Source organism: Pelobates fuscus, chromosome 3, assembly GCF_036172605.1.
Source record: "Pelobates fuscus isolate aPelFus1 chromosome 3, aPelFus1.pri, whole genome shotgun sequence".
NCBI classification, from domain to species: domain Eukaryota; kingdom Metazoa; phylum Chordata; class Amphibia; order Anura; family Pelobatidae; genus Pelobates; species Pelobates fuscus.
In genome coordinates, this window is record NC_086319.1 from 183382300 (window position 1) to 183526478 (window position 144179).

Here is a 144179-nt window from a genome sequence, read left to right on the forward strand (position 1 = left end):
GAGGCATTAAAATAAGCTCAGTATTGCTCCACTTACCTTTTCTTTTAGACAGAGACTGATTGTAACAGTCTTAATACATGTCCATAGAAAATTTCTCAGGACAATTTGGGGTGACCTATAAAAATGCAGGTTCCTGTGAGAGAGAGTCAAAATGCAACAGATGGGATTACTGGCAGCTCCTAAAAGCTGCAACTTCCCTTATTATTGAGGAACAGGTTTGTCTATAATCCATAGTAGACAGGCTCCAGAGATGTGGGTAGACCTCTTGATCACTCCCACAGTCAGATATTCTTGCACTAGGCACAGTAATTAGTTGAGTCAAAAAGACATACTGCAAATTCATGGTAAATGCACTGCTCACCAGTGTCTATGTTTAACACTACGAAACTCAAATAGTGAACTCAAAATTTGATCTATCTAGAGGCGAATCTTTGATAATATACACACCTATTAAACACTTCTTTAAATAACAAGACATTACAATGGATTGCTTTCAGAAATTACAAAATGAATTTGGCACATTGTGCTTACAAGATGCAAAATATTTAAATGCATCCCACACGCACAAAATGGCACCTGTTCAATTTAAAGAGGACTCGTTTTCATGAATATAACGTTAACCATATTGCAAGAAAACCTACAAATCAAATATGATTTCCAATGACTGACAAGGATTAGCGTAAGCAAAGAAGTTGTAATGGCATGCAAACATATACATGCACAAATCTCCATTAGAACCCACTATTTATTGTGGGTGCTTAGTGTATTGTGTAGAGCAGTGTTTCCCAACCCAGTCCTCAAGGCACACCTACCAGTCCACGATTTAGGGGTGACCCAGTTGTGTCTAAGGTGTTTTTTTTTTTCTTTCTAAAAACACCTTAGACAAAACTGGGTAATCCTTAAATCCTGGACTGGTAGGTGTGCCTTGAGGACTGGGTTGGGAAACACTGGTGTAGAGCATGGTTATGATCTGTATGTGAGCAAAATAACCAATTCATCAGCTAGTGGGGGAAAAAAAAGTTAATCTGAACGAAAAGGACATTTGCAATATAACAGATACATATTACACACTAAGGATTTTTCCATTAGGTTCATATATTCACTGTTATCCAGTTTATGAAACATTCTATTATGAGCTCCAGGTTGTATTAGTAATGAGTAGAAAAAAAAAAATAGCACAATATCACCAGCAGAGTGTAAACCTTAGGAGGCTTGTAATCTTATTCTTGTGCCTACAGATCAACAATGCTGTTTAATAGTCTGCTGCTATTTGAAAAAAAACAAAACAAAAACAAGTACAAAAGTGCCAATTCGCTTGGATATCCAGATGGTATTTACTACTGTTTAATAGTTCATTTAACGTTGCACAAAACATTTAGTCTCTAGAAACCAGAATATGGTTGTTCAATCAAACTGTATCAGATATTCTGGGTATATCTGGTTGCTGTCAAAAATCACATAAATAAGAGGACTGAAGGGGTTATCCACACAGCTATCATACAGATTGATCAAGCTGCCATCTCTTGAGGGAGGTCGAATGTATTTTGGATCTCCAGTGGCATGATCACCTACAAGTACCCTTGCAAGGAACATAGATTTCTTTGCCCAAGAAGAAATTTGCTGAATGTTCATCCCGTGTGCCTTTAAAGTATTCCCATGCTTTCCACCATTCCTGCAGTACTGACTTGATAATGATGCATACCTTGCAAAATACGTTCCTAGAAAAGAAAGAAGAAAAAAAAAAGGAAAAGTTACAAAGGGAAAAATGTGCAAAAAGTCGTAGCTTTACAGTTATAAAAATTATAAATTTATTTTTTAATTTTTTAAAATCAATGATATTTACTCAACTGAGGCAGAACAAACACAGATTATGCAGTGTGAATATAAATGTAAACATGACAAAACAATATGATTAAGTAGACTAAGCCATGGACTATACACTACCATAACCTATAATGTACTATAACCTATGTGTTTATCATATACACACAAATACATACATTCACACAACTTAAAATTTCAAGGCATGTACTACTGATCAGGCCTTAAAAGTTACTCGACACTGCCTCAGAGTCCATGGCATACAACATGTGAATTTCTATTTGCCAGGGCTAAACTTGCATTTGCGGCTTAGTACTGCTCTGCAATATAATTTTCCTTCTATGGGAATACCACAAATTCTTACCTTTTCCATATACTGTACCATGCATCCCATTTACTCTCCAATCAAAGTTGTGTATGCAAATTGCCTCCACAAACTCAGTCCCTGTGCCATGAAACAGCATTTCCTCATTAATATGAGACACCCCTTTTTTTTTTTTTAGCTGGGCTTTCTTTCTACAAATATAAAATAGAAAAACACATCATCCGCATTGTACAAACAAGAATATCTAGGGCAGAATTTAATAAATAAAAGATTAAATTAATTTAAAAAAGATATTTACAAGATAACTCATGCATATTGCTACTTCTGGGAAAGCCATGTTGCTTGGATCCTTGCTGCACCACAAAACACAAAGACATTACCTGTTACTGAGAAATCACTACCAAGAGCATTACATAAAACAACCAACCATGATATGATTTGCCCCCTGGGGCATAGAGCTGAAACAAAGTGTGGCCAGGGTGATGCACCAAACTGGAATGAGAGTTTTCAAAAAGAGATGATGCCCATTTTGAGTATTGGATTTTAAACATGACATTCTGTACAAAATATTGGTGTTTATTCTTCCACTGCCAACTGAATTTGGTTATGCATTGCTATTGTGAATGATTAAAGGGACTCTCCAGTGCCAGGAAAACAATCAGTTTTCCTGGCTCTGCAGGTTCCCTCTCCCTCCCACCACCCATCCCCGGGTGCTGAAGGGGTGAAACCCCTTCAGTGACTTACCTGCCCTTGGCGGTGGTTTCGGGTCGCCGCAAATCCTCCCCTTCATCACATCAGCCGGCGGGGGAGACTGATCCCACCCGCCGGCAGAGGAGACCTAATGCGCATGCATTATATATAAATATATATATATAATTTAATTTTAAACTATGTTTAACTTTTATTTAACTTTATTTCAGGCAGCAGGGGGACTACCTGTCATTACAGACACTCCCCCTGCTGGCACTGCTATGGACGGCTATTCCGTCCATGTGATCTTGAGGTCCTTGCAAGAAACTCGCGATCACATGGCCCAGGAGGGCCGGATCAGACGCAGGGGGACTCCCTGGGATGCCAGGTGAGTCCCCCCATTGCGATCGCCGGCGGGGGATCGCCACCGTGCAGGTAAGTGGGAAGGACGGCTTGGACGTTTGGACTTGGTGTTTAGAGCCGGGTCCCCAAGGATGGCATAGCACGCCCGCCGTCCTTAAGGGGTTCAGCTAAAGTTGTTTTGGTGTCTTTTGTGTCCCTTTAAGAAATATAACAATTGTTTAGTTACATAAACACAATAAGTACTGCAGAATGGACCACCATTTGCAAGGTTCTACATTAATGATGCATGTAATAAATTATATATAAATGTATATTATTTTTGGCTTCTAAAATAGTGTTATATGTCTATCTTAAGAAATTTTACTTCGTCACTTTATTTTTTACATTTGTCACGATCAACAGTACATATTAAAAAAAAAATCAAGCATTCTCACCTGCAGTAAAATTCCCACAAATCTAAATTCTGTATTCTCAGGATGGTTTTAATCCGGCTACTATCCATGGAATTCCCGAAGAGATCAGCAACTTCCTTATACTCGTTCGAAACTTTGACCAATGGAATTAGCTTGAGAAAGAGAGTGCAATTGAATCACAAGAGAACAGACCAATAGAAATTAAAAGCGCATTGAGTAACTTAGTTATTTACTTACCTGATAAGGTTCTGCATTGTTCACATGCTCCCAATGGGGTGGAAGAGGAATTGATCCATTATCACAGATGTAACTATTAGAAAGAGAAAACGTAAATAAGAGTTTGATTAAACCACATTGAAAATGACAGCGTATTACTCTTTAAAAGTAAATCAACCAATTTATTGGATAACCACTGAAACATACATTATCAAAGTGGTGATTACTGTTTATTTGTCTAAGGACTACTGACAACAGGAAAAAGAAGCATTTTGTGAGATAAGTATAAAAATGGTCTAAAAATGTAATTTGCCCAATATAGGTGAATACAATGACTGCAATGTCACATGCAAGGCTTTTCTTTAAACCCCAGTGGCACACCTAACTTGATCTCTTCAAAGAGGCGGGGAGGTTCAATCTCAAAAAACATCTGCTGCTGTAATCCAACAAATCCTGCTATAAGCTAAATACAATACTAACCATACACACTAGGCTGAGAGCGTTACTGCCGCAGCCAGGAGAAAGGACGTGAGACAGGAGAGGTGTTGGGTACACCAGTGCCTTGCAAAAGTATTCAGCCCCCCTGGCATGTTTTGTTGCCTCACAACCTGGAATTAACATGGATTGTTTGAAGATTTGCATCGTTTAATTTACAGAACATGCCCACAACTTTGAAGATTTATTTATTTATTTATTTTATTGTGAAGCAAACAACAAATAGGACAAAATAACAGAAAAAGTCAATGTGCTTAACTATTCACCCCCCTAAAGTCAATACTTTGTAGAGCCACCTTTTGCGGCAATCACAGCTCCAAGTCGCTTTGGATAAATCTCTATGAGCTTGCCACATCTTACCACTAGAAGTTTTGCCCATTCCTCCTTGCAAAACTGCTCCAGCTCTTTCAAGTTGGATGGTTTGCACTTGTGAACAGCAATCTTTAAGTCTGACCACAGATTTTCTTTTGGATTGAGATCTGGGCTTTGACTAGGCCATTCCAACACATTTACATGTTTCCCCTTTAAACCACTCGAGTGTTGCTTTAACAGTGTGTACCTCCGTCCTAGCCTCAAATCACGCACAGAGTGATACAGGTTTTGCTCAAGAATATCCCTGTATTTTTTTTTTTTTAAATTCTTTATTTATAAACAAGGTAAGGTAACCACAGGCACGTGGAAGCAGTATAAAGAGATACATAGTGCAGTAACATTGTCCCACATATATAAAACCGTTATTCCATGAACATACAGTTGGTTTGAAAACATTACGTTAAAGAAAACAAAAATAATAATCAGTCCACAGTTTTCATAGCTCGTGAGAGTTCCATTGTTATAGATGCAAGGACATGTGTGGAGTTACACCTTGTTGTTTTTTATTTTAGTAATATAGGAAAATAACAGTCCTCCTCTGTACACCGCTTAGGTCTACGTACATCCTTAGCGTGTTAGAGCTGTAGGCCTCGGTTTTCCGTCTAAAAAGCCACAGAATCCCAGTTTTATATACAAGGTTAGTTGGTTTACATGAGATCTTTGACCTCGTATCATTTATGGGCGTCGCCTTAGGCATTGGATCGGCACGTATGCGATACAGTGTCCTAAGCCTTCAGTGGGCGGTGTCACTTTGATAGAGGACCGAGCGATGATAAGGCCTGGTGTACATGGAGTCGGACGGAGAAAGGGTAAAGAAGATAGGGTGGAGGAACTTAGTGAGAAGAGGGGGAGGGTGTGGGGAAGGAAAGGAGGGAGGGGAGGGTGGAAGGAGTAGGTTCAATCCGTAGTAGCGTGTTACAACTATAGGAAAGTTTCATGGATTAAATTTAAACTGTAAGGCATTGGGCCCTGGTGGAAATCAAGGTGCTGCAAGCATCTTCTCCAAGCCATAACCGGTCCCGACGAGGACGAAGTCTCGGGCGGGGTTCCGGGGGAAATCCCCTTTCCTCTCCCTTAGTCTCCGATTCCGCTGTTTATCCACGGGGCCCAGACCCTATCAAACTTTTTAGTAGTGCCTCTAACTAGCGCCGTCAGCTTATCCATAAGGAAAGCGTCCTTGATCTTTTGCACGACTACGTCGACAGGGGGGGTGTCGGGTTGGAGCCACACTTGGGCCAGGGCTCTTCTGGCAGCTAAGTTCACTTTGTGCAACAGGTTTTGTTCCACTCTGGGCCAGTCATCAAGAGGTCTGGCCAGGAGGAATACCCATGGGTCCAACTTAAGCTCTCTATCAAAAATATCCTTCAAAAGTCCTACCACCCGTTTCCAAAAGTTCTGTGCTGCAGGGCATTCCCACCACATATGTATGTAGGATCCCTTCTGGCCACAGCCTCTCCAGCACAGGTCCGTGGGTGTTTTGCGCATTTTATATAACTTCACCGGGGTGGTATACCACCGAAAGAGGGTCTTATATGCCTGTTCCTGCATGGAGACACATATCGATGAAGAGGCTGCTGCCTCCCAGATCTCCTGCCAGTCGACGCCTTCCAATTCCTCCCCCAAGTCCGCTTCCCACTGAGAGATATATGTGAGGTCACCCCATTCCGTCGTGTGTGTACTCAGGTGTGTGTACAGAATGGAGATGAGGCTCCTGGGAAACCGTTCTTTGAGGCACATGGACTCGAAGAAGGTTGGCCGGCTCAGTGCACTAGCTTTAATCATAGGGGCCTGGGCGAAGTCTCTCACCTGGAGGTAGCGAAAGAAGTCGGCGGGGCGTAGGGTAGCCCTAGTCTTAAGTTCGTCGAATGTAACAACAGAGCCGCCGTCATAGAGGTGGCAGAGGCGCTGTACCCCTGTGCCTTCAATACCCCTAAAATCCCTAGCGTTTAGTCCCGGCGGAAATGCTGTGTTTCTCAAGAAGGGAGTTAGGGGGGAAAGTCGGGGTGACAAACCATATTTGGTTGATGAGGCATCCCAAAGTCTCAGAGAGTTCGCAATAGCTGGGCATGCGATGTGTATCGATGGTCTACGGTCCCTTGGGACCCACATCAGAAATTCAGGCAAGTCTGGTCCCATGAGGGACGATTCTAAGTCCACCCACCGCCGTTCCCCTGGAGGGGAATGCCATAAGGCTAGCTGTGTAAGTTGCGCTGCCTGGTAATAGAAGTGCAAATTAGGGAGGCCCAGGCCTCCTCTCGTCTTCGCTCGATAAAGAACGTTCCGAGAGGTCCTGGGTCTCCTGTTCTGCCAGATGAATTTCCCTATTGCCTGTTGGAGTGCGCCCAGGTCTGATTTGGTTACTTTAACTGGGAGGGCCTGGAACAAGAACAGAATCCTAGGGAGAATGTTCATCTTCACCGAGTGGATTCTACCGATCCATGAGATCGGTTTATCCAGCCATTTCTCCATATCCGTCATTAACGTACGGATCAGAGGCGTATAATTTTGTGTGAATAGTCGAACAGGGTCTGCCGTTAACCACACCCCCAAATATTTTACATGATCCCTAGCTAAGCGAATCTGGTATGTGTCGCCTATGGAGGTTATGACAGGGTCAGGCATGCAAATCGGTAATGCGCAGGATTTGTGCATATTCACTTTGTATCCTGCCAATCTACTATAGTGAGCTAGGACACCCGTTAACGCCCTCATAGACGGAAGTGGGTCAGCCAGGGTCAGTAAGATGTCGTCGGCGAAACCCGACACAACGTACTGATGGCCCCCCACCGAAATCCCATGGATGTCCGGGTTGTCTCGTATTGACTGCAGGAGGGGTTCTAGGGAGAGGATAAACAGCAGGGGAGACAAAGGGCATCCCTGTCTGGTACCGTTTCCTAGGCCAAAGGGTGTCACCTTCGCCCCCGATATGCGGACCCGTGCTGTAACATTTGTATACATTGCTTGTACCGCAGTTATAAATGAGTCTGGTAAGCCAAAGTGTCGAAGGACTTCAAAAAGATAGGGCCATTTAACCCTATCAAAGGCCTTCTCGGCGTCGAGGGATAGAAACAATGTTGGGATTTTCCTATTCGCTTGCCTCCAGATGAGGTCAATGTTCCGCCGGGTATTTTCAAAAAGCTGCCGACCAGGTACGAAGCCAACCTGGTCAGGATGTATCAGTTTCGTCAAGAGGGGGTTTAGTCGGTTGGCCAAGACCTTCGCCAAGATCTTGGAATCGTGGTTGATCAGCGAGATCGGGCGGAAACCGCCCGGGTCGAGATCATCCTTGCCCGGTTTAGGTAACAATACCACGTCCGCCAATGACATGTCTCTGTCCGGGGCGCCACCCCCCATGAGGTCGTTAAACCACGACTCCAAGTGAGGTACTAGCTCCTCTCGGAAAGCTTTATAATAACTGCCCTCGAAACCGTCTGGACCTGGAGCTTTATTACCTTTCAGCATTGAAATTGCAACGTTTATCTCATCGGTAGTTATGCGTGCTCCAAGAGCCGCCGATTCACCTGCTTGCAGTTTTGGCAAAGCGAGACGAGACAGAAAGGCATGGGCATCGTACTCTTCCCGTTGAGGGTCTGAAGCAGTCCCGGTGGAATGGTTGTATAAGTTAGAGTAATATTCCGTGAAGACCCCTGCAATCTCAGTGGGGTCTGTACAGATTTTACCCGAAGCGTCTTTGATACGTGTGATATGCGAGTGTCCCTGTCTCGGGCGTAGGGCCCTGGCTAACAGAGTATCCATTTTATTGGATTTCTCATAATAGGTCCGTCTGGACCAAGTCATGGCCCTAGCCGTGTCATCTATGAGTGTGTTGCGGACCGAGGATCTCAATCTCTGCACTTCCGCTAGCGTGACTGGCGACTGGAGGGTCTTATGCTTTCCTTCTGCTTTCCCTAACGCCTCCAGCTGTGCGGACAGCAGTTGCGTTTTGCGTCTTTTCTTTACTGTGGCCTCGCGAATTAATATGCCCCTAATGACCGCTTTGTGTGCGGCCCATAGCGTAGCTGGTCTTACGTCAGTACACGCGTTTCTAGCGAAATATTCGAGCAGTTCTTTGCGGACAACCTCTACTATAACCGGGTCCTGTAGTAAAGAGGTGTTTAACTTCCAAGACCACGGGGAGGCCGCACACAACTTATCCAAAGTCAGCGTGACCTCCGCGTGGTCTGACCAGGTGATGGAACCGATAGCAGCGCCCGAAACCCTGGATGCGGCACTGGAATTAATCAGGAATGAGTCTATCCTAGAGTAAGTTTTGTGAGGTGCTGAGTAAAATGTATAATCTCGACCATCGGGGTGGTGTGCTCTCCAGATATCAATGAGGCCTGTGCGGTGTAGGAAGGTGCGGAGCAATTTGTCTTGGCGGCCACTCCCGTGAGACCTCGGGTGTCCGTCGCGCGGGCTTCTGTCCGCCGCAGGGCATGGGGTGGCGTTAAAGTCGCCCCCCACGATAACCATGCCGTGAGGCAGACCGTTTACGACCTGGGTCATGGCGTCCCAGAAGTCCACCGAGGGGTCGTTAGGGGCGTAAATATTTATAATATGGATGGCGTGAGAGTACAGAGTTCCGGATATTAAAACAAAACGGCCACTCGGGTCCATCGTGACAGTACCTACTCGAAGCGGGCATCTATGGTGTAGAAGCACCGCTACCCCATTCCTTTTGTTTAATGCCCTTGCCTCGTGGGTAGTCCTGTAAGTGTGGTCCCTGAGAGTGAACTTCGCCGATTTCGGAATATGTGTCTCCTGCAGGAGTGCAATGTCCGGATTTAAACGCTTAAGTTCCCTAAACATGAGGCGACGTTTATTCGGTGCGTTTAAGCCTTTGACGTTCAGGGATAATAGTTTCAAGGGCATTGATAGTGAATAAGGGAAAGGCTAAACCTATTGGCCATTTTCACCAAATACCGGTGATAGATGGGTGGTATATAGAGTGGTGTCTCAGATTGTCTATCTATGCTCCCTGCGTCAGGGCCGAGCTCTGAGTCACCGCAGATTGAACCAACGCCTCCTTCCAAAGAGGGTACCATAAAACAGGGGGAAGGAGGGGGAGGAGGGCAAAAAGGGTAGAAGGGGGAGGGAAAAAGAAAAGTGAAAATAGAGAGAAAAAACAACGTACATAATAAACCCCTGGTCTTATTCGTAGCCAGGGACGAGTGGGGGCCTTGTATAGGCTCCCCCGGAGTCCGCATGGGGCTCCAGAGTCGCCCAGACATAGACCAACGAAAATATGGGCACCAACAGGGTGCCTAATCGAATAACTTTTGCATGAAAAACGATGTAACAATGGGCGAGACGTCTCGCGATCCCACCAAGGCCAGCCCGGACCCACAGTCCAACAGAGGGGCCCCAACCCCGCCCCACCCCCCCGTCCCGTGGAGGACTCCGTATGCCCCCCCACCCCCAATCCCAGAGGGGATAACCCCCACCGACGAGGTCAGTGGGCGGGGGGGGGGGGAGGGGATGAACAGCTAAAAAATGCACCCCGGAGCAGGACGGGCGGTCCCGAGGGCAAGGAGCGCACGGTGAGGGGGGGGGGGGGGGGGGGAGGCAAATAAGACCCGGAATTACCAGCGGGTCAGAATCAGGGCGGAGCCCGTAGGAAAATATAACGCAAAACAACATGAGGCAGCGAACCTGGGGCGTCTAACCGCCTAAGGAGAGGGGCACAAAAAGTAAAATGATTTATCCCACCCGTCACCCCAAGGGGGTATCGCCTCCCTCGTATGAAAACTAGGGGGGGGGGGAGAAGGTTTAATATGGCGCATTGCATAAAACGGGGGAGGTGAAAGGGGGTCATCGGTCACTAGGGCCGAGTTGCCGTATAGGCCTAATAATTAGAGGCGGAGAGATACCCCCTACACGTCCCGGCTCGAACCCCCCGAGCTCTGTAAACCTGATATACACGATAGGGAAAAACCGACATGATTATCGTTTAGCGTAAAAATAACCATACAAATTCGAACACCGCCAGCTCCCTCCTCCCCCACCCCCCGAATGAAAATCAAGGCGTCCCGGGAATAAAACATCAGAGCAAAGCATAGTAAAGAACGACCATTAAAAGTAAAGAGTACGCCCACGGCCGCCGTGAGTTTGTGATAGTTAGTCAAGAAGGGCCGTTCGCCATCATTCCTTCGAACGCTCCCTATCCCGGGGCCACAGGGGTGTAGACAGAGTAAGGGCCGGGTGAGGATGGACGGTATGGGGGAGCAATAACGAACATATGGGAGTGGGAGAAATCCCTAGCCCACCCCAATACTAGTGCCCCCCCCCCCCGATGGAAGGAAGATAAACATTTCTGGGCAATTCTATAAGGGGCCCCCGGGTCCCGGGTGAAAAAACAAAAGCGGGGAGGATGAGGGATTCCCGCAATCCCCCTCCCAAACAATAAGGGCCCACCCGGAAAAGCTCACCGCTCTGGGCCACCGGCCGCTCACCCAATGCCGAGTTAAAGGATCCGAAATCATTCGCCTGCTGTGTACCACTCCCGAGGTAAGGCAGGGAGGACCTCCGCCGAAGATCTCAGAACCGCGAAACCCTCCGGTATACGAATCCCGAGCTCCGATAGGAACGCAGCCGGATCGCCATCAGCATGGAGGACTTTCGTGCGACCATTTTTGAAGGCCAGTAATCGAAAAGGGTGACCCCATGCATATTTAATGGATTCCATTTGTAAGATTTCCGTAACAGGACGCCAGTCTCGCCTTTTCTTCAAGGTAGCAGGGGTTAAGTCTTGGTACAAAGCAAGGTCTGTCCCGTTATATATTATTGGGCCTTCTCTGCCACGTTTCATCAATGCTTCCTTTGTCTGGAAGGACAGAAATTTAATAATTACGTCTCTCGGTCTCTTATCATCCGCCCTCCTGGCACGGAGCGCCCGGTGAGCCCGCTCGATGTGCCATAGGTGTTCTGGCACATCGGGGAGAAGCGGTCTAAAGATCTTCAAGATCACTTCCACCAGGGACCCCTCTCCCTCCTGTTCCGGGAGGCCACGGAGACGGATATTATTCCGCCGCGACCTGTTGCCAAGGTCATCTATCGCCGCTGCGGCCATCTGCAGTTGGGACGTTAAGGAGTTTATTTGTGCAGCTGACTCGTTGTGGGCCTGTACTGTAGACTCCATCCTTTGTTCGAGAGCCGCCGTCCTCGTACCCAGGGCTTGGATTTCGGCCTTTACTTCCGTCGTAGTGCGGACAATTTCTGTGGCCAGGTATGTGCGTACCTCCGATAGTTTGGCCAATATTTGGCTGGCCTCCGAGTCCAATGCCCCTGCAGCAGCACCGCTGCCGGGGCTCGCAGGAGAGGTAGGTGTCCCCGGGCCGTCCCGACCGCCATCTTGGGTGGATAGCCTCGCGGCTCATGAGGCCGCAAACATATCGGGGACCGAAGTCACCGATTCCGAGGGTTTTTTCACCGGTTTTCTTTGATTCCGTTTTTCCATCCCGGTCCCCCGTACTGGTGAGTCGGAGAATATGTCGAAAAATATCGAATTTCAGCCTTTGTTAGCCGTTGGCACTGTGGTTACAGCGGAGCTCTAGCCAGACACGTCCAGCTCGCTCGGCTGCAGACCACGCCCCCCCAGAATATCCCTGTATTTAGCACCATCCATCTTTCCCTCAACTCTGACCAGTTTCCCAGTCCCGGCTGCTGAAAAACATCCCCATAGCATGATGCTGCCACCACCATATTTCATTGTGGGGATGGTGTTCTTTGGGTGATGTGATGTGTTGGGTTTGCGCCAGACATAGCGTTTCTTTGATGGCGAAAAGTTACATTTTAGTCTCATCAGACCAGAGCACCTTCCTCCATACATTTTGGGAGTCTCCCACATGCCTTTTCGCAAACTTAAAACGTGCCATTTTGTTTTTTGCTGAAAGTAATGGCTTTCTTCTGGCCACTCTGCCATAAAGCCCAACTCTATGGAGCGTATGGCTTATTGTCGTCCTATGTACAGATACTCCAGTCTCTGCTGTGGAACTCTGCAGCTCCTCCGGGGTTACCTTAGGTCTCTGTGCTGCCTCTCTGATTAATGCCCTCCTTGCCCGGTCTGTGAGTTTTGGTGGGCAGCCGTCACTTGGCAGGTTTGCTGTTGTGCCATGTTCTTTCCATTATGATAGATTTGATGGTGCTCCTGGGTATCATCAAAGATTTGTATATTTTTTTATAACCTAACCCTGACTTGTACTTTTCAACAACATTGTCCCTTACTTGTTTGGAGAGTTCCTTGGTCTTCATGGCAGTGTTTGGTTAGTGGTGCTTCTTGCTTAGGTTTTGCAGCCTCTGGGGCCTTTCAAAAAAGGTGTGTATATGTAATGGCAGATCATGTGACACTTCGATTGCACACAGGTGGACATCATTTCACTAATTATGTGACTTCCGAAGGTAATTGGTTGCACCAGAGCTTTTTATGGGCTTCATAACAAAGGGGGTGAATACATATGCACATGCCAATTTTTTGTTTTCTATTTCTAAAAAATAGTTTTATGTATATATTTTTCACTTCACCAACTTAGACTATTGTGTTCTGATCCATCACATAAAATTCAGATTAATAAAACATTGAACTTAAGGCTGTAATGTAAAAAATAGGTAAAAATTCAAGGGGTGTTGAATACTTTTGCAAGGCACTGTAGGTGACCAACATTGGGCTTAAATAGAAAACAGTTTAACCATGAATGTAAGACAGCACCCAAATATTCCTCAGATACTCCTGCTACAATAATCACTTTAATAAATTGAAATTGTAATGGAGATGAAAGTGTTCCTTTAGGTGGATTAGTTTGCCAATATAAGATATTCACAAACTGCCAAATTGCAAAGTTACATATTTGGTTGATATGAAGAGCTAACCAAACAGCAGAGTAAACAGGACTGAAAGACCTTTTGTGAATAGCTGAATGAGTTTCATATAACACACTTAAATTGAACATGATGCATTTGGACAAGCGAATGCAATTCAGAACTTACTGAATAGACTTATGTCCTTTCTTTCACCTTATTTTATGAATCTGCCTATTTAAATGTTATCTTAGTCTTTCGCCTAGTTTTTAAAATATAAAACAATGTCATGATAGCCCTTGGCAATCTAGGACAATCTAGGAGTGAAAGAAATTAGCATTTATCTGCTCTGTTAACCATGACACTATTACCTCACATTAAGTTTAAATAGATACTCTCCCAGATCTTCGGAGTACACATTTCTGGTGATTACTCCTTCTAGATAGTGTTCTCCAAACTTTCTTACAACCAGGTAAAACCAAAAACTCAGAGTTCAGGACACCATGGAGTCTATTCCAGGGCTCCCTGGGGAAACCACAGCAGGAACTGTAAAGGCTGGCCGCTAGAGACACAGACTTGGCATGAATGGCCAATCAGGGATGCCTCCCCCTAGAAACACCTATGCATGCAAGAAGGCTGTGCAGATGGAGACACTGTCAATAATGTAAAGTAGAGGAGGAAATGTCTCAGTAACTTTTCTGGCAATGTCTGTGCCCACAGACTTTGCTTGGTGCACTAGTAAAGAAACTCAGACTCAGTGACAAGACATACGTATCCCATCACTGTCTTCCACATACTATTTCTGGAAAGTGTTGTGGCAGTAAAACACATTTTATGGTATGTCAGAAACCATCTGGTGTTGAGGAGGGAGCAAGTCACCGTCCTAGACTGTCGCAAACGGATTCACAGCATTCTCAGGGACAACAACATTTTGGTACAGGTGATAGAATACATGGAATCCAATTAACTTTTAATATGAAGCGATTTTAGAATCTGTTGTTTTGTAAGCTTAATAGCCATAACAGAAAATAAAATTGCTACACAAAAGTATATATTTACATAAAGTAAACATCACAGGCTATTTACTCAAGGATTTCTGACACTTTTTTAACTGCCACTATGCTGAATATTGAAGTAACATTTTATTTAACTGCCAAGCTGCTGAATATTGAAGTCAATTTCTTCTTCAGAATTTTAACAAAACATATGACAAAGCTTGTTTTGTGTTGTGTGAATTTCCTAAGCCTGATGTGTACTATTTCTGTACATTGTAATACATTTATTTTTACTGTACTCCACAATATCTCCTCAGTACAATAACCCATATGTATACAAAGTTACAATCCTAAACCCAATCTAAATTCCTACTCCTAAACCAACCCCGAATTCTAAACTAAATTCTAATCCCAAATCTAGCCCCATAAACCTCACCCTAATCCTAGTCCATACCCTACCCCTAATCCTATGCCTAACCCCAATTATTTTAAAATATATACTTTATTATTGTTTGACAGAAAATATCAACAGATTTCTTTAAAGAAAAGCCATTTTAACAATGCATCATTGTACAATATATGTATTTAGCGAGAAACTGATCTGCATGGACGTAAACCTCACCAGGTGGACAATTTTAGTCAGTTAAGCATATCAATTTAGTCCACTTCTTGTTCAGTAATATACGGCAATTAGAGCAATTAACAAAACAGTATTAACCCCTTAAGACCGCAGCCAAATGTACAAGTTGTGATCCAAAAAAAAACGTAAACAAAACCTGGCATTTGCGCTATATGTCTGTCCACCTCTTTCATATTAAATGCACCCACACTTATTATATATAATTTTATTCAGGGGAAACAGGGCTTTCGTTTAACATCAAATATTTAGGTATGGAACATAATTTAATATGAAAAAAATATAAAAAAAAATGGGAAAAAATAAGAATTTTTTTAATTGTTTTAGTTCTACGTGACATTTTAACTGTGAATGTCAAAATACTGTTTGCTTTTACTGCAATACAATACACATATTTGTATTCAGCGATGTCTCATGTGTAAAACAGTACCCCCTATGTACAGGTTTTATGGTGTTTTGGGAAGTTACAGGGTCAAATATAGCGTGTTAAATATTTAATTTTTTTCACATTGAAATTCGCCAGATTGGTTACGTTGCCTTTGAGACCATATGGTAGCCTAGGAATAAGAATTACCCCCATGATGGCATACCATTTGCAAAAGTAGACAACCCAAGGTATTGCAAATGGAGTATGTCCAGTCTTTTTTAGTAGCCACTTGGTCACAAACACTGGCCAAAGTTAGTGTTAATATTTGAAAATGCAAAAAACTAATTTGAACGCAAATTTTGGCCAGTGTTTGTGACTAAGTGGCTACTAAAAAAAAAAATGAACATACCCTATTTGCAATACCCTGGGTTGTCTACTACAGTGTTTCCCAAACCAGTCCTCAAGGCACACCTACCAGTCCAGGATTTAGGGGTGACCCAGTTGTGTCTAAGGTGTTTTTTCTTTTTTTTTTTTTTCTAAAAACACCTTAGCCACTGCTATGTAATCCCTAAATCCTGGACTGGTTGACGTGCCTTGAGGACTGGTTTGGGAAACACTGGTCTACTATTGCAAATGGTATGCCATCATGGGGATCATTTTCATTCCTGGGCTACCATACGGTCTCAAAGGCAACCTGGCGAATTTTAATGTGAAAAAACTGAAACGCAAACCTTATATTTGACTCTGTAACTTTTGAAAACACCATAAAACCTGTACATGAGGGGTACTGTTATACTCAGGAGACTTCGCTGAACACAAATATTAGTGTTTCAAAACAGTAAAACATATCACAACAATTATATCGTCAGTGTAAGTGCCATTTGTGTGTGACAAATGCAAAAAATGTCACTGTCACTGACGATATCGTCGTTATAATATATTTTACTGTTTTGAAACACTAATATTTGTGTTCAGTGAAGTCTTCCGAGTAAAACAGTACCCCCCATGTACAGGTTTTATGGTCTGGGCCTGGGTTGTCAGGCAGGTCCTGCAAATTGTAATTAATAAAATGACCTAATTATGTAAAATTATTACATAAATATATACGTAGAATTATTATATATATATGTGTGTGTGTGTGTGTGTATATATATATATATATATATATATATATGTGTATATATATATATATGTATATTTTTTTATTATTTTTATTTAAATATAGGTATATATATATATATAGTGATATATATGTATATAGATATATTATTTCGTTCCACATGTATTTTGATATCAATATATATATATTAATTTTAAAATACAGTTAGAACGAAATTACACATGTTTATATATTTATCTATTTATTTTATTTTATTTTTTAACATATTTATATATTTATTTTTTAGTATATATAAATATATATATAATGAAAATTATATATATATTTAATCAATATCATTGTACGTGTATTTTGATATTTATATATATATATATAATCATGTATATATTAATATTAAAATACACGTACAGTGTATGCATATTTATGTGTATATGTGTATATATATATATATATATATATATATATACTTAGATCATATATATAATAAATATATCATCTAAGTATATATAATCTTATTTTTACACTGTTTTAACTTATTTTATTTCCAGGCAGCAGGGGGAGTACCTGTCATTACAGGCACTCCCCCTGCTGGCATTGACATGGACGGCTATGCCGTCCATGTGATCGCGGGGTCCTCGCAAGGACCTCGCAATCACATGGCCCTGGGGGGGCGAAGAGGACAGAGGGGGACTCCCTGGGCTCCCAGGTAAGTCCCCCATACCGCGATCGCCGGCGTGGGATCGCCGGCGACCGGGTAAGTACAAAAGATCGCAGGACGTTCTATGCCGTCCTGCGGCGTTTAGGGCCACCAAAATAAGGACGGCATAGAACGTCCTGCGGTCTTAAGGGGTTAAAAAATTTTAATATTAAGAGAAACAAGTAATAGTCACCTGCCTGGCCTGATATCCCCTGCTTTCAGTTTTACCATATCATCCCCACCAGACCTCCTGAAATAACTGTATTCAGCAACACCATATGCCATTCTCTTTCACATTTGCCCATCATTCCCTCTCCTAACCTTTCCTCCTGACGAGACATGCATGAGTCCCATGGATAACACTGTTCAGTAGTGCTTAACCCCTATGCCTTTCATGGAAGCCATCAAATATTCTGCTTCCTTAATCTCTTAACCACACAGCATAGCCAATTTTGTATTGAGGGTGTTTTTTTTTTTTTTTTTTTTTTTCTATTTGACAATTTTTATTTTGTTTCGGTGAACATAGAAAAAAAAAAAAGGACTCTGAGGGGTACAGAAAGGAAGGGGGTCCAATGGAACATGCGTTAAGTTTAATAGTTTTGTCATCTTAGCTGCTGTACATCATTCTGTGACTTTCATACATTGAGTGACATCTCCGTTTGGTTGCATACATTTCTTGCACCAGGTGTGACAGGTGTTTAGAGTAGTTTATACACATGTTATAACTCGACAACATTTCAGAACAGAGTATCAGCGATTGCCCCCACTATGCGCTACAGTGTCTGATCGTATAATGGGAGTACTCATTCCCTCTTAAGAAGTGTGTGTGGTATGCGAACGTGGAAGGAGAGAACATTATTGCCAATACACTGTGACCTATAGATTAACATTCCCTTTACGGACTGCTGTGGCTGCCGCTAGTAGGCCTGTCAGTTAGCATATGGTGTGTGTGTGTCTCCCTGATACCGTTTCCCTTCGTAGGCGTGAGGTGGCTGATCTTCAGGTATGTTCCCCTGAGTGGGGGTAACTACATAAGATAAAAAGTAGAAAAGTGGAAGAGTGGAAGGGAGACAAAAAAAAAAAGGGGGGGGTGGGAGGGGGGGTTAACTGGGTTGTCCAGTATGTCCTCTGTGAACCATCAAGGTTCAATTGTCATGCCTCTGTGTCATCGCTGGCACGGTCCCTAGCCACGACCTGAAGGTCCCGCTTTTCCATGTTTGTGGCCCATATTGTTTTCGCTGTGGCACTCCCTTTACCCACTTTTGTTTGGTTCCATAGGATCACCTCGTAGTCCAGGGTGGCGACCACCTCTTTCACCTCTGCCATAGAGGGGATCTGGGGGGTTTTCCATTGTTTTGCCAGTAAGGTGGACGCGGAGGAGAGTATGAGGAATATCAGTTTGGTTATGCAGTGGAGTACGTTGGTGGGTAAGAGTTTAAGTAAGAATATTTCAGGATTGTGTTCATTGATGCATCCTGTAGCCCCTCTTATCAACCCTGCTGTTTGTGTCCAATACGGCTGAACCAGGGTGCAGGTCCACCAAATATGTAGCATGGTCCCTAACTGGGTCTGGCACCTCCAGCATCACTCATGTTCGGATAGATTTTCTTAAGCCTTGTAGGTACCATGTACCATCTATAAAGTATTTTACGTGAGGCCTCTAGGTGTGAGGCACACGTCGTGAGGCCTTTATGGTTGGCGTATATGCTGTTCTTTTCGTCTGGGGTGAGGGCTCTGCCTATATCTCTGTGCCAGTCCTGTTTGAACTGCCACTCCATGTCTGGCTTGTGTGCAGTAATAAGTCTATAGCACACTGACAATGTTTTTTGGGTGGGGATTAGGTGGAGGCACATTTTTTCGAACGGTGTGAGGTTGGAGTCAAATTGGGGTGATGGTTCGTTACCTGTAGTGCTGACTAAGAGTGCTTTCAGTTGCCAGTATGAGAATGTAAGCTGTGGTGGGACGTTGTATTCGGATTGTAATGTCGAGAGCGGGTGAGGCCCCTGAATGGTGCAGATTTGGTGTAGGTGTGTGAGGTTACAAGCTTGCCATGCTCTATATGGGAATGTATTGCTGTAGAGTGTGATTGTTTTTAATGGCGTTGCCATCGACCACGGTTTAGCAGAGCAGAAGGCGGCCCTGTGGTTGTCCCATATGTTGTATAGTAGTTTTGTGGTAGGCAGGATGCTTCGGGGTGTGTGGCGCAATTTCTTAGGCGTCCACAAAGCTGCTGTGAGGTCTGACACCCCTCCGCAGCTCGCTTCAATGGGGATCCATTGGGAGGTATATGGTGGAGTGAATATGGAGTATGTTTGCGATTTGTGTTGCGTGGTAGTATACCTTAAGGTCGGGGAATCCCAAGCCGCCTTTCTCCGGCTGGCGCATTAGTAAGGCACGTGGGACCCTGGGGTGTTTCCCTCCCCAACTGAATCTAATCAAAAGGGGATTGTAGTCTTTGTAGGTATGACTGCTGTATGGGTATTTGTAGGGAGCGAACCATGTAGAGGATTTTTGGTAGAATCGTCATTTTGATGGCCGCTATACGACCTAGCCATGAGAGGAATTTGTTTTGCCATGAGTGCAATGTTTGTTCCACTTCTTTGAGGAGCTTGATATAGTTGGCAGAGAATAAGCCCAAATGGTGTTTCGTTAGCTTAACGCCTAAGAATGTTAAATAGTCGGCCCTCCAGTCATAGCGGAAGTTGAGCTTATATCGTTTCTCCTCCGCTTTTGACATGTTTATGCACATGGCTTGGGTCTTGGTCAGGTTTAGTTGGTAATATGAGTGCTTGCTGTATTCCTGTATTTCTTTGTGGAGGTTGGGGAGTGAAATTGTTGGGTTGGAAAGTGTGAGGAGAATATCGTCCACGAATAGATTGTGTGTGTGTATTCCCTGTCCCCTATGGTTATCCCCTTAATATTTTGGTTGCTTCGGATGGCTATCGCTAATGGTTCCAGCGCTGGCATGTATAGTAAGGGAGATAGGGGGCATCCCTGTCTGGTGCCGTTGGTGATTGCGAAAGGGGCAGAGCTGAACCCTGAATTTAATACCGTGGCCGATAGGACGCGGTACAGGGCTCGTACCATGTTTTGGAAATCTGGTGGGAACCCGTATTGCATCAATACTTCATGTAGGAATTGCCAATTGAGTTGGTCAAATGCCTTCTCGGCGTCTAGGGATAACAACGTGCTCGGAAGTTTGGAGCGGTTAAGGTAGTGGAGGATGTCAAGTACTTTCCGGGAATTGTCCGGGCCCTGTCTACCCGCCACGAATCCCACTTGGTCTGTCATGATCAAGCTAGGCAGGAGTGATTTGAGCCTAACCGTATAGATTTTGGCATATAATTTAGCATCGGCGTTCAGTAGGGAGGTCTAAAATTGGGACAAACTGTCGGTGGTTTTCCTGGTTTGGGCAAGGTTATAATATGTGCCGCTAGAAATTCGGGTGGCAGGGATCCCTGTTGGGTAGCCAGGTTGAAGGCCCGTGTGATATAAGGGCTTAGTGTGTCCTTAAAGGTGGAATAGTACAGGTTAGTGAGGCCATCAGGGACAGGGGCTTTGCCTTTTGGCATGGACTCAATGATCTGTGTTACCTCTTGGGTAGTGATGGGAGTTGCAAGTCGGGCAATTTGGTGTGTTTGGAGTTTAGGTATGTCGATTCTGCTGAGGTACTCCGTGATGGAGCTTTGGGTCGGTTGGGGTACTTGTGGGTTGTCTTTTAGATTGTATAGGGAGCTATAGTAAGTTGCAAATCCATTACAAATTTGTGTGGGTTGGATCAGTTTCTGTCCCTGAGGGGAGAGCAGGTGCGGGATTCTGGTTTGAGCTGGTTTGTCCCTGAGTCTTTGAGCCAGAGTTTTATTGGTCCTATTGCCCATGACAAAGGTGGTTGCTTTCAGTCTTTTCAATGCGTAACTCGATTGATTTGTTTTTGCAAGTCGGTGATCAAGTCCTGCGTGGTCTTGGAGGGGGCGATTTGGTTAGTTCTATGTAGGTCTTGTAGTTTTTTTAGGTTCTGTATGAATGAGTGCTGTTGTTGTTTCTTAAGGTGGGATGCCTGTCTAATTAATATGCCCCTCATGACTGGTTTGTGGGCCAACCAGAGGGTTAGCGGGTTGATATCGGGGGTGTCGTTAGCATGGAAGTATGCCTGCATGTCTTGTTGTAGTGTTTGGACGAAGTGATGATCACTGAGGAGTTGCTCATTGAGCCTCCACGGACCTCTATTTTTGTAGTTGTAATGGTCTGCTATTGTGAGCTCAACCGGGTTATGGTCAGACCAGGTGGAGGCCCCTATGTCGCATGCCACCACTCGGTTCAGGTATGCGCTCTGTAGGAAAAATCCGTCTATCCTTGAGTACGTGTTGTGTACTTGGGAGAAATGTGTTTATTCCCGCTCAGTTGGGTGCATTGTGCGCCAAGCATCGTATAGACCATGTGTCTGTAAGAGCTTGGTTAGGGACTTGCATTGCCTATGGAGTACCTTGTTTCTGTGGGACGAGTGTTTCGCTGTTGAGTCTAACGCGGGGTCTTGAAACTGATTAAAATCCCTGCAAATGATCAATGTACCTGTCTGCATTGGAGTTATGAGCTTCATGAGGTTATGGAAGTACCCGCCTTGGTTTGCGTTTGGCATGTACGTGTTAACTATTGTATATGTAGAACTGTTTATAGTACAGATTAATATGATGTACCTGCCTCTTGGATCTCTTTTGACTGTAATTTTGTCAAAGGCCAGATGTCGGCTGATTAGAATGGAAACCCCTTTGCGCTCCGTGGGCGCGGTAGCATGAAACTGATGTGGGTACATTGCCTTCCCCAGGACTGGGCTGGTATTGGATTGGAAGTGTGTTTCCTGCAGGCATATTATGTCTGCCTGGGTGTTTTTTAGGTCTTTGAGTAGGGTGTGCCTTTTATGTGGGGTGTTCAGGCCTCTAACGTTGTGCGTGTAAATCTTCATACTATAGTTTTAGTGGTTGAATGTGCTGATTTGGAACCTGTCGTGTGACTGGGGGCACATAAAGTGTGTAGCCAAGGGGAGGGCCAGCTGTGCGCCATCTGGATATTGCTTCAGCATATTTGTATAAGGGACATACCAAGTGTGAACTTGGAGGTCGTGAGGTTAGTCTCCTTGAGTAGGGGGTAGGTGGCCGTGTCCGGCCGGTCTGGGTCCGAGTTTGTCACTCTCTGGAAGCCAGAGCTCGGTATCTGCTAATACTGTAAGTCGGTGGGGTCTGCAGGGGGGGGGGTAAGTTTTTGTGAAGGGGTTGTGGCCCGTCTTATTATAGTCGTGGGGTCTGCCCTCTAGGGTAGTGCCATTCGCCCACTTGTCTAGTGGGGGGCCTACAATCAGACCACCCACGCTGTGTGCATTGCAGGCACTGTATTTTTTTATACTTTTGTCTGCCCTGACCCATATTTCGTCCCTATGCGTTTGTGCAAGTATCGTCCTTACTCGGGGGCCTTGTCTGGGGTACGGGTGAGGAGGGGTAGTCCATGTGCTCTGTGGGTACCCATGGGTCTTATCTCTGTCGTACCGGTTTTCTGCTAATCGCGTTATAAGTCGGGGAGTTATCCCACCGGTATTTTCCCAATGCCTAAGCCCGTGGGTATAGTGTCTCATCCCCTAAACGGTAGGGATTTGGTCCCCTCTCACCGCCCTCCCAGGCCAATCGGCCCTTTCAAAACCAAACCTGTGTCGTTCTGTGAATGTCCCATATTGTTCATTGTGCTGGTCTCTGAGTGTTTCGCCGTTTTCCATTCCCTGTGGATCTTGTTGCTTCTCGCCGACCCTGTGTTGGAGGTGCTCTCAGACAATCCCCAGGCTTGCAGAAGCTCTGTACCCTCTTGGTTAGAGGTGATCACATGTACCTTGCCCTCTTTGTGGATTAGGAGCTCCCCCGGGTATCCCCAGCGGTATGGAATGGTGTGTTGGTGAAGGGTCTCAGTAATATTTCGGTATGATCTTCGTCTCCGCAGGGTTTCCACTGATAGGTCCGCGAATATCAGGATATCTTTAAATTTCTCTTTTCCATTATTGCCGGTCCGGTTCGCTCTGAGGATCTGTTCTTTCACATGGAAATAGTGGATCCTCATCAGGACATCCCGCGGAGTGGAGGTGGGTATGTGAGCAGGCCTCGCCACTCTGTGGATTCTGTCCAGGATCAGCATGTCTGTCGGGATGTCTGGCAGCATGGAGTGGAAGAACTCAGCAGCATAAGCTGTGAGCTCCATTTGGGGAACTTCCTCTGGTATGCCGCGCAGCCGCAAGTTGTTACTGCGCGAGCGGTCCACCATATCCATGAGTTTGTACTCACAGCGTTCCATTTTGTTTTCCAGCTCCTACCACTTTGCAGGTATAGAGTTGTGGGCCGCAGTGAATTCCTCCATTTTGTTTTCTAGGTGTGAGGTGCGGTTACCTATTTCAGCTATATCTTTTTGTAAGTCAGCCACTGCTGATTGTACAGTCGCCTGCATTTTGTGTGCTTGGGCATCCAGCATGTGTTGCAGAGTTGTTTTATCTACCGCCATTCCCGCCATGTGTTCGCCGTCTGTGTCGGACTTGGCGCCATCTTGGGTTGATAGATCCGCGGTTTTCAATTGCGGAGTGCGGGCCGCGAAGAAGGACGACTTGTCCTTGGCTTCTGCTGTTTTCTTTGTGCGGAGTTGGGACATTATGGTAGGTGCCCCTGGTTTTTGTGGGTTCAGTTAAAAAGCTTGAAATTATGCTTTTTGCAAGCTTGGCCGCCGGAGCTCTCTCACTCTGCGACCATCCGGTTCGGCTTCCGGTCACGCCCCTGTTTTGATTTTTTTAAGAGTGCAGGTACCATCGACTTTGCAGCATTCAACAAATGTCGCTGAATGGGTTTATTATAGGAAGATGTCGGTAGTGGTGTATTATGTAGTAAAAAGCTTTGAAATGTGAATATTGATTGAGTTTCAAAGATTTTAGCAAGTGTAGTCCTCACCATCTGCCAATAAGGTTGTATTATCAGGCATTCCCACAAGGTGTGCTTTATTGACCCAATCTCCCCTCTGCATCTCTGTTTCTCGGGGTAACTGCTGGGAATTAAATGTGTAGGAATTCAGGGGTGCGGTACCACTAAGTGAAGAGCTTGTAATTGACCTCTTGGTACCGGTAACTAATAGAGCTTTCAGGTTTCATTATGACAATATGAAATATGACAAAGTTTCCTACTATACCCGCTTGAACAAAGTAAATTCTTCTTTCCAGCCTACCAACAATGACTGATATAAAATATGAAATGTCTCTATCCTAATATTCTCTCTATGTCTATGTCTGCTGTTTATAAATATATACGTTTTATGTGACATCTATTAAGATGACATCTATTAAGATTTCACGACAAACATTACAAATTCTAAAATCTCCTCACGTTAAAATGTTATTTTACTCCTTGTATTTGGTGTTCTGTAACTGCCAAAAATAAACTGAATTCCTAGACGTATTCTATAAAAAAGAACAATTAAATTAAATTTATTTTGAATCGCTTTTCATAATCTGAACTAATTATGCACACAATTGCATTATTATTTTTTTATGATAAATGATCATTTAGATTTGTATATCACATCAAATTCAAGCCCTTTTTGTCCTTTAAAAAATGGTATATAATAAATGTGTTGGTGCAATAAATGAGAAAGATAAAAATTGTAGTTGAAGTCCAAGACAAGCTTCTGAATCTGTGGATAGTGAAGCGTGCCAAATAGAAACCTTTTGGCTTTATCAACTGAAAACATATAGAGATTCTGGTTTGTATACCTATATAGACAATATGGCATCAATTTCCCTGTTTTACATATGTGCCTTACATGGACATGCAAAATAATACACTTGGATCTGGAGTTTCAAGACTTGGAAGAGAACTGAACTTCTGTAACATCTGGATAATCTTGTGTATCCTCTTGCTTTTGTTTACTCTGGGTGTATATTAGTGTGATCATACGGTGATGCAATGTATGTCTGGCTCTTGCTTGCGAGGGTAGGAGTCAGCAGTGCACATGGACCAATCTGCCCATGTTGTTGAGTAATTAAACTGAATTGGAGGACCCTAATTTATGTTTTGCCTTAAAGTTAATGTGCAACAAAACTTGTCAGCAACCTTTTTTTGCGCTTTACAGAATTATATCTTGGCAAAAATACACTGTCTAGTAGTGTCATCTTACTGTACCTCTGGATTCCACTTTGGGTGGATTAAACTTTGGAGGAGGAGAAAGACACCTGCAGTGTGGACAAGTTTTTATATTTCCATTATGCTGTTAGGTGCTTGAGTATAGAACCTATATCTTAGTATGTGCACAATTGTATAGCCTAGTAATTCGATCTACGCAGTGATACCCCATAATTATTGTTTTTTCTTTTCCATGTAAAAGTGTCCACTTGTTGTTAAATACTGTACATTTAAGATTACCTATTCGTTATATTAACTGATTACCAATTAATTTGTTTGCACTTTCTTCCCATACGCCCTTTGGTGGCTTTTTGAAAATAGTTATGTAACTACTGAATGTCAGCAGGTACATGGTGGATTAAAGGGACAATATAATCACAAGAACAACTACAGCTTATTGCATTTGTTCTGGTGAGTGGAATCATTACCTTCAGGCTTTTTTGCTGTAAACACGGTCTTTTCAGAGAAAATGCAGTGTTTACATTACAGCCTAGTGATAACTTCACTGCCCACTCCTCAGATGGCTGTTAGAGATCCTTCCTGGGTCATGGCTGCCTAAAATGCATCCAAACATTCAGTGTCTCCACCCTCTGCATGCAGACACTGAATTTTCCTCATAGAGATTAAATGATTCAATTCATCTCTGAGGAGATGCTGATTGGCCAGGGCTGTGTTTGAATTGTGCTGGCTCTGCCCCTGATCTTCCGCTTTGTATGGTCTCAGCCAATCCTGTGGGGAAGCATTGTGATTGGATCAGGCCAACACTTCTGATGATGTCAGCAGGCAGTGGACAGGTCAAAAGGAAACAGGGAAAAAGCCTGCAGATTCAGGCTTGAATAAAAGTAAGATTTTACTAAATTTATGGAGGCATGAGGGGGGAGTGGGGGAGGGGGGAGGGAGGGGGGGCTAGATAGTGGTTTTAGCCCTATAGGGTCAGGAATACATGTTTGTGTTCTTGAACCTATAATGCTCCTTCAAGTTTAATGCACTAATGAAAAGGTTTTGCAACTTTAAATAATTTTTATGCCATGTAAATCAAAAAGCAAAAAATCCAGTAAAATCCATTTTAATTCAATAGAACAGGTAGAGTGGACAATGTTATATTATAAATACAGATCACTATGGGCAAGCATTATCTCCATGCATACTCTGAATCTGGGAAAACAGGTAAGAAGGAAACCAAGGAAACAAGAAGGGAAAGAGGATGTGAATGAAAGATGTAGCCCCAGACCACCAGAATAACCATGCACAAAAACCCCACTGTAAAGTTCAACTCATTTCCAATGTTTTTTTTTTTTTGATTTGTTAAAATACCTGAAAGCAGTGATAGAAAATGGAGCTCTTTTGACTGGCCTTTTTTTCCCAGTGCATAGGTTGGTCTGGTTCATCTCTATAAAACAAAACGAAAGATAAATTCTGTAGTAAATAGATAGTAAATGTTAAATTTAAATAAACCTAAACTATACCTGGGAAGTAGAACAAATTAGCGTTCGACCATCAAGGGAGTATATCAAATAACAGGGATGCCGGAGTCATATAAGCTGTGACAATTCAACAAGCATTTAAAGGATACGGACATTACAGATTTTTTATATCAGCTTTATGTTATAATACATCTCATATTTGTTTGTATTTCATGTATATTAACTTTTTTTTTTTCTTCTACATCTCTCCATTACCACTACCCCTTTCAGACAGCTTGCTTATGCACTTTTGGTCAGATTGTCAGTTATCTGACCCAGTGGTCATTATTTTGCAATTGTCCATTTATTTTCAAAATCATGTGCTCTTTCTGCTTGCAGAATTTTCTGTGATGCAATTCTGAAAAGCAACAGACAGTTGAAAAATAGTGATCAATGGGACAGATAACCGACAACCCTACTAAAAGTGCACAAAAACAGCTGTCTGAAATGGTTAGTGGTAGGCAAGTAATTTATTTAAAATTAAATATGCACATAAATAAAACCTTTTTTTTAATAATAAAAGAATTGCCATATTATGGTAAACACAAAATAAAGCATATTAAAATAATTTAAGAACAGTGCTCCCAACTCTATTAACTTAAAATCTAAATTCCACTCATTAGAACCAGACTGACCACTCAATTACGCTACATTCATTATTTCTTTCTTTCAAGGAGCAATCAAGGCACAATAACCACTAAAAGTCAATGGACTGCTTATAGTATTATTATGTTTTTGACAGTTCTTAGTCAGACCAAGCGATATGAGAAAAAACAGAGGGGGTTTAAAAGCAACCATGACCTGCCACCACTTGCCAGAAATGTAGAAGTTCCACTAGTAATATAAATATCACCCATATTGTAAGCACCACTCATTGGCTGAGTGAGACAATTGACCACACCTTAACTTTAAGGAAGTCATAAGACATTAATCTGTCCTCTTGAAAGAGTTTGTGAAAGTGTTAGTTAGCATTCTGTAAAACCAATATGTTGTAACTCAACAGGTGTGGCTATTCCAATTAATCAGAAAGGAGCTGAGAAAGCACCCATTTAAAAGAAATATAAGTGAATGTTAAGTTAAAGTTTATGTTCCACGTAGTATTTTCCCAGGCTTGATAAGATTGAAAAGAGAACACAATATCAGATAGTATCTATAACAATACCTATAAAGTAAATTCCTAAAATGTGTGTGCTTTCCAACATATTTATGATAACAGCTGTGAATAAGAGTTTAAAATCCACTCCGTCATCTAATGTTGACACTTTTTTTTCCCCTTCCTTTCCTTTTCTTCGCTCCTTCCTCTCCCTTTTTTCCCTCTTAATCCCACTCTTCCCAACTCGGTCCTCTCTCCACTCCTTACCTCCACTGATACCACCTCCCCACCCTTTCCCCTCGATTAACAAAAATTTTATATATACACACTCATCCTCCCTGGTTTCTCAGGGCATTCACCCTGCCAAGTTCTGATTTTGTGATAATGGTAATAATAAACTTGGTATAGATGAAATCGGAGTAGTTTCCCTAATCTCCAGACACAGATCGTTTGAGCGAGTGAAGATTCCCTCATCTCTTTCTTTCATACATCTATGTTCGTATTCCATACAAGAGAGGGTAGCATTATTCCTGCACTGACCGGATCTAACTGTATCCACTGTTTATGTATTGGAGAAGTGTGCCATTCGAGGACCCTCTCAAGCACTGCTGCCTGATCGTATTTATACAAGTCTGACAGACTCAAAATTTCATATCTTAAGACCCCTTTTCCACAGATATGTAATCACAGATGATCGCAATGATGCAAAGAAAGCTGTAGGTAGCAAAAGCGGGATCATTTCAAAAAGGCACAACAATCTGGGCAGTATATTAATTTTTATGACTGATATCCGACCCAACCATGATATATGTGGGTAATTCCACAATTGTAAATCTGCCTGAATTCGTCCAAGGAGAGGTATAACATTCTTCTGGTAGAGCTCAATAGTATTTTCAGTAACCATACTCCAAGATATTTTAAATGGTCCCTACTCACCTGAAAGTGTGACTTGACAAAACACACACTCTCTCTCTCATTTTACCGGTACAAACGAGGACAGTAACATAGTCCTATTTAAATTGCGAAAGTAAGCTCACCACTGGATTTTGGAGGGGCCTGTTTGCCAGCTTCCTACCCTACGTGACTATGGCCCCTGCAGTAGACCAGGCTAAAATACTTAAAACAGGCTCTGTTCGTGCAATTGAGACTATATGTTTCGTTTACTGAACAGCCGCATGAACCGGATACCACCCTGGAGCTTGTTAGGCTTAATTGATACATCGTTGCAATTTCCACCGCAGTGGTCAATGTGTTCGTCTGGGTGGTCGCAATTCCTATGGACAACCACAAGGTGGCGGCCATCTTGTTCGCATGGACCAAAACCGCAAATAAGACTTCAGGGGGACTTAGCCACGAATGCCCTGGAACTATTTTCGGCATGAAATCTTCGCGGTTCCCGTTCGGTCCCCCAGCGGCACTTATCTGCGATTCTATTAATGGCAAATAAATGACTTCCATGAAATTCTTGAACCCCTGAACTGATCTGGGTGATTTTTGAATATGTTGGTCACCCATATCAGGGCTATCAGGGGATGTGGAGTTTTATGTATTTTTAGTGTACTTTTGGGGTGTTTTAATAAAGTATGTTTTTTTCTGTGCTTGGAGATAATTGGATTAGAATTAGTACAGTTACTGATCCAATTATCTCCCAGGCAGAGGGGAGGGATTGTGTGCTGTGTGGGGGAATGTCGTGCCTTGCAACCTTATTGTTATTGGTCTGTGAAGTTGCAAATCAGTCCACCACAAGGTCCCTGTGGGCATTCCCCTTGTATGGGTATTGTCATATAAGGCCAAGTGTGGCTCCCATTAAACAGAAATTTGTTAACCTCTTCATGAAGTCGTGGCTCATGTTTGAGGGATTGGAGAACTACATTCACTCTGGGGATTGCTATAATCACAATACTCCTCTGAGTATAATCACTAGCTCTTCTAAGAGCTGTTCCTGCTACGCTCTCTGGACTAGGAGAGGTCTACCCACTAGACGCTGGATCCTGGTCTTGGGTCCAGGGCAGGTGGAGGACGGCGAGACCCCAACCAAACTGCAGTGGTTCATGGGGTTTACGGTTGTAATGGTGTTCCAGTGCAGTGCTTTTGGTGCTTGCAGTACTAGGAAGCAGCGATTCACGGAGGTACCCGGTCGGGTTGCCAGGCGGTCCATCACAACAGCCATAATTCCTTGTGAAGATTTCCTACTGCCCTAGATTTGTCCCAAAAGGTTTAACTGGTTTCTTAAAGGACAGATTTCTTAAAGGACGGTAATTTCACAGGCGTCCTATGTTATTTCACAAATATGTATTTGTGAAGTGTAAAAATGAAAAGTATAGGGGGGCGGAGCTAGCACTCGACCAAGACAGCAGCAAGGCTGTTAAGCTCTGTCAGCGAGGCAAATAATCACCCGAATCGTAGCCTCATAAAGGGCTTAATTGACAGGCAGAGGTCCGGGAGGTGTTCCCAAGATGATGGGACGAAAGTCCAAAAAACCACGACCAGATTGGCCCCTGTTCTCTGACGATATCCGAGACATGCTGTGATGGCTGCAAAGCGGCATTGAGTCTAAAATGGCGGCGGACCTCGAGGATCTCTCGGACGCATCAGAGGATTACCCTCTGCATTACCTGAAGGACCTGAGCTACAAGGGCCTTCCCAGTCACCCTCAGCCGATAGTGGGAGTATCTCCATCGGTAACTACTGCAATACTAATAATGTTGGTCCACTCCTCTTCAATGGCTGTGCGAAGATGCTGGCTATTGGCAGGACCTGAAACACGTTGTTGTATACGCCGATTCAGAGCATCCCAAACATGTCTGGTGAGTATGCTGGCCCTGCAAGAACTGGGATGCTTTCCGCTTTCAGGAATTGTGTACAGATCCTTGCATTATCATGCTGCAACATGAGGTGATGGTCATGGATGAATGGCACAACAATGTGCCTCAGGATGTCGTCAAGTTATCTCTGTGCATTCAAAATGCCATCAATAAAATGCACCTGTGTTCGTTGTCCATAACATACGCCTGCCCATACTATAACCCCACAGCCACCATGGGCCACTCGATCCGCAACGTTGATAACAGCAAACTGCTAACCCACACGACGCCTTACACGCTGTCTGCCATCTGCCCTGTACAGTGAAAACCGTGATTCTTCTGAGAAGAAAACACCACTCTAAAGTGCTAGACGCCATCGAATATGAGCCAACTCAAGTCGGTTACGACGACAAACTGCAGTCAGGTCGAGACCCAGATGAGGACGACGAGCATGCAGATGAGCTTCCCTGAGACCGTTTCTGACAGTTTGTGCATAAATTCTTTGGTTATGCAAACCGATAGTTGCAGCAGCTGTCTGGGTGGCTGGTCTCAGACGATCTTGGAGGTGAAGATCAGGGCCGGATTTTCCTATAGGCTAACTAGGCTTAAGCCTAGGGCCTCAAGATCAAGAGGGGCCTATATTCAAATTGTTAGCAAAATTAAAATTACACTATTCTAAAAACAGTGAACACTAAAACACTGAACCGAAAATAAGGAGAAATTCTACGCATATGATATGACCAGTGGCGTACTAAGGGGGGGGCGCCCCGGGAGCCACTTACTAGGGAGTTGCCCAGGGCAGACTGCAATGCCCCTCCTGCCGCGATCGCCGAGTCCGGCGGTCTGCAGCTCCGCAATGTGCAGGGCTGCAGACCATGGATCTCGCGTGCACTGCCCAATCAGAGCGTTGCCGCGGGTTACCACGGCAACGCTCTGATTGGGTCTCGCGAGATCCATGGTCTGCAGCTCTGCGGAGCTGCAGACCGGAAATGATGGCCACCGGACCACCAGGGACCCCACCGGACCACCAGGGATTTAAGGTAATTTTTTTTAGTCACCCCCCCCTCTCCTCATCACCCCCCTCCCTCTCACAATCACCCCCCTCTCCTCATCACCCCCCTCCCTCTCACAATCACCCCCCCCCTCTCATCATCTCGACTTTTTTTAAATTTATTATCTGTGCACATTTTTTTTATAAAGGTTAGTACCAATCAGAACATGTTTCATTTAACATATTGATATATATCACAGTAATGATGTATTTTATTGTCTCTCATGTAATTTACAAACTTAAAAATGGGAGGTGAAAGGGCCTCATAAGTGAAATAGCCTAGGGCCTCTTTTCATCTAAATCCAGCCCTGGTTAAGATGCTGGATGTGGAGATCCTGGGCTGGTGTGGTTACACATGGTCTGCGGTTGGGAGGCCGGTTGGATGTACTGCCAAATTCTCTGAAACGCCTTATGGTAGAGAAATGATTATTCAATTCATGGGCAACAGCTCTGGTGGGCATTCCTGCAGTCAGCATGCCAATTCCACGCTCCCTCAAAACTTGCAACATCTGTGGCATTATGCTGTATGATAAAACTGCACATTTTAGAGTGGCCTTTTATTGTGGCCAGCCTAAGGCACACCTGTGCAATAATCACGCTGTCTAATCAGCAGAGAAGTGCTCACTAACAGATTTAGACAGATTTGTTAACAATATTTGAGAGAAATAGGATTAAAGGAGCACTATAGTGTTTTCCTGGCACTATAGGGTCATTAGTTCCTCCCCACCCTCAGGGCCCCCCGTCCCACTTGGTTAAAGGGTTTAAAACACATGAAACTGATATGTTTTCAGCTACATGGTTAAAACTAGAGGGACCTGGCACCCAGACCACTTCATTGAGCTGAAGTGGCCTGGGTGCCTATAGCGGTCCTTTAACCCCTTAAGGACCAAACTTCTGAAATAAAAGGGAATCATGACATGTCACACATGTCATGTGTCCTTAAGGGGTTAAACATGTGTCCTTATATGTTTGCAGATTTGCAATTGTTCTATCAAAATCAACTGTAAAATGATTGCCCCCTTAGTGACCAGACCACTTTTCAAGTTTTCTTACCGTTTGGGACCAGGACTGTTTTTACATTTCTGCGGTGTTTGTGTGTAGCTGTAATTTTCCTCTTACTCATTTACTGTACTCACACATTTTATATACCGTTTTTCTTGCCATTAAATGGTTTTTCTAAAGATACCATTATTTTCATCACATCATATAAATTTACTATAAAAAGAATTATAAAATCTGATTTAAAAAAAAAAACAAACAAAAAAAACCACACACTTTTTCGAACTTTGACCCCCAAAATCTATTACGCAACCACAACCGCCAGGTCCACAAAGCCCTGTCTGGGCTTTTTTTTTTTTACATTTACTGAGTGCCTCGACCCTTCGGGGGGAGGGACGATCACTTGGGTGCCCGGCAGTGAGGCGGTATTCGATGCCTCGTCAGCAGTCGTTAAAAAACGTTTTTTGGCTGACGTACCCTGTACGTCCAGGGTCCCTAAGGGGTTAAGGACTGCAATGAAATATTTCAAATAATCGGAACACCACAGAGATCTTGGATCCATGGTACTGATGTAATTAAAAACATTTACACACATTTGAGGCAATATACTATTATGCCACAATGTGCAGTGGTTTGGGAAAATTATAGCCAACTATAGTGCCCTGAGGGTGCCGCCACCCTCAGGGACCCCCTCCCGCCGGGCTCTGGAGAGAGCAAAGGGTTAAAACTTACCTTTATTCCAGCGCCGGGCGGGGAGCTCTCCTCCTCCTCTCCGCCTCTGATCCTCCCTTTCGGCTGAATGCGCATGCGCGGCAAGAGCTGTGAGCGCATTCAGCCGGTCTCATAGGAAAGCATTTACAATGCTTTCCTATGGACGCTTGCGTGCTCTCACTGTGATTTTCACAGTGAGAATCACGCAAGCGCCTCTAGCGGCTGTCAATGAGACAGCCACTAGAGGATTTGGAGGCTGGATTAACCCTGTTATAAAAAAAAGGGTTAATCCTAGAGGGACCTGGCACCCAGACCACCCCATTAAGCTGAAGTGGTCTGGGTGCCTAGAGTGGTCCTTTAATAGCTTCAATTGAAGAAAACAATGTATGACATTTACACTTTTGAGAATACCCTTGCTTAAAGAGATACTTTAGACATCAAAACAACTTTATGAAGCAGTTTTGGTGAATAGCTCTTGCCCCTACAGTCTCACTGCTCAATTATCTGCCATTTAGAAGTTAAACCACTTTGTATGTACAGCCCTAGTCTCACCCCCATGCATTTAATGAATTAATGCTTAATTAAGCTAAAAGTTGTTCTGGTGCTCATAGTGTCCCTTAAATTCATTACATCATGTGACATATTTACATATTCCATAAGCACTCACCTGCAAAGTCAAGTTTATAATTAAATTTTGTAGTTGTGAACAGCACAGACCCATTAGGGTTTTCTTTAAAACTTTGTTCAATGTCTTGGCTACTGACAGAGCAATTTGCTGTAGAAGTGGTCTGCAAAAATAAAACAAATACGATTAATTAATTAACAGTACAAAACAAGACACAAATCTATAACTATTTCTCAAACTAATCATTAAGAAGCACTAACAGTTCAAGATTTACATTTACAAGTATGTCCCAGTTTTGCTCTTACAATAAAGCTCTTAATTCCTACACTACTCAACGCACTACACATTAACCCATACATGACCCTAAATTATCACAAAACCTAGGAATTCAAAGCAAATTTTAAGCCATAATAGCTTAAACTAGAGAAGAAAAAAAAATTACACTTTTGAGAATAACCCTGCCTAAAGAGATACTATAGTCTCAAAAAAAAACTTTAGCTTAATGAAGCAATGGTGTGTATAGATCATGCCCATTCAGTCCCACTGCTCAATTCTCTGCCATTTAGGAGTTAATTAATTTTGTTTATGCACCCTAGGCACACATCCCAGCATGTGACTTCCTACATACTTCATGTATCTTATAGACATTTCCTTTATTGCAAATTATGTTTAATTTAGAATTTCTTATAGCTGGTTCTGTTAATAGCTTGCTAGACCCTGCAAGAGCCTCATGTATGTAATTAAATTTCAATTTACAGAGCAGGAGATATAAAATGTTACAGTAAATTACATCTGATTGACAATGAAACCATGTTGTTTTCATGCAGGCTGTGTGAGTCCCAGCCAGGGGAGGTGTGGCTAGGGCTGCATGAACAGAAACAAAAGTTATTTAACTTCTAAATGGCAGACAATTGAGCAGTAAGACTGCAGGGGCATGATCTATACACAAAAACTGCTTCATTAAGCTAAAGTTGTTTTGGTGACTATAGTGTCCCTTAAGTGCCCTAACACTATCTATTAACACATACATCAAAACTAACCTAAAAGATCATGTAATATAAAAGACAAATAATGCTGAAATACCGGTGAAGGGAAATAATGCCATCTCAGAGTTTAAGAGACTTTTATAAACCATTTGACCTTTGGTCTTATGTAAATCCAGTTGTGATTTACGATCATTCAACTGTGTACCAAAACCAGAGGGATATACTGCAAGTGGGGATTGCATACCACTGCATTCTGTTTTACCTTGAGCTGGTTATAGCTCTATCATATATGAGTGTTGTTTGTCCTACTACGTATTACCATATTGCACTATTAGTTTGTCTCTGTTTTTGCTTCCTTTCATATACTGCTATTAAGCGAAGCTACCAAAAAAGTCCCATACCAGGACTAGAAGATCTAGTACCACTTTTGAGACTGTGCAGTACCATTTGGTATTTTTTTTCATTCAAGTTTTATTGTGGACTCTTTTAATATTCTGTGTGTTTTTTATTGCTCTTCTTGCTTTTATTATTATATACTATTGTGTTTGGAGTATTTTAATTGGCGCTCCCTGTATATTGTTGTTTGACTTGTTCTACTTTTCTCGGGGGTTGGAGGGATTCCCCTATTATCAGGTGTGCTGCCTCACATCCTAGTGTTCTTAGTTTGTTTAGCACTGCTCTATTCCTTGTTCAGTTTTGAGAAATATAAGTTGTGACAGTTATGAAAAAGCAGTCTTTATTTGCTACATGCCAACCAGAACACTGTTCAGTTGAATCAATATTAAATTACTTATATCAAAACAGGGAGATATAGGCATATAGCTTTCTATAAATATAAGATGTACAACAGAGGACTAAGTAATTGATGTCCCTATCACTGCCAGCCAGCCCTACCCAAGATCTATCTCAAGTCTAGGAAACATCAGGAATTCTTCTTAACCCCTTAAGGACACATGACATATGTGACATGTCATGATTCCCTTTTATTCCAGAAGTTTGGTCCTTAAGGGGTTAAAGTAACACAGAACATCCCGGTGACTTATGGGCAATATGGCTAAATGATTTAAGCCATATACCTCAGTTATCTCACAGCTGTGAGGAATCCTCACAAAACCAGAGGATGTTCATTTTTAGGAGTTAAATCCATTTTGTTTATGCAGCCCTTGCCACACCAAGGGCTGCATATCCAAAATGCACACAATAGGCTGTTGCAGGCAGTAAACCGAGCAGGAGATGAGAAATTCTAAATGTAAGTTTTTATCTTCTGTCATTGCAGAGTATGTTTAGACTTCATTTCCAGAATGTGTTAACAGAGGCTGTGTGAGTCTCAGCCAGGGGAGGTGTGGCTAGGGCTGCATAAATAATGTCATAACTCCTAAATGGCAGAGAATTGAGCAGTGAGACAGCAGGGGCATGATCTATACACCAAAACACTTCACGGAGCTAAGGTTTCCTTGGTGCTTAGAGTGTCCCTTTAAATATAAATTATATACATAGTTTCATTACTTCAAACATGTGCCATTTGCCGCATTCCGCTAAGTAAAACCATCCCCACTGTGTATCAGAAATGTCCATATCCTCTGATCCTTCATGGTTGGTCTCTGTGCTCATTCCTTCTTTGGTGTCAATGCAGAAATCCTGAAAAACAAACCAAAAGTATTAAAAAAATAAAGGACTGAAAAAAACATAACAGAAACATGCTTTAAGGCAAAATAAAATAAATGGTTTCCCAGCCAAAGGCAATGTGGCATTCATACGCATACCGAAACGGACAGGGCAGCAACATTGACAATAGAGAATACAAAGTAACAGGTGGATCTGGGGAGGTCTTATATGCAAAGAAGTGAGTAAGCAAGCCCCAAATGTGATTATCTGCACTACATTGCAAAAGAGATATAGAAAGGAAAAAACAAGAGGATATTATTAATTTCACTAAGCAGTTCTGGAGACCTTCGTGCGTGATATAAGATAGGATAACTTACTCAAGAAATATTAACAGGCAGACTAAACCGCACTCTTAAGAAGATTAAATGTGCAATGTAGGGTGCAAGTCTTCATTATCTCTGAAAGCATAGGCATTTTTATTTATTCTACATCTCGTGTCACAGTGGCATTTCACCTTTGCAACCGAAAAAGCAAACGTAAAGTAATCTAAACTGGAACTGTCACGCTCAAGGATTTTAATATCATGTTTACATTTTGCTCATTTTAACAAGTACGTATATATAAAAAGGGCATGGCTTTTTTTTTTTAGCTTATTGAAGCAGTTTTGGTGTATAGACCATGCCCCTGCAGTCTCACTACTCAATTCCCTACCACTTAGGAGTTACATTACTTGGTTTAAATTGTCCTAGTAACACCTCCTTGCATGCGATTTCCACAGCCTTCCTAAACACTTCCTGAAAAAAATAATCTAATGTTTACACTTACTTTATTGCACACATTCTGTTTAATGTAGAATTTCTTATCTCCTGCTCTGTTAATAACTGGCTACAGCTTACAAGAGCCTCTTTTGTGTTATTTAATTTGTAGAGCAGGAGTTAAAAACTTCTCCAGCGAATTAACATCTGATTGAAAATGTTTCAGGGACTGTGGGAGGTTGTTGTTCTCCTATTCCTGTTAATACTTCATAGTTAGTGTGAACTTAACAAGGTAGCAATTTGTCCAATACCTGTCCCTCCTATCCCATTTTCTATAGTATCCTAGACTCTACGTGCAATGCTCTATGCATGTCACTTATGTTCTATATAATTTTAAGGGTCCAGTAGATACTGGTCTGTCCATTTTCTCAAGAGAATAAATATTATTTGTGTATATATATGTATATATTGTATGGTTTTATACATTTACAAGCATATTTCACTACGCTTTCTGGTCGCTGTCCATCCAATATACTAACCATCTTTTCAAATATGCTAACCTCAGTGACCTTTAGGTTGCTTTAGTTTTATAGGTCACTCTTGGTGAGATATATTTCAAGAGTTAGCCCCTACTGTGAAGCTTCTTGGTCAGTCTTGTACATGACCCATTAGCTCATCTAGCTTTGTATTACGAAAGTAACCCTTTTTTATTTGTCTCAGTAAATATCTTGACTGGGTTGAAATTTCAGTGAAATTCAAACAAAGTCAGTGTTCATAGTCGCAGTCAAATCTTTATGAAATAGTAATTTTCAGGGAGAAGATGGTGACAGTGCCGTTTTAACTGGCTTATTGTGTAACTTGCGAAATCTGTTTAACTTAAAAGAAAAAACGAGTAGCTCATTGAAACAAAAGTTTAACACAAATTATGAGTAATTTTTGGAGTGGTGTAAATTCCAGAAAATTGACAATTGCCTTTTCAATCCTGCCACTCATTTCTGTTTCACAGCAGAACATATGAAAATATGCCATGAAGAAAGAGACAGCTTTCTAAGTAGGTGGACAGTTAAAGAAACACTATAGAGTAAGGAATACAAAGCTGTATTCCTAAGACAATAGTGTCTCTCTGTCCACAGCCATGTATAATGTTAAATAATCCTTTAGAGCAGCATTTCCCAATTGGGGTTCCACCATAAGTTTAAAAAATAAATTGTATGTTTGTCTTTTAGGGAGTTTGTATGTGTTTGTGTGTCTGTCAGAGAGTATATTTGTGTTTGTCAGTGAGAGTAAATGTGTGTTAGTGAGTGTGTGAGTATGTGTTCTTGTCAGTGAGAGTGTATATGTGTTTGTATGTGTGTCTGTAAAATAGAGTATGTGTGTTTGTCAGTGAGAGTATGTGTGTCTGTCAAAGAGTATGTGTGTCTGTCAAAGAGTATGTGTGTCTGAGGGTGTCAATGTGTGTATCCAAGTGTGTCTGTGTGTGTGTGTGTGTGTGTATCTGTGGGTGCAAGTGTGTGTATATGTCACTGTGTATATCTGAGTGTGTGTGTGTATATTTGTGAGTCAAGATGTGTGTTTTAGTGTGTCAGATACATATACACACACACACACACACAGATACACACTAGTGCTTACAAATACAGATATACACAACTTGGCACATACAAACACAGATACACACTAGTGCTTACAAATACAGATATACACAACTTGGCACACACCGGCACATACAAACACAGATACACACACTTTGAAACATTGATACACACAATAGGTATGTGTATCTGTGTCAGTGTGTGTATATGTGTACCACTATCTGCCAGTGTGTGTGTGTGTGTGTGTGTGTGTGTATCTGTGTGTCAGATTCATACACACTGGCACATACAAACACGGATACATACATATACACAATGTGTGTCAAGGTGTGTGTATCTGTGTGCCACTATGTGCCAGTGTGTGTTTGTGTATGTGTATCTGTATCTGTGTGTCAGATACACACACACACAAGCACAGATATACACACCGGCACATACAAAACATGGCACCGTTTTTTTTTCAGGGGGAGGGGGGTTCCACGATGTTGATACACATGTCAAAGGGGTCCACAGGAAAAATTAATTGGGAACCCCTGCTTTAGAGACACTTACCTGATTCCGGTGCCAAGGTCATTTGGTGCTGGCTCGGGTTTCTCCTCCGATGCCAGCACATTAGGGCTTCCTCATAGGAAAGCATTCACTCAATGCTTACCTATAGGGGTTTGCAACACGCTGAACGTCATTATGCATAGTCAAACTCAGTGAAACAGCAGTAAGCGCCTCTAGTGGCTTACATTGCAGGGTTAAGAGAATGAGATGAAGTGGTCTAACTGCCTATAGTGTCCCTTTAAGAATGTGGGGGAAAAAATCCCTAGCCACTTTAAAAATACTAACTGTGCTGAGGTATTAAGGCATTTAATGGAAGGTTTTGTATGATTGAGGGACTCCCTGTCTCCTTACCCTCGTCTCTGCGATCATTCATTTTTATGACTGTTAGTGTTCTACAGCTGTAGCAGTCTCTTTATGCTCTCCTCTCACTCCCTGGTAATATAGGTACACCCTATAAGTTTTGGTGTACTGAGGTAAAATTTAGGAGTTTCTTCATGGAGGCAATTTATACACTTTGAGCATCCGGTCCAGAGCTAGTTATTGGCCTCGGTCTGCTTCTTTTAGTGGGGATTTTAAGGTATTAATTAGCTCTTATCCTTTCCTTAACCAGCTTCATTAATTACACAGAATTTGTTTTTCACTTTTGAAATTTTTGCTTTCAGGAAATTTTAATTCTGTTTTTACCGTGCCCCCCCCCCCCCTTTCAATTAAACCATTTGATTTATTCGTATCCCCTATCCCATTCTGTCTGGGTCAGGTTGTACCATTTCCAGCTTCCATATATAGCTTGTATTTTGCGGGTTAAGCTTTGGGATTAAAAGTTTAGTGACTTTCCCTTCAGTTTTTGCCCATAATTCACAATATGAATTCAGGCATGCAGTGGTGTTAATGAAATTAGCTTTGTACAGCCAGTATAAAACTTATGTCATGTAAACCAGTTCAGCACAATTTATCTACATACCTCCCAACTTTGTGACATGGGGTGGGAGTCTTCCTATAGGGTGCTACTAGTGACGCAACTTGCTGACGACACCCATTATGGGCAGGTCCGCTCACTGGAGAGGCATATGAGCCGAACATCAAGCCTGATCGGCTCACAGGCTGTATCCATCCCCCTAAATAGAGGCCCATGCGGAGAGAGTAGTTGTAGGGCGCGTGCGTCTAATGATGCATTGGGAAAGTTCTCTGGAGTCCCAGAATGCAGGACACGAGGGAACAAAATTGGGATCTCGAAATCTTGACTGTCCTGCCAAATACAAGACCGTTAGGAGGCATGTATCTAAATGTGTCACCAGGTATATAAACTCAGTGCAATTTGTTATTCTCCCAATGTGTTATATTTATATTGTCTGCAAATAAACAATGCAAATGTTTTTACAACATTCCAAGGGAAAGGAGGTCAAATATCTACATGTAAACAAGCTTTACAACCTCGCTCAGATTGCAAATATTTTCTCCACATCACAGTGAATGATAGGAATCGTCATTACTCATTCTGTGGACTTTCCTCAATGCACCATTGCTCAAGATTTTGCATCAAGTACTCATCAGAGCCAGTAACTTTGGATTGGGCCATATACATTAGGACTTGATATTTGACCAGTTTGCTTCACATGTATCTATAAAACACAAAAACAGAAAGAAAAAGATTACAAACATGCAGTTTTATATACACCTACATGTAAGCAAATCAATACGAATGCATGTTCAGCACGTAGATTATTCACAAATTTGGCATAACACGCACTGTCCAATTTTACTACCCTTGTGTTTTTCTTAACTTGGAACACTCAATGTGTTAGGTGCCCATGCATCACAGAGCTTCACTGTAATAAAAAAAAAAAAAGGTTACTATGTTTTTAAACAATTTGAGACAGAATTTTTTTTAGTCTTCTTCTTGTGTTCTTACCAGGAGCAATCTTGGCATTTTTGCCAAGTGTTCAACCATAATTTCATCTTTTGTCGCAGAGTGCTCTGACATTTATATTTTAAAAAAGGACAGATAACTTTCTTTTTGCCACAACATATTCTGGAGGATGCATGCTCAAAAAAGTTTGTGAGGTAGAATGAAAATACACATTACGAGATCAACATCTACATTAACCCCTTAAGGACCAAACTTCTGGAATAAAAGGGAATCATGACGTGTCAGACATGTCATGTGTCCTTAAGGGGTTAAAAGAGACAAATCCGGAATGTATGCATCAGTTGAATAAACAACTACTTACAGCATACAAACTGAGTCACTTAAGGCTAGCAGCTCAAGACAATTGCATATAAGGTCTCTAAGAACTGCCACGTTCCAGCGTAAGTATGATGTTTTCAGAAAAAAGGCAGTATTTACATTGTTGCCTAGTAACACTTCAAGTAACAATCACTCAAGACAGCCTCTAGAGTGCATCCTGGGACAGTGCTGCACAGTGCGCCGCACCTACATTTAGCTGAACGTCCCCCATAGAGATGCATTGATTTAATGCATCTGAATGAGGAGATGCTGAATGGCGCCGCGTGAGGTTTTGTCACACATGCGCGATAGCCCCCCAATGCTTTCCTATGGGAAAGCACTGGATAGGCTGAGATTATCAAGATTCATGATTGCAGTCATGGATACAGAGCCAACTGCAGCGAGACCAGCATACCGTGGAGGAAAAAGGTGAGTAAAAACCCTTTTTCCATGTGATTGGAGGGGGGACCAGTCACCTAAGCGCGCACACACACACACACACACACACACACACAGACACATTCACTGTCACTACAATAATCACACAAATTAATGTGACCACCCAGCCTCCCTAATTTGGGAGAGCTGGAGTGGTTTGGCTTCCCTTGTGGTCCAGTGGGGCTTAAGTCAACCCCTGCTCTTATCCATAGAGTGCTGTTTAGTGAGGTCGGGCCGAAATTACGTCATATTCGGGCTCCCAGCATCATTGGAGGGCGTGCGATGGAGCAGAGCAGTGAGGTTACAGCTTCCTCTCACGCCTGCCCCACTCCTCCAGGAGCCTCCCATCGTGCGCACACCCTGCCTCGACAGGCACACCCATGCGGTTTATGAGCCAGCCGACCACCAGACCACAAAAATCCTAGTCATCATGGCGACCTGGTGCCTGGGATATTCCCCAACAATTTATTAAATACCAGATGAACAAAATTCTGTGAAAATGACCTAATTCCAATCACATTGGTAATGCTCATACCAGTTTCAGCTGGAATTCGGTCATACCAAACAAGTATGTACTATTTGGTTGAATCATTCAATATCAACTTTAAAATTTCTGCTTTTCGCATCCAAATCCTATATAGACTATAGGATCCGGACATTTACAAGCCACTCCTTTTGAAAACTATTGCAACTGAATGCATCCAGTTGGATGCAAATTTGCAAATTATTGTACACTTGCTTTTCCAAGTAAATGATAACTATCAGTACTATTTGCCCACTAGCTGCACTAACAGACAGCAGGTAAACCGCTAAAAAGCCATTACATAGTTTGTTTTTGTTTTGTTTTGAAAAAAAAAAGGAAAATAAAAATAAATAGTCTATGTAGGTCAACATAACCAACATTTAATGATGAGATGTGCAAAATCTCCCTTCTCCTACTAAAGCGGGTGGAAGTACACCTGTTAAACAGTGACCATTAAAACTAACGACTGGACAGCTATTACTACTCAGCTGCTAAAAAGTCCCCTCCATGGGGACAGAATCAGTAAATGACAGTGGGGGAGGTGGGTGGTCCTGGTCCTGGTCTGCCCTGTGTGAATAAGAAAAAAGGCTAAGTTTCAATAATGGAGGTATACCCAAAGGGTGGAGGCTCAATAATTAAACATTGAGGGATATTATATTGTCCCCCCATACCCAAACCAGTTGGTGACAGGTAGGGGCCTCTATACAGAAAACTAGGGGGACCTATTTGCCCCTTTTTTTCATCCATCATTCTATGGCAGATATGGACTTTAAAATATAAACTGGGGTCGGGGCACCAAAGTGCCACCTCTAGCCCCCACCCATAAAATATACACCAGGTACATGCAGTTGTCCCAAGCCCATAATCATCGGGTAGTGGATATTAAATAGATATCCGGGAACATGGCTATCTATGTTCCCAACCAGCCCTCACTCTTAGGCAGGGGTGGGGTTTTCAGTTATTTTGTGGCGTGTTATTAATTGGGGGGGGGGCGGTCATGCCCATGCCATTCTCCATCCCCCAAACCAATTTAAGGAGGCATTAGACATCACCTACTTAAATAAAATTCTACCTATTTTCCTCACCCTAATAATATTGGATAACAGGAAACTAATCTAACACCCGGAGATAACAAAGCAAAAAAAAAATAAAATACATTTTTATACTTATCTTCTGAATGGGTCTCTTTTTTCAAAGTTTTTCTTCACTCCCCCACAAAAATAAAAAAACAAACAAAAAAAAACAGAATAAACCAACATGACTATGAAAACGGGAAAAAAAAGTGACAGCAATATAAGAAAATCCACCAAAAAAATAAAGAATCCATCTGTGCGGGCTCGCAACTAAAAAGGTGGTAAAAGGTTTCCCCATACTTTACATTGTGAGCCAAAGCACTCTGATTGTTGGCTTGGAAGCCAACCAATCAGAGCTCTCTGACAAGCAAGTCTCTCTTCTCATCAGTTGGGTCAGGGGGAGACATTTCAGTGCCCCTTTATTTATTTTTTTTAGGGGCCACACCCACAGCTTATGGATAGGAGCAGACAATATAACCCCCGCCCCCTCCCCCATTTTCAATTAACAAGCAGCGAGGTAGAAAATGGTTATTTTTAGCAACTGGGGAGCAGTTTGAAAAAGCCTGTGAAGGCGGGTAAAATGGAGGACATCATTGAGAGGCGGACCCAAGATTGTCACGTGATTGAGGGAAGTGCTGAAACCCGGAAGAGACTGCACGCTGATGGCGTTTTTGTATTTTATTCATGCTGTAGGAGTTGTGGGTTATTTATTGGCATACCCACCACCAAAGTAAGAGTTTTTAACCTTTTATGCTCAAGAAATCGTTTTGATACTATTCAATTGGGGTTCCTTGCCTCTCTATTCCTTCTATACTGCACAGATATTCGTATATCCATCTGACTAAGTGGAGACACCTTTCCTGTTACAGTGAGGGGAAAAAAGTATTTGATCCCCAGCTGATTTTGTACGTTTGCCCACTGACAAAGAAATGATCAGTCTATAATTTTAATGGTAGGTGTATTTTAACAGTGAGAGACAGAATAATAATGAAAAAAAAATCCAGAAAAACACATGTAAAAAAAGTTATAAATTGATTTGCATGTCAATGAGTGAAATATGTATTTGACCCCTTTGACTTCGTACTTGGTGGCAAAACCCTTGTTGGCAATTACAGAGGTCAGACGTTACTTGTAGTTGGCCACTAGGTTAGCTCACATCTCAGGAGGGATTTTGTCCCACTCTTCTTTGCAGATCCAAGTGATTAAGATTTCGAGGACTGAGTGGGTATCAGGAATTGAGTTACCCGAACACAAAAACCTAAAGGTAGACGTACCGGTCGTTAGAGTGGCTGGGTTAGTGCCTGAAACAGATATATGAAATGTCTGCCAGCAGAGAATAAAACGAAAGACAAGCAGAGGTCAGGATTACAGAAATACACAGAATCGATTGCCAGGCCAAGATCAGGATAACAGAGAGCCAGAATAGTCAAACAAGCCAAGGTCAGAAAACAGGAAATCCAATACACTGTATGAACACACTCTCAGGTAACAAAAACCACAACAGTGCTAGGAAACAAGGACAAAAAGGAAGTATATATACACTATACTGAGTAGTGATTGGTCACAGAGGACCGTTATGTCACAAGCCTGTACACCTCATCAAAAAGCGACACATGGGCTGATATTATAGGTGATGTCATAATAAGGCACCAGGAAGTTAGGGATAAATGTGTGTGCATCAGAACTCAGAAAATACATAATTTCTGTGATCGCACGGCACCGTGAGGGACAGGTATCGTGATAGTGGAACTGGGACACTGCACCCAGACCACTTTAAAGAGATGAAGTGGTCTGGGTGACTATAGAGTCCCTTTAATTTGTAAAGATTGCAGTTCCAAGTAAAATACACCTTCCAGTATGTAAATTATGTGTAAGGACTATGGCTTTGATTTAATAATGTTGAATAAGCTTTTCAAATAATTTTATATTTTTGATAAAACCTTTTAAAACCATTTATTATGAAAAACAATTAAATTGCCATTTTATTTAAAAATCATTTTAAAAGTTTAGTCTCAAATTTAAATCATATGAAAAGTGTATCCAAAAATAATAATGAGGCATATATACATTTTTACAAAAACAAAAAATACAATATTATATTAAATATCTTAAGATATGTGCTCAGTTTTTAAGATGGTTGTATTGCATTTAGCTCCACTACAGAGAAAAACTGAATCATTTGCATATCAGACTGATTCCTAAACAGCTGTCCAGAACCGGAAAGTGTGGCAAATTCCTTCTGCATGACAGATACAACAAACCTAGACAATAAGTTTCCCAAACAAACATACTTTACCTTACTCATATCTACCTTCTCATATGACCCAAACTTTAAATCTGATTTTTAACTCCACAATATTCCCCATATCGCCTCCACCATCTGCTAATCTCACTGCTGTCAATTTTGTATCCTACTTCACAGAAAAAAAAGGAAATGGAGAGTGACATGCAGGTGCAGATCGATCCCTCTAGCTCTGGAAGATCCTATATCAAGGGCACTAACAAATAGTCTGCTATTCCAAGACACTAGATACTGGGCCAATTTTCTCAGTGCAGTAGTGCTGTAAAGAACGGGGCAAGCCTGCTGTGGAGACATGGTGGTGTCGGTCCGTTTGGACATAATAACCTCCGTAGGTAGAGGGTGCCCGACCGCAGAGATCCATACTGAGAGCGGGTAACAGGGAGTGGAGTACAAGCTGATAAGAAGTAAGCGAGAAAGGAAAGGAAGGGTGCTAAATCTGAGTAAAGTTTTGCTTTATTGATATTGGTCTCGGGGGGGGGGGGGGGGGGGGGGGAGTATAAGAGGAAAAGCCGTAGAGAAAGGGAGAGGAAAGTTAAAGGGAAAGCAGACACAAAAGAGACGCAAGGTGAAAGGAATATTTTCCTTAGAGAAAGAGAGACATAAAGAAGCAGCCCTAAACAAGCTACCTACACTACAGACGACGGGCGAGCGGAGCCGCAGGAGGCGGGGGACGAGAGAAGTGCCCTCGGGCACAACACCACTCTGAATGCTCACCCACATACTATGTAGCCCACCTGGACACCTTGTCAAACGCAATGTGGCAGGACGCCGAGACCCAGCGACAAGCACACACAGTTTCCATCAAGGGGGCATCGGGTGAAAGAGACGATGCTAGGGGCCTCATGACCTCGCAACAGCAGGCCACCGTCGGCAAACTTGCCCCACCAAGCCACAACAGCAACACCAAAGAACTTCTTGAGCATCAGGACACCCAGGTGGACATTAAGCTTCTGTACTATACCTATGCCTTAAGCATTGGCCAGTATTGTTTACTGCTGAGGCGTTTATGACACCGGAGAAACTGACGGAAGCCAAGCACAGAGAAGTGGACACAGGTTTCTTCAGGAAGGAAGAGATTCTTTATTCGATTCACCGACTGGGGCTCAGAGGGACTAATGTCACCAAAATACAACAAGATCTGAGCCCAGAACTGACTGTGTAAATGCATGATACAGACATATAGCTCCTCCTATAGTTAACTCTTCCCACATATACTCTTTACCCAATCAGCTGAACAAAGCCTAACTTCCCTTACCTGTTAGACCACATGGCTCACCCAGAACAATGGAGGAGGGGAAGTGTTTTCAGTTTCTGCATTCCTGCACTTGCTCAGTACAGTGTTGATTGTATCTTAGCTACGAGTAACTGACTAACTGATACACCAACATACACATATGCCACGTGGAAATCTCGGCCTACTAAATTTAATTTCTACCGAGCTTCCACCACATTCCCCCCTATGATGCTTCTGATATATATAATAATTCCAGATGCATCACCTAATCATCGCTTACTTACACCTCAAGTTGCCATGAATCAGAACAGACCTCGTAAGCATCTTAGCATCATTACAAATTCCTTCAGCACTCCTCATCCTGAATATATTCTCTCTGGGCTAAGGGTTCATACTTGCAAACAGCCATTACATGCACAGCTGTTTTCCTTTCTGTCGTGCTCTCTATGACACTCTGTATGTACCTAATTACCAATGGAATCAAACATGGTAGAAAGAGAAACAACACTATAATCAACATGACTCCTCCTACCAATGTCTTGATCCCTCCAAGCTGCTCGTACCTACTTCCAAACCAACTACTAGAATTGTACCCGTTCCAGACCTAAGTCGGTACATGCGTCAGTTTAGCCATGTGGCCTGTGAGATCAGCCACTGCCTGCCCTTCATCATCTATGTGCAGACAACAGTTGCTGAGATTGAACTTTCCACATACACCTCCTTCTATTTGCACTGGAAGTGAATGGAGGACTTTATCAACAGCCCAACTGGTTTACCTGGTAAGAAGGCTATGTGCTTTACAGAGGAATCCATAATTGCCTAATGGTAGAATGAGGCTTGAATCCCTGTATTAGAATACAATAACACTTCATGGGCATACAGTTTGGCTGTTAACCAGTTCCCTCACATATTACATCCCTCCTATTGGCAATAAAGCGCGCTAAGGTAGCCAGTGCCACTCATTATCTTCCCAGCTACCTACATTCAAGGATGCTAGCTTCTTTTTATGATTCACATCATAAACCTTAACTCCCAAGGTCTCTCCTGTTTCAATTGGCAACAAGAAGAAGGATGGTTTGAGCATACCTAATACACATGCCCCTTCCCAGTCCTGTGGTAACTCCGAATAGGCTTTCTTACCACAGATCCAGTACAAATTTGCTGGGGCTTTCCAACTAGATGTAGCAGATAGGTCAAACCACACATCCTTTAAATTGGTATAAATTGCAAACGGATTAGGTGGTTCTGAGACATTTGAAGCTGATCACCAAGTTGTATCTTTTGTACTATCATTATAAGATTTTTGCCCTAGACAAGTCAATTCTCCTACAGATGTATTAAACATTATTATTTTCCTTGCTATGCAAACATAACCTATAATGGAGGTCTTTAATCGCCACTCAGATTTACCTCAAACACTCACTTGATAATCAGTTTGAGAAGATATTAACTGTTCAACTGTCTCAGAACCGGAATACATTACCTCCTTTGCTTCCCATGGCCATTGGTCTCCCATGTTAGTACCTCCACACACATAGCAGTTGGTTACATTAAGACTACCAGCAATGCTTTCGGCTAGATCTATAAAATACGTTTTTCGCATTATGGGGGATCTTATTTTCCACACTCATCTCCTCATAGAAGGAATGAAAGACCTGATGAGTCTGGGTTGCCACAGTATCGGTCTCTATTCATATAAATAATATTGTCCCAGGATCCAAACCTGTTCCATATATCTGGAACCCAAATAAGTTCCCAAACCTATCTATGAATCGTTCTGGGTCATTGATAAGTATATGGACTGGGTTACACTCCCTAGACTTACAATATGGCTTGGTAGGCAACTTAGTGACGATCATATCCTTATCTACTGTCTGTCCCCAGGTTGCCCACCCTACACAGGAACAATACGGACAATAATTATATCTTTATTTGGGCACTTTGGATCCATATATTTGTACTTACTACTGGGGCAAATATATTTATTAGACCCATATGTTCTTTCCCATTTAAGATCACCACATACATTCCACGGTTTCCTACCACCGGATATCGCCTTACATGCATCAAATAGCAGAACACCTGAAGAATGTACGGTTTCTAGTATGGTCTTATTTATCAGGGTCCCCTGTGAGTCTCCATTCCGAATAGTCAACCAAATTGTACGGGGTTGATACTCTGGACTAAAACACCTAGGTTCTCCTGCTCTTAGATGGCATACACTATAATCTATACTCAAGTATCTACACTTAGATACATGTCCTTTACACTCATATTGTGAATGCCAAATAAGGGTCTAGGAAATATGATTGCCTGTTTTCGTAGTCTTAATGCAAACCTCACAGCCTGGTGTGTCGGTACCTCTACCTTCCTGAATAATTAAAAAACACAAATATACACATTATCAAACACATCACTCCTGACATCTTTGTCCTGACTCTTCGACCATGCGATGGCACCTCAGCTTCCAGGATGTGAGGGCTGTAGGGAATGGAGTCCTTCCTGATCCTCACTTTTCTTCACAGAGGTTTTTCCTCTGGCTTAACGTTGGTAGGTCGTCAGGCTCTATTGTGGCCGTCAAACTTGTAGATCTTTGTTGATGTTCCCTTTTAACAATATTCTCTTCGCAAAAACCACTTTTAATCCAACTGGGTCACACGCTTCAACCGGATCTTGCAAGGATTCTCTGGATCTATGGTAGCTTGTCAGGAATCTGCCACTGTTTTTTTTACCCTAGAGTGATGAATCCACGGAGTCACTTCTACAACCTTTACAACTGTTGGGGTAGATAAAAGAACAACATAGGGACCTCTCCACTTGGAACCTAATGGAACAGTGTTCCATTCTTTTATCCACACTTGATCCCCTGGATGGTAAGAATGAACAGGTGGATATATGTTCACAGGTAACCTATCCTGCACCTATTTCTGTACCTTCATCATAGTTTTACTCAACTCAGCCACCTACAGCCGAGTAATTCCATCATCAAACTGACATAAATCTCCTCCTAAATTACTGAGTATGGAAGGTGGATGCCCATACATAATTTTTCAGCAGTACCCCAGAAACAAAAGAAAGCATATTTGAGGTCTAGGAAGGTATAGTAGGTTGCCCCACCTGGTATTAAAGCAAGCAGATTATAGGGGATGGGTACCACTGGGTGTATATTGACTACTGCATTATTAACTGCTTTTAGATCTTGTACAGGATGATACTCATCTGATCCCAGCTTCTGAACAGGTAATAATGGAGTGTTCCAAGGGGAGGTACAGAATTTTAGGATGTCATACTTTACACACTTATCCACATAGGTTTGTATATTTTTCTTAGCCCTCTATAATATATGGTACTAACTAAGGCTAACAGGATACGCTCCAAGCTTTAATTCAATGTGTATTGGTGGAATATTGCGAGCAAGTCCTGGAGGATTATTCTCTGTCCATATTCTTGAAATGTCAAATAAGGATTCATCACTCTTAGGGTCTGTATTTGTTATTATAGAGTAGAAGTGTCATTCTTCTTCCCTTTGCACCGATACTGATATTATGCCTGGTGATCTATTAAACTTCAGATACGTTGATCCGATGGGTTTAAAAGTTATCTGGGCTTGAATCTATAACTTGCTTTATATTCCCTCTGTGGGCAGTCACTTTTCCAATATCCTTCCTCTCTACAATACGCACAGTGATTCCTACTTCCTCCCTTACTCCGCCTATTCTCAACTCCTCTATTCACCTCCCTTCCCTGTCTCTCTACACTTATGATAGCTACAGCTAGCATATCTGCCTTCATCCTCATTTTACGTTCTTCCTCCTGCTTTGTTTCAATCTCCCTGTTCAATACACCTGACTTGCAATTTCCATTAACTGTGATATGGACATTCCTACAAATCCCTTTAACTTTAGCAATTTTCTTTTGAGATCACCTTGGATCTGGCTGACAAATGCTGAGTTGTTCATTCGAGAGTTCTCAGGGGCCTCTGGATTAAAAGGAGTATATAATCTATATGACTCCAGCAATCTCTCATAGAAAGCACTAGGTGACTCGTCGGCTTTCGTAAAGGAATTATGGGTCTTCCAATTAAACAGATCAGCCATGGTGAAAGGGACATAAACAAATACAGGGTCTGCCAACTGTAATTGACCATTAAATATCAATGTGTGGTGGACCAGGGGTAAGCTGCAGTGGCATTTGTAAATGTCAAAGTTGGAGGGCACCGGTCATTTGTCAGGTTAGGGTGGGACTTAGATAGGGTTGTTTAGTCATAGGTTCCGGTCGGGGAGTGGTGAGGTAGGTGGAAATGGATAAATTAATTTTACTGGTCAGTAACTCGGTTAACAAAATGTTTTGGACAGGGCTAGGAGGAGCCTGACCAGTAACCAAAAATGGTAAAAGTGTATTCCAGCGTCCTATACCATTGACCATTTCATCCAGTTGTATTTCAAAACTAATTTACTGTTACTAAAGGCACACAAGGCTCAGTAATTATAGTGTTATGTCAGTGGTTATGGTGTTTTCAGTGGTTATGGTGTTTTCAGTGGTTATGGTATTATCAGTGGTTATGGTGTTTTCAGTGATTATGGTATTATCAGTGGTTATGGTGTTTTTAGCGATTATGGTATTGTCAGTGGTTATGGTGTTTTCAGTGGTTATGGTGTTTTCAGTGGTTATGGTATTGTCAGTGGTTATGGTATTGTCAGTGGTTATGGTATAGTCAATGGTTATGGTATAGTCAATGGTTATGGTATAGTCAATGGTTATGGTATTGTGTAATTGCTGAGAATTATCTGATTCAGTGGACTCAGTTACTGTTATTAAGAATTCTAAGAAAAAAAAAAACACTAAAATACCCTTCCACCAAAAAGGGCCTCAGGGTACAAAGAACTAGTTGGGGGGGGGGGGGGGGAATAGGTAGGCACAGAAGTAGGAGGGCTTAAAGCAAGGGGACAGGCATCTGAGAGCCAGGGACAATAGAGCACAGGTGGACATACCAGCTGCACCAGATTATGCTAAAGAATTTAGTTGAGGGATGGTCAGATGGGTCAGATTCCATTGGGGATGGACAAACCAGTTTTGGTAACCATCTAGTAACACAAACTGTTTAACATTCAAAATATGGAAACTGGTCATAGAATTCAAGCATAATAGATACAGCCACATGTACATGCTGCACTAGATTTAAATCAAGACAGATTACCACAGAGGCCATTCTCTACTACATAAGGTAGGCAGGTGATTTGGAGCCAATTTAACCCCAAAATCACACACATTATATCCCTTTTTAAAGTTATTTAGCATACATTCTAAGGGATCAACAATCTTTGAATCTGGCGCACCCATACTTAGCAACGGAGCGTCTAATTCAAAGAAACACAACAAACACACCTCCAACAGTCACACTCGTTCCCTTGGCAACAGCACCACGTGGTACAGTTACTAGGCGAAACGCACACAACAAAACACTCAGGGTATTCCCGTACACACACAGCTGTTACACCAGTCACTAAATAACTAATACTGTGCCCTTTGGCGAAACTATACAGTCACCCACGCTATAATTCCCTATATCTGAATTACCCGTCTATAACACACCCCAGTAACATCGTCTTTACAAACAGTAGTTGTAGTACGGTTAGCATTGGTTAGAGTACAATTTAAAGTCACAGTTCAATTAGTAGTGGTTATGGTGTTAAACATACAACATAGACGACAGTTATTAGTAGTTATTTACAATATCAGTAGTTATTATACATGGTTATGGTACCGTGCGCTATAATACAGTTACACACTATTCACACTCTAGCTAGACGGCAGAGCTCACGCTATCTAGCAAGATATATGCTCTACTACAACAATCTTAACACATTTACAATTCCCAACTAATCTATTGGCCAGTACCTTGATGGACTACCTAAAACTATTTACATCCGTTTTGGTTAGCCACACTGCCCAAGCACCACATATAGCGAAATAGAGGGCGGAATTTGCAACAGAACCCTCATAGTCTATATACTCTATCAAAAGTCTAGTGGGTTCCAAATTTACACGCCTTCCCACTTAGCCAAGATAGGTTGAGATCTAGCGGACCGAATTTACACAGACGCCGCTTAATCTCCCGGTCCCTCCGACCTAGCGAACGTAATATACACCCTAGAACGCTAGTCTAGACAAGACACCGGTGTCCGGCTTGGGCTATTTACACAGAACCCATCCTGACTCCAAACCAAAATTAAACGGGCTGACTACAGGGCGTTTAATTACGAGCGGTGCGCCTTCGCTCCTTCCCTCCACTGGAGGGGGCAGATTCCATACACAAATAACCCCTTATGGGCCTACGGCACAATCGGTATCCAATACCCCTAGTGGGTCCACCGTCTAAAACAGTAGTCGTCTTACCTCCTCGTTCCTGAACCTGGGTTCACACTCATCGACGGGGGCACCCCAGCACTTACTACGTAGAGGCCGATGATCTCCTGGACAACAGACCAGTGGCGCTGAGACTAAAGGAGGTCCACGCAGAAGTTCAGGGGTGCAGCCGTAGGGAGCGTGGGCAAAGATAGACCGTCTCACGCCTCTGCTTCTCAGCTACCATTGAACGATGAGCTTCCCCGCCAATTGCACCAAATGATACCGGAGAAACTGACGGAAGCCAAGCACATAGAAGTGGACACAGGTTTCTTCAGGAAGGAAGAGATTCTTTATTCGATTCACCGACCGGGGCTCAGAGGGACTAATGTCACCAAAATACAACAAGATCTGAGCCCAGAACTGACTGTGTAAATGCATGATATAGACATATATATATAGGCTCCTCCTATAGTTAAAGGGACTCTATAGTCATCATATAAAAGCAAGAAAGACAGGTCCCCCAGCCTTCCTTCTTGCTTTTATATGTACTTTCATTCATTAAAAAAAAATTTCGAGGTGTTTTTATATTAAAAACTTACCTCCGTTCCAGCGCCGAGCTCGCCGCTAGGCCGCGCCCCCTTTTTCGTCAAAATGACGAAATCGCGGGGGCCCAATAGGACGCTTCCCACGCTTGTAAAATGACACAGAGCACTGTGATTGGATGGCTTGAAATCCATCCAATCACAGTGCTCTGTGTCATTTTACAAGCGTGGGAAAATTCCAAAGAACTTTCCCACGCTTGTAAAATGACACAGAGCACTGTGATTGGATGGCTTGAAATCCATCCAATCACAGTGCTCTGTGTCATTTTACAAGCGTGGGAAAATTCCAAAGAACTTTCCCACGCTTGTAAAATGACAAAGAGCCCTCCGATTGGTTTAAACCCACCAATCAGAGTGTTCTTAGCCTAATTGCAGGGCGGGGCAAGGCTTTATAAGCCTTCCCCACCCTGCGGAGCTCAGTCTGCAGGGAGCCCTCCATGGGTGAAGATGGATTATTTTTTTTGCGCTCGTTTTTTTTTTTTTTTAAATTGCGTCGGTTATTATGGATTTTTATTTGCCCTTTTTTGGGGCAGAAGAAAGAAGATTTTAGAAGAAAGAAAACATCGAATGGCAAGTTTTTTTTATCTCATTTTTTTTTTTTTTTTTTTACAGGTTTTTAGTTAATGTTCCCCCCCTCATTATTTTTAGGGTGAGGGGGGTAGGTAGGGAGATAATTTTTTTTTTTGGGGGTGGGGGCAGAGGGTTAACTAGGGTCCCCCCCCTTTGTATTTAGGGCCCCACCCACCGCTCAGGGGTGGGGGCCGGGGGAGACAATAGGTCCCCCCCTTATTGATAATTTTAGGGCCCCCACCCGCCGCACAGGGGTGGGGGCCGGGGGGGGACAGTAGGACCCCCCCTTATTGATCATTTTAGGGCCCCCACCCACCGCTCAGGGGTGGGGGCCGGGGGGGGGGGGACAGTAGGTCCCCCCATTATTGATAATTTTAGGGCCCCCACCCGCCGCACAGGGGTGGGGGCCGGGGGGGGGGGACAGTAGGCCCCCCCCCTTATCGATAATTTTAGGGCCCCCACCCGCCGCTCAGGGGTGGGGGCTGGGGGGGGGACAGTAGGTCCCCCCCTCATTGATAATTTTAGGGCCCCCACCCGCCGCACAGGGGTGGGGGCCGGGGGCGGACAGTAGGTCCCCCCCCTTATTGATAATTTTAGGGCCCCCACCCGCCGCACAGGGGTGGGGGCCGGGGGGGGCAGTAGGTCCCCCCCCCCTTATCGATAATTTTAGGGCCCCCACCCACCGATCAGGGGTGGGGGCCGGGGGGGGACAATAGGTCCCCCCTTATTGATAATTTTAGGGCCCCCACCCGCCGCACAGCGGTGGGGGAAGGAGAGTAGGTCTCCCCCCCCCTTCAACCACTATTGTGGACAGTAAGCGTCCCTGTGGGTTCGGACTTCAGCTGTCAGCTGAAGCGGTCAGCTGAAGACACGCCCACAGCAGTGCTGACAGGCTATCAGCACACAAAGCGCATTCACAGTGCTTTGTGTGCCGATAGCCCGTCTGATGTATTCACCCAGAATGCATCGGACGAGAGGCCTTTTTAGGGCCTCTGAACTCGGAAGTCCCTCTGGTGGCTGTCTGATTGACTGCAACAAGCTGTGTTCCAAGCTTTCAATGTAAACACTGCATTTTCTCAGAAAATACAGTGCTTACAAGAAAAAGGCTCCGGGTAGCTGTAGCACTCACCTGAACAACCTCATTAAGCTGAAGTTGTTCAGGTGACTATAGTGTCCCTTTAACTCTTCCCACATATACTCTTTACCCAATCAGCTGAACAAAGCCTAACTTCCCTTACCTGTTAGACCACATTGCTCACCCAGAACAATGGAGGAGGGGAAGTGTTTTCAGTTTCTGCATTCCTGCACTTGCTCAGTACACTGTTGATTGTATCTTAGCTACGTGTAACTGACTAACTGATACACCAACATACACATATGCCACGTGGAAATCTCGGCCTACTAAATTTAATTTCTACCGAGCTTCCACCACATTTAAGCACTGTACTTTTCTTCAGCCGGTTACACTCACTGTAGGGATAGGCCAGGTGCGGATCACTGTCGCCCCGTGCACCACACTCCGCATAGAGCCCAGCCTTGCCTTAGCAACTTGTAACTTACCCAGCTTGCGACTTTACACAACACCACTAGGCTACCAACTCACTGTCTCTAAATGCCAGCATGATAATCTGAATGTCAATTGCTATTACGCCTGATATTGCTGGGAACACCAAACATAACAAATCGCATTAAAGATGTATAGGCTCCATGTCATTGCAACCGAGTTACTTACCAACGCTAGCCTATTATACTTAACGTCGATAGAATCTCAATCTATAAACTGCCTAAATAGCATGACTTAAGCTTGTTCGTAAATATAGTGCATTGTACTACCATGCTCTCCATGTTATGTACTCTTTGTTTTGAAATATGCATGTGGATTGCCTTTGGGGTACCACATGCCTATATGTTACCCTCATATGCACTGCAAAAAAAAAAAGAATAAAAAAAAAAAAAAAAAAAGGAAAAACCACAAGACAAGCTATGGACAAGAACGCAGAAATCACGGAAATAGTGAACAAGCCAAAGGTCGAGGAATATAGAGGTCAAGATAGTCAGGAGCCAAGCCAAAGGTCAAGGAGTACAGAGATCGGATAGTCAGAAGGAAAGCAAAGGTCAAAATACACAAGAATCAATACCAGAAATGCGCTCTCGGATAACCAGAATGGAAACGACAGGGCACAGAGAAATGGATAACAAAAAGGTATATATAGCATAAGGTGCTCCCTTATTGGCTACAGGGACATCATGTGATAGTGAACGTGTGTGTGTGTGACATCACCCACACGTTCCAAATGGAACGGCATTCTAAGGGTTAATCACAAACCCTTAAAAGGATCTAATCTGCAGCGGCCGGCGTCTCTAATGATTACAGACCCGGCCGCTGTGAGAGGGGGAGGAGTTCCTGTCAGAGGCTTGAGGTGAGTGATGGGCGGCATTCCCATTACCACATAGGAATGCCGCCAAAACGAGATGGGCCCGCTGGGTCTCAGTCCGCTCGCGGGCATGAGCGGACCCGGCGGGTGCCAGCAAGTCAGGTAAGTATTCGGTGGCATTCCCCTTGATGTGTGGGAATGCCGCCGCAATGATGCGCGCCCACCGGGACCCATACCGAGAGGGATTCCTGAAGAACTACCTAGAGATATAATAATTTGTTTCTCCTCCTTCTATATCAGACAAAAGATCCTCAAGGCAGCCAGAAATTTTACTCCAACAGACAAAAGATTTACAAATCTGTCCTTCTATCACGATTTATCAATTACAACAAGAGAAAAAAGAAAGAGTTTAAGGAAATTACTACCTTGTTCAGGGAAATAAAAATAAAAAATCATCTATGGGGTTTTCCCGTGAAATTGATAATCTGGAACAACAACACATCTTTCATATTTGATAGTGTGGCCAAAGTTAAAGAATGGGTAGACAAGTTAGTAGTATGAATACTTGAGAAATTTTCTGGGAAGCTCAATGGAGTAACTGGGCTGAAGGATAAGGAGAGGTATTTAGAAAATTGGGCCGACTAGATGAGCCGAATTGTTCTGATCTGCCGTCACATTCTATGGATAGATATAATATGTGAAGGATTTGTATGTATTTACCTGTGTGCCTTCAGGTATGCCTTCTCCCTGCAGTTGAAATTTGTGTAATAAGGTCAATTCAGTATGATAGGAGTTATGTATTTTTGTATCCTTTTGTGTTTTACTGGTAACATGTGCTCAATGGAGTCTGCCTCTATCCCTGGATATAATTGAATTATTTTCCCCATTGTCTCCAGGATAGAGGGCTCTGTAAAACCGGTTTGGGCCAGATAGACATGCTGCCAGCCAGGCCCCAAAAGATACTTTACTAACTTCTGAACCCCTGGTCTGATTCATGCCATTTTTTTATATGTTGTTCCCCTGAATGGATTGATTGTGAATATATAATTCTTATGTGAATGCGATGTACCGTATATACTCGAGTATAAGCCGAGTTTTTCAGCACATTTTTTGTGCTGAAAAACCGGAACTCGGCTTATACTCGAGTCAATAGTCTGTATTATGGCAATTTGCATTGCCATAATACAGACTGGGGGGAGAGGGGGGCTGTCAGAGCTGTAACTTACCTGTTCTGCAGCTCCTGTCAGCTCTCTCCTCCTCCGCGCCGTCCGTTCAGCACCTCGGTCAGCTCCCAGTGTAAGTCTCGCGAGAGCCGCGGCTCTCGCGAGACTTACAGTGGGAGCTGACAGAAGAGCTGACCGGACGGCGCGGAGGAGGAGAGAGCTGACAGGAGCTGCAGGAGAGGTAAGTTACAGCTCTGACAGCCCCCCTCTCCCCCCCACTGAACAACCACTGCCACTGGACCACCAGGGAGTAAGAGCCCCCCTCCCTGGCCAGCTAGCAAGCAGGGAGGGGGGACGAAAATAATAATACAAATATTAATAATAATAATGAAAAATTATTAAAAAATAAAAAAATTATAATAATTAAAAAAAATTATATAACAAAAAAAAACAATTAGTATTAAAATAATAAAAAAAAGCCCACCCCAACCAAGGCTCTGCATCACACACTCAAACACTGCACTCGTACACACACACTGCATCACACACACAAGCACACTGCACTCATACACATACACTGCATTCATACACACAAGCACACTGCACTCATACACACTGCATCACACACACACACACAGCATGCATACACACTGCACTCGTACACACACTGCATTCATACACACACACACTGCATTCATACACACTGCACTCGTACACACACACTGCATTCATACACACACACACTGCATTCATACACACACACACACTGCATTCATACACACACACACACTGCATTCATACACACACACACACCGCACTCATACACACACACACCGCACTCATACACACTGCACTGCATTCATACACACTGCACTGCATTCATACACACACACACACTGTAAATAAATATTCAATTAATATAATTTTTTTAGGATCTAATTTTATTTAGAGATTTACCAGTAGCTGCTGCATTTCCCACCCTAGTCTTATACTCGAGTCAATACGTTTTCCCAGTTTTTTGGGGTAAAATTAGGGGCCTCGGCTTATATTCGGGTCGGCTTATACTCGAGTATATACGGTATATTTTAGAAGTTATGAATATGCTGTAAAAACTGTATTTTTCCTGCCTGTGATAATTGCATCTTCTATTGTATAAGATAATTGAATCACAGGCAGAGGGGAGGATTTTGTGTGGGCTGTAACATCTGTTTTATTGGCTACTGTACATAACGTGTGTGTCCCTCCCCTGCATGGGAGCGGGGCATAAAAGAAACTGTAGCTTGTGTTACTTCCAGTAAAGTCTTGTTCCAGCATTAAGCCTTGGCTCATGTGTGAATTATTTCGTGTTACCAGAGATATTCATTCCTGTGGATTATTGGGAATATTCTTTTATGGGGAAAAAGGAATTACTGGACGGTGATATAAACTACTACCGTCACATAATAAAGATACATTTTATTTTTATTCACATAATAAAGATACATTTTATTTACTTTATAGCCACACTTCCCCTTCCTAAAAGTTTGTATTCAACAGTTTTGTCTGACAGCGACGTCATCAGCGTCATGACGCCGACACCGTGCCATAGAAGTGGGTGGATCTACAGAGCCTGGAGTCTGAACCGCCGAGGAGAGGGACTATGGAAAAGATCCCATTCCTCAGGCATGTGCCATAGCCTGGGCAACATGAGTTAATGTAACAAAGACTTGTTCAAGTTCTAATACAGACTATCTGAACTCCAAATCCTTACTAGACCTGCTACAGACTGACTTCTGCTCCCAACATTTCACTGAGACCACCCTGACTAATGACTTTGTGGGAGCCAAATCCAAAGCCGGATATTCGCTACATATTGTTTTTGATCTTTCTGCCGCTCTCAATATTGTTGATCATCCACTTCTCCTCAACCTTTGCAACACTGCTCTTTCCTGGTTCTCTTCCTACCTTTCTGATCACTCCTTCAATGTCTCATTCTCTGGTTCCTCCTTCCCTACTGTGCTTCTCTTGGTTGGAGTTCCTCAAGGCTCCACACTGGGATCTTTTCTTTTCTCAATTTACACTGCCTCTCTTGGTGACCTGATATCCCGCAACTTTCAACTGTACGCTGTCGATACCCAAATCTGCCTCTCTTCGCCCAATCTTACTCCCTGTCTGCTAGATCGCATCACTGACAACCTATCCTTTGTTCCTGATTGGATGACTATATGATTCATAAAACAACCACTCAAGAGCAGACTCATTCTCTTTTCTCCTTCTATGGCTACTTCTGGTCCAGTTTCCCTTAAGGTCAATGGAGCCATCATGACCTTAACACCGCCTTGTATGTTTGTTGACTCTGGCCTTTCCTTCATCCCTTACATAAAATCTATCACCAAATTCTGTCGCTTTCACCTTAAAAACAAATTCTTGTTTCCCACTTTGATTATCCTAACCCTCTTCTTGTCGTACTGAATAGTAACCAGATTGCCCCTCTATCCCATCTCTGAAGTCATATTAAAAAAAAAAAAAAAAACACTACTTTCAAGAAGCCTATCAGCTCTGCCCTTAATACCTCATTCCTTACAACCTTTCTCTGTCGTATCCCATCTGTACACCGCTCGTATCCTCGGATACATACAGATCACTTGATTCCTTCACTTGCTTTTGAGTATTTGGCTTCTAAGCTCAGAGAAAGATTTACTCACCTATCCCCTGGTCTGCTAGCTTCACCACAGCAATTTTTTCGGGCTAAGATTTTCAATACTGACGATCTCAGCCAATCCAAAGCTTTCCCTTTGCATGGGGGGTAGGGGCGACTAGTATTTCTGGTAGACAGCCACTAGAGGTGGAGTTAACCCTACAATGTAATTATTGCAGATTATCAGTAACTACAATAATTACAATTGCAGGGTTAAACTGACAGGGGCACTGCACCCAGAACACTTCAATGAGCTGATGTGGTACAGGTACCTATAGTGTTGCTTTAAAGCGGTTCTGTCACTTTGTAGGTTTGCCCTTCTGTGGGATCCTTTTTACTAATGGGCTGTGGGGGTAGTTCACTTTGCAACTGATATTAACCCCTTAAGGACCAAACTTCTGGAATAAAAGGGAATCATGACGTGTCACACACGTCATGTGTCCTTAAGGGGTTAAACTTTGCTTACGCTCAACCATTTACAACACATTATGGTATCCATGTAAATAATTAAATTAAAAATAAGTCCCTACTTTTTCAAAATGAAAGATTAATTTTAAAATATTAAGAAAGCCTATAATAAGCTTTTTGAACATATAAAAGATATGACTAATGTTAAATTAGATACAAATCCTGTAATTGGCTTTTACATATGCAGTGGCCTGAGCTGTTTTGGAAAAAAAACATCTGTTTTAATTACTCACTCTTTTGTTGTTTTTAAAATTACCCTTAGTGCGCCACTGAGGTCAATCATGTGATCTATCGTGGGACATAATCAAAACGCAATTACACTTACAGATTGGGATGGAAAAAGATCTAAGTATGCCTTTTTTTAATTCTTTAGAGAGATATGAAATATTGGACTCATGGTTAAATAGATAAGGACTAAAACCTATTAGTACAAGGATTAAGGCACATGGTGTTGGGATGATGTGTTTGAATGTAATGTATGCACTGTGAAGTGTTACTGTATTTTTTTTGTATTTAGTGTTAGGTTTGAAGTTTTTGAGTGTATGTTTATATTTATGTGTGACCCTTTATATAAAATGTTGTTGATTTTTAATATGAAATAAAGATTAAGAAAAAAACAAAATAGTTCATTAACAAGGAGAAATATAGGGGTGAAAAAAGATTTGAAAGTAAAGCCTGCAAAGTGACAGATGCTCTAAAGGGACACTAAAGGCACCTAGACCACCTCAGCTCATTAAAGTGGTCTGAGTGAAATGCTCCTTTTCGCTTTACCCTATAATGTTTCTGAGAAACTGCAATAAATACATTTAACCTCCCCCTCACCCAGTGTGCTGTGTTTTGTTTGTTTTTTTTTGAATGTAATTATAAGTAGCACTACAGGCACCCAGACCACTCAATTTAAATTAATGTAGTCTTGGTGCAGTGCCCTTGTCATTTTAGTCCTGCAATCTAGAACACAGTCGTTTAGTAAATACAGCAATGTTTTGATTGTAGGGCTAAACAAAGTTATAGTGACTGTCTTCCTGACCGCCATTAGAGGGTGCTTCCGCAGCAACAACAGAGTTTGACGCCAAGCATCATCAATTGCTGATCATAAGGAAGCATTGAATTCATAGCTTCCCTATAAAAGGCATTTGATTGGATGAGTGTAGCACTTATTGTGCATGTGCTTGTCGACAAGAAGCAATGCCTGCAGGATTAGTGGAAGCACCTAGTGAGTCTCAGCTCCGGAAAAAGGAAAGTAAAATATATTTACCCGTACTCCATAACCACATTTTTCACATTTAATTTTGCAGTGGGAGCTTGAAAATAGGGAGATACGCATTAAGAATACATGTTTCTATTCATTTAAAGGGACACTCCAAATCCATAAAACACTTTAGCGTGCTGAAGTGCCTTAGGAGTTAAGAATGTCCCTTTTATTTTATCATGCTCCTTGGTTGCAACCTACAAACATCAGCTAGGATGATTCACTTACTCACTTGTGTCCCTGCTCAAAGCAAATGTGAGGTCATAACGGTGTCCTGCCTCTCAATACTTCTCTATGAGGATCTCCAGTGGGCAGAGTGGAGCTACAGTAGGAAGAATCGATGCTAGAGTTTCTCCTCTTCCTGCAACTATATTCAATGGCAAAAGGTAATTTACAATGATTACAGACAAGGTATTAGTGCCTAGTTCCAGAATGTGTTTGGATTTCTTAATTTACTATACAGACCTTGCAAAAAAACACTTTTGGTAAATATATGGAATAACTAAAAACAGAAGGTCTCCTTTAAGGCGTTAGGAACTGGGAACAAATCACAGTGTTCTTCTAAAACATATGTATCATGGTTTCAATGTGACAAAGCAGAAAGTGTTGCACTCCAGATTGGGTACAGAGCATTTTCATGTCCACAATGGATACTTCTGGCATAAACCTGACATTTAAAAACAAACAGGATCTTGACCTAAATTAATTTAGATAAACTAACACAGTTACAGAGATAACCAGAAATGTATTACATCCTCTGACTCACAATATGGTGAAGGAACTATGATGTGGCTAATGGAAGGCAACAACACAATATGTAGTAGTTTCCCTTATAGGAAATTGTTATTTTGATTAAAAACAGCATTTTCGACCCTGAACAACAAACACACTATTGTGTATTTATGGAAAGCACAAGTGAGAGTGAAATAAAAACACAAACTAAAATCAATCTCACTGATCTGGAAATCATCCATCTGTTACAACCTCCTCCTCAATTCTCCCTAAACCCTCCTCTGGTGTAAATACCAGCACAGCCACCTGCTTATAGATTATACACTGAGTATAGACAGGTTATAGAATGGTAACACTGTTCCAGGCTGTACACCCACTGTCACTATGATCCATTCTGCTGTCATTATCTATAAGGACTGACTGACTCACCTCATATGCTGTACTTGCAGCCTTCCACTTCCGCTCCTGCAGCCCTCACTCACTTCCGGTGTTCCTGCACTCAGCTGTTTGAAACGAAAGTGGCCCCACTGCTGGGAATAGGAAACGTCACATACACACTGGTCACGTGAGAGGGGGCGTGTACTGACGGCTTACTATGATTGAGACGGGGCGGGGACAAGCGGGTCAGCTACGTGTGAGTTAGGGCGGGGCTAGCAGGGCTCTGCCAATCTGGATACATTGTACAGTTTGTAAACAAGTTCAGTGAGCGCATTCTACACGCTGCTCGCCGGGCACCCTGCACACAGCCACTGCCTGGGGTCTGTAGGAGATGCCCCAACCAGAGGAGGTGGGGGCAGAATGATCCATTGGTAAGTACCAACTTATCTGAGATGTTTAGAGGGGAGGGTGTGACAGTGAAGTGTTAACCCATTCATGACGTGTGACAGCAGTTCTCATGGCAAAAAAAACAAACTGCATAACCCCCAGTCACCAATTAGTTAAATGGCTCCGGTGTAGATCTCTGATTTAGAATTGACATACTGGCAGTATTTAGGCTGCAGGTGATATATAATAATGCTCAGTATCCCCAACTCTTAAATTGCTGGGAGTTTTCCTCAACAGTTGGACTTCTACAGGATGGCTATTAAGTAGTGACAGCCATGTCCATACTATTATTACTGCTACTACTATTGTTATTACTACTGATATTATTACTACTATTATTATTATTACTATTGTTATTACTACTGCTATTATTACTATTATTATTACTGCTACTACTATTTTTACTGCTACTACTATTATCACTATTGTTATTACTACTGCTATTATTACTACTATTATTAGTGCTACCACTTTTATTACTGCTGCTGCTACAGCTAGATCATTTGCTCCCATGCTCACGTTTGAGGTTTATGTTGGGAATATAATCAGACGAACATATGTATGTAATATATTAAATGTTTCCAAGCCATTTACGGTTTTAAATTGTGTTGTTACAGCATAAGAGTTGGTTTGTCAGGGGTTTCAGGCTTTCAGCTCATAATAATCTAAATAATGTTCAATTACTTGGGCTGCTTATATTTTCTAATGTGCATTCTGAGAGTATTTTCTGCTGCTATGTTTTTTGTTGTACACTACAAGTCATACGGTGCCAAGCCAGAAGACAGACCTGGAGAGCTTGGTGTAATAGTGAAAACTGATGGATTGCCAGAAGTGTGTCTGGACCTAGGAGTGACAGTGTATTTCCTATCCTGTTCATTAGATTTCCTATAATTGAGGAAAAGTGTTGACTTGTGATGTACCCCATGCATTATACAATGTGCATACCACTCCATAGAGGACATCTAATCTCCCTGCTGTTTGGTTATTCTAATGTAATTTCGTTTTTAGAAGAATGAGAATGGTAGTTTTCAATACCTGGAGTGCCAAACGTGTTGTTATTATATGTATTATTATTTACAACTGTTGAATTACTATGATCCAATTTGTTTGTTTTTGGTTTTGTTTGTAGTGACATTCACATATGCGTTTCTGGAGATATAGATTACTGTAGTGTGTTTAGGTGACCTTGGCCCACAAAGGAAATGTACTTTGTTACAAAAGCGTGTTTTGAGTAATTCAAATGTATGCTATCATGCTTTCCTGTGTCACAGCACAGCGCTTTTTAGCGTTAGCTTTATTTTATAACAATGTAGTTGATCTAGAATCCTTGATTAACTTCTGCCAACTTTAAAAATCTCGGTCTTAATATGGCAAGTTGGAGATTTTGTACATTTCATTATGATGCTGTATTGACATTACACTAATGCATACCCCAAACTGTAAAATTGCACCTTTAGAACATAGGTGTACATTGATGTAGACTGTAACTCCCAATAGCCTCCTGTGTGAAGGAGCATCATTAACCCCAAGTACCCACAAATAGTAAGCACACACAATCAGCAGCAATACAAAATGTTTTCATTTTATTAAGCCACACTGTATTTACATTCACTCATAATAATATAGCACCATTACAGTGTCCCACAAGCAATGCTTGACATCTTAAACAAGCTATTTTGACTGGAAACGTACGGTGTATATAGAAATTCTGCCTAAGGAGTACATTAATATTCTATTCTTTCATGTTTCCCCCAAAACGTAGTTATTACTAAAATCATGATTTGTCTGGAATTATATTTGCATGGGTTTTGCTACATTTAAGGCCAAAGTCATCTTTTTTTCCAATTTAGCTTTGTTGACTTTAAAGAGGCACTCTAAACGACATCACCACTACAGTTTGGTGGTTAGGTTACCTTGAGTCTCGGGGGAACTGTCTTTTGGTTTTATATTAAACCAAATTGTTTAAGAACATATTGATTCAATCAGACTGGATAGTAAACTGGTCCCAATGAGTCCACTCCATCAGAAATTTCTCCAAATTATATGGCACAGAAAAACATGTCCGTTTAATTGCCTTACCCTCAGACTGCCATCAGCCCAGTGGTGCATGAAATATATATATATATATATATATATATATATATATATATATATATATATATATATATATATATATATACATATATTTTTTTTTTTTAATAAATATTTGATGTAGAATGATGACCGTTAATGTTTAATGCTCTGTGCTGATCTATCTAGTTGTACTATCAACTTATTCACTCACATATTTTCTCAATAATATTACATGTTTTCTTTGTTGTTATTGTATTGTAGATTACCTTTTGGGTATTTTTCTATATTGCTTTGAGGACTAAGAGGAGTCTGTGAAGAAATCACCAAGTTATTTTGTTTATTTTACTTTGTTCCATTTGGTAGATGTAACTACTGAACACCGACCACCCCCCTGGCTCACTAACTTCAAAGAGAACAGTCGTTTAAGCACTCTCCCTGTGTGGACGCCGTTCGTATAGTCGAAAGCGGTGACCATCTTGTTCACACGAAAGGAGGCAGCGGGACTTGGTCGTCGAGTGTCTGGAACAAAAATCGGACACTCGACTTCCCGAACACCGGTCCAAACTGTACGAATGCCTGCTTCCTTTTTCCGAACAACTAGGAGAGCGCTGTTCGGTAGTTTTGTTCCCATGAACTAGGGGAACAATCGCTACTATGAGCCAGGGGGAGCAGTTTTTGCTTTTATTCGTTTTTTCAAACTTCACAAAATAGACCGGCCAAACCACTAAAACTTATGGAACTGTTTTGGGCAGGAGCCTCGTGTGTGGCTGGTCACCTAAGACTTCCATGGAATTCAAAAACCCCTGAACTGATCTGGGTGATTTTTGGATATGTTGGTCACCCAGATCAGGGCTATCAGGGGATATGACTTTTATGAGAATATCGTATGTTTTAGGGTACATCTCAAGTTTTGGGGAAATTGTGAATTTTCTGCTTGGAGATAATTAAGTTATCATTATGTTGACCTAATTATCTCCAGGCAAAAAGGAGGGGATTATATGTTTGTATTGGGAGTGTCACAGTTTTACCCTGTATTATTATTGGCTGTATAATTTGTGTCCCTGTGCCCCACCAGGTCCATGTGGGAGGTCCCCTTGCATGGGGACTTGCATAAAAGCCAGTGTGGCACCCATTAAAATTCAGTTCTGTTATACCCTTCATCTAGACTTAGGCTGATGTTTGGGTACCTGTCTGCTTTACTGGGAGAATCTACTTGGGAAGCTGTTTATTTGTATGGAGAATCGCTTACTTTATTTCCCGAACGGCAAGTTATAATCACTCATGCTCTGGCCGTTCGGGAGGAAACTGAAGAACGGGTATAGGAGATACCAGTGTTCATTACAGAGTCCTTATCTACAGTACTATCAGTGTAAGGGTAACTGTCGTGAATTTTTTACCTTTTGCCCACTGAGTGTGTATTTTATCCACCAACAGGTGTATCTGTATATACTATCTTTGGTAACATGACTGCATTGAAGAATGGAACATGAGTGTGGATTGTAAAATTCATTGTTACAATAAAATCTAACAAAACAATATCATAACTAGACAAGGCTAGTCTAAGTGATGGTTTGTGGACTACTTGCAATCAGTCGTGGCTAGAATTATTTTCCCAAGTTCCCATACGATGGTCATGTTCCATATATGGAGAATTGTAAAAATGCAAAACACCACAGTGATTCAATAAACCAGAAATTGCAATTATAGTTCAAATTAACTAAATGGAAAAATCCCCCCGATGTCTTTCCACCTCATTTTGTCTTAATGTTTACATTCCCAGTTTAATTAATAATTCCATTGGCTACTGATTCTCAGAACTATTCTTCTGGGTCCTACAATGATCCAGATGATATTGATATATCCTATGGAACAGATTTGAGCAATCCCTAAATAACGCATTATGGAGAAGACTTGTACAGTTTTGAGAGCCTGTACTTCAGGGTCCTTCACAGGAAACGTGTAAATAAACAAGACAGACCAGTGTCCACATGCAGGAATATCCATTTTGCTGATGCACATAATTTTCTTACAGTGGTCAGCCCAATAGTTCTGTAAATGCACTGGAGGTGTTTATCAAACTACTTTTCAAATGATAGTGTGAAAGGGTGTTCCTGCATACCCAGAGTCTCCTATGCACACTTATCAAGGGTAAATTTCTACTTGCCAAAGATACACTTTTACACACCAATTGCTGGTGTTGCATGCCCAGTGCACCGGCGGTTTTACATAGACCTTGCCTCTCATCATGTGAAAGTCAACACTGAGGAAGTCGGGGGAGGTTAGTATTGACCAAGATGGCCAATGACAAAATTGTCAAAGGATGTGAACTTTGGGAAAAAAGCTCACATTTTGCAGTCAACGTTCGCAGTTATACATAAGGGGACAAAGTCCTTACATTTCCTTATGTATCACTTTGAAAATAAGCGACTTTAAAAAATAGGCGGGGCAACCGAAGAAAGGGATTTTGGATATGCGGGTGAAAAAAAATAAATAAATAAGACTCACTTTAAGCATCCTGCTGTCTTGTGGAATCTTCCATAGATTTTTGTTTTGTTCTCTTGGCAGATAAATGGAAAAAAATGGATAGGAGGCTAAGAAAGAAGATGGTCGCACCCAAGCAAGAGGGCTTTATGTAGCTTCTCCCACCACTACCACACAAACAGGCTTGTTATTTCAGTAGAGAATAAGGGGGAAGGGGGGGGTGAAAAAGATGCAAAGGCTCCAAATGTGACAAAGCGTCCCCATCCTATTTTGGTGAGTATCCAATTACAACAGCTATTTCTTAAATACTAAAGAGTGTAGTAAAGCTGTGTTGCAAAGTTGTTTTTTTATTCCATATAAGGACAAAATGTGTTTCTTACCTGACATATTAATTTCATTCTGGATCATGAGAGCCCACAAATTGTCACATATGTGACAAAGTACCTCACAATCAAGGTAGGTTGAAATACTCATAATGCAAAGTTCCAGCATGTTTAATCTATCTAGCTCCTCCAATTCTACATTTAGCAAAGCAAATGAGGAAGTACTTTGTGGGTTTTCACCACCTGAAAGAAAATTTTGTCGGGTAAGATACACATTTTGTTTTCTGTACTTGGATGATGAAAGACCATGAATCGTGACATATAGGATTTTATACCCAAGCAGCGCAGGACATGAGGTCACCTCAAAATATATGATGGGTAGTGATGGTGACTATGTGAGAACAACTGTCTGAGCACATCCTGCAAAAAAAAACAACTACACATTAGACTGCCAGCATGGTGTTAGGGCAAGCACATTTAAGCTGAGGGGTTGCATAAAAACCATTTACCTGTAAATGGACACCCTTGGACCATACTGAACTTTGGGGCAGAGGTCCCCCTGTAGGGAGCACACCCTCAAATCCAGGCTTGAAAGATATTAAAAATCTTCTTACTCACATCTTCATTATGCTAGGATGAAACAGAAATGAGTATTATTAAGGTGAGTCTAGGGAGGGAGAATCATATTAAGAGTTTTATTATGGGTGTTTTTACCTCCTCCATTTGGGAGGGACTTTCTTTCATATGCCAGATTTTATGGGCTCTCAACATTCAGAGAAGGAAACTACAATTGTCAAATATGTCACTGTTCTTATTCTGTTTACATAATTTAATTTCCTGTTAAACAAAGTTGTAAGGACCTCTTAAATGGACAGTCTAGGCACCATAATCACAGACAGAGAAGTGGAAGCTCTTAAGCAGAAGCTTCTGTTAGGTCTCCTGATCTAAGCCATGCAGTGCAAGACTTCCTCTTTGGCTGAAAACATCACCTGAATGCTCTCAGTCAGATAACTAAGTCTTGCACCCTAGGCTAAGCTTAGACAAAGAGCATCTCTCTGAAGTAGTGGATCTCTTTGTGAGAGGTAGTGGAGGCAGGGAGCAGAGGCTGGTGGGCATTAGGCAAGATGTCCTACTATTCTATAAAGGTTTGGCTACTAACAATGTGGCCAACAGGGCATTTCTGGTACCTTAACCATTATGTTGTGCTGTAATGGTCATGGTGCTTGGAGTGTTTCTTTAACGCGTTAGTGTTGTACTTTTTGGGGTTGTTTTTATGATGTCTACACAATTTGAACTTTTCCTCGGGATGTGGAACTATAGACAGGCGTCTCTTACTGATTGCTGCACCCAGAAGACATTGTGCAACATAGGTTAATAGCTTTCAATCAAGCACAGGGTTTATTTAATGTTTCCTGCTAATGATAGCAGTGTGTTACTTTATACTTTCTTAAACTGCTCCACTGTTAATGTCTCTAAGAAACCTCTACAGGAGAGCTTTTCCCAGATCTACAACTTTTTATATCTCCCATCCTTTTGTTACATATGCTTTAAATGTTTGTGCTGTTTTAATGCTGGATCCTAGGATAACCTCATGGATTTGTCACATCTGTGTACATAAGGATATTTATGTGTCTGGGACTTCTTCATTTGTCAATATACAATTCTTCTAGATACCTTCTTGAACAGACCCAGCCATTAAAATAAATCCATTCTACAGTACACAGTAACACAGTTAAAGGGCCAAAACTATGAATTAAAAAATGTTTGCCCAGTGGCCTGTAGCTAACTTAATCTGCATACAGGGCCGGTGCAAGGATTTTTGCCGCCCTAGGCAAAAGTAAAGTTTGCCGCCCCCCCCCCCCCCCATATGACATCACAATGCCCCATGTTAACTAACGCAAGTGCTGCAGTGCCGCCGTGTTTACATTAAAAGGCCTGCAGGGACAGGCTATACACACCAGAACCACTACATTAAGCAGTGTCCCTTTAATGTGAGGTAAATTAGAGATTAGTGCCACGAATAATATACTAGATTGCCTACTTACAATCAGATGAGGATGGTGATGGGCTCTAGCTGCAGTCTGGCTCCACTGGTCTGGTGTAGAACAGGCTCTCTGGAGGCTGTTTGTGTTCTGGGAGAACGGGAAGCAGCTCCATTTTTTTAAGGCCCTTTGCACAGCTCAAGGTCTGGGCCCCAGGGTCCACCTTCATGTTCCACCAATTAGTTTGTTCACAGGAGTAGGGGATGTCCTGATATGTGTGTAAGGAATGCATTGTGTGAATCTGTGTTTGTATGTGTAAGGGCTGCAATGAGTGTTTCTGTGTATGTACGGGATGCAGTGTGTGCGTCTGTAAGGGGTGCATTGAGTGTGTGTAAGGGGTGCATTGAGTGTGTGTAAGGAATGCATTGTGTGTAAGGGTTGAATTGCTTGTGTGTGTGTGTCTGTGTGTGTAATGCATTGTGTGTTTTTCTGTGTGCAAGGGGTGCATTGTGTGTGTGTGATGGATGTCAATCTCTCCCCCCTCCCTTGTCACTCTCTTCTCCCCCTCTCCCTCCCTCGTCACTCTCTTCTCAACCCCCCTGGTCCCTCTCTTCTCCCCCCCATGTCCCTCTCTTCTCCCCCCTCTTGTCCCTCTCTTCTCCCCCTCCTCCCTTGTCACTCTCTTCTCCCCTGCGTGTCCCTCTCTTCTCCCCCCTCCCTTGTCACGCTCGTCTCCCCCGTTGTCACTCTCTTCTCCCCTCCCCACTCTCATTCCCCCTCCTAACCCCGTCAATTCCCCTCCCTGTCAATTTATTCCCCCCCTTTCAATTTATTCCCCCCACCCTGCCTGTCCATTTATTCCCCCACCCTGCCTGTCCATTTATCCCCCCTCGTCCATTTATTCCCCCCCTCCCTGTCCATTTATTCCACCCCCTCCCTGTCCATTTATTTACCCCCCCTCCCTGTCCATTTATTTCCCCCCCTCCCTGTCCATTTATTTACCCCCTCCCTGTCCATTTATTTCCCCCCTCCCTGTCCATTTATTCCCCCCCCCTCCCTGTCCATTTATTCCCCCCTCCCTGTCTGTCCATTTATTCCCCCCACCCTGCCTGTCCATTTATTCCCCACCCCTCCCTGTCCTTTCCCCCCCTCCCTGTCCAATTATTCCCCCCCTCCCTGTCTGTTTATTCCCACCCCCTGTCCATTTATTCCCCCCCTCCCTGTCCATTTATTACCCCCCTCCCTGTCCATTTATTCCCCCCCTCCCTGTCCATTATTCCCCCCCTCCCTGTCCATTTATTTCTCCCCCCTCCCTGTCCATTTATTTCTCCCCCTCCCTGTCCATTTATTTCTCCCCCCCTGTCCATTTATTTCCCCCCCTCCCTCTTCATTGATTTCTCCTCCCCTCCCTCTCCATTTATTTCTCCTCCCCCCCTCTCCATTTATTTCTCCTCCCCCCCTCTCCATTTATTTCTCCCCCTCCCTCTTATTCCCACCCCCTGTCCATTTATTCCCCCACTCCCTCTTCATTGATTTTTTCTCCTCCCCTCCCTCTCCATTTATTTCTCCTCCCCCCCTCTCCGTTTATTTCTCCCCCCTCCCCCTCCCTCTTATTCCCACCCCCAGTCCATTTATTCCCCCCCTCCCTGTCCATTTATTCCCCCCTCCCTGTCCATTTATTCCCCCCTCCCTGTCCATTTATTCCCCCCCTCCCTGTCCATTTATTCCCCCCCTGTCCATTTATTTCTCCCCCCTCCCTGTCCATTTATTCCCCCCCTCCCTGTCCATTTATTCCCCCCCCCATCCCTGTCCATTTATTTCTCCTCCCTACCTGTCCATTTATTTCTCCCCCCTGTCCATTTATTTCCCCCCCTCCCTCTTCATTGATTTCTCCTCCTCCCCTCCCTCTCCATGTATTTATCTCCCCCCTCTCTATTTATTCCCCCCACCCTCCCCTACCTCTATAGTAGCGTGGCCGAGCTCTGTATCATGGTCCGCGGGTACAGGGAGCTTTTGTTTCCTGTACCCGGCGGACTAACAGGAAGTGAACACTCAGTGTTCACTTCCTGTTAGTCCGTCCGAGTACAGGAGACAGATGCTCCCTGTACCGGCGGACTATACCGCGCTCGGTCACGCTACAGAGAGGGAGTGACAGGAGGGAGCGCTGAGCGCTTCCCTCCTGTCAGCCCCCTCCCTCTCCTCATGCTGTGCCCGGGCGGTGCGCCCTCATGGACGCACCAGCCCGGGCAAAGCTGCAGCCGCCTGAGGCTCTCTACAGAGCGCTCGGGCGGCTGCAGCATTAGGGGGGCCGGCGGTCCTGGCGGCGCCCCTTCCCAAGGGGCGCCCTAGGCGGCTGCCTAGTCCGCCTTACAGGTAGCGCCGGCCCTGTCTGCATATCAAATGCGAAAATAGCACTATACTTCTGTTTTATGCATGCGAGTGTGTGTATGCATTTACAGTGACCTTCACATATATTTAACAAAAATCTTTTTAAAAACCTGTGTTATGTTTCATAGCCAAGATAGCAGTGGTTTTGTGTATTTTGTTTGAACAAAAGTTCAAAAGGTTAAACAAAGACATTTTTTTTTTACAAACTACTCATGCTCCTTACACAGGAGCAGGGCACAACACACATCCTTCCTTTATCAGAGTTCCTTCACTCTACCTCTGTGTTGTACTTAGCGGTTTACCTGTGTAGAGATCAGTCATTTGTATTGAGGGAGCAAGTACAATACACAGTGGGCACACATGCTTCTTAAAGGGACACTCCAGGCACCCAGACCACTTCTGCCCATTGGAGTGGTCTGGGTGCCAACTCCCACTACCCTTAACCCTGCAAGTGTAATTATTGCAGTTTTTTTTATAAACTGCAATAATTACCTTGCAGGGTTAACTCCACCTCTAGTGACTGTCTACTAGACAGCCACTAGAGGGCACTTTTGTGGATCTAGCACAGATTTTCTGTGCTAGAGCGTCCCTGGACGCCCTCACGCTGTGTGAGGACCTCCAGCGTCGCTCAATTCCCCATAGGAAAGCTTTCCTATGGGGAACTCTAATGCGCATGCGGGGCATTACCGCGCATGCGCATTAGGTCTCCCCGGCCAGCGGGCGGGATCAGTTTCGCCCACCGTCCGACGTAATTCGGTGGAGGAAGAAGCAGCGACGTGGGACATGTCGCTGCCTCTGGTAAGTGACTGAAGGGGTTTTCACCCCTTCAGCAACCGGGGATTGGGAGGTGGGAGGGAGAGGGAACCTGCAGTGCCAGGAAAAAGGATTGTTTTCCTGTCACTGGAGTTTCCCTTTAATTCTTTTTTTTTTTTTCTATTTACCAAGCACAAAGTATGTGTAAAGCAGTTCAGTTTGAAACTAGAAGGAAGAACTTACAGTGGCATAGATCTTATGTAAACAAATGTGTACACACACACACATACACACACTCTCTATTGAATCCAGAGAAGTAAATGAACTATACATTTCAGAGTATGTATAGACATAAGGAAATCGGCTACGTGGAGAACCAGCATAAGGAGACCATCAGCAAATCATGTGATACATGTCAGCTAATGTATATGTTAAAGTACAGTTCACATTAGAAGGAAGTGATATTTAGCAGTGGAGGAGGCAGATTTACTAGATTGCTAATCCTAAAAAAATGAGATGAAAAACTGTTAGGAATTTAAAGAGAATAAAAAAAATATATATAGTAGAAGAAAAAGATTCTGGAGATATTTGACAAATGTCAAACCTGATAACAAAAATAAAATGTGTGAATGGGGCAGTATGTGTGTAAGGTGAGGGGCAGTGTGTAAGATGCAGGGTGTGTGAGGGGAGCATTGCCATGGTAACACACGGCAACGCTTCGACCAGACTGCTCGCAGGAGGAACAGAGAGCCTTCCAGGCCCTTTCCTCCCTCTGGTGGAACTAAGTGCCAGCGGGCCGGTGAAGGAGTTCTTTGATCTCCTCACCAGCCCGAGAGGGCTTACATCAAAGCTGGCTCTGCATGGGCTGGCAGGGGTGATGAAAGGATCTCCACTGTCGGACTTGGTCCACGGCCATCAAGGCCCACCAGGCGTTTTCTGTAGAGCCCACCGCCGCCCACCTAAAATCCCACACTGTCCACTAGTGGGCGGTAGGGACCAGGTTTACTACCCCTGCATTAAAGGGTTACTTCAAGCACGATGACTGTCATGCCCAGTGAGCATGATTCATTGTTCATGGTAAAATTATTGTCAATCGATATAGTGTGTATGTATTGTCAAAATTTAGTTAAGTATTGTGATGAGTATAGTGGATGCATTAATTGGTTACCTACTAGAGGTGTTGATAACAGCAAGGTAAGGGTTACTTTGGCTGCCTTTAAAGAGACACTACAGTCCCCAAAACCACTTAGCTTAATTGAGCAGTTTAATGTGTATAGATCATGCCTCTGAAGTTTCACTGCTCAGTTATCTGCCATTTAGGAGTAAAATCACAGATGTAACTTACTTTACATGTTTGTATCTCCTGCTCTGTAAATTGAACTTTAATTACACACAGGAGACTTATTTAGGGTCTATCAAGTTATTAATAGAGCACGAGATAAGACATTCAAATGTAAACAGAATTTGAAATAAAGGAAGTGTAAAAATGAGATGACTCTTTATAGGAAGTGTTTAGGAAGGCTGTGTAAGTCACATGCAGGGAGGTGTGACAAGGGCTGTATAAACAAAGTGATTTAACTCCTAAATGGAGAATTGAGCAGTGAGAGTGCAGGGGCATGACCTATACACCAATACTGCTTCATTAAGCTAAAGTTGTCTTGGTGACTATAGTGTCCCTTTAACACTTTTAGCCATAGGAATAAGCCACGTGTGAGCCCACAGGAAACTGGCCTTTTGTACTGTGTTGTGTCCAAAAGACAATAGTTTAGAAGTATTTTTACAACAATTATATGGGGTTATTTATCTCTTTATTGAGACACATGACTTGCCATGTATATTGTACGCTTAATGAACGGTCATTAAATCACAGTTTTGGAAGTGATTTTAGATGATATTTTGTTTTTGGAGAGGATGTAATGTCATTTTTGGTATCAAATTAATTGTCTGAAGGCTGAACTTGATGGACGCAAGTCTCTTTTCAGCTATGTAACTATGTCTGGATTCACCGAGATGATTTCACCTTGTTACAAAAATATGAGAAACAACATTTTTAGCCAGGTTTTGAAATACATTAATAGGCACTCATAAAACTGGAATTCCTGCAGCCCCTAGCCCTCCTCAGATAGTACTTCTGCTCTCCTAAACAAAGCAGCCACAGTTGTGGTTAATATGGAAATTTGTTATGCAGAATTTTTTTATTTTTTTTAATATTCTTTATTTTTGTGGGTACAGCACAGTAAAACAATATCACGTGTTAAACTCGCATTTCAAGACCTAAACCATTACGCTCAATAACAATTGTTACACATGGGTGAGGACTACCTGGTTTTAAATTTTGGGGCCTAGGTAACCCTTTATTGCCCTTTCTATAGCACTTTGACTCTAATATGGCAAGGGAGGTTGCATCTGTCTAGCTTTAAGTGCCTGTATGCTTGGTGTCGGGGTATGTCCCTCAGTGGGAACTAAGGCACCTCTAGGTTTGGGTGTATTGTGCGTGGGACCTAAGTCAGGTATGCTCGGGTGGGTATGCGTGTCATAGCTGGGCAGGGCTGTCCAGGTTGCAAGCTGAGAGTGCTGCAGTGAGTTGTCGGTAGGTTTACAAACTACTTTGTGCACTCTGGGGGCAAATGGGGGGGGGGGGGGTGGTGGCTTAGCATATAGGATTATTCAGTTGCTTACGGAGCCATTGTTGTGAGGACATGGAAAGAGCGCAATTTAGAAACTAACATATGCAAAAAGTGAAAAAGGAAACAACATGAACTGCATAGGAGAAAGTAGACTTAGAACGGGTCTGTTGTCTCTCCTGTTGTCTGCAACAGATGAAAGGTTTGTAAGTCCTGCTCAGCTGCTGCCGTGTCAGGTCGGTAGGGCAGTGGATTTCTGAACCTCTCCTCTTGGGACGAAGGGGGTGATCTCCGCCACAGACCATGATGGACGAGTTGTCGCTTGTGTCGTCAGTGCTGGGAGGCCAAGTGCCTGCAGGAAGGCCGGTATGTCGGATGCATGTGAGAGCTTATGTGTCTTGCCTGCCTTTTCTGCCTGGAGACGATGTGGGCCCCACTTGTAGGGGATGGCTTGTTCCTGGAGTAACTGAGTTGCCGGACGGAGGGATTTCCGCCACAACATGGTGTGTTTTGAAAAGTCTCTGTAAAACGGCAGTTGTGCCCCCTCAAATGCTACTGTGGGGGAGCCTCTCGCAGCCCCCATGAGCAGTCCCCTGTCAGAGTCCCGCACAAACTTGATCATTACATCACTGGCGCCTTCGCGTGTCGTGGAGGCTGCTCTGGTGAGTCTGTAGCAAGAGTCTATCGTGACCAATTTTGCCTGTCGTGGTGTCAATAGCGTGGCTGTAAGTCGTCGGCAATAGTGCGGTAATTCAGAGCCGGTGATTGTCTCCGGCACTCCTCGGACCCTTAGGTTCCTTGCCCTATTCCGGTCCTCCATGCCAGCCAGTTGGGTTTGTTGGTCCGCATATTGCTTGCAGAGGGAGCACAGCGCCGCGTCCGTGGCGCTTTGTACTAGTTTGGTGTCCCCCAGGCCTACCTCCACGTTTGCCACTTTGTTGGTGAGTGTGGTTACCTCTGCTCTTACCAGTGCCATGTCCGCTTGGAACATGGACTGAATGTCCTTCACCAAGGTTTAATATCTGCCTTAGTGGCTGGTGCAGCGTCCCCCATGTCCATGGGGTCCTGAGTTACCTGTAGTGCTCGGTTAGGTATTGCAGGCTCTGCATAGGAGCTGTCCTCGTCCGAGGATTGTGTGGTAAAAGCTTCAGGCGCCATCTTGGAACTTGCAGGCCGCAAGGCTGCGCGGAGAAAAGCTCCGATATCTCCGGATCCCGTGCTCGGATCTGCTTTCTGCTTTTTGCTCTTTTTCCCCATAGTGTGGGGCTGCCGTGTGTCGGCTTAGGAACCCGGTGTGTTCGTGGATTGCGGCACCGGGCGTGTTAATTCCAGTGTCCCGCACGGAGCTATTGAAATGTGCGTCCGGCTAGCTCGGGTGCTGGCTCCGCCCCCTCGTTATGCAGAATTTGTAGCGCTGCCTAGGAAAAACAGGAATGGAGTGACTTGACACTACTAGATTCAGACGCAGGCACATTGGCTCTGAATCTAATGTACCTGCGTCATTGAGGATGTTTGCCCTGCTTGGTGTAATGTCCACAAGCAGGGCAAATCAATGAAGATCAGAGGTGGAGTGGAGAACAGCCCAGAGGTGTGTGTTATATGAAGAGTAACACCCACAAAGCTCGTAGATGGCAGCTCTGAAACAGAGGAGAGGTGAGTAAATTTCTATATTTTACGTTGAATATGTATCTTTATATATGATATATTCAGTGTATATGGGAGTGATTTAAGATAAATACAAAACAGTTTTCCTGCAACTATAGTGTCACTTTGCCCCACCAACCCTTGTCATAAAAGGGTTAGAAAACCTGTCACTTACATGATTCCAGCACAGAGAACCCTTGACGCTGGAATGGTCTCCTCCTCCCGCAGTATCACAGTTATGGTGGAATATTTTGCGCATGCTCGGCAAGCGCCGCACACGAATTAGAGCTTCCTCCTTGGAAAGCATTGAATCGATGCTTTCCTATGGAAATTTTCAGGATGTAGGATGTGGTCATGGAAAGCGTGAGGCGGTTCAGTGTCGTTTCACAGAGTTAAACTCCGTGAAGCATCAGAAAGCGCCTATATGTATGCACTAATCTAATCTATGTATGGCCCAATAGTGCCATAGAAGGATTCTATTGACATCATAATATAACCAGATATGGAATTTATTTTCTGGTCTGTGGTGGCAGCAGCTGATAAAAGGGATGCTGTATTTAATTAAACCCTCTTCCTTTACTTATGTGGTTGGAGAGAAGCTGGGGTAAGAAAATATCATCATTGTTTGTCTCCCCAGCCCATCTCTCGTGATATTCTTTCCAGGGACAAGTTTGAATTAACGTTGACTGAATTATACATCTCACTAGCAGGCCAAGACAGGTATGCCCTGGTGCTGACTTTGAGATTAGAGGACCCATACTACCAAACATTAGGGTTTTAGTACAGTGGCCAGAAGCTCCTTGGAGAGCTTACAGAAGTAACTTCTGGGTCTCTGAAGGCTGTTTTGAATGCACGGAGTAGCACCTGGTACACTCCAGGTAAGAAGTTAAGCCATTCTATAATGTTTTGACCATACCCCAACCAATGTCTTAACATCGCTTCACGAGCCATTTGTGGACAGGGTAAAACAGGACAGGCCAGTGACTTGAATCACATCGCTGGCACCACCCAAGGGGGCAATCCTGTCCAGGAATGCAGTGGCTCTGGCTGGAAGAGGGGCGAGTCTATCCAAAGAATTAGCAGGTCAGCCCACAAAAGGTGGATCATGCAGAAAGCACAGTTTAAAGTCCCATATCAAATGTGGTAAAACCATCTGGCTGCATACAGGCTATTTGAACTGCAAACTCCAGACATTGTTCACAGTATTTAGCAATGTCTGGATTTTGCAATCCATGTACCAAACATGCCTAGATTTGGTCCAGACTTCAGCCAGACCAAATGCCACTGAACAGCTAGACTCCAGATCACATTGCTTCCACATTTTAAAGAGCTTCCCTTTTGAAATACTATCACCGCCATTGGGTCAGTGTGGAACACTAGCGGCAACCACAGCATGCACTGTAGTTGCTATGACTTGAGAAAACAATGACTGTGGAATTAGATCTGCACCTTACAGATGTAAACAGGTATGTTAATTGGCAGTAACAAACGGAGCTGTTTTACCAACTAAATTTCCACATGGCCAATAGATAAAATATGCATGTGTTTATGTATACAGGGCTGGACATATTTTATTAATATATATATATATATTTTTTTTTAATGTCTCATTTTTATTTTTTTTGTTTTTATGTTGATAACAACGGTCATATCATATGACCCTGAAGCATCAAACTGGGATACAGAAAGAAAAAAAACTGGGGAAAATGGGGAACATGCTTAACATTTAATACCGCCCATATACAATAGTAATATCAACTTCTTACTATATTTTTATACCATTGTCCTTTCTCCTTTATCCATACTTCTAAATGCAATGCACTCTTCCCCCCCCCCCCCCAAAAAAAAAAAATTATAAAGTACAGCAAAAGATAAAGTAAGGTCTATTTGACATTATTTAGCAATGGTGCATATTGATCTCTTATTACCAGCCACTGATGCCATCGACGCTTATATAAATCTTCTCTTCCCTTTATTCGGCTTGCCATTTTCTCATATATGCTAAAGGAATCAAATCTACACAAAACCTCTGCTATTGTTGGTGCTTGTCTATTTTTCCATTTGTAAGCTATTGAAATCTTTGTTGCTGTTAAACAATGGATAATCATAAATGTTTCTTCCCGAAGCTGTGTGGGAAATATATGAAGTAAAAAACACTCTGGACTGTATGGAATATTAATATATTAAAGCTAGCCTAAGGTGTCAATCGAAGATCCTTTATCTATGAAACAGAAAAAAACTGTCTTCAGATTGGGCATATATGTTAATCCAGAAGCCCTTGATAACATTATTTTCCTATTATACACGATATTGTTATCTTTTCCCTCTGTCCCTCAAACTCTCTCTATAAAAAAGTAACAAAACAAAAAAATAGATGTTTATTTCATATTCTATGAAAATATTGAATGTTTTAATGTATGTTAACCAAACTATAATAAAAATGTGATTTCATTTACATGCTAATTTACCTATACGTCTCGTAAAAACATAAGAGCAGAAACCCACTAAAAATTCAGTGGCTACATTTCTCGATTTGTTGCTGTTGTGCTCTTTCTATTTTTCTTTTGCACTTTGAGACATAAACCAAACACATCTGTACTATGTGCATGTCACGGAAAATGACATGCAGAAAAGGACATAATGTTTTTAGATGTATGCTATGTAGAAAGTTTTGTGGCTAACAGGAGGAAATATGTTTCTGGCCACAAGCCATTACTCACCCGTAGCTAACACTTGTTTAAATCATATAGACATTTACAGCACATGCGTTTTATCATTACTACACTTATGGTTTTCAGATTCAAGGTTTACAAAAACTACAGTAACTAATGGGTATATTAAGTACATTGTAGATTTTGGTAAATTTAAACAAATTCTTTTCCTTCCCAAACCTTTCCAAAAAGCAGTGCCAACAGGGCCTGATTTGCCCTCTCTGCTCCCCCAAGGCCAGTTTCCTCCCAACCCGTCATGTATATGAAGTTTGGATGAATGAAAATAAGAAGTTTAAGGTATAGCTGTACGGTAATTATGACTAGGTGGTTGGTTGGATATCAGTAAGTGCAAGGTGGGTGGGGGCAGGTGACAAGCTATGTGGCCAAGTGTATAAATGTAACAGGAGGTGAGATGGGACTATCTGAATGGGTGGATAGGGGAATCTGGCCAGTTCAGAATATGAGGATGAATGGCAATGTGTATGTAGGTCCATATTTGTGTGAAGTGACTGCATGTGTATGATGGGCGTATATGTGTAGAGTGCTAGTGTGTGGATTTAGTGGTATGTTTTTTTATGGAGTGACAGTGCATGCATGCAGGAGCATATTTGTGTGCATGTATAGGTATGTTTGTGCACTATGTTTCCAATTGCTGTCTGACCCTCTTTATCTCTCTCCATCCCCCTCTATTGATGTATCTCTCCCTAACATGTGTTCTTTTACCCCTTTCCCCACATATGCCACTCTTCCTTCTTCAATTATTGCCCTTTTCTCATTCCCCCCTTCCCTCACTTGTCCCCGCTTCTTTCGCCCATCACTCACTTGTACCCCTCTTCTTTTCCTCGTTTCACTCCTATTGTTCCCCATTCCCTCACTTCTTCTCCCTTCTCTCACTTGTTCATCTCTTCTTTTCCCCCCAATCAGCTGTTCTGTTCTTCTGTAACCCTGCTTCACACAATTGTTCTCCAATCTCCCCCTCCCCCCCCCCCCACACACACCAGCACCACCTATTCCCCTTCGCTCACTTGGTCTCAAGTAATAACAGGCAGCTGGGGGTACAGGAGGTTGCTCAGGGTTATGATGCTGACATCAGCTCTGTGTGCTCTCCTGTAATCTGTCCAACTGCATCTGAAGAGGAGAGGACCTGCTGCCGCAGTTGCTGGGTGAGAAAAGGAAAGAGCTATTCTACTTCCCACCCGAACACTCCTACTGTACCACCACTGATCGAGGGTCCCAGCAGTGCCACCACCCTCCTGTCTGCCATGGCCTTGGTGGCTTTATATGAGATTTGGCGCTGAGTGCAAATGTGAAACAAACCCAGACACTTCCTCAAACCATTTTGTTATTGTTATTGCAAATACACAAATTACTGTTTGGTGAATGAATCCCCATAAAGTCATCAATGGTTTGTATAAAACTGTAAACCAGGTAATAATTAAAAAGAAAATAGTTTAATAACAGCTCTACAAATACCTGACACCATATCTCATAGTGTTTTAATTGAAAAAGAGGAGTGGGTGTAGTTGGATTCACCAGCTCCCCCACACTCCAAATAGGTTACTAGAGGTATATACAAGGGGCTTAACCCCAGAGAAATCAGAAAAGAATAATGAAAATGAAAACTGAATATGGAGAACACTCACATACAGTGAGTGTAGACCAGATCCGTCTTCATGGGTTATATACCTCAAAATAGTGAAAGGCACATATAAAGGAAGGGGGGAAGGGAAAAAGAAAAGAAAAAAACCGGGTAAACCTTTATTAAGAAGACAAATGTAATTTAAAGTTAAAAAGGGCCGTAAAAAATGGCCACAAGTAGGTGCCAATGCACACTGAAACCTAAACGGTGGGCAAATCAATTGTCATAGAATAGATATTCATAAGGGGCCAGAAGCTCCAAAGTATAGGTATCTAGACAAAGGGGAGGGTAAGAGAACAAAAAATATATTATATCCTTGTGGGTACTCAGTGCCCCTGTCTCCAGGGTATATTAACTCAATATAGCACTATTATACATAAAAGTGCAAAAACTTGTGGTAAGGGGTATAGAGGGCTATTATTACTGCAAAAGGAGGGTGTGTAGAAGGTGGGATACACAGGAGCGAGGGAGGTATTCCAACAAACGGAAATACAATATTGCTGCTACACAATGCGGCCCGTGTCCATACCTATCCCATAAACCCCACAAAACGTCTCAAGCTTGCCCTAAGATAGCTGTCTAGCTCACATCAGTGAGTATCAGGACTAACTGCTACTTCAAGGCAGCCTCACGATATCCCTATATCCCCAAACCAAAACAATATGAACAAATATACCACAATCTCTCCCACCCCTTAGTAGATGAGCCACGTAGTGGAGACTTCAAACATACAAAACATTTGCCCATCCGAATAGGAAATGAAAAAAGTTAAATAAAGTTATAGACTCAGTCTAAGGAGTAAGCATCGGCTTAAATCATCCCAGGTTTCAGGTAGAGAGTCTAAGTGTGAGCATCGGCTCAATGTTTAAATGCTCAACGCGCGTTTCGGCGTATCTACACGCCTTTGTCAAGAGCTGAGAAGTCGGCAGTCCAGTTGCCGGTTTTAAAGGGAGAAACTGTGCTTCTATTGGCGGAAAATCCGCCAATCACTGTGCAGGGGGCGTTCCCAAAGCGCCCCACGTGGGTTCCCTCACACCTGCCCTCCTATTGGTAGAAGCCTCACCAATCAGTATGTACGGGGCGTAACCGGGTTGCACCACGGTGTGCTGGTCCCCTCCTCCATTAGATGTCAGCCGCTCCGGGGAAAAAAAGGGGGAGGAGCAGGGGAGGAGAGATCAGGAGCTCCGTTTAGATCCAAAATTAGAATAGATTAATCAGTAAATCCCAATACATTATAAATATTCCGCATTGTATCTAAAGTTAGGATACATTCACCAGTGAATCCCAATATATTATACACATTTTGGATTGATTAAAATCGCATTAGATGCGTATTGGACTCGATATGAGCAGCCATAAGGAAAGTCTCAGTGTATAATTAGTGATTCAAAGTAAAACAGACCATAAATGTGCATGGGGGACACCAGTAAAGATCTCCTAAACAGTGCTAATCAGGCCAAAACTCAGATGTTATATTAATTACCCCTTGATGGGGTTAATCTTTTCTGGTAAGGAAAACTGGCTCAGTATAGTGCCTGATGCCATCATACAGATGGTATAATACAGTAAAGTAAGTACCCCGGTGGTTATATAATATATAATGTAAGCGGGATTTAATAGACTTGGAAAATGTTCATAAACGGTGCATAAATATGACTTTGTTAAAGCGCACAATGTGGATGTGCCAAACCCATAAGCGACAGATGGATGCTGTTATTCCCATATTTACTGTTATTTGTACTTTCAATAGAGGGTAACAGTAATGCTCAAAAGGAAATAAACAGAGGTTTGAATATTATGTCGCTAAAAATTATATATATATGGGAGACGGGAACCAAACGACTCCCACTAATTATAGTGAGAGAAGACAAAAAATCCCCCCACAGGAGAAAAAGAAATATGATGTGCACAAAAATTAATATAATAAGACAGTACAAAAATACATTAATTTGACGGGTCTTCCATCCAAGGAAGTATACCTAATGCGGACGTTAATATAATGAAATTCTTGAAAATAAACATAGTCATAACAGATTCTGATGCTGGATTTAACCAGGAAACAAATGGCTGCTCCAAAAGGGTATTAATATATGGAGCCGATTGCGAGACGGTGCCCAGGATCCTATAGGGTGTTTATTAATATGGTTGAAAAAAGAGAGAGGGGTGTCTTTGAGCGGATGGAAAGAGAGAGCAAAGGAAGCAAAAGGTGGCTATCATACTCAGATGAATGGGGAAAAGGAAAAGCCCTCATTGAGCCCCTTGGGATTTAGAGTCTTCAAATTGAAAATCCACCTGCATTCCTTCTGGCGCAGGATTTTATCAAAATCCCCCCGTCTCTGTTCTCGCTTCACCAGTTCAAGCCCGCAGAAACGTATATCTTTGGATGAGCCCCCATGTTTATCTTTGAGATGTCTGGAGATTGGTGTCTCCATACGGTTTTTTGTGCATCTCGCATGTTCCTTCATGCGTTCCTTAAGGGGGCGGAAGGTCTTGCCAACATACATTAGTTTACAGCTGCAAGTAAGGAGATATACTACCCCCATAGAGTTGCAGTTGAAAAAATGTTTAATTTGAAAAGACTGTTTTCCTTCGCTATCCTGGACTCTCTTGGAGTCTCTTAAGATGAGTCTGCAGGCTACACATCTGCCGCATTTGTAAGTGCCAACTGGGATGGAACTGCTTAACCAAGTGGTCTGGGGGTTCTGTTTGGCCACGTAGTGGCTGGGGACCAAGATGTCACGTAAGTTTTTCCCCCTGCGAGCAGTGATAGTGACCTGCGGCGTCAGTACTGATTTCAAGTGGGTGTCTTTGAGTAAAATGGGCCAAAATTTTTGGAGAGACCCTTTTACTACGTCCCAGCCGGTATCGAATGTACCAATCATTCGAATGATTTTATTCGGAGTGGTTTTGGAGTTGGATGTTTCTAATAGGAGGTCCTTCCTATTGGTGAGAAGGGCCCTTTTATATGCCTTCTTCAAACACTTGTTTGGATACCCCTTTTCCCTAAATTGTGCTCTCAGGGCTCTAGCTTTAATTTGGAAGTCTTCTAGGTCCGAACAATTTCGTCGGAGTCTAAGATATTGTCCGGTCGGGATCCCCTGTTTCAGGACTCTCGGATGGTGGCTCTCCCATTTGAGGAAGGAGTTGGATGCTGATGGCTTCCTAAATAAAGTGGTATTAAGGGAACCATCCTCGCATATCGAGATTGTTAAGTCCAAAAAATTAAGGGAAGACCCACCAAATTCAGCGGTGAATCTAAGATTGTCCTCGTTGACATTGAGAAGAGAGACAAATTGGTCAAATTCAAAACTGTCACCTTGCCAGACCAGTAAGATATCGTCGATATATCTATGCCAGGCTAAAATCCTGGGTCTAAATGGTGCGAGTGCATCAGAGATTTTTATTTGTTCCTCCCACCACCCAAGGTGGAGGTTGGCGTATGATGGCGCACACGCCGTGCCCATCGCTGTTCCTCTCACCTGGTGGTAGAACTTTTTGTGGAACAAGAAAAAATTATGCGTCAGAATGAACCTCAATAAGTTCAAAGTAAATTCAGTGTGTGCCTGATATTCACTCCCCCTCTTTGTGAGGAAGAACTGGATGTGTTCAATTCCTCTTTGATGCGGAATAGAGGAATACAAAGCCTCAACGTCCAGGCTACATAGATTGGACGTGGGCGGGATATGGAGGTTCGATAGAAGTTGTAACGCTTGCTTCGTATCTCTGATGTACGAGGGAAGGCATTCCACAAACGGTCTGAGGATCTGGTCAATATACAGGCTCCCATTTTGGGTCAGATTCTCGATCCCAGATACTATGGGGCGGCCTGGAGGGTCCTCCAGACTTTTGTGGACCTTCGGCAGGCAGTAGAAGGTTGCTATCCTTGGGGTGGGGTTAAGGATAAAAGTATATTCATCGTTGGATAGCAACCCTCTACTGCGGCCCTCGTCCAAAATCTCCTTATACCTTCCAAGAAAAGTATTGGTGGGATCCGACTGTAATACCGTATAGGTATCTCTATTGCCAAGAACGTCCTGGACCATTTTCTCATATTTGCATGTGTCCATTATAACCACATTCCCCCCCTTATCAGCTTGTTTGATTATAATGGAATCATTACCTTTAAGTTCTTTTAAAGCTTTTTGTTCTTGATGAGATAGATTCTCGTTAGGGTATGAACTAAGATTTTTAGTTTCAATGCACTCAATCTCATTTTTTACAGCCTCCAGGAACAAATCAATATTCCTGAAAGTGGAGAAATTTGGAGTAAAGCGGCTCTTAGGTTTAAGGTTTGTGTATTTAAAGGAAGGTCCAGTGTCGTTCTCGTCTAGTAGAGACACCAAGTTATTAAGACAGTCTATATCACTGCTAGTCAGCCCCAGGGACCTTGCTCTCTTTTCCTTATTCAATTCGTGAAATTTATGAAGTGCTAGTTTTCTCACGAAAAGGTGCAAATCCTTTGTCCATACAAATCGATCAAAATAAGGGGTAGGGACAAAGGATAGCCCCTTTTCCAGAATCTTATGGTGAGAATCATTAAGTTGGAAAGAGGATAGGTTGATAACCTGTAGTTTAGATGTGTCCCTGTGCTGAGAAGCTGGTTGAACAGTTAATACCGTCTTGTTCTCCCTCCTTCCCCTCTCCTCCCTGTTTTCCCCCCTCGGTTCCTTGATTGGTACCGTGTTTGATAGTTTGGGTAATCTTCCTGGTGGCTCATGTCTAAAAAATCCACCCCTTTTTTGAGGATCCCCCGAGGGTTACTGGTACTGGGGGCTGAAGGGGTTTGGGATTCTGAGGGTAACTTATTGGAATCAGTATCTGATGAGTCATACTCTGAGGTAATGTAGTTCTCAGAGTTTCGTCGTACCCGGCGATTTGGGAAGCTATAAATATTGCCCGTCTGATAGTCACGGGAATCTCTTATAAATTTTTGGTGTTTCCTGAATTTAATAGATTCCTGGTATCTGTCTAAATTGAACTTCAGTTTATTCTCCAGGCTCAAAAAACTGGATTCACCCTTGAATTGATTGAGTTTTTCAATCTCTTCCTCTAATTTCACATTAGTAGTGTCTAGTTTAGCTTTCTCAAAGGTGCATATGATTTCCATAAACCTCCTTGAACATGTACCAGCGGATAGTTCCCACTCTTTCATGAATTCAGCATTGTCAGTGTATGCCGTGGGGATGTTCCGTACTCTAAGACCTCTGGGAATCATCTCCTTTTTTATATAGTTTTCAAGGGACGATATTTCCCAGCAGGTCCTAATTTGTTGTTTATAGAATTTGGTGATTGTATTAAATGATTGATAGATATCTGGGGAAGACTGTTCATTTCCTAATTTTTCATTTGAAAATACATTTTCAGCGTCCTTACACCATGTATTAAAATCTTGTTTATTGGATAGAAAACCCGTCATGGTTAAATTTATCTTATAAATAGTAACCTTTAGGTACTGAAACCTTTTAAATATACAAATTGAAAAAGAGGAGTGGGTGTAGTTGGATTCACCAGCTCCCCCACACTCCAAATAGGTTACTAGAGGTATATACAAGGGGCTTAACCCCAGAGAAATCAGAAAAGAATAATGAAAATGAAAACTGAATATGGAGAACACTCACATACAGTGAGTGTAGACCAGATCCGTCTTCATGGGTTATATACCTCAAAATAGTGAAAGGCACATATAAAGGAAGGGGGGAAGGGAAAAAGAAAAGAAAAAAACCGGGTAAACCTTTATTAAGAAGACAAATGTAATTTAAAGTTAAAAAGGGCCGTAAAAAATGGCCACAAGTAGGTGCCAATGCACACTGAAACCTAAACGGTGGGCAAATCAATTGTCATAGAATAGATATTCATAAGGGGCCAGAAGCTCCAAAGTATAGGTATCTAGACAAAGGGGAGGGTAAGAGAACAAAAAATATATTATATCCTTGTGGGTACTCAGTGCCCCTGTCTCCAGGGTATATTAACTCAATATAGCACTATTATACATAAAAGTGCAAAAACTTGTGGTAAGGGGTATAGAGGGCTATTATTACTGCAAAAGGAGGGTGTGTAGAAGGTGGGATACACAGGAGCGAGGGAGGTATTCCAACAAACGGAAATACAATATTGCTGCTACACAATGCGGCCCGTGTCCATACCTATCCCATAAACCCCACAAAACGTCTCAAGCTTGCCCTAAGATAGCTGTCTAGCTCACATCAGTGAGTATCAGGACTAACTGCTACTTCAAGGCAGCCTCACGATATCCCTATATCCCCAAACCAAAACAATATGAACAAATATACCACAATCTCTCCCACCCCTTAGTAGATGAGCCACGTAGTGGAGACTTCAAACATACAAAACATTTGCCCATCCGAATAGGAAATGAAAAAAGTTAAATAAAGTTATAGACTCAGTCTAAGGAGTAAGCATCGGCTTAAATCATCCCAGGTTTCAGGTAGAGAGTCTAAGTGTGAGCATCGGCTCAATGTTTAAATGCTCAACGCGCGTTTCGGCGTATCTACACGCCTTTGTCAAGAGCTGAGAAGTCGGCAGTCCAGTTGCCGGTTTTAAAGGGAGAAACTGTGCTTCTATTGGCGGAAAATCCGCCAATCACTGTGCAGGGGGCGTTCCCAAAGCGCCCCACGTGGGTTCCCTCACACCTGCCCTCCTATTGGTAGAAGCCTCACCAATCAGTATGTACGGGGCGTAACCGGGTTGCACCACGGTGTGCTGGTCCCCTCCTCCATTAGATGTCAGCCGCTCCGGGGAAAAAAAGGGGGAGGAGCAGGGGAGGAGAGATCAGGAGCTCCGTTTAGATCCAAAATTAGAATAGATTAATCAGTAAATCCCAATACATTATAAATATTCCGCATTGTATCTAAAGTTAGGATACATTCACCAGTGAATCCCAATATATTATACACATTTTGGATTGATTAAAATCGCATTAGATGCGTATTGGACTCGATATGAGCAGCCATAAGGAAAGTCTCAGTGTATAATTAGTGATTCAAAGTAAAACAGACCATAAATGTGCATGGGGGACACCAGTAAAGATCTCCTAAACAGTGCTAATCAGGCCAAAACTCAGATGTTATATTAATTACCCCTTGATGGGGTTAATCTTTTCTGGTAAGGAAAACTGGCTCAGTATAGTGCCTGATGCCATCATACAGATGGTATAATACAGTAAAGTAAGTACCCCGGTGGTTATATAATATATAATGTAAGCGGGATTTAATAGACTTGGAAAATGTTCATAAACGGTGCATAAATATGACTTTGTTAAAGCGCACAATGTGGATGTGCCAAACCCATAAGCGACAGATGGATGCTGTTATTCCCATATTTACTGTTATTTGTACTTTCAATAGAGGGTAACAGTAATGCTCAAAAGGAAATAAACAGAGGTTTGAATATTATGTCGCTAAAAATTATATATATATGGGAGACGGGAACCAAACGACTCCCACTAATTATAGTGAGAGAAGACAAAAAATCCCCCCACAGGAGAAAAAGAAATATGATGTGCACAAAAATTAATATAATAAGACAGTACAAAAATACATTAATTTGACGGGTCTTCCATCCAAGGAAGTATACCTAATGCGGACGTTAATATAATGAAATTCTTGAAAATAAACATAGTCATAACAGATTCTGATGCTGGATTTAACCAGGAAACAAATGGCTGCTCCAAAAGGGTATTAATATATGGAGCCGATTGCGAGACGGTGCCCAGGATCCTATAGGGTGTTTATTAATATGGTTGAAAAAAGAGAGAGGGGTGTCTTTGAGCGGATGGAAAGAGAGAGCAAAGGAAGCAAAAGGTGGCTATCATACTCAGATGAATGGGGAAAAGGAAAAGCCCTCATTGAGCCCCTTGGGATTTAGAGTCTTCAAATTGAAAATCCACCTGCATTCCTTCTGGCGCAGGATTTTATCAAAATCCCCCCGTCTCTGTTCTCGCTTCACCAGTTCAAGCCCGCAGAAACGTATATCTTTGGATGAGCCCCCATGTTTATCTTTGAGATGTCTGGAGATTGGTGTCTCCATACGGTTTTTTGTGCATCTCGCATGTTCCTTCATGCGTTCCTTAAGGGGGCGGAAGGTCTTGCCAACATACATTAGTTTACAGCTGCAAGTAAGGAGATATACTACCCCCATAGAGTTGCAGTTGAAAAAATGTTTAATTTGAAAAGACTGTTTTCCTTCGCTATCCTGGACTCTCTTGGAGTCTCTTAAGATGAGTCTGCAGGCTACACATCTGCCGCATTTGTAAGTGCCAACTGGGATGGAACTGCTTAACCAAGTGGTCTGGGGGTTCTGTTTGGCCACGTAGTGGCTGGGGACCAAGATGTCACGTAAGTTTTTCCCCCTGCGAGCAGTGATAGTGACCTGCGGCGTCAGTACTGATTTCAAGTGGGTGTCTTTGAGTAAAATGGGCCAAAATTTTTGGAGAGACCCTTTTACTACGTCCCAGCCGGTATCGAATGTACCAATCATTCGAATGATTTTATTCGGAGTGGTTTTGGAGTTGGATGTTTCTAATAGGAGGTCCTTCCTATTGGTGAGAAGGGCCCTTTTATATGCCTTCTTCAAACACTTGTTTGGATACCCCTTTTCCCTAAATTGTGCTCTCAGGGCTCTAGCTTTAATTTGGAAGTCTTCTAGGTCCGAACAATTTCGTCGGAGTCTAAGATATTGTCCGGTCGGGATCCCCTGTTTCAGGACTCTCGGATGGTGGCTCTCCCATTTGAGGAAGGAGTTGGATGCTGATGGCTTCCTAAATAAAGTGGTATTAAGGGAACCATCCTCGCATATCGAGATTGTTAAGTCCAAAAAATTAAGGGAAGACCCACCAAATTCAGCGGTGAATCTAAGATTGTCCTCGTTGACATTGAGAAGAGAGACAAATTGGTCAAATTCAAAACTGTCACCTTGCCAGACCAGTAAGATATCGTCGATATATCTATGCCAGGCTAAAATCCTGGGTCTAAATGGTGCGAGTGCATCAGAGATTTTTATTTGTTCCTCCCACCACCCAAGGTGGAGGTTGGCGTATGATGGCGCACACGCCGTGCCCATCGCTGTTCCTCTCACCTGGTGGTAGAACTTTTTGTGGAACAAGAAAAAATTATGCGTCAGAATGAACCTCAATAAGTTCAAAGTAAATTCAGTGTGTGCCTGATATTCACTCCCCCTCTTTGTGAGGAAGAACTGGATGTGTTCAATTCCTCTTTGATGCGGAATAGAGGAATACAAAGCCTCAACGTCCAGGCTACATAGATTGGACGTGGGCGGGATATGGAGGTTCGATAGAAGTTGTAACGCTTGCTTCGTATCTCTGATGTACGAGGGAAGGCATTCCACAAACGGTCTGAGGATCTGGTCAATATACAGGCTCCCATTTTGGGTCAGATTCTCGATCCCAGATACTATGGGGCGGCCTGGAGGGTCCTCCAGACTTTTGTGGACCTTCGGCAGGCAGTAGAAGGTTGCTATCCTTGGGGTGGGGTTAAGGATAAAAGTATATTCATCGTTGGATAGCAACCCTCTACTGCGGCCCTCGTCCAAAATCTCCTTATACCTTCCAAGAAAAGTATTGGTGGGATCCGACTGTAATACCGTATAGGTATCTCTATTGCCAAGAACGTCCTGGACCATTTTCTCATATTTGCATGTGTCCATTATAACCACATTCCCCCCCTTATCAGCTTGTTTGATTATAATGGAATCATTACCTTTAAGTTCTTTTAAAGCTTTTTGTTCTTGATGAGATAGATTCTCGTTAGGGTATGAACTAAGATTTTTAGTTTCAATGCACTCAATCTCATTTTTTACAGCCTCCAGGAACAAATCAATATTCCTGAAAGTGGAGAAATTTGGAGTAAAGCGGCTCTTAGGTTTAAGGTTTGTGTATTTAAAGGAAGGTCCAGTGTCGTTCTCGTCTAGTAGAGACACCAAGTTATTAAGACAGTCTATATCACTGCTAGTCAGCCCCAGGGACCTTGCTCTCTTTTCCTTATTCAATTCGTGAAATTTATGAAGTGCTAGTTTTCTCACGAAAAGGTGCAAATCCTTTGTCCATACAAATCGATCAAAATAAGGGGTAGGGACAAAGGATAGCCCCTTTTCCAGAATCTTATGGTGAGAATCATTAAGTTGGAAAGAGGATAGGTTGATAACCTGTAGTTTAGATGTGTCCCTGTGCTGAGAAGCTGGTTGAACAGTTAATACCGTCTTGTTCTCCCTCCTTCCCCTCTCCTCCCTGTTTTCCCCCCTCGGTTCCTTGATTGGTACCGTGTTTGATAGTTTGGGTAATCTTCCTGGTGGCTCATGTCTAAAAAATCCACCCCTTTTTTGAGGATCCCCCGAGGGTTACTGGTACTGGGGGCTGAAGGGGTTTGGGATTCTGAGGGTAACTTATTGGAATCAGTATCTGATGAGTCATACTCTGAGGTAATGTAGTTCTCAGAGTTTCGTCGTACCCGGCGATTTGGGAAGCTATAAATATTGCCCGTCTGATAGTCACGGGAATCTCTTATAAATTTTTGGTGTTTCCTGAATTTAATAGATTCCTGGTATCTGTCTAAATTGAACTTCAGTTTATTCTCCAGGCTCAAAAAACTGGATTCACCCTTGAATTGATTGAGTTTTTCAATCTCTTCCTCTAATTTCACATTAGTAGTGTCTAGTTTAGCTTTCTCAAAGGTGCATATGATTTCCATAAACCTCCTTGAACATGTACCAGCGGATAGTTCCCACTCTTTCATGAATTCAGCATTGTCAGTGTATGCCGTGGGGATGTTCCGTACTCTAAGACCTCTGGGAATCATCTCCTTTTTTATATAGTTTTCAAGGGACGATATTTCCCAGCAGGTCCTAATTTGTTGTTTATAGAATTTGGTGATTGTATTAAATGATTGATAGATATCTGGGGAAGACTGTTCATTTCCTAATTTTTCATTTGAAAATACATTTTCAGCGTCCTTACACCATGTATTAAAATCTTGTTTATTGGATAGAAAACCCGTCATGGTTAAATTTATCTTATAAATAGTAACCTTTAGGTACTGAAACCTTTTAAATATACAAATTGAAAAAGAGGAGTGGGTGTAGTTGGATTCACCAGCTCCCCCACACTCCAAATAGGTTACTAGAGGTATATACAAGGGGCTTAACCCCAGAGAAATCAGAAAAGAATAATGAAAATGAAAACTGAATATGGAGAACACTCACATACAGTGAGTGTAGACCAGATCCGTCTTCATGGGTTATATACCTCAAAATAGTGAAAGGCACATATAAAGGAAGGGGGGAAGGGAAAAAGAAAAGAAAAAAACCGGGTAAACCTTTATTAAGAAGACAAATGTAATTTAAAGTTAAAAAGGGCCGTAAAAAATGGCCACAAGTAGGTGCCAATGCACACTGAAACCTAAACGGTGGGCAAATCAATTGTCATAGAATAGATATTCATAAGGGGCCAGAAGCTCCAAAGTATAGGTATCTAGACAAAGGGGAGGGTAAGAGAACAAAAAATATATTATATCCTTGTGGGTACTCAGTGCCCCTGTCTCCAGGGTATATTAACTCAATATAGCACTATTATACATAAAAGTGCAAAAACTTGTGGTAAGGGGTATAGAGGGCTATTATTACTGCAAAAGGAGGGTGTGTAGAAGGTGGGATACACAGGAGCGAGGGAGGTATTCCAACAAACGGAAATACAATATTGCTGCTACACAATGCGGCCCGTGTCCATACCTATCCCATAAACCCCACAAAACGTCTCAAGCTTGCCCTAAGATAGCTGTCTAGCTCACATCAGTGAGTATCAGGACTAACTGCTACTTCAAGGCAGCCTCACGATATCCCTATATCCCCAAACCAAAACAATATGAACAAATATACCACAATCTCTCCCACCCCTTAGTAGATGAGCCACGTAGTGGAGACTTCAAACATACAAAACATTTGCCCATCCGAATAGGAAATGAAAAAAGTTAAATAAAGTTATAGACTCAGTCTAAGGAGTAAGCATCGGCTTAAATCATCCCAGGTTTCAGGTAGAGAGTCTAAGTGTGAGCATCGGCTCAATGTTTAAATGCTCAACGCGCGTTTCGGCGTATCTACACGCCTTTGTCAAGAGCTGAGAAGTCGGCAGTCCAGTTGCCGGTTTTAAAGGGAGAAACTGTGCTTCTATTGGCGGAAAATCCGCCAATCACTGTGCAGGGGGCGTTCCCAAAGCGCCCCACGTGGGTTCCCTCACACCTGCCCTCCTATTGGTAGAAGCCTCACCAATCAGTATGTACGGGGCGTAACCGGGTTGCACCACGGTGTGCTGGTCCCCTCCTCCATTAGATGTCAGCCGCTCCGGGGAAAAAAAGGGGGAGGAGCAGGGGAGGAGAGATCAGGAGCTCCGTTTAGATCCAAAATTAGAATAGATTAATCAGTAAATCCCAATACATTATAAATATTCCGCATTGTATCTAAAGTTAGGATACATTCACCAGTGAATCCCAATATATTATACACATTTTGGATTGATTAAAATCGCATTAGATGCGTATTGGACTCGATATGAGCAGCCATAAGGAAAGTCTCAGTGTATACTGACAAAGAGGGGGAGTGAATATCAGGCACACACTGAATTTACTTTGAACTTATTGAGGTTCATTCTGACGCATAATTTTTTCTTGTTCCACAAAAAGTTCTACCACCAGGTGAGAGGAACAGCGATGGGCACGGCGTGTGCGCCATCATACGCCAACCTCCACCTTGGGTGGTGGGAGGAACAAATAAAAATCTCTGATGCACTCGCACCATTTAGACCCAGGATTTTAGCCTGGCATAGATATATCGACGATATCTTACTGGTCTGGCAAGGTGACAGTTTTGAATTTGACCAATTTGTCTCTCTTCTCAATGTCAACGAGGACAATCTTAGATTCACCGCTGAATTTGGTGGGTCTTCCCTTAATTTTTTGGACTTAACAATCTCGATATGCGAGGATGGTTCCCTTAATACCACTTTATTTAGGAAGCCATCAGCATCCAACTCCTTCCTCAAATGGGAGAGCCACCATCCGAGAGTCCTGAAACAGGGGATCCCGACCGGACAATATCTTAGACTCCGACGAAATTGTTCGGACCTAGAAGACTTCCAAATTAAAGCTAGAGCCCTGAGAGCACAATTTAGGGAAAAGGGGTATCCAAACAAGTGTTTGAAGAAGGCACATATAAAAGGGCCCTTCTCACCAATAGGAAGGACCTCCTATTAGAAACATCCAACTCCAAAACCACTCCGAATAAAATCATTCGAATGATTGGTACATTCGATACCGGCTGGGACGTAGTAAAAGGGTCTCTCCAAAAATTTTGGCCCATTTTACTCAAAGACACCCACTTGAAATCAGTACTGACGCCGCAGGTCACTATCACTGCTCGCAGGGGGAAAAACTTACGTGACATCTTGGTCCCCAGCCACTACGTGGCCAAACAGAACCCCCAGACCACTTGGTTAAGCAGTTCCATCCCAGTTGGCACTTACAAATGCGGCAGATGTGTAGCCTGCAGACTCATCTTAAGAGACTCCAAGAGAGTCCAGGATAGCGAAGGAAAACAGTCTTTTCAAATTAAACATTTTTTCAACTGCAACTCTATGGGGGTAGTATATCTCCTTACTTGCAGCTGTAAACTAATGTATGTTGGCAAGACCTTCCGCCCCCTTAAGGAACGCATGAAGGAACATGCGAGATGCACAAAAAACCGTATGGAGACACCAATCTCCAGACATCTCAAAGATAAACATGGGGGCTCATCCAAAGATATACGTTTCTGCGGGCTTGAACTGGTGAAGCGAGAACAGAGACGGGGGGATTTTGATAAAATCCTGCGCCAGAAGGAATGCAGGTGGATTTTCAATTTGAAGACTCTAAATCCCAAGGGGCTCAATGAGGGCTTTTCCTTTTCCCCATTCATCTGAGTATGATAGCCACCTTTTGCTTCCTTTGCTCTCTCTTTCCATCCGCTCAAAGACACCCCTCTCTCTTTTTTCAACCATATTAATAAACACCCTATAGGATCCTGGGCACCGTCTCGCAATCGGCTCCATATATTAATACCCTTTTGGAGCAGCCATTTGTTTCCTGGTTAAATCCAGCATCAGAATCTGTTATGACTATGTTTATTTTCAAGAATTTCATTATATTAACGTCCGCATTAGGTATACTTCCTTGGATGGAAGACCCGTCAAATTAATGTATTTTTGTACTGTCTTATTATATTAATTTTTGTGCACATCATATTTCTTTTTCTCCTGTGGGGGGATTTTTTGTCTTCTCTCACTATAATTAGTGGGAGTCGTTTGGTTCCCGTCTCCCATATATATATAATTTTTAGCGACATAATATTCAAACCTCTGTTTATTTCCTTTTGAGCATTACTGTTACCCTCTATTGAAAGTACAAATAACAGTAAATATGGGAATAACAGCATCCATCTGTCGCTTATGGGTTTGGCACATCCACATTGTGCGCTTTAACAAAGTCATATTTATGCACCGTTTATGAACATTTTCCAAGTCTATTAAATCCCGCTTACATTATATATTATATAACCACCGGGGTACTTACTTTACTGTATTATACCATCTGTATGATGGCATCAGGCACTATACTGAGCCAGTTTTCCTTACCAGAAAAGATTAACCCCATCAAGGGGTAATTAATATAACATCTGAGTTTTGGCCTGATTAGCACTGTTTAGGAGATCTTTACTGGTGTCCCCCATGCACATTTATGGTCTGTTTTACTTTGAATCACTAATTATACACTGAGACTTTCCTTATGGCTGCTCATATCGAGTCCAATACGCATCTAATGCGATTTTAATCAATCCAAAATGTGTATAATATATTGGGATTCACTGGTGAATGTATCCTAACTTTAGATACAATGCGGAATATTTATAATGTATTGGGATTTACTGATTAATCTATTCTAATTTTGGATCTAAACGGAGCTCCTGATCTCTCCTCCCCTGCTCCTCCCCCTTTTTTTCCCCGGAGCGGCTGACATCTAATGGAGGAGGGGACCAGCACACCGTGGTGCAACCCGGTTACGCCCCGTACATACTGATTGGTGAGGCTTCTACCAATAGGAGGGCAGGTGTGAGGGAACCCACGTGGGGCGCTTTGGGAACGCCCCCTGCACAGTGATTGGCGGATTTTCCGCCAATAGAAGCACAGTTTCTCCCTTTAAAACCGGCAACTGGACTGCCGACTTCTCAGCTCTTGACAAAGGCGTGTAGATACGCCGAAACGCGCGTTGAGCATTTAAACATTGAGCCGATGCTCACACTTAGACTCTCTACCTGAAACCTGGGATGATTTAAGCCGATGCTTACTCCTTAGACTGAGTCTATAACTTTATTTAACTTTTTTCATTTCCTATTCGGATGGGCAAATGTTTTGTATGTTTGAAGTCTCCACTACGTGGCTCATCTACTAAGGGGTGGGAGAGATTGTGGTATATTTGTTCATATTGTTTTGGTTTGGGGATATAGGGATATCGTGAGGCTGCCTTGAAGTAGCAGTTAGTCCTGATACTCACTGATGTGAGCTAGACAGCTATCTTAGGGCAAGCTTGAGACGTTTTGTGGGGTTTATGGGATAGGTATGGACACGGGCCGCATTGTGTAGCAGCAATATTGTATTTCCGTTTGTTGGAATACCTCCCTCGCTCCTGTGTATCCCACCTTCTACACACCCTCCTTTTGCAGTAATAATAGCCCTCTATACCCCTTACCACAAGTTTTTGCACTTTTATGTATAATAGTGCTATATTGAGTTAATATACCCTGGAGACAGGGGCACTGAGTACCCACAAGGATATAATATATTTTTTGTTCTCTTACCCTCCCCTTTGTCTAGATACCTATACTTTGGAGCTTCTGGCCCCTTATGAATATCTATTCTATGACAATTGATTTGCCCACCGTTTAGGTTTCAGTGTGCATTGGCACCTACTTGTGGCCATTTTTTACGGCCCTTTTTAACTTTAAATTACATTTGTCTTCTTAATAAAGGTTTACCCGGTTTTTTTCTTTTCTTTTTCCCTTCCCCCCTTCCTTTATATGTGCCTTTCACTATTTTGAGGTATATAACCCATGAAGACGGATCTGGTCTACACTCACTGTATGTGAGTGTTCTCCATATTCAGTTTTCATTTTCATTATTCCTTTCATAGTGTTTTAACTTGATTTGGATTTGTTTTCTTTTTTTTTCCTTTTTTTTTTTTTTTTTTGGTCTAGCCTTAGACGAGCTAGTTCGAATAACTACTTTAAAAAAAAAATACTTTGCCTCCATCCATTTGTGTTTTGTGTATTATATGCTGTTTAATAGTTCCTGCATTTTATTTACATTTTTCATAAAATTAATGTAAGGGCTAAGTAATATTTTGACTTGTAATTGGACTGTAAGAGAATTAATTCTTGCTTGGTTAAATAGATTCTCAAACAGGGGAAACAAGCCATTCGCTTGTTACCTGGTAAGTCCGCGGTAGAAGTCAGTAGTAGAATGTAGATGTCACATTCACCTGGAGATCTCACTATTGCAGTTTCTATGCAGATATTTAGAGAGCAATGTTTGACAAACAAAGACAATTTCAGTCTGAAGAGAGGGAGAATCTCCATTCTAAATAACCGAAAGGACAACTGCTGTCCCCAGGATCCGAGTGATCATCAATTCCTTGAGATTCCAAATAAAATATTTCAAATTTTGAAACATGTTTGTAAACTAAATGTGGCATGAACATCTCATCCCTGATTATTTATGTCCACATAATTGGGTTTAATTAAACATATAAAACTTAACAGCTGCATGACTAAATGAATGTTCATTTATATAGCACCAATATTTCATATTGCTTCAAATTCCACAACACTGGGTTTACTGATGGAAAGGTATAATGTGTTACTTTGAAACTAAACATACATGTGTTCGGTTTTAAAAGCTTTGTCCACGAGCTTAAAATCTAACAGGAAACAGAAATGGTTGGACACAGACAGGCGACAAATCTATGCAATATAACCCGATTTTATTTAAAAATATAAATCAGTAGATATTTAGTAGAGGGGATGCTTTTGATGATGAAGCAAGAAAAAGCCTCAAGTTTATTAGAGGTTAGTGGAGTCATTTGTGGGGAAGAGAGTACAGGAAGTTCAGAGCAGCCAATATCGGGTAGTTTACGTTCCCATCAGTAGGGCATTAAATAATCTCAAATTAGCATCTGTACTCTTGATTGTCACAAATACTGCTAACAAATACGTATATTACAGTTTTACCACATACCATGCCTGCTTATTTATAATGTAGTGTCTTTGCAAGTAAAAGTAGATTTTTATTTTTTCACAATTGCTTTTTAAAATTATTTTGATCCTTCAACTATTTTTTTTTTTTTTTTGCAATGATTTTATTATAACTATAACTTGGAGGTCTATGATGGCAGGTGGGCTTTGTTAAACAAAAGGTCAACAGGGAGATATTAGGATTATCAATCCAAGATGGGTAAAGCAGAGTGTAGTCAATGTGGTTCAAGGGTCAGAGTAGACAGCAACATTTCATAATCTGGAGATCAAGTCCAATGCCAAAAAGCCAGGGAATACAATATCAAAAGAAGAAGAACAGAGCAGGAGGAAAGGAACGCTGGATCTCTGTAGCAAAAGCATCAGAATAACTAAACCTTGATATGAGCATTCTTTGGGAAATTTGGGAGCCAACACACGCTGGACACACCAATGTTGACATTCTAACACTATAGTGTTTCAGTCTTGGAGTGTTCCTCTAAATCAGGGGTGCACAAAAGTTAGATCCCCAGATGTAGAACTACAACTCCCATAATGCTTTGCATGCCTTCAAAATGCCATCTAGAATGACACAGCATCACGAAAGCTGTATTTAAAACATCTGGGGAAAGCTGTATTTAAAACATCTGTATTTAAAACACCCTTGCTCTAAATGATTTTCATGACAGTGCTGTATTTTTCCAGGAAAATTGTTTTCAAAGAAATAGTGCACCTACTCTTAAGAACAGTAGATACCCTTTTTTTCTGTAAACAAAAAACAAATGTATGTCCCTTTTAGTTGCTCACACTCCTGGCTCTTTATTTCTAATTGCAATTATTGCATTAAGTGCACTAATTGTAGTGGTTATGGTGCTATGCATGTTTTCTTACTAAAAAAAAAAAGAAGATTGTCACCGGTTTAAACATAGAGAGACATAAAGATGGCAAAAAGAGCCCAAAGGCAAATATTGTATACTCAAGGAACAGAAAACACGGGACATTATCCAACAAATTACCTCCGACTATCCCTAGATATCTTCCATCCTTTCAACTCCAAACACTAACTGCTTTGAGTTTTGTCATATGATGCTGGGGTTTGTCCCTTTTTCTTTATTCCTCCATGGAATTAGTCAGCTTTTACCACCTCCAAGATTGCAAAAAAGTACCACATAGGAGGAGAACCCCTACTCTCTGTTCGAAGAACCTTGCTGTCTGTAATACAGCTGTGCTACAATATTTACAGTAGTATTGCAGGGCTCCAGTCACCAAAAATTGTCCCATTACAGCCTGCCATCTTTTTTTTTCACCTTAATCTTTAATGTAATGTACTTATTTATTTATTGACATTTTGCTCGCAGGAAGACACAAAATTACAGATGTTTATCTTCCAGTTTCAGTACTGAAATGACATGTTCCACAATGTGATTTACGAAAACAAGAATGAACTAAAAACATAAAATAAAGCCATCAGCCACATCCTGCTGTAAACAGCACAGTCACCTGCCTTTTAAGGACAGCACTAATGTGTATGTTCTAAAACAGAAGCTATAAAACCAAAACGAAAAATCCAACAATTTGTCATTATACACTAAAATATTGAATGCAGCAGGTGTTATGAACATATGTTGTGTAAAGATAATTTCATCAATTAACACAGTGGAACAATGAGTGATTGTATTTGAAGAATTTAAGATATTTGCAGCTGGTTACAGAACCCAGAACATTTTTAATTTCACTAAAACCAGTTGCCAACAGTAAAGCTGTAAAACAAGAACACTTATTGAACACTTTTCAATAAATTACTTTATTCATTTTCATTTGTGCTATTTTACCCTTAAAATGCTAATGAATGTTTAACAAATAATCATTAGATCATAGTATAAAATGTGTTATTTACATGTTTTTCAGCTGTTAGAAATAAATCTTAAAAACATATTTTACATAGGTAATTGGTATATTGTACTTACTAAATTAGATTAATCTACATGCACTTATTCCCTTCCTGATCTTTAATCTTTTAGGAATTGGAAGGGGGATCAAACTCAACCAGAATATTATTGCAAGGCATTTACTGTATATTTGAAACTGTTTAACCCCTTAAGGACACATGACATGTGTGACATGTCATGATTCCCTTTTATTCCAGAAGTTTGGTCCTTAAGGGGTTAAAGGAATCGTGGTGGTGGTGGGAATGCAAAGCTGTCCTTAATGTGCACATATTTTCTATGAAATTCCCCCAGAATTTCTTTGGTCTCCACTCCAATGCAAGAGCCATTAAATGAAGTCCAAATTAGGACAATATTCATATTGCTTATGTGGAAGTGTAGCTGAATAGATGGCAAGGGACCGGGCTGTAAACAACCAGGGCTTTGGTTCAGGAGGGGCATAGTAACTTTGGGCTTGGGTGGGCAACTACAAATAAATGGCCTTTCTTGCCCACAAAACATCTTCGTTGATTATCCTATTCATACTGAACATGCAAAATATGGATTTGACAGACAGAGACTGCTGAAGTTGTAAGGTGTGACATCATATATCGCTGCCACCGCTGTTAGTATGACCTGTGCAACACAATGGTGACCAAATATGGTCCAAAGTTATTTGCAAATCTTCACAAGGTGGCCTGAAATAGTAGGGGAAATGGTTGTTTAATTGGGTATAAGTACCATCTCGATTAATTTTAGATAGTCGAAACTACCAAACAGCCTGCATGTAGGAGCCCAATGTTTTTCAGTGTACCTCCTATGCTTCCTCAAGGTTAATGAATGTTAACCTTACGCAGAGGCGTAACTAGAAACCAAGGGACCCCGGTGTGAAATCTGCCCTGGGGCCCCCCAAACGTTTACCCCCTGGCACCACCTCCCCATATATCTCCCCTCCCCTTCCCAATACTTGCTCCCCCCACACACATGCAGACAAACAGATACATATGCAGACACACACATATACAGAGACACACACATACAGGCACACATACAAACACACACATACATACAGATACATACACACACACAGACAGATACACACATACAGCGAAACATTCATACACACACACACACACACACATATATATATATACAAAATGTTTTAGTAACCCTCCTGTTTCCTACCTTTTAGGTGCAGGAGGGTGAATTTCCCTGGGGTCCAGTGGTGGCTCAGCCTGATGGGAGTCAGAGTTCCCACTCCGACTCCCTCCTCTTCCTCCCGCTCGGCTCCCGGTTTAAGCTGGAAGGAGTGACCGGAGCAGTCACTTCCTCCCAGCTGTGATGTCATCTCAGGGGGCCCGGTCGTGCTGTTAAAGCACCACCGCGCTGACCGGGCCCCTGGAAATTAATTTCCATCGGTTGGCCCTAAGCGCATGGGCCACCCGATGTAGCCCATAATGTACGGCCCCGGCAGTTCTACCACGTGGCCGGGGCCACATCACATGGCGGGCACTGCGGTCGCAGGGCAGGGGGCCCACTCTAGTGGCAGGCCCGGTCGCAGCTGCGATTGCGGTAGTCAGCCCGAGGGGTTGTCAGGCCGAGGGTGTGGAGAAATGACTGTGAATCATCGCCTGAGGAGAGGGTTATGGGGTCATTCCCCCGAGGTACTACCAATGAGCCTCCCAGACCCCATTGGTATTTGATGGATTGGTCGCGTAGCCGTTTAGCCACTGGAGCTGTCAGTAAAGCCCATAGAGGCTTTGGCACAAATGGGAACTAGGCATCCCCTCCGACTCCCCTTTCTGGCACCCCTCTTAAGCGGACATTGCGGCGACGGTGCTTGGATTCCAGGGAAAGCACGGTCTGCTGTAGCATATGGACCTGGTTCGTGAGTCCATCCAGCTGACTTTTAATCTGGCTGTGTTGCTGGTCCCGTGAGGCCTCCCTCTCCTCCACCGCCTGTACCCCCTTATGGATGTCACTGACGTCGACTTGAGTCTGCTGTAGATCAGCCTTCCATTTCTTCTGCATGGCAGTGAGTAGTCTCTTAATATCCCCCTTTGTGGAGGGGGAAGAGTCATCCTCTGACTCTGAAGCCCAATATACTTTGCCCGGGTCTGGAAAGGTAGGGGATTCCCTCTCTTCACTAGAGTCCTCTGAGATCTCCTGGCTGCATTGAGGCTCGGGCGCCATCTTAGGATGTAGCGGCATGGGTCTCTCAAAAGAGGCAGGTTAGTTGTCTCTGATCTCTGATTTCTCCTATGTTTGCACCCCATAGTATTCTCTTTGGGGGGGTTATGAGAAGGTGTTGAAAAAAACTGACTTTTTCAACACCTTCTCATAACCCCCCCAAAGAGAATACTATGGGGTGCAAACATAGGAGAAATCAGAGACAACTAACCTGCCTCTTTTGAGAGACCCATGCCGCTGTTACATCCTAAGATGGCGCCCGAGCCTCAATGCAGCCAATACAGATCCTCTCCAAGTCATTAAGGTTTCGAGACTGACGTTTGGCAAATCGAACCTTCAGTTCCATCCACAGATTTTCTATTGGATTAAGGTTTGGAGACTAGCAAGGCCACTCCGGGATCTTAATGTGCTTCTTCTTGAGCCACTTTACAGAAAACAAAGCTGCTGGCTTTGTCCAGATCACAATATATGCTATATTGTGCAGAGGAAAATTCACTAATCAGTACAACAGACAATAAACCGCATATATGAAGTTTCAATCATTTTAAATTAGCATAGTTTCCAAAGCACTGTATTGAGTAAAAACAATGTACACTGGTACAGTGTGAGAGGCATGTGTGTTCTTTGTATTTTGATTATTGAACATATTCATCGGTTTGTTCAAAATTTATTTCATGGGATTTATGATGTAATAGAGTGAAATAAATGATTTATACTTGTGTTTTCCTGTTTCCCTTTGATTAACAAACGAAACAGTTTTCTGTGGTGTAATTAGAGGTGGGTATAAGCTGAAATTTCATCCTCACAGGAACCTTTTGCCTTGCTGAATGAACCCAAAATATTTTCTCCTTTAAGTCCATGCTCCCAATAATGTAATACTGAAGTAGGTTAATAGGACTGGGTATTATGTTCCAATTTGAGTGAAACTTGAGCTATTGCTCAGCCCAAGTTGTAATTACATTTTGTGCAGCTTTTAACACAGTAGAAAATAGCATTTAGGTAATATAGTGTTCCGGTGAGCAGTAAGCAAGGGTCACAGGTCATTTGGAGGTGTAATACCTCCCTTGGAATTTGGTCCTCAGTTGCAAAAATGCCAATGATGAGCTGACAGTGTAGACCAGTGGTTCCCAAACCAGTGACTGATCCCGTGTTTCGGTGGACTCAAACGTCCTTTTTTTTGCCGGTCGAGAGATCTTTAGGTCTACACTAGCGATTATTTACATCTACACTAGTGGTTCCAAAGCCAGTCCTTATGCCCCCTTACTAGTCCATGATATAGGGATTTACCCACTTGCGACTAAGGTGTGTTTTGTTTCTAAAAACAGGTTAGACACAACTGTGTAATACCTAAATCCTGGACAGGTAGGGGGGCATGAGGACTGGTTTTGGAACCACAGCAGAGGACTAGATTTACATTTCAGGTGCATGCAAGCGCCGGACTCACAGGGATTTACCCTGCTTTCTTCACCTCTCCTAAATAAACATGCAAATAAAGTGAGTTTCATGCATTTTCAAACTGGCATTGCAGGCATCAAACATATCTAAAAAACATATGGGGAAATTTGACAATTGCATGTGTATGTGCATGTTTGTACTTAATGTATTGTGTTGGAATCTGTGAGTGTATACAGCTGTGTAAATGGATGCAAGATTAAAGAGAGGTTGTTGGAGAGGGGTAATGTCCAAGTTAGATTACACATGGTGTTAAGTGTTAAGAGGATTTAAAGCTTGAATGGGGTTGTAGTTGTGGTAAAAAGGGTGGTTAGAATTATTGGGCTTCGTGTTAAAGTGTGGTTAACCCATTAACGACAGAGGCAATTGTACAGTTCTGACCATAATAAAATCTAGATTTTGCCCTATATGTCTGTTGAACCATAATTTACCTCTTTCATATTAAGTGCACCCACACTTATATATCATTTTGTTCACTAGAAATAGGGCCTTTTGTTTGACATCAAATATTTAGATATGCAAAACAATTTAATATGAATAAAATCTAAAAAAAAAGTGTGAGAAATGAAGTAATTTTGTTATTTTCCAACTTCTGCATGGCATTTTAACTGTGAATGTCACAATACGGTTGGCTTTTACTGCAATAAAACACACATATTTGTATGCTGCTTATTCCTAGGGGTACAACGATTTCCCCTGTCTACAGGTTTCATGATGATTTGGTATGTTACATGGTCAAATAAAAAGCATTTTAATTTACATTTTTACACATTGAGATTTACCAGATTGGAGGCTGGGCCTTTGATGCCTTTAACTCCGTTTGGCAGCTCAGGAATGAGTTAACCCCATCATGGCATACCATTTTCAAAAGTAGACAACCCAGGATGTGTAAAGTCTTTTTTAGTAGCCACACAAACCCTGGTCAAAGTTAGGGTTCATATTTGTTATTCACATTTTTTCACCCAAAAACTTAACTTTTACTGATAATATTTCATTAGCATTATATGTTTTAGTGCTTTAAAATATTCCTGTTGGTGTTCAGCGAGTACATGAGTACAACAGTACCCCCCATGTGCAGGTTTTGTTGTGGTTTTCAAAGTTACAGGGTCAAATACAGGGCTTGCAAATTAAATTCAGACTTTCAATCTGCATTGTGCTTGAGCTGCAAGCATGTGCTCATGCGATTGCATTTTTCCTATGCTTTTCAATGTCTTTAGTAAAGCTCATTCAGAAGGCAGGAAAGCAGGTGTGGAAAGCAATCTTCCTTCGCTGTTTTTTTTTTTTTTTTAAATCTTTATTTTTGACGTGCATATATGTAATACAAGCTGGCTAGAGGTGCCCCAAAAGCAGTCCTCTGGCTTATCCCACGTAAAACATGTGGGGCACATGAATAACAAGCACAATTTTTGTGTTTTTATCAGGCTTAAACAATTGAATTTAAACATAGCTTGTGAGTATAGTTAGGTTAGATCGTTGCAATAAACATGCTATAAGTCATCTTATCAGTGTAGTAATGTGTCATTAGTAATAGAGAAATGCTATAGCTTCAGTGTCCAGAATAACACGTTTAGTAACATCGATTACAGTGAGACAGTATGCAGTATCACGGTATTGGAGCCTGCAGGATCATAGTCCGCTTCAGGTACATACAATATTCTATGGTAGCTCAGTAGCCGGGGCAACTCATAGTTCGCCAACAGCATATGCGGTTTTATAGAGAGGGGAGTCTGTGAGGCAGGATAAACCAGTGCCCAGAGAGTCAGTGCGGTTGTTCAGGAATCCACTCCGGGGCCCGGGAAAGGTGTCTGGGCCTCACCTTGTGGGATCATCCGTGGTCAGCCGATTCCTGCCCTGCTGGGCTGTTGGTGCTGATCGCGAATCTCTGGGGTGCTATGTGCATTCGTGCGACATGGTAGGTGCCCCTCCAGAGTTGGCCATTGTAGGTAAGTAGTTTCAATGGTCTGCGTGGAGTCCCTTGGTGTGGGCTTAGCGTGATGCTCCGCTTTAGCCCTGGAGTGCAGAGTGGTTGCATGCTGGCCTGAGGGTCTGTACTTGGGTATGTTGCTTGGGCTTTGGGGTTGCCCAGCGGTCTCGTTCCTGTGTGTGTTGGAGCGGGTGCGTGCACCCGGGTCGCTTAGATCCCTTTTCCGCCATTGCGGTCGTCGCTTGCGTGGCTGAGTGGCCGCTTTGAAGGCCTGCAGCGGGAGCCCATAATAGCGCCGGCGGGTTGCAGGACGAATTCATGAGGCCACCAGGCAGATTGCTTGTCGGTATGGCATTCCGCCGCCACATAGCATCTTGCATAGGCTTGAGCAAAGCCGGTCAAGGGCCTTCAGGGAGTTAGAGTGTGACACTAGCTTGGCGGCCATCTTGGAAGAGCTCTGGCTGTCTCGTGTCTCTGCTGGCTATGTAACCTTGGTTGCTCGATTGCAGCTTCACCGAGGTTAGTGTTATCCTAATGGAGTCCGGGATAACCCCCACCGGACCACAGGGGGGGGGTACAGGGCCCTAGTCGCTCTTCTGGTGTGCCCGGCCAGGTCCGGTCGGAGGATCGGCCGCCTCCCCCGCCAGGCCCTGGCGCCGGCCTCGAGTGTCGCTTGTCGGCTGCCGCAAGTCCGCTCCAGGTCCCTAGTTGCTTCTAGGTATGCCCAGGAGCCTCCGGTCATAAATTATTAGCCTGAAAGGGCTGTCAAGCAGTGGGTTTGGGCAATAATTAGAGTTGTGGTCCGGAGCTGATGCGTGCAGCGTCCGCTTAGCTTGGCGGTCAGGCCCCGCCCCCCCTTCCTTCGCTGTTTGATTGACAGCCAGAAAGGTGTTTCTGCCCCAAGTTAAAAATGTGCTGATATCTGTTGAAAATAACAGTTCTGTAAAGTGAAAATGCCAAAATATAGACACATAAAGCACATGTGTGAAGTGATCTTTTAAAGCCCCAGGTAACAGTCACTAGCCCCACTGTCCCTCTGATTCTCTACCTGTTGATAAATGCAAAGAGAAAAGTCCTGCGCTCACTCCCATCACTCCTGGGCGGCAGCAACGACCACAGTACACATCAGCTCCAATACATCTAATAAAAAACAAAGGAAAAAAGTTACCTGCGCTCTCTCCTTAATCCCTATGTATATTTAAACAAATGGAGGTCATTTAGTTACTCCAATGGCCACTGGAGGGAATGCCCGCCTGCCAAAGTCAAGGCAGACCCCCCTAGACGGGTCCTACTCTGACCCTTCACCTTGCTTCCTTGAGCTTCTGGCAAAGATATCTCTAATGAGACAGAAAGGGGTATTTTTATATACACCCCTATATACACCTCCATTTGTTTAAATATACATAAGGAAAGCGCGCAGGTAACTCTTTTTCTTTGTTTATTACTGTTGATAAATGGTTGTTGTGGTTACTCAGGCACAATAGAAGCCCTAAGTATTCATGTATTGTTAAATTTACCCCTCATTAAAGCAGAATTTGCAAATACCCCTGACAGTGACATCACAGCTAAGGGTCCGGTGGCCAGGAGGCAGGCAATGGAGAGTTCTACTAATCTGAATCTGTCCCTTTCAGTTGCCGCCATCTTCTCCTCGCAGGTCCTCCAGCTCCGGGTGCTTCAACGTCAGGAGCCGACATCACTGCTGACCTCTGGCACATGAGTGGGATCCTCCATAGATAGAGCCAATTCCCTGCAGCCGTCACAGTTGATGGCTGGGGGGACTGACACTTCTAGTCGTCGGTGACGCCGCCCGGGGCCTAGAGTCAGGAGTAGGAAATATACAAAGCCAAAATAGTCCCTACTTTGTCTCAGTATATCTCTTGACTATCCGTGAGATTCCAGCAAAGTCAATTTCAGTATTTAACCCCTTAAGGACTGAGCCAAATTTACACGTTGTGATCAAAACAAAACGTAAACAAAAACTTGAATTTGCGCTATATGTCTGTTCAGGCGTAATTCGCCTCTTTCAAATTATGTGCACCCATATTATATATCAGCAGGGCTTTCATTTAACATCAAACATTTACCTATGAGACATAATTTAATATGAATAAAATATTTTAAAAAAAAAATAGAATTAGAATAGAAAATTAGAATTTAAAAAAAAAAAAGTTTAGTTCCAGGTGACATTTTAACTGTGAATGTCATAATACTGTTTGCTTTTACTGCAAAAAAATACACATATTTGTATTCAGCGATGTCTCACGTGTAAAACAGTACCCTATGTACAGGTTTTATGGGAAATTACTGGGTCAAATTTTTCAGTTTTTTACATTCGCCAGATTGGTTATGATTCCTTTGAGACCGTATGGTAGCCCAGGAATCAGAATTACCCACATGATGGCATACCATTTGCAAAAGTAGACAACCCAAGGTATTGCAAATGGGGTATGTCCCGTCTTTTTTAGTAGCCACTTGGTCACAAACACTGGCCTAAGTTAGTGTTAATATTTGTTTGTGTGTGAAAAATGCAAAACACTAATTTGAACGCCAATATTTGTGACTAATGTTTGTGAATTTCGATATGAAAAAACTGAAATGCAATTTATAATCGGAATATATATAGTGATATATACGTATATACTTATGTATATAGATATATATATTATTTTGTTCTACATGTATTTTGATATCAATATATATATTAATTTTAAAATACAGTTGGAACGAATTTACACATATATATATTTTTGTAATATTTTTTAACATTTATTTTTTAACGTATTTACATATTTATTTTATATTATATATAAATATATATATATATAAAATGATAATTATATATATTTAATCAATATTATTCTACGTGTATTTTGATATTAATATATATATATATAAATATTAAATTACAGTGTATGTGTCACGGCTAGTAATGAGGTCCAGCACGCAGAAACTATGTAAACATATACATAAGTAAGAAAAGGAAAATAACAGGATAGAGCGTAAACCGGACCTTAGAATGGCCGGACTAATACGCTAGAGACAGAGAATGGTCAAAGGGAAAGCCGAGGTCAAGGAAGCCAGAAAATACTCAATACCGATTAAACAAGCCAAGTCAGGGAAACCAGAGATCAGAATAACCAGGGAAACGCCAAGGATCAGGATACCAGGAAATCAGAAACACGAAAATAGCACTTTCAGGAAACCAGGAAACTGAAACCACGACAGGGCAAAGTACTGGGAAAAGCTAGGGGTTTAAATACCCCTCTCTAGGCTGTGATTGGTCAGAGGGCGACCTCTGACCCCAAAACGTGCGTGTGCGTTGACGTCGTGACGTCACGCACACGTTAGTATAATTCTCGGGGGCGGGGCTATCCATAGACGCGACCACGTGGTCGGCGCCATATTGGATTCGGGCGTGATGCCCGGAAGAACTAAGTGCGCGGTTCCCGGCTCGCCGACGAGCAGGTAAGCTCGTGTAGTCGGTGCGGTCGTGCCGGTTGTGCACGACCATGAGGCTCGGCGGGCCGGTGACCGCAACAGTATGTGTATGTATGTATATGTGTGTGTGTATATATATGTACTTAGATCATACATATAATACATATATATATGATCTAAGTATATATAATTTAATTTTACACTGTTTTAAATGGTTTTAATTATTTTTGCAGGCAGCAGGGGGAGTACCTGTAATTACAGGCACTCCCCCTGCTGGCATTGACATGGACAGCTATGACGTCTATGTGATCGCGAGGTTCTCGCAAGGACCTTATGATCACATGGCCCATGGGGTCTGGAAAGGAAGGAGGGGGACTCCCTTGGCTGCCAGGTGAGTGCCCACACCGCGATCGCCGGCGTGGGATCCCCGGCAACCGGGTAAGTACATAGGATGGCTTGGGCGTTCTATGCCGCCCGCCGGCATTTAGAGCACACCCACCGTCCTTAAGGGATTAATAAAGATTCTATCAATCCAGAATGTACTTTAAATTAGGCAGTGGAGGGATTAAAACCCATTTTCTCATTTAACATAAAGGAAAATATCCTTCAAATGTATTACATGCTAGTAATACTTGTATACTTACAGGGCTTAAAATATCTACACTACTAACAGCCTGACAAGTTACTTGCCATTGCAAGCCTGGAAGGTACATGCCACATTCAGTAGGGGTGGATTTCTGCTCCAATGGGCTACATTTTCACTTGCTAAAGGCTAGTGGTGAGTAAAAAAAATTGAACCCTAATACTTTTATTACATGCTAGTACACTTGGGAGTGTCTATTTACACTTTTGAAGTCTTTACATAAATTGTCTGTTAATAATGCTATATAAAATTTTAGTGACCATGGCTTTACACGCTGCACACATACTTTAGCCCTTAATTTTTTTTATTTTGTTTTACTCTCTCAAGGTATTACTACATCATGCAACTCTGTTCAGGTTTATGGTATAACTTCTGTATTTTAGAAGGACACCTAGTGGTGAAAACTGGAATTTACTTATTTAAAGCAAGATGCTGCTTTGTGTGATCATCTTCTATTTTTGCTGTTTTTGTGTTTGTGTTTCTCTGATACAATACAACTGGTACTGGTTATATTGCAACAAATTTAGGCAAGACGGTTATAGGTTTGTATGTAACCTAACAAAGAAATGCAATACAATAGTATACAATAACGTAGCTAAACTTGCCGAGGTCAGGAATACAGAGATTAAACCGTTTGAGAAACCAGACTCAAAGTTGGAATAACAGATATTAGAATAATCCGAATGAGCCAAAGTCAAAACAAGGTACACAAACTATAACAATATCAATGCTCAAAAACCATGACAAGGCACTGCAATAATCGTGATGGGAGTTTATACAACTGCAGGGGACTCCCTATTGGATAGCGTCATTTTCCTGCACCAGAAAATGCACTGAACACTATACAGGTCACTGTTTACACGTGCATATCACATTTTTCTCAGTTGCAACTGCTTATTCATGCATATCAAGCCTGTTTTATTATGAATATCTTTATTTTAAAAAGATACTACCTAGCTTAGGAATTAACCTTCTTGTGTCTACTTCCATTGATGTGTTCACGTTTCTATGTATGCTAAATTAGGCTATACATGTCCATTACTGCTCTAACTACTTCTTGCATGTCTTGTAACTTGCAAATGCCTCAATAAAACATAGAATGACATGAGAATGCATTAAAATTGATGTTGGAATAACTCCATGGATAACAGACTTGTAGAATGTCACAGGGTACCAGCAACAGTAAAAGTGTCGCACAAACAGTGTTCAGCGTAAAACATGATGCAGGAATTATGTGGAGTGGTGAAGTCATTATGGGAGGTAAATCCTGTGTCAAAATCGAAAAGAACAATGCACAACCAGAGCATGCCCAGCGGGTGCAGCAGAGTCTTAATAAACCGCTCAGTGACTTTAAACAGGGTAGTGTTGCATTGTATATATTCATGAGTAGTGTGTGGTATTGTATATGATATCTATGAATGTGTGCTTTTTAGAGGGCTGCTTGTGGAATTGTTTGTGGGTGGTATTTTGCATAGTGTGTTTGGTGTGTGTGTGTGTGTGTGTGTGGGGCTGCTTTGGGTGTTGCTTGTGGGGTTGTATGCATGGACTGTCAGTGTCAGTTATTGTATTTGTTCTGGTGAGTATAATCATATCCTTCAGGCTTTTTGCAGTAAACACTGTTTTTTTCTGAGAAAATGCAGTGTTTACATTACAGCCTAGGGACACTTCCACTGGCCACTCCATATATGGCTTCTAGAGATGCAACCTGGGGTAGTGCTGCACAGTGTGCGCAGCCATAGGTGTGCGCAGACTATTGTATAAGGGTGTGCACCCTAAAGCACAAACACACGCCACGTATATATATATATATATATATATATATATATATATTTACATACACACACACACACACACACACACACATATACTGCGGTGTGTGTGTGTGTGAGGGTGCTGTGTGTGTGTGTGTAAGGGTGCTGTATTGTGTGTAAGGGTGCTGTATTGTGTGTAAGTGTGATGTGTGTGTGTGTAAGGGTGATGTATGTGTGTGCGTCATTTTAGTGTGTGTGTGTGTGTAAGGGTGATGTGTGTGTGTGTGTGTTTAAGGGTGATGTGTGTGTGTGTGTGTTTAAGGGTGATGCATGTGTGTGTGTAAGGGTGCTCTATGTGTTTGTGTGTGATGTTAGTGTGTATGTGTAAGGGTGCTGTATGTGTAAGGGTGATGTGTGTGTGTGTGTGTACTGTTTGTGTTTATTGTGTGGGGGTGCCATTTAGTTAATATCCCCCCTCCCTTGTTACCTTCTGTAGGGAGGGGGGACTGTGCTGCTGCCTTCCCTGGTGATCCAGTGCTGAGTGAACTCTAGCCTGCGGGGCTAGAGTTCACTCTCGCGAGATCTGAGCGTTGTCAAGGCAACGCTACGACCTTGCAAGAGGAACCTGGCGGAGCTGCTGGCCAGAGCTCCCCGGGTCCTCTCCTGCCTCCCTCCCTGCCTGTGGGTCGGTGAGGGAGATCTTTGATCTCCCTCACCTGCCCACGGAGGGAGGCACATAGCGCGGGCCAAAGGGATACGGGTGTGCCCAGGCACACCCGGCACACCCCGTGCGCACGCCTATGTGTGCAGCACTGCCATTCAGTTTCTCCATACTCTTCATGGAGACACGCAACTTTCCTCATAGTGATGCATTGATTCAATGCATCTCTCTGAGGAGATACTGATTGATCAGGGCTGTGTCTGGCTTGTCCTGGCTCTGCTCATGATCTGCCCCCTTGACAAGCTCATCCAATGCAATGCTTTCCCATTCGGATGGGAATTTCGTCAATTCGTTCATTCACCAGAGAGATGAATAAATACAAATTTCAAATGAACAAATTAAGCCAAATTTCGTGCTTTGTGACTTCTCCAGTCTCAAAATTATTCAACCCCATTCATGGCAAGCATCTTTAGTAGTTAGTAGAGCACCATTTTGCTGTTATGTGCTGCTGCAAACGAGATGTAACGCTCAATTGTTGATAAGATGGAAACAACTGCAGATTTCTGAGTTTGATAATGTTTATTACTTTAAATAAAAAAGATAATCAATTTGAACTGTCTCTTTAATTCCTGGCAGGTTATAACCAGCAGCGGTGTTTGAAGTTGTTTTAGGATAAGGTAAATTTAGCACAACCAGCGATAAGTTCCAAATTAGGATGCAGATAATTAATAAGTAGGTGTTGGAAACAAGATTATGAGTTGATGTGGAGCAGATAGCGAACCACTTAGATTTAGGATGGATATATATTAAGTTAGAGCCAATCTGGTTTACTTAACTTATGAAAGAGTGATAATCCAAATTGGTGATAGAGATTCCACAGAGAATCGAGGTTGCAGCAGGCAATAGAATATCCAAAAACAGTCCGAGGTCGTAGGAGAGGAGAAGGAGGGTAAATGATTAAACAGTCCGGGTCCGATACACAGTAGAAGTAAATATTCAGTTTGAAGTTCGCGGGAGCTTTCGAGTTGATCCAGCACTGTGGTGTTGACGCGGACTCTCTATGAACCCTGGGAACGACCACGTCATAGGAGGGGGAGTGGCCGCGCTCCGAGAACCCGGAAGTCCACGGTTAGCGAATGCCGGAAGGTCTGACAGAACCCCCCTCATAAGAAGCAGCCACCGGATGCTGTCAACGAGGTCTGGATGGGTAGCGAGCATGGTACGCGTTGATAAGTCGACGAGCATGCACCGCGGAGGACGACACCCATGAGTCTTCGTCAACTCCGTAGCCCTTCCACCGGACAAGATATTGTAAGGAACCACGATGGATTCGTGAGTCGAGAATCCTCTGAACCTCGTATTCCTCTTCACCTTGTACCAGAATGGGATCAGGAGTGGTAAGAACATCCCTCATGAAAGGGTCGGAGTGGTGTGGTTTAAGCAATGACACATGGAAGACTGGATGTAGTGTCATGGTAGGTGGAAGTTTCAATCTAACCACGTTTTCGTTGATGAGTGACAATATACGAAAAGGGCCAAGGAAGAGTGAACTTAGTTTCTTTGAGGGACGGTTGGTAACAATGTTTTTTGAAGAGAGCCATACTAGATCACCAACCTTGTAAGTAGGGGAAGGTCGTCTACCAGTATCGAAAAACTTTTTCTGAGCAGATGATGCATTTTTGAGGTTATCACGTAACCTGAGGAAGAGGGCAGACATGAACGAGTTATGGTTGGAGACGTATGGATTAGAAGAAGGAAGTCCTTGATCGGGGAATGAAGAAGGATGGAATCCAAAATTTGAGAAGAATGGAGTCATTTTGCTACTAGTGTGTACCGAGTTGTTGTATGAGAACTCTGCCATTGGTAACCACGTGATCCAATCATCTTGTAAATGAGAGCAATAACACCGCAAGTATTGTTCAAGACATTGGTTAACTCTCTCTGTTTGTCCGTTGGTTTGAGGATGATAGGCTGAAGATAATTTACGTTGAATGTTGAGGGAGGAACACATCTCATTCCAGAATTTGGAGGTGAACTGTGTTCCTCTGTCTGATATGATTTCTTCAGGAAGACCATGGAGTTTCACGATGTTGTTGATGAATACTTTTGCAAGTTCAGATGAAGAGGGTAATTTCTTTAAAGGAATAAAATGGGACATCTTGGTGAAACGGTCTACCACTACCAGAATGGTGGTATGATGTTGCGAAGGAGGGAGTTCTACCAAGAAATCCATTGAGATGGACTGCCAAGGTCTTTCTGGAACAGGTAGGCTCAGTAATTGACCGAATGGTGGATGATGGTCAGATTTTGATCTCAGACAGGTTGGGCAGTTTTTGACATAAGATTCTATGGTTCTGTCCTGGCGAGGCCACCAGTAATATCTTTTAGACAGCTCCAGTGTTTTTCTTGTACCAGGATGACCAGCCAGAGGGGAATCATGAATCAAGGAGAGTATTTTATTCCTAAGCAAGGGAGGAATGTATAACCTGTCTTTGAAGTAGTACAAACCGTCCTTTTTTGATAGATTGCCTTGTTTGGGAAGTTCAAGATCTTCTTCTTTGAGATGTTTAATATCATCAGTTAATGACGAAATAATACCTATGATTTTAGGAGGTTGAGTTTCGTTTACAGGAAGATCTTGGTGAATTCTGGACAGGGCATCTGCCTTTTTATTTCTGGATCCAGGTCTGTAGATGATTTGAAAATTGAAACGGGAAAAGAAAAGATTCCAGCGTACTTGTCTGGCAGAGAGTGTTTTGTTGGAATGAAGATATTCAAGGTTCCTGTGGTCGGTATAAACAATTACAGGAGTGCGTGTGTCTTCAAGTATGTGACGCCAGTTTTCGAATGCAGCTTTAATACTTAATAATTCTTTTTCTCCTACAGGATAATTTCGTTCAGCAGGAGACAAGGATCGTGAAAAAAAAGCTACTGGATGGAGAGGATCTTGAGGCGTTTGGTGTTGAGAGAGAACAGCCCCGATAGCTGTATCAGAAGCATCCGTTTCCATGACGTAGAGAAAAGCAGGATTAGGTAGTTGAAGAATGGGAGCACTTGTGAATCTCCGTTTTAATTCATCAAAGGCTGCTTGAGCCTCTTCGTTCCAAGCAAAGGACCGTTTACTGCTATTGAGCAGGTTGAGGGGATGAGCAACCTTGGAGTAATTTTTAATGAACTTCCTATAGAAGTTGGCAAATCCCAGAAAACGTTGTAAGTCTTTAGTATTAGTAGGAGTAGACCAGTTGACAATGCAATCTATTTTGGAGGTATCCATACTTATTGAATGAGGGGAGATAACATATCCCAAAAAAGTGATTTCATTGACTTCAAATATACATTTTTCTGGTTTTGCGTATAATTTGTGTGTTCTTAATCTGGATAATACCCATCTCACGTGTTTTCTGTGTTCTTCAAGGTTGTTGGAGTAGATGAGAATATCATCTAAGTAAATGATGACACAAACGTCTAGGAGATCTCGGAAGATATCGTTAATGAAATGCTGAAAGGTTGCAGGGGCGTTACATAGCCCGAAGGGCATGACAAGATATTCGTAAAGACCATATCGGGTTCTGAACGCCGTTTTCCATTCATCATTGGCTTTGATTCTAACAAGGTTATATGCCCCACGAAGGTCAAGTTTAGTGTAGATGGTAGCTGTTCTTAATCTTTCAATCAACTCATTGATCAGGGGAAGAGGGTAACGATTCTTGATAGTTATTTTATTTAAAGACCTGTAATCGATGATTGGCCGAATAGTCTGGTCCTTGTTTCTTACAAAAAACATGCTGGAAGCGGCTGGTGAACAGGAAGGTCTAATGAACCCCTTCCGGAGGTTTTCATCTAGGTATTCCTTGAGGGTTTTTAGCTCAGATTCAGAGAGGGGATAAATATGTCCAAAAGGGATAGGAGCACCAGGAACAAGGTCAATCGGACAATCATAGGGTCGATGAGGAGGAAGTGTCTCTGCTTCCTTTTTACTGAACACATCAGCGAATTCTGAATAGCTGGAAGGTATAGTGGATTCCCTAGTAACATGCAAAATGGGGATGTGTTGTAGACATGTTCTCTGGCAATATGCAGAGTTAAACGTGAGAGAGAAAGGAGCCCAGGTAATAAGTGGGTTGTGAGTCCGTAACCAGTCTATCCCTAATATTATAGGATAAAGAGGAGAATTTATGACATCAAAAACAAGAAATTCAGAATGGATATAATTAGTAGTAGTCCTTAAAGGGACAGTTTCAAGGCGAATGGGCCCCGAGGAGATTAAGGAGCCATCAATAACTCTGACAGAGACGGAATTACGTTTTTGAACACAAGGAATTTTATTTTTTGTAACAAAGGATGAGTCCAGGAACACCCCATTAGCACCGGAATCAATAATGGCCTTAGTCGTAATTCTTTCTTTGTCCCACTGTAATATGAGAGAGACAGAGGAAAAATGAGAGGTTGGTTTAGAAGGAAGTACACTCATTACAGTCGTGGTAGAACCATGCTTACCGCCTCTTGGACGTTTCAATAGGGGACAGTCTGGGACCACATGTTCTTGCGAAGCACAGTACATGCAGAGGTTCAGTTGTCTTCTTCTGGTTCTCTCTTCTGGAGTAAGAGGACTTCTCACAACCCCTATTTCCATAGGTTCAGCGGGAGTTATAGGTTTCTCCGGTGCCTTTGAAGAGGTGAAGGGTTTTTTCCATAGAGAGCTAGTGAGTGATTTCTCAGCTTTTCTTTCCCTAAGTCTTCTGTCGATACTGATTGACAGTTGAATAAGTGTATTTAGTGTAGTAGGTAGTTCAGTTCTGGAGAGCTCATCTTTGACAGCTTCAGATAACCCAATACGGAACTGGTTACGTAGAGTTATGTCATTCCACTGAGTTTCAGGTGCCCATCGTTTGAATTCAGCAATGTAATCTTCAACAGGCCGGTTTCTTTGCTGCAGTGTTCTAATGGTTAAATCTGCAGTCGCTTGTTTGTTTGGGTCTTCGTAAAGGAGAGACATGGCTTCAAAGAATTCATCCAGAGAATCCAATATGGGATCATCATTCTCAAGAAAGGAATGAGCCCAGGCCATGGGTTCACCTCTCAAAAATGAAATAACAGAACAAACTTTAGATCTTTCAGTGGGATATGATCGGGGTTTTAATGCAATCAACAACTTGCAAGAATTGATGAACTCTCGGTATTGGGACCTGTCTCCAGAAAATTTTTCAGGGTTGGAGACAGCAGGGTCACTAGCCGAGTGTGTAACTGTGTGAGGAGTATGGGTTTGCAAGTCCCTTACATAAGTAAGGATTCTTTCATTGGTGATCTGTAGATCTTGCATGCCTTGAGTGAGAGTATCCACTCTTTGGTTTAATCTGGTGATTTCAGAAGTGAGATCTGCTGTATCCATTAATTAGGCTGGATCAATCTGTAACGCTCAATTGTTGATAAGATGGAAACAACTGCAGATTTCTGAGTTTGATAATGTTTATTACTTTAAATAAAAAAGATAATCAATTTGAACTGTCTCTTTAATTCCTGGCAGGTTATAACCAGCAGCGGTGTTTGAAGTTGTTTTAGGATAAGGTAAATTTAGCACAACCAGCGATAAGTTCCAAATTAGGATGCAGATAATTAATAAGTAGGTGTTGGAAACAAGATTATGAGTTGATGTGGAGCAGATAGCGAACCACTTAGATTTAGGATGGATATATATTAAGTTAGAGCCAATCTGGTTTACTTAACTTATGAAGGAGTGATAATCCAAATTGGTGATAGAGATTCCACAGAGAATCGAGGTTGCAGCAGGCAATAGAATATCCAAAAACAGTCCGAGGTCGTAGGAGAGGAGAAGGAGGGTAAATGATTAAACAGTCCGGGTCCGATACACAGTAGAAGTAAATATTCAGTTTGAAGTTCGCGGGAGCTTTCGAGTTGATCCAGCACTGTGGTGTTGACGCGGACTCTCTATGAACCCTGGGAACGACCACGTCATAGGAGGGGGAGTGGCCGCGCTCCGAGAACCCGGAAGTCCACGGTTAGCGAATGCCGGAAGGTCTGACACGAGATGTATAGCCACTAGCTTCTATAGACTAGCTATAGACACTAGCTTCTGACAGCTTTCCTAGGAAACTTAGCCCATTGCCCATGAGCAATGATTTCCAGTACAGTAATATTCTAGGGTTTGCGTGCTGCAACCACCTTCTTCAAATCCCACAAGATATTTTCTATGGAGTTCAAGTCAGGTCACTGTAATGGCCACTGTAGAATGTTCTAGGACTTATTCTGCAACCAAACCTTGTTGGAATCTGAGGTATGCTTGGGATCGTTGTCTTGTTGGAAGGTCCTATTACTCCCAGCTTTGGCTTCCTTACAGATGCATGCCATTTTTTCCTAGGATTTCCTGATACTTCAATGACTCAGTCTTGCCTTTCACACGTTGAACTTGTTAACTGTGTTTCCAATGGTGTCTCTAGGAACATTCAGTGCCTTCACTATCTTTTTGTATACTGTGCCATGTTTGTGAAGGTCTATGCTCTATTTACTTTTTATTCACTTTTTGGACCATTCTTTTAACTTGGCCATGTTTCTAAAATGCAGTTAAATGTGACACTCAACAAACCCCTAGCCAGAAAGGCCCTGTGACTATCTTGGTTCACCTTGAAACAGAGGGTGCACCTCCGTTCCTATATAGCTGTATATTGACAAAGCATGTAAAATAAGGCTATATTAATCTATAAGTACCTCTGGGTGGGGAATAATCCCACTTCTCTTGATTGTATATGGGGATTTTTTTATTTTTTTTATTTTTATAAATGAGTAGTTCTATAAAATTAACCAAATTTGTATAAGCTTTTTGAGGTTATCCTATTTGTTGTGTATATCAATGCCCTACTATATATGATACATAACTGTTAGGAACCAGACAGAGACAGAACGTAGATGCAAAAACCTTTATTATAAATAGCAAATAAAGAAATAACCAAAAGCAAAGTCCAGGAAGCAAGCAGGGATCAGGCACCAGACGAGCCAGGATCTGGAGAACGGAGAGCACCGTAGCCAGGAACAAGGCCAGAAGTCAGGAACCAGGAACACACAGGAAACAAGAAACACACAGGGAACAGGGAGTCTTCTGGGAAACAGGAAACCATGCAAGGGCAAGGAGGTACTGGGACTTGCTGCTTAAATAGGCTGCACTGATTAGCAGCAGGGCTGGTTACTACAATCAGCTGAGTAACCGTGGCAACATTAATGAAGGAGCTGATCGTTAATCAGCTGAAAGCTCAGACACAGAGAAAGAAAACCCTGACAATTACATAATATGTCACTTTTTGTACTAGGGGTTGCATAGATATAATAGATTCCAGAGTGTGAATGAGGATATTTTAGAATTTTGCACAATAGTTTTTTCACTTACATTGTCTATAAAGATTTTCAGTATATGTGTTTCATTATCGAATATCGACATAGAAAATATAAGAATAAGATCGCCAATACATATGTATGCTTTGTTTTCAATTGAACTGTAATGAGATATTTATGGATTAAGAAGCTCTAGGTCGTTGGACACTTATGGTGCGTATAGTGAGCGCCCCCTTTAAGGACTGTGTGGAACGCAAAGACGAAGTGGAACACACTAAGTGAGTGGAGCTCGTTTGCATGCAGGGGGAAAAAACGGATATGTATGACGCGGCGTCATGCAGAACCGGAAGTGATGTCGCTGGAATTGAAAGTGCAATCAAGAACGAGGCTTGAACCGCAATACAGACGCACCTGAGGGGAGTTACGGTACTCACATGCATATATATAGATCAGACTGAGGAAGTTATTGAGGCGAAATGCATCTCAGGGACTACAATATTGGTTTTACATATATATTCTTTTACCTTTATTTTATTTACCATCAACGTTCCTGTATTTTTAAAGAGGGTGGTATGATCCCCAACCATACTCTGCTGTTGCACTGAGCCAATATATAGGCTCCAGGCTTGTGAGTATTCTACTTACTTATTTATGGGAATATTTCCTGTACGTTGCACTATTTGTATATCTTTTTGTCTTGAGATACTGGCTACCACAACCCTACATATGATACCCCATCTACTCTTCTAATTAAAAGGGGAAGGTCGCCTAAACGGACCTACCGGCCAATATTCCCAGAGCTATGTTATAGCTCTGAAACATGAGAGTGCCCCATTATTTTGTATATTACATTTGTACACACAAGGGTACTACACTATTTTTTTGTTATTTATATCTATTTTAAATGTTATACACCACTAGACTGTTTAGAAAAAACAAAAGTGAATAGTATAAAAATATTTTTTTTCTGTTTGCACTAGGTGTATCAATGATCTATTTTCACAATTTAAGCGCTCCACTGTATCTGGTAAATATATGGGAGAATAGCTACTTCCCTAAGTAAGCCCCTATGACTAACTCAATACACCAAAAAGCAGAGGGTGCACCTATGATGTAAACGTATGGAATTAATAATAAAATTAATAACTAAAAATAATAACTTATAAACTGAGTGTAAAGTCAGAGTAAACACTCCTTGCTTTCGACAATTCAATAATGTTTATTAACAGGCTAATCAAACAAAAAAACAATACATATACATTTGAAATAGGCTAGTAAGTGTTGCTAACAAAACTAGTCATTGATTAAATGGAAAGTTAACTAAATTAACATAGTGAAACAGGCATAGACACGTGATACAGTTACCACTCCATTGATAATCTGCTGAGAGTAAGATAAGAGAGAGCTTGTGGTATTCACAGGGCTTTTATCAGGATAGCCCAGGATAGCCCTTCCTTTGTTTGGACACACCTCCCTAAGCCAATCTTTCGGGATCTAACAGAACCAGAGTGACTTCTGGGGAAAAAGGGATTGCACTGGATGGGAATGGAGGAGGCATTTATAAATAACCCAACTGGTTTTGCCTGGTGAAAGGCCATGTGCTCACAGAGGACTCCATTATTGCCTAAGGGTAGAATGGGACTTGAATCCCTGTGTTAGAACACAATAACACTTCATTTCCATACAGCTTGGCTGTTAATCAGTCCCGCCACTTATTACAACTTACATACCAGAGGGAGACAGGTGGAAAAAATCCCTAAAAGCAAAGGAGGACAGGGACAAAGAGCAAAGTTAAAAGTTAAAATATATATGTACAGCTAATGCAAAGGTAAGCTATATTTACCTACAGATACCGTGGGTTGGGAATAGTTCCACTACTCTTTAAGGTATAAACAGGGCTACACCTAGGACACGAAGTCACGCATTTAGGCTGGAAGAAATGAGATTTCATCTAAGGCAAAGAAAAGTTTTTGTTTTTTACAGTAAGAGCAATAAGGATATGGAATTCTCTGCCTGAAGAGGTGATTTTATCAGAGTCCATACAGATGTTTAAACAGCAGTTGGATAAATACTTGCAAAAACATAACATACAGGGATATAATTTCTAATTTGGGGTAATAGCTGCTTGATATCTGACTGCTATTTTGAGGTCAAGAAGGAATTTTTTGTATTCTTTTGCAAAATTGGAAGTTCTACGGACTGGGTTTTTTGCCTTCTTTTGGATCAACAGCAAAAACATATGTGAGGAAGGCTGAACTTGATGGACGCAAGTCTCTTTTCAGCTATGTAACTATGTATACATGAGAATGTATAAAATAAGTCCCAGCGTATCAACTTAACACTTAAATGGTTTTCACTAAATTATAGATTCACTCACGTTTTTTAAACCCTTTATAAACTTTTTCTTTATATTTAGATATTTTATGTCTATTCATTTTATTTATAGTTTAGTATGATTTCAATTAAGTTATTTTCAATATTTTTTTAATTACATTTTTACTCTGCAGACGATTTTTGCTTTGTAGATTTATTTACCTAATAGCTTTATTTATACCACTAGATTTGTCTCATATATGGGTTCAAGCCCAATCCTTTAGAGTTGCAGATCTAGTGACTACTGCTTGTTAAGCTGTGTTATAAACGTTTATAAACTTGCTCAAATTGCATTGTTGGGCACGCCTCTCAGCCAGTGGAATTTCTTTAGCCACCATACCTTACCCACTTACTAAACCCGTCAAGACTAGTCCAGTAATGACAGGAACATGACAACAATGTATAGCAACAGTATGCTTCTCATTCTCCCTGTAATGTCTAAAACAGCAGAAATCACACTGATCAGACTCCCTCTCTTTTCCATGTTAGGCTGTTTCAAGGTGAAGAGATCCTCCAACTGCACATGCGTGACTGTCAGGCATGCCCAATGCACTTTCCAGCATTTCTACGGAACCCTGATTGGTTACATCAGTGTCCCACTGTCAGGGTCTTACCTGAGGTGGGAGTCCGGTAGGCAGAGATGTGTGCCTACCCTTGCAGATACACACAGTCCAAGGTGATATGGTTAGAAACCACCAGGACTGTGAATCTGTGCCCGGGGGCTGTGCATGAAAGGTGCTCCAATTTGCAGTACAGATAAGGGTACAAGCAGAAGGATTGTCAAGGATAAGCCAAAGTCACAGGATGCCAGAGGTCAGGATAAACAAGGAGGGAAACCAAGGTCAGGAGCTGGGGTCAATCTGGAGAACAAGTATCAGGAGACAATACAGGAATGTGGCGAAACCGACCTCGCCACTGGGCATTGGAGAAGCCTGTTTGCCCGCCTCCTACCTGCTGACTATGGCCCCTGGGTTATTTGGCCCTTCAAGTACAATATTTGGGCATAATGGATTTGTATGGTGCTGCTGCTGGCCCTTTAAAAACCATCTGGGGACATACTGTGGAGTTACTGGGTGGCCACCATTTCATGTATCAGAGGCACATGGTGAGAACAATGGATGAAGCACATGGTGAGAACAATGGATGGCGGCCATTTTAACTCACAGACATTGTTGTGACTTTTCTACACGGTGCCATCTCGCCGGTATTTGGTACACAACGACATCATGCAGTAGTTTTAAACTATACAACAGGGGACACATTATACAGTAATTATTTTTTATATAATCTGTATTCTGCGGAATCTGCATTAAACTGTATCTTCCAAACTACTGAATGGATCTGGGTGAATTTTGGATATGTGGTTCACCCAGATCCCCTGGTTCGGAGGATATACTTTATATGGGGTTATTGCATGTTTTGGGGTCCCTGTGATATGTTTTATAAAACTGTATTCTTCTGCCTGTGATAATGAGATTACCCATTGTGTTCAGTAATCCTATTACAGGCAGAGGGGAGGATTTTGTGTGGGAGTGCCTGTGTGTATTGTACAGATTGATTGGTTGTTTTGTCCCTCCCTGTGGGCGGTCCTGTATTCTCAACAACTGTAATAAAAACCAGGCTGGGAGTGCCAGCCTCAGTTCCTGCTTAACCCTCAAAGTGAAGTGTCGTCTCATTATTGGGGGAGGATTTATTGTATGCTGTTCCAGTTTGACTGCTAGGAGTGTAAACCTATTCGTATGGTTTTTCCTATTCGGCTGTATACAGCATTCATATGCTAGAGAGGATTCCTATGCCTCTCAGAGTCGGTGGTTGTGGTGTCTGCTGCAGGGCTTGAATTCCTCAGGAGCGCTAGGAGCATCCTTTAACGGAGGTACCCAGTCGGGGTGCCAGGTGATCCGTTACAAGGAACAACTCATGATCACCAGAATCAAAGAACTGACAAAGTTCCCAGGGCAAGGCAGTGTTTAAATACCCAGTTGATTAGCGATCTGCCTCAGGTGAAGCACATGTATCAGCTACAGATGGCATCCTGCCCCTTATTGCAGCAGACAAAGCCAGGAATAACAAAGAACATATTCAAAAGAACAGAATCTGCTGTGGCTTAGAGGCAGGCCCAGGACAAAAAGGTTAAAATCCAGGTGACTTCTGGGGTGACCACATCTGTCCGTCTGCATGTCACAGTGAGAACCGTGACACCCACATGGGAATGGGTGTGGAAAACATAAGAAAGAATAACATTATTGTTATTATTTATATAGCGCCAACAAATTCCGCAGCGCTTTACAGTGGGTGGACGAACAGACATGTAGTTGTAACCAGACAAGTTGGACATACAGGAACAGAGTGGTTGAGGGCCCTGCTCAATGAGCTTACATGCTAAAGGGAGTGGGGTAAAGTGACACAAAAGGTAAGGATAGTATTAGACTAATGACAGCTGCAAGACAGGAATCAGTCAGGAGCTATTTACAGTTTCATTAATACACTTTTATGAAGATGTGGGTTTTTTTTTTTTTCAATGTATTTTATTTTTGGTCACACGAAAGTGTGTGTATAGAAGGAAGGGGTACAGAAGAGAAAGGGGGAAAACATGAGGGGGGGGGGGGGACAATAGTACATAATACACCATACATCACATATCACATAGGTTACATAGGTCCCAACAGCCATATGTACATAACCAAACAATTGTACATAAATCAGTTAGTAACAGGCAGTTGCGGTCTCTTGTCCGTCTGGGCTCGAAGCAGGGACCAACAATTTGTGTACCCTGGTACTATTTAGTGACACCATCCCTCTGGCATTAAAACAAAGCTAATTTTTGGGGTAATGGAAAGTGTAGGGAAGGGGGGCAGCAGTTGGTGTAACTTGGGCAAGGTAGCTGTAGGCCTCCTATATTATCTTAGAAGAGTCGAGGTTTCCTTTTTTTTTTTTTTTTTATCATGCTATTATTCCTCCTTCTTATATTCCACCCATCTGTGCCATCTTATCTCATGTTTGTGTTGGTTGCCGTTTAGTCGGCTTGCCATAGTTTCGTAGGTGTGCGCTGACTCTATTCTATCAAGGATTTCATTCATTGTGGGCGCTGGCTCGGCCTTCCATCTATGGGCTATAGCGGTTTTGGTCGCCATAAGGCAATGGATCAATATGTAAATCTCGTCTACAGGAAGGGGGTACGGGAAAATATGTAGTAAAAAACATTCTGGTCTCATTGGGACCGAGATCCCCATTTTGTTATTCAGGAATTGCGCTAAGGTCTGCCACACTACAACGATCTTGGGGCACGTCCAAAAGATATGGTAAAGGGTCCCTATTTGCGTGAGACATCTCCAGCATAAGTTGTTCGACCCCGGATAGATGTGGGCTAGCCTGGACGGGACCAAATACCAACGCATAGTTAGTTTACAGAATGCTTCCCACTGGGAAAGACTGTGGGATGCCTGTTTTGTCTTTTTTTGAGCCTGATACCAAGCGGTTACTGGGAACTGCATCCCCATGTCCATTTCCCATTTTAGCATATATGAGAGTTTAGACGCTATATCTTGGAGTGAGAGTGTGGTATAGCATAGAGACAGTGCTTTTACTTTTGGTAGTTTCCCCATACACTTGTGAAGAAATGGAGGTAAGAGGTTAATATCTTGGAAGCTGAGCTTGCGTTCTTGTACAATGTTCCTAATTCTCAAGTAGGTGAACAGCTCCCCTGTCGGTAGCTGGTACTCCCTAGCTATATCCGGGAATGGTTTGATACCTGTAGTGGTCAGTAATGAACGTACATGGTGAATTCCCTGACGTAGCCAGGGTTCAATCTGCAGGTTGGTCGTTCGGGCAGTTAATGCCTGAAGCGGTGCTGCAAGGAGCATATCATTACCTTGCAAAAATAGCGGGGTAGTCTGCTTCCACATCTGGAGCAGTGTTTCAGTGGTTGGTAGCACTGAGCCACGTGAGGGGAGAGTCGCCCCCGTCCATAAAGCCAATGGGAGGGAGCCTGAGGTCATGCACGCATTTTCCATTGCGAGCCATACCGGAGGAGATGATCGTTCAAGAACCGTAAGTCCCTGAGCCATTAATGAGGCTTTGTAATATAATTTGATATTTGGTACTCCCAACCCGCCTTTTGTAAAGGGTCGCCATAGTGATCTCTGTTCTATCCTTGGGGGTTTACGTTTCCAAATGTGTGCGTTAATTATGGCCTGAAATTTCTTTAAAATAGGGTTCGGGATGGAGATTGGTAGGGTGCGAAAAAGATATAGTATGTGTGGCAGCGTCATCATTTTGACGGTGTGTATCCGTCCCAGCCAGGATATTTCTTTCCCTTCCCACTCCTTAGTTTGTTTTTCTAGTTTGTGCATAAGCGGGGTGTGGTTTTCTCTTATTATCGCCGAGTGTGATACTGGCAGCTTAATGCCCAGATATGAGAGGGAGGTTTTCCTCCAGTCGAAGGGGTATTGCATTTTTATGCGGGCAAGTATGGGGGAAGCGAGCCCTATCGCTAGTGCTTGTGTTTTTTTGGCATTATTTTTATAGTATGACATCCTCCCGTATTTCTCCAGTAGTGCTAGTAGTTTTGGAATGGTGGTTTCTGGTTGTGTTAAAAATAAAAGAACATCGTCCGCAAAGAGGGCTATCTTTTGGATCCCTATCGGGGTGTTCAGGCCAATGATCTTCTGGTCTAATTTAATGTGTCTAATCAGGGGTTCCATGCATAGGATAAATATTAGAGGAGACAGCGGGCACCCCTGCCTGGTACCATTCGTGATTTGAAAGGGTCGTGACAGAAACCCTGAGTTGAATATTTTGGCTGCAGGTTTGGAGTATAGGACCATAATGCTCTTTAAAAATTATAGCGGGATACCCATATTTACCAACACCGCCCTCATGTATGTCCAATTTATGCGATCAAACGCTTTTTCTGCGTCTAAGGCCAGCAGTATACCCCTCTGGTGAGTAGATTGGGCCCATGAGATTAGGTTTAAGAAGTGGCGGGTATTATCCCCTGGCTGTCTAGTTGGGACGAATCCTGCCTGTTCTTTGGAAACTAAATCTAACAAAACAGGTTGTAATCGCATAGCTAAGAGTTTGGCATATAGTTTTGTATCTGCATTTAATAGCGAGATGGGCCTCAGATTAGCGCATTCAGTGGGTGGCTTGCCCGGTTTGGGGAGCGTAACAATGTGGGCTAGCAACATCTCCTCCGGTATGGACCCTGTTTCTGCAAAGAAGTTAAAGAGTTCTGTCAAGTGCGGTGTTAGTTGTGTCTCGAATGTGGTGTAAAAGTAGTTGGAGAACCCATCTGGGCCTGGTGCTTTGTGTTTGGGGAGTTTGCGTATTGCGTTTCGCACTTCCTCCTCTGTAAACTTAGCCGTCAACAGGGAGCATTGATGGGCATTGAGACGTGGTAAGTCCGCTTCCTGTAGGAAGGTTTTTACGTCTGACTCATTTGGGTGGTGTAAACTGGTGTCCTGTTGGAGATTATATAGCCTATCATAAAAGGATGCCAATTCATTTACTATTTCCTGCGGGTTAAATACTTTTGTCCCTGCGGTCGATGTCATGTAAGGGAGTTTGGATTGCGTGTATTGGGTTTTAAGGCGTCGTGCAAGTAGTTTGCCTGCCTTGTTCCCTTGCATGTAGTAGGTGAGTTTCAGCTTACGGAGCTGCCGTTCCATATTTAGTAACGAGACTGCATGTAGCTCTTTTCTTATGTTCGTGATTTTTTGGGATAAGATTTTGGTAGGCCTTATTTTATTGTCGCTATCTAAAGATTTAAGTTGTGCCGTTAGGTCCTCTACTTTGTTGCGCACCTTCCGTTTGTTTATCGACCCTATCTGGATTAGGAGACCACGCAGTACGGCTTTAAGGGCCACCCATTTAGTGGCGATATGTGAGGGGTCGTGCCGATGGTCGTCATAGAATGCCTCAATAGTTGCGCCCAATTTGGTAGCCGTGTCTACATTGTCTAAAAGGGATTCGTTCAGACGCCACGCACTCCGGCCTCGTGCCGGGTACATGGCCCTGAATGTGGTAATTACTGGAGCATGGTCAGACCAGGTCCTGTCTCCTATCTCCACTTCTACAATATTTACTATGGAGCTTTTGTCCACCAGACACATGTCGATACGGGAGTAGGTGTGGTGTACCTGCGAGAAATAGGTGTAATTCCTATCTGTTGGGTATAGGGTGCGCCACGTATCGTAAAGATCGTTCGTATGGAGAAGTGAACTAAAGGTGTGGCTCAATGTGGTAGCTTGCTGTAGTGGAAGCTTCCCTTCGGTACGTTTTATGTCTAAGTCGGGGTTCATCGTGCAGTTGAAGTCACCTCCAATAATGATATGCCCCTCACGGAGTTTGGTTATTTTAGTCAGTGCTCGTTTAATAAAAGAGGTTTGAGAGTTATTGGGCGCATATATGGATGCGATTGTGAGTTCCATACCATTCAGTGAACCAACCACAATTAGTAATCTCCCTAACTCGTCTTTGTACATCTTAGTAAGTTGGAAAACCCAATCCGCATGGAACAGGATGGCTACCCCTCTCGTTTTAGTAGGTGAGAGGGCATGGAAGACTTGGGGGTATTTTGAGGATATTAGGCTAGGGGGGGTTTTCTGGCACATATGAGTCTCCTGTAGACATACTATGGCTGCGTTGGATTTGTGAATTTCTCTAATTGCAGAACTGCGTTTAAAAGGGCTATTCAGGCCGTTCACATTCATAGATAAGCATTTAAAGTGGCACGACATTGAGTAATAGAGTTATGCGTGCTATAGAGCCCGCTGGAGATGGTCTGGGAGTGTTAATTTTCAGGGCCCTTGAGAAAAATAGTGTTAATACGGGTACCATAATGTGACTTTGTTTCGTGCGGTGTTTTAGATGAATATAGGGGATTGCTGCCGGCAAGGGATGGGGTAGGAAGATAACAGGGGTAAACCAAAATACAGGTAAAGTAAGTATGTACAACGTCTCTCGAACTTGAGAGTAGAACATGGGGTACAATGGGGAGCCTATACGCTCCAGGTCCATTGAAGCACCCGTGGGGGTTCGTGCGGAGCGGGTCCGCGTCCGGGCCAAAATAATATTTCTTTGTTTTTAAAGAATCGCATCCCAATGTTTAGTTCCATCTATTGGAAGGGATTTTGAGTATGGACACTAGCCTCCCAACAATTACAGGCTGCCAATATGATATCCAAAAATTGCTTGGATTGCGCCGAGCTACAGAGCCGCCGTTTAGGCGCCCCGCCAGTTTTTGGGCTCCACAGCTTCCCTCCCTATCTGTATTCCCCCATGGCAGGGGAGGAGGGGCGACGCCATTCCTCCCTGGTCAGCGCCAGCACCCCCCCCAAAACACAAGGGAGTCAGTGACGGTCACGGTCAACGTTTCACATTATTTACCATGGTGGAAGTATATACATCAGTCATCCCCCCCCACAACAAATAAACATCAACAAATTCAGGAGAGATAGATACCACTCCTACCGGAATTTAAGCTATGTGCTGGGTAAGGTCATCCCTTTACCAGGTAATATTAACAGATAATAACATAAATTGGGGTCCTCCATCAACGCGTGGAGGGTATTCTGGGGGGTGGGAAGAGACACACTTATAGTAAGCTTTGGCCACCATATGAACCATTTGCCAAATCGCGAACATCGAAGTTGGGTATATTACTATGCTTTTTTTTTTTCCCCCATATTAACTATTTACATTGGCATATTGTCATACTAATACCACGTCGTCGACCGTCGGCACCAGTCACCAGCGTTCTGGGAGAGTCTTGAGGAAAGCAGGGTTTCTATAGACGTCAGTCCTTGCGGAGCAGGTAATGTCCCAATTGCAGCAGAGCGTTCAGTTGAGAATATATCTTGTAACCTATTATATTACGTTGCTAGATAAATTCAGAAGGCCAATGTCCCTCTCTGCCTTTTAGCGAGGTGAGGGGCCTACCATCTGCCACTCTGGCCGGATATTACTCGTGGCGGCCGCCTTTTCTGGGGGAGTAGAGACATCTCCCTGCGCGTTCCAAAGGCCCCAGTTCTTCAACGTTGCCAAGCCACCTGCCGGGTCATCCATAACGTGGAGTTTGTTGTTTCGCCATATGAGGAGCTTCGTGGGGAAACCCCATCTGTAGGCTTGCCCGTGGTTCCGCAGAGTTTTGGTCACCGAAGAGAACTCCTTTCTTCTGGCCATAGTTAGGGCTGATAGGTCGGCATATATCGATGTCTTATTGTATGGTTCAGGTAGTTTCGGGGCGGACCTGGCTGCCTTCAGGAGCGCTTCTTTGGCCCTGAAATAGTGAAAACGGACCAGAATATCTCGCGGCACCTCTGTGGCGAATCTGGGTGGTTTGGGCGTTCGATGGGCCCTGTCCAGTTCCCACATATCAGCGGTTAATTCGGGCACTAGTTTAGAGCACAGGGCTGTAATATATGAAGGGATTTGATCTGCACTCACCGACTCCGCCACTCCCCGAAATCTCACATTATTCCGGCGGGAGCGGTCCTCCATGTCCGCCATTTTGTGCCAGAGTTTAATGTTTTCGTAATTTGTCCGCCATGGTGTTGTGGGCAGAGCTTAGATCCTCCGTCCGGCGTTCGATCTGGTCCGTGCGGTCTCCCAATTCCGACAATTCTTGGTGAATACCAGATATAATAGACGTGAAATCTTCCTTTAATGTAGTTCTCAGGTCCATGAGCATTGCTCTTAGGTGCTCTTTAGTCACTTGGCCATCGTCCGATGGAAGTGATGCGGGCGGCTCGTTGGCATCATGCACAGGGGACTGCGCCCTGCTATCGGCGCCATCTTGGGCCTGTTTCTGCCGGTCTTTTTTGTTTTGGCGGACCGTGTCCGTTAATTTAGTCTGTTTTGACGGTGACATGGCTGTCTAGTAGTCCTCGTAGTCTCCCCCTCCGGTAGCAGGGTGTGGATTCGGGAATGCAGCTTTTTAAATTGGTATTCTGGCCCGGGTGTGTGCGGAGCTCCTACTCCATGCGACCGTCCGTGCCGGAAGTTAGACACGCCCCCAAGATGTGGGTTTTTAATGATTTTTTGTAAATGTGAAAACAAAAATCAAGACAAAAGCTTAGGAAGGTGCAAGAGATAAACAAGTATTATATTTATATTAGGTGAATCTCTGAATCAACGATCTATAGAGCCTTGGAAAGCAGGCTCTAACTATGAAAGCTTTGAATAATAAGCTTATTCACGCTATCTCCACTGATATCTGGTAGTAAGGTACTTCTCCCACACCACGAATACCACAGCAGGATTGGATTAGGTAAAAAAGTGGTTTACTTCCATAAAAAATACAATAAAACAAGGCACAACGCGTTTCAACCGTAACAGGTCTTCCTCAGGTGCATAATCTAACAAATACACTTCATTCTAATTTATATACACACATAATTAGACAATCAAAAACACATGTTAACCCCTTAACGCCGTTACAGCGTTCTATGCCGTCGCGGCTTTAAAGGGCTTTAAAGCCGTTGCGGCGGCATAGAACGCCGTAATGGCTGAAGCCCCCAGGAGGTAAGCTTTACTTACCTCCGCCGCGATCCTCTTCTGGGGGTCTGCCTGAGAGCCCAGGCAGCCCCCCTCCGGCAAATGAGGCCCCCGGGGGCCATGTGATCGCTCTCAAAGAGCGATCACATGGCCCCCTATAGCTGGCTATGGATCTGCCAGCAGGGGGACTGTCTAAAATATTAGAGAGTCCCCCTGCTGGTAGGTAGTGTAAAAAAAAAAAAAAATACAAGTATTTATATATATATAATATATGTATATATATTATATATATAATATATATACATATTATATATATGTAACGTCATACGTAATGTATTTTAATATTAATATTAGTATATATTAGTATTAAAATACACTTAGAATGACGTTACATATATAATATGTATATATATATATTATATATATAATAGATCTACATATATATATTATATATATATACGTATAATTACAATAATAAATAAATAAAATAATAAAATAAATAAAATATTGAAACAAAATTTAAAATAAATTATATATTCATATGTTATTTCATTCTAACTGTATTTTGTTATTATTATATATATATTGGAAACAGAATACACTTAGAATGACATTCTATATATATCTATCTATATATAAAATACAAATAACCGCAAATATATATATAGAGATAAATACATATAATTACATGAAAGATTACATTAGTATACACGTAGAATTTAAATACCTATAAATGCATATATATTAAAATTCTACGTGTATATTTAAGTAATTTTTTAACATAATTATGTCATTTAATTAATTAAAATTTGATTGACATGCCTGACAACACAGGGAGAAAGTGCAGAGAATTTAATTCGCAAGCACTATATTTGACCCTGTAACTCTCCAAGACACCATAAAACCTGTATATAGGGGGTACTGTTTTACTCGGGAGACTTCGCTGAACTCAAATATTAGTGTTTCAAACTGGTAAATTGTATTACAACGATGATATTTTAAGTAAAAGTGACGTTTTTTGCATTTTTTACAAACAAACGGCACTTTTATGGACTATATTATTGTTGTAATATGTTTTACTGTTTTAAAACACTAATATTTGTGTTTAGTGAAGTCTCCCAAGAATAACAGTACCCCCCATGTACAGGTTTTATGGTTTTTTGGAAAGTTAGAGAGTCACATATAAGGCTCGCATTTCATTTTTTTGACATTGAAATTTGCCAGATTGGTTATGTTGCCTTTGAGACCGTATGGTAGCCCAGGAATAAGAATTACCCCCATGATGGCATACCATTTGCAAAAGTAGACAACCCAAGGTATTGCAAATGGGGTATGTCCAGTCATTTTTAGTAGCCACTTAGTCACAAACACTGGCCAAATATTAGTTTTTTGCTTTTTTCACACATAAACAAATATGAACGCTAACTTTGGCCAGTGTTTGTGACTAAGTGGCTACTAAAAAAGACTAAACATACCCCACGTTCAATACCTTGGGTTGTCTACTTTTTCAAATGGTATGCCATTATGGGGGGAATTCTCATTCCTGGGCTACCACACCGTCTCAAAGGTAACATTACTAATCTGGCAAATTTCAATTTGAAAATGGAACGTTCTATATTTGACCCTGTAACTTTCCAAAACACCATAAAACCTGTTAATGGGGGGTACTGTTGTACTCGTGAGACATCGCTGATTACAAATATGTGCATTTTGTTGCAGTAAAACCTAACAGTATTATGACATTTACAGCTAAAATGTGAGGCGGAACTACAAACTAAAAAAAAAAATTCTAATTTCTTACAGTTTTTTTTTTATTTTATTCATAATAAATTGTTTCATATATAAATATTTTATATGAAATGAAAGCCCTGTTTCTCCTGAACAAAATGATATATAATAAGTGTGGGTGCATTTAATATGAAAGAGGTGAATTACGGATGAACAGACATATAGCGCAAATTCCAGTTTTTGTTTACGTTTTGTTTTGATCAGAACGTGCACTATTAACTCCGTCCTGAAGGGGTTAATTAAAAGCCATATATGGTCTTTCCGTTTTACCTCCGCCATATTGGGAAGGTCAAATTCCCCCTTTCTTATAAAATCTTCTAAAATACGTATCTAACAGACATTGTGAACATAAATACATATTACTGTATATACTCGAGTATAAGCAGAGTTTTTCAGCACATTTTTTGTGCTGAAAACCCCCAACACTGCTTATACTCGAGTCAATAGTCTGTATTATGGCAATTTGCATTGCCATAATACAGACTGGGGGCTGTGAGGGCTGGCAGAGCTGTAACTTACCTCTCCTGCAGCTCCTGTCATCTCTCTCCTCCTCCGCGCCGTCCGTTCAGCACCTCGGTCAGCTCCCAGTGTAAATCTCGCGAGAGCCGCGGCTCTTGCGAGACTTACAGTGGGAGCTGACAGAAGAGCTGCACGGACCGGCGCGGAGGAGGAGAGAGCTGACAGGAGCTGCAGGAGAGGTATGTTACAGCTCTGCCAGCTCCCCTCTCCCCCCACTGAACTAACAATGCCACTGGACCACCAGGGAAGGAGAGCCCCCCTCCCTGCCATATATCAAGCAGGGAGGGGGGACAAAAAAAATATATAATAAAATAAAAAAATAATTAAATTAAATTAAATAAAAATAATAAGAAGAAATAATAATAAAAAACATTAAAATAATTAAAAAAATAATAATAAAATTGCCCACCCCCCACCAAGGCTCTGCAACACACACACACTCTGCATTCATACACACTCTGCATTCATACACACTCTGCATTCATACACACTCTGCATTCATACACACTCTGCATTTATACACACACTGCACTCATACACACACACTGCACTCATACACACACACTGCACTCACACAAACACTGCATTCTCACACACACACTGCATTCTCACACACACACACTGCATTCTCACACACACACTGCACTCATACACACACACTGCATTCTCATACACACACTGCATTCATACACACACACACTGCATTCTCACACACACACACTGCACTCATACACACACACTGCATTCTCATACACACACTGCACTCATACACACACACTGCATTCTCTTACACAAACTGCACTCATACACACACACACTGCACTCAAACACACGCTGCTCTTATACACACACGCTGCACTCATACGCACACACTGCATTCATACACACACACTGCATTCATTATACACACACTGTAAATAAATATTCAATTAATATATATTTTTTAAGATCTAATTTTATTTAGAAATTTACCAGTAGCTGCTGCATTTCCCACCCTAGTCTTATACTCGAGTCAATACGTTTTCCCAGTTTTTTTGGGTAAAATTAGAGGCCTCGGCTTATATTCGGGTCGGCTTATACTCTAGTATATACGGTATATTACATTCGGACTAACATGCCGGTGCCGTATATTTATTCAGTCTCCTTATCCTTTCACCGGCTTCCATCTGCTTTTTTTCTTTATCTGGGACTCCAAGATGGTGGTCGGGTGACTTCCTGTTGTTTTGACGTCATCACGCCGATGTGGTTAGTTCCGGCATTCAGACGCACCACGTGATCGGAAGGTTCATCATCTCACATTCATTAGTTCAAAAAAGATGCCATTTTGGAAACTGGCATAAAGTCCACATAATGTAACTTTTAAAAAGGAACTAATATATAAAAATAAATTAATAATATCATATGAATAAACTTATTACACAAACATCTCATAATAAGGAGAGGTTAGATATAATTATATCTATCAGGCAAATATATATTAAATGCTTAAAATAAATTAAATCAAAGTTGCCATCTCAAAGTCCGCATTGAGTCCGCCCGGAGACAAAGTCTCCAAATTAAATATCCATCTCATCTCACAACGATTCAGAGCGGACTCAACATGGCCCCCTCTCCAATGGCAGTTAATTTGTTGAATTCCATGGAAGGTAAGCCTAGTAGGGTTTCCTCCATGGACATTAAGAAAATGAGAAGAAACGTTATGTTTTAAAAAACCTCTCCTTATATTATAAACATGCTCACGTATCCTTGTCTTGAGGCTCCTAGATGTTCTGCCTATATACTGTAGCCCACAAGGACACGTGAGCAGGTACACTACATTTTTAGTATGACAAGTGATAAAAGAATTTTTAGACCCAACTCTGGACTTAAACTCTTCTATCTGTTTAGGTTTATTTTTAACGTTTTTACACCCCATACATTCTCCACAATAATGGAATCCTTTCTTTAGTGATTTATAATTTCTTAAAAAATATTATCTTTCTGTTTGGGCATTTCTAAGTAGCTTGATGTTCATTTTTGTTTTAGATTCTTAGCTCCCCTAAATATTAATTTAGGTTTATCCTCCAAATATGGTAGGATCTCTCCATCCTGTTGGAGGATGTACCAATTCTTATTAAGGATCCTTTTTAATGCTTTATGCATTATGCATTTAATATATATTTGCCTGATAGATATAATTATATCTAACCTCTCATTATGAGATGTTTGTGTAAAAAGTTTATTCATATGATATTCTTAATTTATTTTTATATATTAGTTCCTTTTTAAAAGTTACATTATGTGGACTTTATGCCAGTTTCCAAAATGGCATCTTTATACGAAGGATTTCCCCTTTTTTGAACTAATGAATGTGAGATGATGAACCTTCTGATCACGTGGTGCGTCTGAATGCCGAAACTATTTTTTTATGGAAGTAAACCACTTTTTTACCTAATCCAATCCTGCTGTGGTATTTGTGGTGTGGGAGAAGTACCTTACTACCAGATATCAGTGGAGATAGCGTGAATAAGCTTATTATTCAAAGCTTTCATAGTTGGAGCCTGCTTTCCAAGGCTCTATAGATCGTTGATTCAGAGATTCACCTAATATAAATATAATACTGGTTTATCTCTTGCACCTCCCTAAGCTTTTGTCTTGTTTTTTGATGTATGTCTATAGTGCCTTTTGGTGATTCTTTGGCACCTGGGAGTAGTTGCTTTCTTTATTAATAGCGCCAATCCACCCATCTATTTTTCTCTGGTTCTCCAGGAATTATAGCTTTGTCTGTTCTTGTCTGCTTTATCAAAAATCACATGGGTGTGGGCTGCTATTGAGAAAAATATGGATATCTTTGAAAAAAGAACCAGAATGTATAAATGCACTGATGAGATTTTTCAAGAAGTAGAAATAGAAACATCAGAAAAATATAAAATTACTGATAATCTTAATGAAATGAGTTTCCTTCTTGAAAAACTATTAACTAAAGAACTAAAAATCAAGTGGGAAGTGTTCACTATGGAAAAGTATCTAAATGACCAAATAACCCCTAGAGGTCTTAGATTCACAAAATACCCTACCTGATAAGGATGATAAGAGGTTCATGGATATATGGGAAGGGGCTCTTGAGTCTCTCAGTAACTATGATGCAAATCATAGTTGAACAGAGAAAAGAAATTTGGAAGTCTTAGATAAAATTATTAATGAAATCTGGATTAAATTAGAACCTTATATCGGAACTAGGGAATTTGAATCCATTTCAGATCCAATTATGGGAAGATTGGATAAAATAGAATCTGCAATTATCATTAACAAAAAGAGAAAGTATCAAAGAGATACTAATGATTACGCCACTAATAATATCCGAAAAAACCCGAAGGATAATTATAACAAAGGGGGATCTAAATTCAGAGAAGTATATCAGAAAAATGAGACCCAAACCCTTTGTAACTAATCAGGTTCCTAATAGACCCCAAAGGAGACGAAGCTCAGTATCTGAGTGGACTGAGGTGAAAAGATCAAAGCGTAGAGATAAAACAAATAATCGGGGATATACTTATGGCCGTGATGAAAGGGATAACACCAGGATTCATGGTTATGATAGGAAAGAAAATCAATCCAATTATATCAACCATGGGTCAAAATATCCCTATCATGGAAATAAGTTTCCTATGAGGGAGATAAGAAAAATCCCTACCTCCAATCGTTATGAACTTTTTAACAAAGTGGACAGAAATAGCACTACCCCTTTTTTAGAGAAGGGATGGGAAGAACCTTCTGTAAGAACCCCGATCCCTCTCAAAAGACGATACAGTGAGGTAGAAGAAGGGGAAATAGGGGAGGAAAGAAACTGGAAAGACCAAAGAGAAAAAATAATGAGGAGATAAAGATTTTTAACCTCTCAAAGAAAACCCTAAATAGTGACCAGATAAAAATCTTGGGAAAAGGCTTTCAATTTGTGCCTAGCTGTAACATAGATCAGTTTGATGCCTATACAGACATCAACCGATTTATGAGAAAATTATGCATAAAATTTTTTGATAAAAAACCTATTATTGAAGATCCAATTAGGAGAGATGTAGGAGATTTCATTCACACTCATTTGAAGCCTCCCTCTTCTTTCTATCCTATCCACCTGAAGTCCAACTCTATGAAAGTTTTTGAAAGGGCATGTATTAATGATATCAAGAAGATAAAGATTAATAAGAAAAAGAATCTAACCAAATTGGAAATGTTAGCCATACAAAGTCTAAAAGAAGATTCCCAGATAGTTATAAAACCTGCGGATAAGGGGGGAGGTGTAGTGGTTATGGATAGAGATAAATATGTCCTGGAAATTTACCGACAGAAGATAAAGACACCTATCTAAAACTTAAAAATCCCCAAGCAGATATCCAGAGGAACTTCATTGATCTTCTGGATAAAGGATTTACAAAGGGTATTCTCAACAAAAAAGAATATGCCTTTTTAAATATAAAATCTCCAAAAATTCCAGTTGTATATGTACTACCTAAGTTGCACAAGGATATCCATAATCCCCCGGGAAGACCTATAGTCTCCGGGGTAGGATCTCTTCTGTCCAACTTATCGAGATATATCGATACTCTCCTCCAACCACTAGTCAAAGACAGCCCCTCATATTTAAAAGACTCTATGAGTCTGCTTCATTTACTGAAAGATTTTAAGTGGGAAAGTGACTTTTTATTTGTCACGTGTGACGTTACCAGTCTTTTTATACATGTATTGACCATAATATTGGATGTACAGCTACACGTTTATTTTTAGAAACATCCATGTTATATCCAACTGATCAAGTAGATTTTGTTATGGAAGGTATTTCCTTTATCCTTCGAAATAATTTTTTCTGGTTTGAAGGAGATTTTTTCCTACAGTGTAGAGGGAATGCTATGGGGACCAGGTTCGCGCCCAGTTATGCTAACCTATTTATGGCATATTGGGAAAAACATTTTGTTTATTCCCAACATAGCTGGAGCGCGAACCTGGCCCTATACAAACGCTATATCGATGACATTTTCATTATTTGGAGAGGGGACTCCAATTCTTTTTTAGATTTTTTTTAATTTTCTTAATTACAATCGGTGGAATATTCTTTTGACTCAGGAGTCTAGCCCACAAAACATTCACTTTCTCGACTTGGAAATTTCAATAAAAGAAAATAATATCATTACACGTACTTTTTTCAAGCCAGTGGATATAAATGGATATATTCATAAAGAAAGTTGCCATTCCCATCCCTGGCTTGACAATATACCCAGGGGGCAGTTTCTTCGCATGAGACATAATTGTACTGAATTGGAGTCCTTTGACCTCCAAGCAGAATTTCTTAAAGGACAGTTCATCGATCGAGGCTATTGCACTGATGATTTGGATCGGGAGATCCGGAAAATCAGAGCAATGGAAAGAGATCCCTTACTAAAATACAAACAGAAAAATTTAGTAGAAAATGAGGACAAAATACCCTTCATTTTTAATTATAATCAGGAGCATAAAGCATTAGAAAGGATCCTTAATAAGAACTGGTACATCCTCCAACAGGATGGAGAGATCCTACCATATTTGAAGGATAAACCTAAATTAATATTTAGGGGAGCTAAGAATCTAAAACAAAAATGAACATCAAGCTACTTAGAAATGCCCAAACAGAAAGATAATATTGTTTAAGAAATTATAAATCACTAAAGAAAGGATTCCATTATTGTGGAGAATGTATGGGGTGTAAAAACGTTAAAAATAAACCTAAACAGATAGAAGAGTTTAAGTCCAGAGTTGGGTCTAAAAATTCTTTTATCACTTGTCATACTAAAAATGTGGTGTACCTGCTCACGTGTCCTTATGGGCTACAGTATATAGGCAGAACATCTAGGAGCCTTTAAGACAAGGATACGTGAGCATGTTTATAATATAAGGAGAGGTTTTTTAAAACATAACGTTTCTTCTCATTTTCTTAATGTCCATGGAGGAAACCCTACTAGGCTTACCTTCCATGGAATTCAACAAATTAACTGCCATTGGAGAGGGGGCCATGTTGAGTCCGCTATGAATCGTTGTGAGATGAGATGGATATTTAATTTGGAGACTTTGTCTCCGGGCGGACTCAATGTGGACTTTGAGATGGCAGCTTTGATTTAATTTATTTTAAGCATTTAATATATATATTTGCCTGATAGATATAATTATATCTAACCTCTCCTTATTATGAGATGTTTGTGTAATAAGTTTATTCATATGATATTATTAATTTATTTTTATATATTAGTTCCTTTTTAAAAGTTACATTATGTGGACTTTATGCCAGTTTCCAAAATGGCATCTTTATTCGAAGGACTTCCCCTTTTTTGAACTAATGAATGTGAGATGATGAACCTTCCGATCACGTGGTGTGTCTGAATGCCGGAACTAACCACGTTGGCGTGATGACGTCAAAACAACAGGAAGTCACCCGACCGTAATCTTGGAGTCCCGGGTAAAGAAAAAAAGCAGATGGAAGCCGGTGAAAGGATAAGGAGACTGAATAAATATACATGGAAGTCCGAATGTAATATAATATGTATTTATGTTCACAATGTCTGTTAAATACGTATTTTAGAAAATTTTATATGAAAGGGGAAATTTGACCTTCCCAATATGGCGGATGTAAAACGGAAACACCATATATGGCTTTTAATTAACCCCTTAACACCGCAGCCAAATGTACAAGTTGTGAACGAAACAAAACGTAAACAAAACCTGGCATTTGCGCTATATGTCTGTCCAACCGTAATTCACCTCTTTCATATTAAATGCACCCCCCCTTATTATATATCATTTTATTCAGGGGAAACAGGGCTTTCATTTAATATCAAATATTTAGCTATGAAACATAATTTAATATGAAAAAAATGGGACAAAATAAGATTTTTTTTTGATTTTTTTCGTTCTACATGACATTTTAACTGTCAATGTCATAATACTGTTTGCTTTTACTGCAATAAAATACACATATTTGTATTCAGCAAAGTCTCACGTGTAAAACAGTACCCCCTATGTACAGGTTTTATGGTGTTTTGGGAAGTTACAGGGTCAAATATAGCGTGTTACATTTGAAATTGAAATTCGCCAGATTGGTTACGTTGCCTTTGAGACTGTATAGTAGCCCAGGAAATAAATTTACACCCATAATGGCATACCATTTGCAATAGTAGACGACCCAAGGTATTGCAAATAAGCGATGTCCAGTCTTTTTTAGTAGCCATTTGGTCACAAACACTGGCCAAAGTTAGCGTTTGTATTTGTTTGTGTGTGAAAAATGCAAAAAACGCCAATTTTGGCCAGTGTTTGTGACTAAGTGGCTACTAAAAAAGACTGGACATACCCCATTTGCAATACCTTTGGTTGTCTACTATTGCAAATGGTATGCCATCATAGGGGTAATTTTCATTCTTGGGCTACCATAGGGTCATAAAGGCAACGTAAGCAATCTGGCGAATTTTAATGTGAAAAAAATTAAACACAAGCCTTATATTTGACGCTGTAATTTTTGAAAACACCATAAAACCTGTACATGAGGGGTACTGTTGTACTCAGGAGACTTCGCTGAACACAAATATTTGTGTTTCAAAACAGTAAAAAGTATTGCAGCAATAATATCGTCCCTGTAAGTGCTGTTTGTGCGTGAAAAATGCAAAAAACGTCACTTTTACTGGCGATATCATGGTTGTAATACATTTTACTATTTTGAAACACTAATATTTGTGTTCAGCGAAGTCTCCCGAGTAAAACAGTACCCCCCATGTACAGGTTTTATGGTGTCTTGGAAAGTTATAGGGTTAAATATAGTGCTAGCAAATTAAATTCCCTATACTTTCGGCATGGGTGGTCAGGCAGGTCCCGCTAATTGTAATTAATTAGGATACCTAATTATGTAAAATTATTACATAAATATATGTGTAGAATTAATATATGTATATATATACATATGTGTATATATACGTATATATATATATTTTTTTTTTTAAATATTTTTATTTATATATAGGTATATATATAGTGATATATACGTATATATTTATGTATATAGATATATATATTATTTCGTTATAAGTGTATTTTGATATAAATATATATATATTAATATCAGAATACAGTTAGAACGAAATAAAACACATCTATATATTTTTTAATATTTTATTTTTAATTATTTTTTTTATTTAATTTTT

General features: G+C 42.0%; 1 protein-coding gene across 6 annotated transcripts; it reads right to left on the reverse strand.

Annotated features, from left to right (window-relative positions):
- Positions 1-942: 942 nt before the first annotated feature.
- Positions 943-64261, reverse strand: PARP11 (poly(ADP-ribose) polymerase family member 11). 6 transcript variants are annotated; one of them, XM_063445378.1, is made up of 10 exons: positions 64137-64261; positions 63208-63342; positions 41161-41348; positions 36735-36866; positions 34285-34405; positions 26811-26886; positions 3850-3922; positions 3634-3764; positions 2186-2337; positions 943-1718 (listed from the first exon to the last, which is right to left on the reverse strand). In XM_063445378.1, the coding sequence occupies exons 4-10, from the start codon at positions 36837-36839 to the stop codon at positions 1405-1407; spliced, it is 972 nt and encodes a 323-aa protein (XP_063301448.1). In that variant the 5' UTR covers positions 36840-36866; positions 41161-41348; positions 63208-63342; positions 64137-64261; the 3' UTR covers positions 943-1404. The 6 variants fall into 6 exon arrangements, with proteins under 6 accessions (XP_063301448.1, XP_063301450.1, XP_063301449.1 ...); XM_063445380.1 differs by having other exon boundaries at positions 63204-63342; XM_063445379.1 differs by lacking the exon at positions 63208-63342 and having other exon boundaries at positions 41220-41348.
- Positions 64262-144179: the final 79918 nt, after the last annotated feature.

Coding starts and splice junctions, on each gene's coding strand:
- PARP11 (XM_063445376.1), bottom strand. Junction 2,338..3,633: donor TTGTGGGAATTTTACTGCAG/GTGAGAATGCTT, acceptor TTATATTTGTAG/AAAGAAAGCCCAGCTAAAAA. Junction 1,719..2,185: donor TGGTACAGTATATGGAAAAG/GTAAGAATTTGT, acceptor TTTCTTTTCTAG/GAACGTATTTTGCAAGGTAT.